Source organism: Chiloscyllium plagiosum, unplaced genomic scaffold, assembly GCF_037043375.1.
Source record: "Chiloscyllium plagiosum isolate Xiang-an unplaced genomic scaffold, Cpla_swu_hap1 HiC_scaffold_46, whole genome shotgun sequence".
NCBI lineage: Eukaryota > Metazoa > Chordata > Chondrichthyes > Orectolobiformes > Hemiscylliidae > Chiloscyllium > Chiloscyllium plagiosum.
The window spans coordinates 43,260,636-43,404,814 of record NW_028270184.1 but is presented as its reverse complement, the minus strand read 5'-3'; positions in this window follow the sequence as shown (position 1 = coordinate 43,404,814).

Genomic DNA, 144,179 nt, shown 5'->3' with positions numbered 1-144,179 from the left:
CACTTTGCCCAAGTCTTGGGAGGAGCACTGTAGACTCAGACTTGCTGGGTCGCCGCCATCTTGGATCCCCGGAAATCGTTTTTGATAAGCCACTTGGAGTTTGTGGAGGATGATGATTGTGTAATCGACAAATGAGAACCAATGGGAACAGTGTATTTGAATTTTCAGGAGGCTTTTGACAGGTAAGTGAAGAACGTTAACATCCTTGTGTAAGGGGTGAATATGCTACATGGATTGAGAATTGGATAATGGGGAGAATGCAGAGAGTAAGATTCTGCTCTGGACTAAAGGTCATTGCTCATCGGGTAGCCCATGTATCAGTGCTTGGAGCACAGCTGCTCACAAGGCAAAGAAATGAATTGAACGTGAGCAACAAATACAGTCCTTTTCATTTTGAATTTATTAGAAAATGAGAGATTGGGAACTGCAGTTATCACTTACACAATTCACATGAGCCAGCAAGTAATCAGGACAGTAAATGGTATGTTGTCCTTCATTACAAAATGATTCAAGTGTTGAAGTAAATTCATCTTCCTGCAGTTGTAGCGTGTTGCTTGGACAGTATTTAGACCACTGAGTACAAATTCTCTCTCCTTTATAAGGAATGATTTCATTGCGACTGAGACAGTGCAAAATAGTTTCACCAGACTTATTCCTGGGATGATGGTACCGTGAGGAAAATGTGAGGAAAATGAGTGTTTAATCCGTGGCGCTGAGACCGAATAACACACTTTAACATTTAAACTTGAAGATTAGGCACTAACACTCATATTGTCAAGACAAAGACAGTGGTCAGGTGAAATATTACATTTTTCCATGATATTTGATTCCCAATAGTTCACATACCTGCCCGGAGCCCCCATGTTGGGTCCCTATTCTTGACCAATAGTTTCACTGGGTTGAATACATTCCGTTGCAACCAGCTTGAGGTGCTGAATGAGCTCCTCTTATTTAACTGTGGGAAAGATAAATTTCTAGTAGGACTGTTACATGAATGTTACCTTCACTTTAGCAACACAGTTTAGATGCTATCCAGGTCTTGCTGCACACGAATGCGGATTGCTTCAGCAGTGGACAGGTGACAAATTATTCTTAACAGTCTTCAGTGAACATCTCCCACCTCTGACCGTATGATGTGGGAAAGACGTTGAAGCAGCTGAAGAAAGCTACCTTGAGGATGCGCCCTGAGATATCCTGTGACAGTGATGATTGATCCTCACCAACCACAAATATCTTCCCTTGTCCTCTGAATGCATCTAACCAGTTGGGAGTTTACGACTCATTCCTATTGCATTCAATTCTGTTTGGGTTCCTTGAAATCCTGCCTTGATATCGGGGCCAGTTACTCTTACCGTGTGTTCATATCTTTTATTCATGTTGTTAGTCCGGATGAAATAATATCAGTCCGAGCCCAGAGTGCGGTTCAACAATCGGTAACGTTTATTGCTACAGTAACGTCGGCGGAGACCAACCGAGGTCCGAATCTCGGCTGCTCTGCTCTTCCCGCGCCCAGCTACATATTATATACTTTTAGTTGTCAGGATGTGTGGAATTTGAGGATGAATGGGATGATAGTACCCCATCATCACTGGAGTAGGTGCAAACAGTATGTTTCCTGCCGTCCCAGGAGAGTTGCAGGGCACACACAATAGGGTGCTAATTGGTATATGTAAAACGGGTCCGGGTACTATCTGCTTGTCTCTCTCTGTGAGGGCAGGGGCTAGCACCCCCCTTTGTTCCCTTGGGGTGTTGGTGTGTATTGGTCTGTCCGTTCCTGTCTGGTCCGTACTGTCCTTTGTGTCAGGGTGGCTCCGTATCGATGGGTATGGGTGTGTTTCAGTCAGTCTCTTGATGTGATTAGGAGTTGGGTTTCCATATTAATTAATTCCGGAGTTTTGGTCCATGAGTCATGGGTAGTGTTGGTCTAGTGTGGATTTGATCTGTCCTCTGTCTCCTATCTCCTGGTCACGTGGGCGGACCGGCAGCTGCTGAGTTCTGTGGGTTTAAAGCTGTGACTGCTGTTTAAAACACAAAATGAATTCTTATCGTTTCCTGATGTAGGCATAGTCCCGTGGCAAAAGCAGGGCGGCTCTGATGCCCGCTTGCAATGTGAATAGCTCACAGTGTCTTTGTGAGCAGCGTTTCCTTCTCACAGAGGGTAGTGACTGTTGTGACTTCTGTATTCCAGAGAGGTAGGGGAGGTAGATCACTAAGATGTTTAGAAGGGGGCACAATGGATATATGAGGAATCAGGATGTTGAGGGCTGCAGGGATGGAGCATAAAAGAAGAGTTGAGGCTTTTGCAGATTAGCTCTGATCATATTGAAGGGAAAGACAGGCCAGAAGGGCTGAATGACCTATTCGTGTATCTGACGTTCTCTCATTCTGTTATTGGTAAGTTATTTTCCTGGAAGTTCTGTTATTGGATGTTGCAGTCAGAGAGACCAGATGATTTTGTGGGCTATCTCTGGGTGAGGTATGGGCGCTGTATTTACAGTGAATCTGGATCGGCAACATGACCAACAAATGAAGACAGTTCTGCAAAGACAGAGGAGTGAGATGTTTCACACCGTCGCCTATCCTTTCTTTTCCCAAGAATATTATCCAACGCCATGTCAATCTTTGTGTGACAGTCTTCATCTGCTGAATGATTTCCGCTGTTAATGTTCACCAGGTTATTGGGGTAAATGGCCTCCAACTGTTCCTGTCCAGCAGGTATGAGAGGTTCATTCGAACATAGGAACTAGGGACTGAGGAGAAGGGTTGATCGTTAGACACTTGGAGCCTTCTCCACCAGGCACTAAGATTGTGGCTGATCAGATTGTGGCTTCAGCCTCACTTTCCTTTCTGTAGTTCATTGTCCTTTACTATCCAATATCGAAGTAGCATGGCTTTCAATAAATGCAAACACACAAGCACCACAAACTTCTGGGGAAGACCATTCCCACTCAAACAGCCCTTTGTTAATTTCTCCTCATCCCTGTTCAGACTGGGGCTAGAAAGGTCTCTGTTTCATTTTATAGTCCCCCTCCTCCATTGGTCATGACACATTTTAAATAGAACTAGATTAGTGATATAATCAATGATGTAGTTCTCAGACTAGGTCAGGTTCTTTGTTAGGGACAAGTCAGGTAAATAGCTTAAATGTGGAAAAGTAATTTACCAAAGTAAACTTACTCAACCTAATGGAAAGCTACATGACAAGCAGTGTGGACAAATATGTACATTAATATTTATCTGTCAATGTATACTGAGACGCAGTTTGTGTATACAGAAACACACACATACACAGACACATACACTGAGACACTCACAGTGTCACACACACAAGTGCACACAGACACACACATACACATGCATAAAGACAAACAGAAAAAATCTCTGCAGAATATCAGCTTGAAAGAGATTTTCGTAGCAGAAGTTAAAATTCAAGACAAAAGGAAATATTAAATTTATTCTGCATCTGAGGTCATTCTGTTCACGCAAGCTGCTGTCAATCGGATTACTTACTGGAACATTTGGATTTGGCTGAATTCCCTTTGCTTCTGGCAGTGTGGAGATTCCAATGAATTCTCAACAAGAATCCTTCACGAGTGCTAAAGATGCCTGATGAGTTTTCACCACTCATACGTGTCTGTGAGAAGGAACAAGGAAACAAAGGAAACAATAGGCTGTGATTTCTCTAGCAGGTTGTATCTTCTCCAACTTTTAAATGAAATATACAATAATGTTATCTGACCACCTAATTGGACCAAATGAAGCCTCCTTGAATATGCTCGGGATTGTATGACTCCGTCCCTGTTCCCTGATCCATGTAGGAGCAATTTCTGAGGTATAATTTGAAGATGAGTTTGTATGTGTCCTCGTAATTTTGTCTAATAAATCCATGTCTTTGGACTATCTGTGTTAAAATGAATACATTGTTCTCTTAAATTTGAATCCTTAGTTCTAGTTTCCCACACCAGAGGAAATGTCCATCAGCCAAGCACCTGATGCACTCTCCTCAAGATCTTATATGGTTCAGTATGAAAATCTTTCATTCTCAAACCTGAAGTGCTCTGGCCTTGTTGAGGTTTATAAAATTATGAGGCGCATGGAAATCGTGAATACCCAAGGACATTTTCTGAAGTTGAGGGAGTCCAAAACTAGGGCACATAGATTGAACGTGAGGGGGAAAGATTTAAAAGAAATAAAAGTGGTAATCTTTTCTCGGAGTGTATGGAATGAACTGGCAAAGGAAGTGTTGGTGGCTGGGAAAATTACAACATGAAAAAGCCAGTTGAATGGGTACTTGAATAGGAAGGGTTATGGGCCAAGTGCTGGCAAATGGGACGAGATTAATTGAGGACATCAAGTCGTCATGGACAAGGTGAATCGAAAGGTCTGTTTCTGTGCTGTATGACAGAATAAGGCCTTCTTTCCAGGAACACGTACATCTTTACAAAGCTTCAAAATCAATTTAGTATATTTATTTTTCAGTTTAGGGAATCATCACTACACGCAATACATCAGATGTGGCCTCAGGCAGCCCCTGTACAGATGCAGTAAAAAAGGCTTTTCTGATAGCCTTTGCATGGAATAGAATAATTCTATATACTTTCCTAACCACTTACCAATTTGTATAACTTTGTGTGATGTATGTACTAGAATGCACAAATCCACTTGTACCACTGAGTTGTGTGATCTCTCTCCTTTAGTTGTTTACTGTTGTTTTACCCTTTTGTGACAGCATAAACTTCATTAGTCCATGTTATACTGTTTCTGCTAAAGGTTTACATAATAACCTCCCCTGTCTCTACCCCATTACAGATTCTCTACCTCCACTTGACATCTTATTGAATGAATATCTTGGTGGCTGAGCTAATTGAGCTCCAATCCAATCAGTCCCCGCATCCAAATCATTAACAGGTTCGAAATAGTTGTTGATCTTGCACTGATCTCTAAGGAACTCCACCACGTTAAAGTTTTCCAAACTGAAAACAAACATCAATCCCTACTATCGATTTCCTGATAGTTACCAATGGTTCCCTGTTCCTGTGTAGCAGCTTAGAAAGGTTGGATGGCCTCCTCGTGTGCTGCGTAATGTACTCAAATGGCTGAATGACTTTATCATCTTCCTTTGTAAATCCTTAGAGGGCAAAAAGGTCTCCTCGTGTCTCATTGCTGACAGGCTGAATTGGACCATCCTCTTCCTCTGTGACAGAATCGAGGGTTTCAGTGAGAGAACAAGACATGGGTTAGGAACAGCCTGTTGCTCCATTTAGAATGTGCATTGTTGATGTGATTGTAACTAAACTTCCCTTTCCAGTCTGTTATCAATAAACATGGGTTCTTTTGTTCATCAATGATCTATGGAACTCAATTTTGAATGTTTTTAGTAACCCAGTCTTCACTGCTGCATGGGCGTGGGAACACTACAGATCACACAACACTAAAGAAAAAGGAACATCCCTGTCTCAGTCAGAAATGGGAATGCCCTTATTCTTAAAATGTGTTCCCCTCAAGCCAATCACCATTCTTTTGACAAAGGGACACAACAATTAGAAACAGATATAAGCCATTCAAAACTCAAACCTATCCACATTTCCTTTAACAACCGAAATCAAATACTTACCAAATTTAGCCTCAACTGAGGTTAGATGAACTCCAGATACCATAAGCTCACAAGAGTGTAGGAAATTGGAACATAGAACAGTGCAGCACAGCACAGCCCTTCAGCCTTCGATGTTGTGCCAACCTTTTATCCTCGTCTAAGACGAAACTAAACTTCATACCCTTCATTTTATTATCATCCATGTGTCTATCCAAGAGTTGCTTGAATGTCCCGAATGTATCTGATTCTACTACTACCGCTGGCTGTGCATGCCTACCACTATCTGTAGAAAAACAATACTGTCTCTGACATCTCCCCTCAGCCTTCCTCCAATCACTTTAAAATTATGCTCCCTGTGTGATAGCCATTTGCATCCCGGTAAAATGTCTACAGTTGCCCACTCTATCTATGCCTCATCATCTTGCACCTATGTTATATATCCCTCATCCTTCTTCACTCCAATGAGAAAGGTCTAGCTCCCTTAGAAATTCTCCATAAGACATGCCCTCCTGCACAGGCAACATCCTGGTAAATCCTGTCTGCACCCTCTGGATAGCTTCCAATTTCTTCCCATTATGGGGCGACCAGAACACAACACAATACTGTTTGTGTGGTCTAACCAGGGCTTTACAGAGCTACAGCATAATCTCACGGCACTTAAACACAATCTCCCTGTTAATGAAAACCAACTCACCATATTCTTCTTAACACCCCTATCAACATGAATGGCAACTTGGAGGTACCTAAGGACGTGGACCCTAAGATCCGTCTGTTCCTCCACACGGCCAAGAATGCTACGTTTGACCCTGTAATCTGCATTTGAATTCGATCTTCCAAAATGAATCACTTCAGAAAATAGGAAATTGGAGCAGAATTAAGCCATTTAGCCAATCGGATCTGCTGTGCCGTTTGACCACGGGTGAAATGTTTCTCAGCCGCATTCTTTTGCCTTCGCCAACTGATCAAATCGTTCCCTTATTAATGAAAAACGTATTTATCTCTATCTTAAATAAACTACTTTTTCTGTGGGCAGGAGTGTGCAAGTGTTCATACCTGTACCTATATGTGTTGTGTGTTTAATGTGTCTATGTATATTTGTGTGTATCCCTGTCTGCATCTCTGTTCAACGTGGTCTTTGTAGTGTTTGGGGTAAATCCACTGAAATTGACACCAACACCCTCCCCCTTCCTCCATCTCTACTGTCTGTCAATGTTAAGTGTAGAGCCATACAATGCCACTCTCTGCTGGCCTCCCCTGCACAAAGATCAGATTTTTTTCTCTCTTAGAGGACATCAAATTCTGTGAATCTCTCAGATTGCATGGCGGCTTGGGTTTTCAAATAACGCCTTTTTAAGCACAGAGCAGTTTCTTCTGATACCTAATGATATTGTTCTTGAGATATTACCAACATCACTGGGTCAGTTTCAGGACTTTTCAATCCTTTCTCACTTATAATTTGTAAAAGTGCATTACAGAAGATTTCAAGTTAAAGAACGCGCAATAAATGCATTACATCACTTTACAAATGTTTCAGTCGACTTTCATTGGATGCAGTTGCAATGGAAATACTCTTTATTGTGTACACTCTGTGCCACGAATAATCTTCAAAGACAAATCACTTCCAAGTTGTAGAAGGAGCGCAGACATTTCTCTTCACGAGCATTCTGCACTCTTCGGGTCCTCAGTACAAATATGATACTCCCTATATCTGCCTATATGTGTGTGTGCGTGTGTGTGGTGACGGTGCTGTCAGTTTGGATGGTGCTGTGAGCTGGCTCGCTCCCAGACTGAAACTCTGATGTGAGAAAGTGAGGTCTGCAGATGCTGGAGATCAGAGTCCAGAGTGTGGTGCTGGAAAAACACAGCAGGTCAGGCAGCTTGCGAGGAATAGTAAAATTAACGTTTTGGGCCGAGCACTTCACCAGGAATGCCGTTGATGTAGTAGAGTGTAAAGGCCAACCGAGGAGACATTGCTTCACTTTAAACACCACAGAAGCTGACATATCCGCTATGCACATGGATACACACAGAGACAGGCAGGTACACACAGAGACGAATACAGACACGCAAAGACACACATTATTGATTATAGACACACACACACACACACAGAGAAACTGATGCAGTAACACAGATACTAATGCAGACATACAGAGACACATACTGATACACTGATGCACATGCACACATAGATACACTGTCATCAGTACAGACATACTATACACACACTAACACACGGATGTTTATACAGACATCGAGAATCTGCCAGTATTTACTTTTTCGCGTGGTGACATTCCCAATATTTCACTTTCTCTGTGTGGTGTGTGTCAAATTTTCCGTTGCACTGCAGGAAATCCTCTGCACCCTCTCTATAGCTTCCACATTTTTCTACGACAAGGCGACAAAAACAGAACACAATGTGTAGTGTTACATCATGACGATGAACCCTTCCGCTAATTAAACCAAACAGCCAGAAAAGCTCAACTCGCAACGTAAGCTGTTAAAGTACGAGTGACAAATCTCAAAATTCACTCTTTAAGTATAAATAATATCAACTTATTCCGAAACTCTAAAAGTGAACATGGAACAACAACTATTCACAACTCGAAGCCACTTTTTGTCTGAAATGGTTGGTAATTGTCTCCAAATTTATAACAACATAATGTTCCAATACGGAAAACCCATATTAAAATTGCATCAACTTAATTTCAAAACCACACAGCATCTGTCATCTCCAGTGTCATCTTTCTTTCAGATGAAGATCGTCCTGGGTTGTCTTCTGAATTTTTGTGCAAGGATGTTTCATACAAAAACGGTATCTTTGTCAGAGGGAGTTTTGCATGGCAGTTTCTCGCAAGATGGCAGTTACTCTCAGCCTAACTCGCGAACTGCCTGCTTCTTTTATGCCACTCAATATTTGATCATATCATTGGTTGGATGTTGGCAAAACAATAAATTAAAAATCAATTGACTTTTGTATCCTGGGGCCTAATTTAAACTGAATGGTTAAATTCGAATTGTTGTCAAACAGCAACCAAAACTCAAGGTATCTGTTTCACAGCCAAACGTTACATGCTTTATATTTTCCAGTATACTTTGGGGTCTGCTAGCTAGTCATATGACAGGTGCTTGCAAGCTCTCAGTGCAGAACAACATTCACTCTCTCTTAAAAGATACTATACACACCTTCAACTTCATAACAGTGGTTTATTCCGAGCTTCATACAGCTGTAGCATAATCTCATAACTCTGAAACTCACTTCCGTAGCTTGTGAAAGCCAACACAATATACACTTTCTTAACAACCACTCAACTTGGGTCATGATTAGGGTGGTGTTGGAAAAGCACAGCAGGTCAGACAGCATCCGAGGAGCGGGGAAATTGATGTTTCGGGCAGAATCCCTTCATCAGATGATGAAGAGCTCCTGCTTGAAACGTCGATTTTCCTGCTCCTCGGATGCTGCGTGACCTGCTATGCTTTCCAGCACCACTCTAACCTTGACTCTGATCTCCAGCATCTACAGTCCTCGCTTTTGCCGATTTGACATCAACCTGGGTGGCAACTGTGAGGGATCTCTGGACATGGACCCCAAGTCCCTCTGTTCCTCCGCTCTGCCAAGAATACTGCCTTTGGCCCAATATTCTACATTCAAATTCGACCTTCCAAAGTGACTGACTTCACAGTTTTCCAGGTTTAACTTGATCTGCTTCTCATCATCTCAGTTCTGAATCTTGTCAATGTTTCATTGCAACCTACAACATACCTCAACGTTATCCAGAACCCCACCAACATTTGTGTTTTCGGAAAACGTATTAATCCACACTTCCACTTCCTCATCCAAGCCATGAATAAAAATCGCAAAGGGCAGAAGTCCTAAAACTGATTCTGCGGGACTGAATGCTTTCCATCGACTGCCAACGTCTGTCTTCTATGGGCCAGGAATTGTGTATCCAGACAACCAGATTTCCCTGCATCCCATGCCTCCTTACATTCTGAATGAGCCTACTGTGGGTAACGTTATCAAACGTCTTGCTAAAATATACACCACATCCATTGATTTACCTTCAGAAATGCGTGTTGTCACATCCTCAAATGATTTAAAAAGATTCGTGAGACATGACCTGCCCGTCACAAAGGCATACTGACTATCTCTATCATACGATGGTTTTCCACGTAATCATAAATCATGTCTCTCAGAATCCTCTCCAATACTTTGCCCACCACTGTCGTAAGACTGATTAGTCTATAATTCCCAAGATTATCCCTATTCTATTGCTTGAACAAGGGAATAACATTTGCCAACCTCTTTTCATCTGGCCTGTCTGAAGTGGGCAGTTAGGGTGCAAAGATCATTGCCAAACGCGCAGCAATCTCTTCTTTCATTTACTGTAGAATACTTGCTTATATTCTGTTTGGCCAAGGAGAATTATCTATCCTGGTGTTCCTCAAATTTTTCGTCACACCCTCTAGCATATCAGCCTATTCCACGCTCTCCACATAAACGTCAATGCCCCTCTCAGTAGTGAATACTGAAGCAACGCATTCATTAAGGACCTCCCCTACCTCTTCCAACTCATGGAGCAAATTCCCTCCACAATCTGTGATGAGCCCTACCCTCACTCTATCCGTCCTCTTGTTCCTGACATATGTGCAGAACATCTTCGCTTTTACCCACCAAGACTTTTTCATGCCCGCTTCTTGCTCTCCTGAGTTCATTCGTTAGTCCCTTCCTGGCTAACTTGTAACCCTCTAGAGCCCTGTCTGATCCCTGCCTCCTCAACCTTAAGTAAACTTCCTCCTTCCTTTCGACTAGATGTTCTACATCCCTTGGCACAATGGAAGTATGAAGCTGTAAATGGAGGGGAGCTGCATATCCTGTCACTTCCAGCATGGGCTGCAAGTTTACCCACATTGGGAAGTGATCTAACACAATGTTACTGAACAATGTGCGAGGGTGAAGCACACAGCTCTACATGCTGGGAGGGTAACTGCTCCTGGTTTACAGTTCAATGCACTGGGTTGGTGTACACAGCACTACATGCTGGGAGGGTAACTGCTCCTGGTTTACAGATCAATTCACTGGGGGGTGTACACAGCTCTACATGCTGGGAGGGCAATATCTACAACTTTACAGAGTAATTCACTGTTATACACTGCACAGCTCCCCACGGACTGGTGTGGTCCGCACTGTCTGTACAGTGTACTGGGTTGTATTGAGCAGTACACTAACCTGGTCTGCACTGTGCTCCATGCTAAATGGATATCTTCTCTGGATTATGATGTCTGTGTGGCGGATTGGGCATCTGATGTAATTGACCATTTGAGCTCATGTTTCAGCATATTTATTTTATGTTCTTATTCTTGTTATTGGACGCTGCCCCCAAAGTCTGATATCTCCAGCTAGTCCTATTTGTCTGAGAAGAGCCACGTTTATTCAATTTGTCAGTCAAGTAATCATCCAATTATAGCATGAATATCCGTCCTTCTGTACCTTAACCTAGCAGTTGGTGCTCATATCCCTGGATTCCCATGGACATCATTATCAAGCTCAGAAACAATGTGCAAGATGTATTATTTGATCCCTCCTGTATGTTCCGGTTGTGGGTCCCAATTGGCTCCTTAGTGTATCGAGAGCTGGCACTGTGAAGCCGTGTTTGATCAGAATTCTTCCTCCTATGGGGCATCTGGGACACCGGACACAATGCTTATGGTTACACAAAGGCCCTGACGAAAGTAGCCAAAATGTCCGTGCCTACATGGTTCAAAAAGGGCTGCCACGTCCTATCAAAAAGTTCTATTTTCTGGTGCACAATAATTGTAAGGAAGTCCAGGGGGATGCGCTCCATAACTAACCTACACAACCCCGAGAATCCTGGGGGATTTACCGACACCCACTTCATCAGAATGTTCTTTCTCGCACAAAATGAAAATATCTTAAACAATTTATTCACAAAGATGGGTGATTTGGCAAACCCAAGAGGCCGGACATCAGATCTACCTTGACCTCAGTTCCCAAGACCCCTTCCAAAACACTCGCTACAGGGCCCCAATAACTACGAAGTTTGTGGCATGACCATAAGCAATGAGTATGCATACCAACATCTGTTTTACATTTGGGCACATTGGGGAGCTCCTTTCTTAAATTTGGAAAGCCATTCCGACGCCAAATAAACCCTGTGGAGTACCTTCAGTTGCATAGCTTGCGTCCGATTGCAAATCGAAATCTTCCAGACATTCTTCCAAATAACTGCCCACTCCTCTGTTGAACATCTCCACCCCCAATTGCTGAACCCAAACTCCAAACAGCTGCTCGATGTCCTTTGAGACACTACCTCCTATTAAATGCTGGAGAGTGCTGACTGAGAGAGTGCACGTGGACTGAAGCACTCTCACCTCCATATTCGACTTATGGCGACTAATCATTAATGTAGTTTTTTTTCTGTATAAAATCCGTAATCTCCTAGATAGCTCATATGTCTGACTCAGCTGCTCGAAAGACGTCACGCCCACCCCGTCAATTAAGTCTCCCAAACAGGAAACTCCTCTGGACTCCCAGAGCCAAAAGCCAGAATCCATCAATCCTACAGTGGGAGTAAAAGGGGAAGTGCTTTTTTTGTAAATTGCCCTCACATTAATGCATCATTCTCCATGCTTTAACAGTGTTAAGGACAATTGGATTTCTGAAATGGTCCATAAGAGTCCGTATCTTGTCCATGAACAACAGATTAATGAGGGGACATTTTGTCTGGGAGACATCGATGTCCAACCACATTGACCGCAGGACTTAGCAAATCAAATCAGCCAAATAGGCTAGAAGGGAAATCAATTGGTATTTGTTAAGGTATGTAAAATCCACATCACTCAACTGCAATTGGGTGAGCTCCATAAGAGGCCGCCTGTGATGTTAAATGAAACATCCAAGCCGACTGTAAAGCTCCGTATAGGCTGACTGGGCAGTATCAAAAGGTGCATTTGCCTGGAATATATTAAACGGAGGAACACATTCATTTTGACCGGAGATATTCTACCCAACCAGGATATAGAAGGTGCTGAAAGTCCTGCCTTATGTTCTCGAGCAACTGCAGGAAGTTAGCTTTATCTAATTGATTGAAGGCTGGGGTGATATAAATGCCTAAATACAAGAAACCTCCCTCTGACCATCTGAAAGGGAATCGGATTCCACCTCCAAGATCAGGTACTCTAATAAAACCCAGACAGGCATGGTCTCCGATTTCATAAAGTTGGTTTTATACCCCAAGAAAGATCCAAATACATTAATCACTTGGGGCACAGATATCATCGAGTTAGTTAGAAAGAGAAGAACGTCATCTGCATAAAGTGTGAACTTTGCCATCCTGATCCTACCTCCAGGGCAGTAATATTGTGGTCCCTCCGGATGGGTTCTGCCAACGGCTCAATCACCATTGTAAATAGTAACGGTGAAAGAGGACACCCTTGACGGCTGACTCTGCCATTGCTAAAATTGTCAGACCTTATACCATGAGTGACTAGATAATACTGTCAACCACCTGGCAAAAGCCTCTCCAAGGTCAAACTATTCCAGGACATAATAGAGGTACGGCCACTCCACCCGGTCAAATGTTTTTTCTGCATCCACTACCAAGCCTGGAATCGACCCTTGCTGGCACACTTGAACCATATTAGCACTCTCCTATTATTATTAGATGACCTGTGACTCCTAATAAACCTGTCTGGTCCTATTTCACAATGAAGGGCAAGACCTTCTCCAGTTTCAACGCCAGCATTTTCACCAAAATATGAAAGTCCACATTTAATAAGGATAAAGGCCTTTATGAAGTGCAATCTTCGGGAGAATAAGACAAATATTTCCTTCTCTCGGAGAGGATGGGAGGCAGGCCTGACTGTATGAAGAATTGTACATATCCAACATTTGCCCAGTCAGCATGTCTACGAACTCCTTTTAAATCTCACTCTAAAATCCATCCAGGCCCTGTGCTTTACCACTCTCGAGCTGCCTCACCGCCTCCTGTATCTTTTGGCTTGTCAGAGGGGAATTCGAAAGAGACACCTGCTCTGAAGTTACAACTGGGAGGTCCAGGGTACTAAAAAAGGGCTTCATTGTCGCTAATCTGTCCTTACAGCCCTCTGACTGGAAGAGCCCAGAAAAGAGCTTCATGAATGCTGCATTAATCTTTCTGGGATCGCAGGTGATTTTAACAGCACACGCGCTAATGGATGTGATAGACTGGGGGCAAGAATGCCAGATATCTACCCGGGTTATTACATTACTCGAATACCCTCCGTTTCGGAAATGAGATCGCTCTTTTTGCTGTCTGGGTGACAGCAGGGTTCAGAGCAGCCCGGAGCATTGTAATCTGCTGCAACTTAGTTACAGACGGTCTGTCAAAATAAGCTCTGTCAACTGCTGCTCTCCCTTCTACCGCTTCCGAGTCGCCGAGTAAGAAATAATCAAACCCCTTGCGTAGGCCTTGGCAGTCTCCCAAAGCACCGTCGGATTTCTGGCCATCCAAATTGATGTACAAAAATTTTTAAATCCCATGAAAAATATTCAATAAGAAAGCAAATCTTAGCAGGGCTGATACACTTAATGGCAAGGTGCTAGGGAGTGTTGCTGGACAAAGAGACCTTGGAGTGCAGGTTCATAGCTCCTTGAAAGTGGAGTCGCAGGTAGATACGATAGTGAGAAAGGCTTTTTGTATGCTTTCCTTTATTGGTCTGAGTATTGAGTAGAGTAGTTGGGAGGTCATGTTGCGGCTGTACAGGACATTGGTTAGGCCACTGTTGGCATATTACGTGTAATTCTGGTCTCTTTCCTATCGGAAAGATGTAGTGAAACTTGAAAGGGTTCAGAAAAGATTTACAAGGATCTTGCCAAGGTTAGAGGATTTCTGCTACAGGGAGAGACTGAACAGGCTGGGGCTGTTTTCCCTGCAGCGTCATAGCCTGAGGGTGACCTTATAGAGATTTACAAAATTATGAGGGGCATGGATAGGAGAAATAGATAAAGTCTTTTCCCTGGGGTCGGGGAGCCCAACACTAGAGAGCATAGGTTTATGGTGAGAGTGGAAAGATATAAACGAGACCCAAGGATCAACTGTTTCACGCAGAGGGTGGTACACATATGGAATGATCTGCCAGAGGATGTGGTGGAAGCTGATACAATTGCAACATTTAAGAGGCATTTGGATGGATATATGAATAGGAAGCGTTTGGAGGGATATGTGCTGTATGCTGGGAGGTGGGACTAGATTGGGTTCGGATATCTGGTCGGCATTTATGGGTTTGACTGAAGGGTCTGTTTCCATGCTGTACATCTCTACAACTCTATGACTAGCTATCCTTCAGGAGAAAGGATACTCCTGCGAGCCTGTCCCATCGCCACCATCCTAAACATCCATGTACACTGTTGCATGATCAGAAATGGCTATGTTCCCAATTCTACAGGACAGCACAGAATTCAAAAAAGCCAATGGGGCAAAAACATGTCAATCCTAGTTTGGCACTTATGTGGGTTAGGTAAAAAGGTGTAGTCCCTACCCGAAGGGTGAACAATCTCCACACATACCCCAAGCCCAGATCCCTGTTTAGATCCACCAGCTGCCTAGATTGCAGGGAAATACCGTCGAGAACCCGTAAGACCCTATCCACCTTGGGATCCATATATCGGTTAAAGTCTCCCCCTAAAATTGTATGACACCCCCCAAGGGCCATCAATCTGGAGAGTGCATCCGTTAACTTGAAGGGTGTACCAAGGGCAAAATGGAGGACGGGACAACTTTCTGGCTGTAAGAGCTGCTCCTTTTTTGAGGTATTTGAGATGCTGGAGGTGATTTCCTCGAATTCCAGGAGCAGCAATTACTGTTTTATATGCTGTTGTATTGTTTTACAAGTTTGGGGGAAAAAAAAACAATGTCAAAACACCAGCAGTTTCAAAAGCGAGAAGAACAGACAAAAGAAGCACATGGTGAGGACAGTGCAGGGGGGCGGGAGAGAGAGAGAGACAGAGAGAACCTGCACAATTACTGCCTTTGCTGTTTTCGAATTCATGTATCGCTGGACATCGGAGTGCGTCTGCAAAAACTAACAAACAGTGAATTTCACGACTAATCTTGGAGAAACATGTTTGTGCGAAGTTCACAACACAGAATCAGATCAGTTAATCGTTGTTTTAATTCTGTCCAATAGAAAGGCTGCAGTAGTGAGTATAGTGGATTCTTTCTTGATTATATGTTTTTGGAGATACATCTCTTGATTAAACTTAAAATAAAAGCCATAGCTATTAATTTAACCTGGTGCAGTGTTTTGTAGAGGAATAAGACAGTGTTATTTTCTGGGTCTGTAAATTGTGAAGGAGCAAAAATGGCCTTTGCAGTGATATGTACTTATGTCAGATGTGGGAGGTTAAAGAGAGTTTAAGGGTTATTGCGGATTATATCTGCCATAAATGCTATTGGATGCGAACCTTATCAGATTAAATGCATCGGTTGGATAGACAATTAGAAGCGATGAAGAATTTGCAACAGCAACAGTATGTGATGGATGGCAGTTACAGGAAGGGGGAAAGTCTCAGATACAGTCACATAGATGGGTTAGCTCCAAGAAGGGTAAGAGAGGTAGGCACCTAGGGCAGGAGTCTTTTGTAAATGTACCCATTTCAAACAGGTATGCTGTTTTGGAAAATGTAGGGGGTCATGGATTCTCAGGGGAACGTAGAACGAACAGCCAAGTTTATTGTATTGAGACTGGCTCTAATGCAACGAGGGGTACATCGGCTTCCAAGAGATCAATTGTGTTAGGGGATTCTGTAGTCCGAGATACAGACAGATATTTCTGTGGCCAGCAGAGGAAAAACAGAATGGAGTGTTGTTTCCCTGATGCCAGAATCAAGGATGTCTCAGAGAGGGTGCAGAATGTTCTCACGGGGGAGAGGGTTCAGCAAGAGGTCATTGTCCGCATTGGAACCAACGATATAGGAAGGGAAAAGGTTGAGATTCTGAGGGGAGATTACAGAGAGTTGGGCATAAATTTAAAAAGAAGTCCTCAAGGGTAGTAATATCTGGATTACTCCCAGCGCTACAAGCTATTAAGGGTAGGAACAGAAGGGTAGAGAAGATGAATGCATGGCTGAGGAGCTGGTGCATGGGAGAAGGACTCACATTTTTGGAAAATTGGACTGTCCTTTGGGGTAGAAGTGACCTGTACAAGAAGGACGGATAGCACTTAAATTGGAAGGGGTATAATATACAGACAGGGAAATTTGCTCGAACTGCTCGGGAGGATTTAAACTAGTAAGGTGGGGGTGGGGTACCCACGGAGATAGTGAGGAAAGAGATAAATCTGAAACTGGTACAGTTGAGAACAGAAGTCAGTCAAACAGTCAGGGCAGGCAGGGACAAGGTAGGACTGATAAATTAAACTGCATGTATTCAATGCAAGGAGCCTAACAGGGAAGGCAGATGAACTCAGGGCATGGTTAGGAATATGGGACTGGGATATCATAGCAATTCCAGAAACATGGCTCAGGGATGGGCAGGACTGGCAGATTGATGTTCCAGGAAGGATAAAAAGAGAGGCAAGAGAGAAGGGGGAGTGGCATTTTTGACAAGGGATAGCATTATAGCTGTGTCAAGGGACGATATTCCCTGAAATACATCCAGGAACATTATTTGGGTGGAACTGAGAAATAAGAAAGAGATTATCAGCTTATTAGGATTGTATTCTCGACCCCACCCCGCCCCCACCAATAGTCGGAGGGAAATTGAGAAACAAATTTGTAAGGAGATCTCAGCTATCTATAAGAATAATAGGGGAGGTATGGTAGGGGATTTTTAACTTACCAAACATAGACTGGGACTTCCAATGTGTTAAAGGTTTAGATGGAGAGGAATTTCTTAAGTGCGTACGAGACAATTTTCAGATTCAATATGTGAATGTACCTACTAGATAAGGTGCAAAACTTGACCTACTCTTTGGAAATAAGGCAGAGCAGGTGACTGAGGTGTCAGTGGGGGAGAACTTTGGGGCCAGCGAGCATAATTGTATTCGTTTGAAAATAGTGATGGAAAGGATAGACCAGATCTACAAGTTGAAGTTCTAAATTGGAGAAAGGCCAATTTTGACGGTATTACGCAAGAACTTTCGAAAGCTGATTACAGGCAGATTTTCGCAGGTAAAGGGATGGCTGGAAAATGGGAAGCCTTCAGAAATGAGACAACAACGATCCAGAGAAAGTATATTCCTGTCAAGGTGAAAGGAATGGCTGGTAGATATTTGGAATGCTGGATAACTAAAGAAATTGATGGTTTAGTTAAAAAGAAGGAAGCATATGTCAGGTGTCGACAGGATAGATCGAGTGAATCCTTAGAAAAGTATAAAGGGAGTATGAGCATAATTAAGAGGGAAATCAGGAGGACAAAAAGGGGACATGAGATAGCTTTTGCAAATATAACGAAGGAGAATGCAAAGGGGTTTTACAAATATATTAAGGACAAAAGGATAACTAGGGAGAGAATAGGGCCCCTCAAAATCAGCAAGCGGCCTTTGTGTGGAGCTGAAGAAAATGGGGGTGATACTAAATGCATCAGTATTGACTGTGGAAAAGGATATGGAAGATATAGACTGTCGGGAAATAGATGGTGATATCTTGCAAAATGTCCAGATTACAGAGGAGGAAGTGCTGGACGTCTTGAAACGGGTAAAGTTGCATAAATCCCCAGGACCTGACTAGGTGTACCCGAGAACTCTGTGGGAAGCTAGAGAAGTGATTGCTGGGCCTCTTGCTGAGATATATGTATCATCAACAGTCGCACGTGAGGTGCCGAAAGACTGGAGGTTGGCAAGCGTGGTGCCACTGTGTAAGAAGGGTGGTAAACACAAACCAGGGAACTATGGACTTGTGGCAAGACCTCGGCAGTGGGAATCCTGAGGGACAGGATGTACATGTATTTGGAAAGGCAAGGACTGATTCGGGATAGTCAACATGGCTTTGTGCGTGGGAAAACATGTCTCACAAACTTGATTGAGTTTTTAGAAGAAGTAACAAAGAAGATAGATGAGGGCAGAGCAGTAGATATGAACGATATGGACTTCAGTAAGGCGCTTGACAAGGTTTCCCATGCGAGACTGATTAGCAAGGTTAGATCTCATGGAATACAGGGGGAACTAGCCATTTGGATACAGAACTGGCTCAAAGGTAGAAGAGAGAGTGTGGTGGTGGAGGGTTGTTTTTCAGAATGGAGGCCTCTGACCAGTGGAGTGCCACAAAGACCAAAGCTGGGCTCTCTACTTTTTGGCATTTTCATAAATGATTTGGATGCGAGCATAAAATTAACAGTTAGTGAGTTTACAGATGACACCAAAATTGGAGGTTTAATGGACAGCAAAGAGGGTTTCCTCAGTTTCCAACAGGATCTGGACCAGTTGGGCCAATGGGCTGAGAAGTGGCAGAGGGAGTTTAATTCTGATATATGCGAGGTGTTGCATTTTGGGAAAGCAAATCTTAGCAGCACTTGTACACTTAATGGTAAGGTCCTAGGAAGTGTTGCTGAACAAAGATACTTTGGAGTGCAGGTCATAGCTCCTTGAAAGTGGAGTCACAGGTAGATAAGATAGTGAATAAGGCGTTTAGTATGCTTTCCTTTATGGGTCAGAGTACCGAGTACCGGAGTTGGGATGTCATATTGCGGCTGTACAGGCCATTGGATGCATCACTCTTGCAATATTGCGTGTAATTCTGGTCTCCTTCCTATCGGAAAGATGTTGTGAAACCTGAAAGGGTTCAGAAAATATTTACAAGGATGTTGCCAGGGTTGGAGGGTTTCAGCTATAGGGAGAGTCTGAACAGGCCGGGGCTGTTTTCTCCGGAGCATCGGAGGCTGAGGGGAGACCTTAGAGAGTTACACAAAATTATGAGGGTCATGGATAGGGTAAACAGGCAAAGTCTTTTCCCTGGGGTCGGGGAGTCCAGAACTAGAGGGCATAGGTTTAGTGTGAGAGGGGAAAGATATAAAAGAGACCTGAGAAGCAACTTTTCAAGGATGGTACGTGTATGGAATGAGCTACCAGACGAAGTGATGGAGGCTGGTACAATTGCAACATTTAAGAGACATTTGGATGGGCATATGAAAAGGAAGAGTTTGCAGGGATAAGGGCTGGGTGCTGGCAGGTGGGACTAGATTGGGTTGGGATATTTGGTCGGCATGGATGGGTTGGACCGAAGAGTCTGTTTCCATGCTGAACATCTCTATGACTCTATGACTCTCTCCCATATTCCTCTCTGTATTAAAGCTTTATGGAACAGAAACAGGTGACATTCGTCATTAATTTGGCCAAAAAACTGATATAGAAGGTTCTTCTGAATGAGAAAAGTTACTCCTCTACATTTTGAATTAATGGATGAAAATAACACCCAGTCAAACACTCTCTTCTGTAACTTTAAATGTTCCTTATCGGTTAGGTGTCTTTTTTCTGGCACCAAGGCTACATCGACCCTTTCCTTTCTCAGGCCTGAAAGCACCAATTGGTGAATGACTCCCGTTTAATGTTCCAGGTGCACTATTTAAACGAGTGGTTAGCCATAGCCATCCGAAACAGTCCGTGATCCCCCTGTGAGGAAGGACTCCTTTTATTGCGCACTCCGAGAAAGTGGCAAACAGTTCGTATAAACTTGAAAATACAACTGCAAAAACTACCAACTCAAAACTCCTAACAACTCCTTGTACAATGAACCAACATATAACACAAATAAGAGGTGATACTCCCTCCTTCCCCACAGGGAGTGCTCATACTACCCACTAATCCCCCTTGGCTCCTACTAGCTGAAGCTGCTCGCCAACCCAGACCAAACAAACTTTAAAAAGTTACATGTGTCTTACAACAAGAAAATTAAAAGTGGGCACTCAACCCGTCCTATCCATATCCAAGGCGGTCCTGGTGAAAAAAATGTAACCCTCCCCAATCTCCCCATCCCCCGAACACTACCCCTATTCTGTACTAAGAGAGAGGAACGAAAAGGAAATTGTAGAAAAAAAGGTTAATGGGAGGGAACGAAGAAAGGAGAAAAGAGAGAAAAAGAAATGAATGGGACCCCCACAAATTAAAAATAAAACCACGTAAACGAGGGAAACCACAGAGGAAACAAAGAGAACATGATTGTTCATATTATTTGAGCTAGCCAATCTATCTTAAAGTGTACAGGAAATCCTTTGCATTTTCTCGTGAGTCAAAATTAAACACGGACCCTCTGTGGTTGAAACGCAATACTGTAGGGCATCTTACAGTATACTGAATATTCAATTCCCTCAGCCTCCTTTTTATCTTATTAAAGGCCTGCCTCTTGTGGAACATGGCCGTAGAAAGGTCCTGGAAAAACATAATTCGTGATCATTTGGATATTAAAGCCTGTGGATCCTTCTCAAGTGCTGGGGAACCATTTGTTTCTCTCCATAGTGCTGGAGTTGCACAAGGGCTGGGCGGGGGTGCTGGTCTCACCCGCGCTTGTGCACTGCAATCTGTTGGGCCTGCTCGACCTGCACCCGGCACGCCTCGAATTCCAGCTTCAAAAACTACCGAAGCCATTACTCCAAACACTGACGGCTGAGTTCTTCTTCCCGTCCCGCCAGCCCGACAAGGTAGATATTCTTATGATGGCCTCGATTTTCGAAGTTGATCTGCTCCTCCACGCCGGGTACTCGCCATCCCAAGGCCTGGACCCGACCTGCTGAAGATTCCACTGCAGTTTCAGAGGACACAGTCCACTGCTCCACCTCCATGACATGTGTCTGAGACGCTGGATCTCCTGGTCATGCTTCTGCAGCATGGCCGAGGTCGGTTCCAGCATGGTCTGGGTCTCCTCCATCTCTGAATCAACCTTTTCTCGGAGGTTTACTTAATCCATGAACAAGCTCTCCTCTAATAGTAAGTCCCCTGGTGGGTTCGCAGAGGTCGACGCCACGGCCACAGGCGTATCCGTTGCTACATGGCAGTGCCTGCTAGTTGCGATCCACGTGGTCCTTTACCCTTAGTCATTTTCCTTACTCACTTCAACTGACAGACAGCAATACAGGGGATCAGTATTTTTACCACAATGGGTAAGAATAAGAAGGTGAATGCACCACTTAGTCTGGGTTCTGCCGTATAGATGAGCAGGGCAAACCTACTGGGTCGCTAATATCTTGGATCTCCTCCGAAAAGAAATAATTTTTAATGACTTTATTTTAAATGGTTTGAAGCTGTTTCGTGTAGACAGAGACATGGAAAACCAGTAGGTGTGATATAGTTAGATATTCAGGTTTAAGAGCTCAGACAGTGAGTAGTAGATAATATTAAACCAAAGCGGTTCTGGACGGACATTTGGAAATGGAAAGGTAAACGTGAAGTTGGCCTTCATTTAAAGGGAATGGGAACATAGAAGTAAAGGCGTTCTGCACAAGCTACATGGAGTGCGGATGAGATGATACCTGTGTTCTGTACTGTTTCAAAGAATGAGAGGTGATCTCAGGGAAACTGAGAAAATTCACACACAGGAGACTTAATAATACAGGTGCTTGAAAAAGTGCAGCAGGCAAGGTTAAAGAGAATTCCAATACACTCTACCAAAAAACAGCAAGTAGAACAGAATAAACAGGGAACAATTAGAGCCAATTAGAAACCAAGGGTGCAATCAGTATGTGAAGCTCGGGAACATTGATGGATTATTACATGAGTGCTTCCTATCTGTTTTACCTGGGAGACGGAGGATGCAGGTATAGAATTCGAGAAGATGCATTGAGAGCTCTCAACTAAGATCCAAGTTGGGATGATGTAAATCAACATAAGTTGCATCACTGGATAATGTTTCAGAAAAGATAGGAAATGACCTGACCAAATGTTTAAGTCAAATCTGACCACAAGGGAGGTTCCAGAGGACTGGAGAGCAGCTAATGTGGTCCCACGTTACAGAAAATGTGATGGAGATAGACCAGTGTCTTTTGGTGTACCACAGGGAGCAGTGCAGTCTATTTTTTTATTTGTGGTATTTATAAATGTTGTAGATGTGACTGTGGAGGGGTCGTGTGAGGGGAGAATTGAGGCGTGTGATAGGTAAGTTTGTGTTTGACACAACTATTAGCCAGGTGGTGACAGTTTGGAGGAAGGCCTTATTTTACAGGAAGATACAGATGGAATGGTCAGATGGGCAGATCAATGGCAGATGGAATATAGCCCTGATAAATATGAGATGATGCACTTTGGAAGAAGGAGCCATACAGGGGAATATTCAATGAATGGCAGCACGCTAGGAAGCTCAGAGGGTACTTCTCCACACATCTCTGACTATGATTGGACAGGGTAATAAGCTAGTTAAGAAAGCACATTGGACTGTAGGCATTTTGTTTATTCATCATGGCGAACATAATATGATCTAAACACGCCATTGGTTAGGCCATAGATAGAATGCTGCGTGCAGTTCTGGGAGCTACATTACAGTAAGAATGTGATTGCACTGGAGGGGGTAAAGCGGAGATTCGCCAAGATGTTTCATGGGGTGGAGCTTATCAGGGATGAAGAGAGATTGGATAAGCTCGGTTGTTTACCTTGGAATAGACAGGGCCGAAGAGGACGTGATTCAGAAGGATAAGATTACAAGAGACATGGACAAGGTGGACAGACAGCAGCTGGTCCTTTTAGTCAAAAGGCCAAGAACAAGGGATAAGATGTTTAAAGTGAAGGCTTTGAGGTTTAGAGAGAATTTGTCAATTGTTTTTCACTCAGAGAGTGTTGTGGTCTGGAATGCACTCTCAGAGAGGGGTGTTGTCGTGGGTCACCTCACAACTGTTAAGAAGTACATGGGCCAGCATCAGAGTATAATAATATTCCCCTAAAGGCTGCATGTAGGAATGTGGGAATAATGTATATCGTGCTGTATTTCTGATGGTGCAGAATATCTCCTTCTCTGATTGTATGATTGTGGAAGGGTAGTCATTGAGCAGCCTAAGGCAGAAATTGTTGGGTTCTGAAAACACGTATTAATAAAGGTTGTACAACTCAACTGCAATAGCTTCCAAAAGTATGTTATTGTGAAAGTAATCGCAAAATAGCAGCTTATTGCACTTTGAAACCAGAGAATGGAGAATGGAAAACGGTGAAATGGTGGAACTGTGAAGCAAGTACTTCAATTCTGTCTTCACAGAAAAAAAAATCAACAAAACAAAACAAAAACTCCCAGCACGGCTAGGTGAAAGAAAAAGAATGAAATTAGTAAATATATGGTTTTGTAGAAAATATTGGGATTGAAAGTAATGAACATAGACAACGTCAGCATAAGTTTATGAAATGGGAATCATATTTGAGATACTGGCTGGTTAGTTAATTATGGTGAAGCAATTGATGTAATGTATTTGAAGTTTTGGAAAGTTTTTCAGTAAAGTCCCAAAACTAGTGTGCACATCACATCTTATGCAACTGGTGCTAATGTATGGACATGGCCTTAGCACGGCATAGCTGGCAGGGAACAATGAGTGGAATATTTTGATATCGATTTTGAGTTTTCTCTCAGGTGTATTTTACGGGGTAAATACAAGACATTTCTGCATCAAACTGGCACCGTTATAAATAATTTTAATACTGAAAAAAAGAAAGGTATAGCTAGAAGAAAATCCATGGGTCCTGAGTCAGCTCTTTACTATCGGTGACACCTGCATCCCCCATCACCTGACACCAGCTTCATTACCATCTACACCAGAGACCACCAACATCGAAATTGCTGATCCTCAGGTGCCATCTTTGCCGCTGGGCCAATACTCTTCCATCACTGCCTCGTTGCTCCCAGCTGGAACCGATCTCGGCCATACCAGCGTCGAGGTGAGCCTCCCGAATGTCTTATCCATGACTATCATTAATAACGACACAGACCATGTCACTCAGCTTTCACAGAATCATTTTAGGTAGAGCTTACAAATAGCAAGGAGAAACAAACATTGGTGTTTTATATATCGAAACCAAAACAGTCGCAGAAAATCTGAACATCACGTGCTCTGGAAATTACACATGCAAGTATTGTGAATACTGCAGTCTTATTGGATGGTCTCAAGTTGTTTCTAAACTGCGTTAACTAAGTGACTGCGCATGCTGTGAAAAATAAATTCCGTAAGTGTATATGAGGTGGGTTGAAGTTTATGTTGTGAACCAAACTAGAGAGCAGGTTATTTCGGAGTTGGTGTTGTGTGGTAAGAAAGACTAATTACTAACCTTACTCTGAAGCAGCTTTTGAGGAATAGTGACGTTAATAAGGTGCATTTTACATGGCGTCCACATATAATATCAAATGTGTGAACATTCTGGCCAAGCATCATGGAAGCATGGAGGGTAGAGGGTCAAGCTCGCTCCAGTAAATTGGGAAAGTACAACATAACATTCAGTGGGAGACAAGCAATGGTTATTCGACTCATAGATTCCTAAAACACGGACACAGGTCCTTCAGCTCAAAGTGGTCCATTCTGAACAAAATGTCCATTCACACAAACCCATTTCCCTGCCATTGCCCTGTATCCTTCTAATCCTTCCCTATCCGTGTATTTGTCCAAATGCCATTTAAATGTTGTTAATGTATCCAACTCAACCACTTCCCCCAGCAGCTCATTCCATATGCATACCAAGATGAGTGTAAAAATCATTGCTCGTCAGTTTCCCTTTTATTCTTACATCCTGACCATAAAATGATGCCCTCTAGTCCGTCATTGCTGTCCAACACTAGGAAGAAAAGATTGGGTGCATTCACTCTATTCACGCCTCCTGTGATCTTTTAAGCGTCTATAAGATCCCTATCAGTCTCATATACTCTAAAGTAAAAAGTCCTAGCTCGTCCAACCTCTCCCTAAAACTCAGACCATTAAGACCTTAACAACGTCCTTGTAAATTTCTTCTGCACTCTTTCCAGTTTAATAACAACCTTCCTATAGCAAACTGAACAGAACTGATCATGACGCTTCAAATAATGCCTCACCAGCGTCCTGTATAACTGCGATGTAACTCCTTAACCTCGATTCTCAGTGCTCTGACTGATGAAGGCCAGTGTGCCAAAAGCCTTCTTCACTGCCCTGCATACCTGTGAATCAGCTTTCAGAGCACCGTGCACCTGAACTCAAACGTCCCTCTGCTCCACTAAACTCCTTAAGGCCCAATCATTCACCATGAAACTCCAACCTTGACTCAACTTTCTAAAATACAAGAACTTACACCGATCTGTATTAAACTGAATTTTCCATTTCTCAGTCCACTTCTCCAGCTCATCAAGGTACTGCTGAAATTTCTGAAATTCCTAATAACCTTCCTCACTCTCCATGATGCTGCCTATTTTAGTGTTGTCATATATATATAACATATTACATGCATCTACGATGTGGATGAGAGCGTACACACATACACACACATATATGTGTATATATATATATATATATATATATATATATATATACATACACACACATACATATATATTTATTTATATATATACACACACACACATATATATATATAGAAAGAAACAATGTTCCCAGCACCAACCCTTGAGGTATTTCACTATTCACAGGTCTCCAGTCCGACAAGCATTCTTCCTACATTACACTCTGCTTCCTATCACCAAGCCAATTGTGTATCTAATTTACCAGCTCCCCCTGGATTCCAGGCGATCAAAAATTCCAGAGTAGCTGATCTTCTGTAACCTTCTCAAAGGCCTTACTGAAATCCATATAGGCTATGTTTACCATTCTGCCCTCATCACTGTTCTTCGTCACTTCATCAAAGTACTGTAACAAGGTTGAAAGCCATGATCTCTTGCACAAAATCATGCTGACTGCTGCTAATCAAGCCCTGTCTTTCAAGTGCATGCATAGAGGAACCACGATTATCCAAATATCAATTATCCGAAATTTGGATTATCCGAAGGTGACCTCAAGGTCCCGATAGAAACATTATGCCTTTCAACCCTGATTGCGTCTTTTGTTTGTAGGTACAATGATTAAAAAAAACTTGTCTTACTAAAATGCTGCCAAGAACCGTCCAGGCACCGTCTCCAAAAGACTGAGCTCCCACCTTCTCTCTCTCTCTCTCACCCCACATTTTCTCTGGAGTTCTACACAGGGGTTTACCCTAAACCCCCCTCCCCAGATAATTGAGCCAACATTATCCTGTACACAGCAAAGGTGGAACTTGTCAAAACGTGTGTGTGCGTGTGTGTGTGTGTGTGTGTGTGTGCTTTTTGAAGACTTACCCCACAAAGACAGCAGCAGCTGTCCTGTTGGTGTACAGTCTGGCTGCCCCGGGGAAGCTGGTTGGGGATACCGGTTTGGGGGTACAGGGCTAGGGGCGGATGGGGGCAAGGACGGGAGTCCGAAGATGGGTAGGGATAGTTGGGGATGTGGGGTTGGGGGCGCAGGGTTAGAGGCGTGCGGGTGTGTGGATGGGATTTGGACGATGGGTGGGGATGGTTGGGCGTGCAGGGTTAGGGGACCGATGTTAGTGTTGCAGGGTTAAGAACGGGCAGAGGCAGACGGGTGGGGTTGAACAGGGTTGTGGGCTGGTGGGGGCGGGGTTCGGGTGGGAGCAGAAAGGGTTGGGGCGGGCGGAGGCAGGCAGTGGCACGAGGTGGGAGCGGATGAGCATTTGGCCGGGCGGCTAGGGACGTGGGAGCAGGCGGTTTGGGGTTGCGTGGGGGCACCCAGGGACTTAGGGTGTGAGCATTTTAGCTGAATGGAAGGGATCCAAGCAAATATTTGTGATTCGGAGGAGCTGGTGTTGGATTGGTGTCGACAACGTTAAAAATCACACAACACGAGGGTTATAGTTCAATAGGTTTAATTGGAGGCACAAGCTTTCAAAGTGCACTACCACCTGATGAAGAAGCAGTGCTTCGATTGCGAGGACTAGCGAATCAACCTTTTGGACTGTAAGCTGGTTTTGTGTGATTTTTAACCTTATCATTTATGGTTATCATAAATTTTGGAGATGGGAATGTGGAGGGGAGAGTAGGGGATAGTGTGATAAATCAGTTTGAGTTGGACACAAAGATTGGCCGGGTGGTTGGCAGCGAGGAGGAAGGCCGTATGTTGCAGGAATATACAGACGGAATGGTCAGAAGTGCAGATCGATGGCAGATGGAATATAACGCTGATAAATATGAGTTGATGCACTTCGGGAGAAGGAACCAGGCAGGGGAGGACTCAATGAATGGCAGCACACTAGGAATCTCAGAGGGTGCTTTTCCACACATCCCTGAATGTGGCTGAACAGGTTAATAGTCGAGCTAAAAAGGCTTAGGTGTCGTAGACATCGATTATAAGAGTTATACAGGAGTTTGTTTAGGGCAAGATGGTATGCAGTGTGCAGTTCAGGATACCACATTATGAAAGGATTTCATTACAATGAGGGGGATGGGGTTTGGTGGGGATTCACCAGGATGTTCCCTGGGATGGAGCGAATCAGCTATGGAGAGAGGCTGGATAAGCTCTGTTGTTTACTTTGGAGCAGAGGAGACTGAGGGGACGTGATTCAGAAGGACAAGATTACGAGGGGCATGGACAGAGTGGATAGACAGCAGCTGTTCCTTTTAGTCAAGAACAAGGGAACAAGTGAAGTGCTTGAGGTTTAGAGAGAACTTAAAGATATTTTGTCACCCAGAAGATGTTAGGGTCCGGAAGAGAGAGAATGGTTGTCACGGGTAACTCCACAACAATGCAAAGTCCTTGGACGAGTTTTTGCAGTGTCATAACATGCCTCGTTCTGGGCCTCATGTCAGCAAGTGGGACTCATTAGATCGTGCTGTATTTCGAACGATATGGAGTCTGTGTTTCTGTGATTGTATGATTATGGAATGCTCATCATTTATCTGTTTAAGACAGAAATTGATGCTTTTCCGAAGAGTATATCAATGAGAGTTATACGAGTGAACTGTAATAGCTTCTAAAGATATGTGAAAGGTAATATCAAGCAATTGCAGCTCAGTACAGCCTGAAACCAGAGAATGGAGAATGGAGAACAGGGAAATGGCAGAACTATGAAGCAACTACTTCATTCTGGCTTCGCAGAAGATACCAAAGCAAAAAAAAAAGCTTTCCAGAAATACAATGAAAATTTAGTCTGGTGAGAAAAAGAGAATAGAATGAAATTAGCAACTAAACAGTTCGAGAGAAAGTATTGTAACAGAACATAATGGGCATAGACAAAGTCAGCATAGATTATGAAATGGGAATCATATTTGAGAAAGTGAATTTTAGCAAATTTATGGAGAAGCTATCAATGCATTTCGATTGGATTCCCAGAAAGATTTTTGATAAAGCCCCAAGCCTGCTGTGCAAATTTGAATCCTATGGGACTGCGGCTAATATATGGTCATGGTTTTAGAATGGGAGAGCTGGCAGGAAACAGTGAGTAGGAATAAAACCTTTTTTTAAAATTGAAGGCTTGGAGGATATAGAAGGGATCGGGGTTTGGGAACAGCTATCCCAATACACGTCATATCTTTGGTTGAGGGGCTCAAATGCAATATTCCCAAGTCTGCTGATGGCATTAAACGATGTTGGATGGTGAGTGGATGAGCAGGATGTCAAAAAGCTCCAAGGTGATTGAGACAACTGAAGTGACTGGGCAACTACGTGGCAGATGGAGAGCAATGGGGGGAGATGTGACGTAGTGCACTTTGTTGGGAACAATAGAATGCCAGCCGATCAATTGAAAATGGATTGATTGAAAAATGTTGATCTATAAAGGAAATAAAGCTGCATTTTTGTTTCCTTCTGCGCCGACCTGTGAAGGCCATGCAGGGCTGTGAGTTCTGAAACCAGAAGTCAATACTGGGAATGCCACTGACACACTGACCAGTGTACATAGACCCACCAAGTGGGTGGATGTAACATTGAAAAGGATTTGGAACTCTTTGTACACCAGTCACTGAAAGCAATATTGCAGGAACAGAAAACAGTTTGGAAGATAAATAGCTCATTGACCTTCATTTCAGGAGTATTTGAGTATAGGAGTAAGGGTGTCTTACTGCAGCTGTACAGGCCCTTGGTGAGACCCCATCTCGAACATTGTGCAGTATTTTGTGCGGTTTTGCTCTCCTTATCAATAAAGGACAAATCTGACATTGAGGGAGAGCAGTGAAGGATGACCAGACTGATCTCTGGGAAGACAGGCTTATTGTGCGAACAGAGTTTGAGGCGACTGGGCCTGTATTCCATGGGGTTTAGGAAAATGAGTGGTGATCTCAGTGAAATATCTAAAATTCTGACAGGGTGAGACAGATTGGAAGCAGGGATGGTAATTCCCCTGACTGGGTCGTCAAAGAACAAGGGGCCACAACATTAGGTACAGACAGGCCACTCTGCATTTAGATGAGAATAAATATCTTCACTCAGAGACTGCTGAACTTGTTCAATTTTCTGATACATAAGGCTGTAGAAGCCAAGACACTGAATATAAATGAGGATTTCTGGAAATTAAAGGGATAGACAGAGAGCAGGAATATCGTGTGAAGATAGAGGAGCAGATATCATTCCATGTTTTTCTCCAATAACACGGTAGTTGTATTCCTGTGGAACACCGTGTTGTAGAAAATCATGCAATATTAATAATGCGGTCTATGGGAAAAAGTGGAGAACGGGCAAACCACCCCTCCCCCCCAAAAAAATATAAATCAGTAAAAAACAAACATTTAAGTTAATCTAACACACACGAGCATAGTCTAAGAAAATCTTTAAATCATATATTGTAATGAAATAATGCTGTAAATGTTGCACTTTCACCCTAATGTCACTGACTACAGCACTGTACCTTTCACCAAGCTCTTCGCCAGAAAGCGCGTGAGCAGACTGACCACATGATGCTGACATGGAATTCCGGTTTGAAATAAAGATCCGTCTAAATGTCGACTACAATTCCTAGTTTCAGTCTCAGTTTCAAGGCTTGCAGAGCAGATTACATTCCTGCTTTAGTGAACACACTGAGGATGCATTTTGCAGACAGAGGATCCTGAGGCTGGGTTTTGCTCTTCAACTGGTGCCGGGGTCGGAATTGCGTGACAGTGAATGGGAGCTCGCTTTATAAAGAGGATTCGCAATTCACGAATTGTGATGCAGACAGGTTGTGTTTAATAAACATGCACTTTTGGAGAACTGCCTGTATATTGAAGGGAGGATCAAAATTGATGGACCAAAGCAATTACTGCAGTTCCCATTTTATATATCCCGACGTTTAAACATGTTAAATGATATAAACACTGTATGGGGCAAATCGCACTGAGGAGATTTTCTCCACTGTCCAGAATGGGGGATGCTCAATGGATTGAATGAGCTCCTCCCTTCCCGATGTTTCTGTGCAGTCTGTGGGATAGCTCTGCAAGTCGTGTCACAAGCTCTCAGACGTTCGATAGGATGACTCTGCGGGGACGTCAGGACTGTGTTTCCCATTCCCATTTCCAACAACAAGGCTGAGACCAGGTGTTCTGTCCCGGTTTATCCTTTAAGAATGATGAGCAGTTTGATACAATTGAGTGCCTTGCTTGGAAGTTTCAGAGACCATTGAAGAGTTTATCAGATGTCTGTGTATCTGGAGTCACTTTTAGGAAGACCAGGAAAGCACGGGAGACTCACTTCCTGAAACTACACTTGGGAAGGAAAATGGTAATCACAATTGACATTGGCTTGAAAGTCACTATTCCTGACACTAGATTTTAGATCTCGATAGTTTATTAATTGTTTTCAACTTCCACCAGCTGCCAGACCATTAACCTGGTCTGGATCAGTAATCCAGTGACATTTCCACAACAGCACCATCGCCACATGGGGACCTATCAGAAACCACACTGAGCTGGTTATTCCTGTGCTGCTTGACAACTCTGTCAAAAAGTACTCCCACTAATGTGACTATCGTGATCGGACTGAAGGGATGATAATTGGACAGATTGTAATTATTCCCTCTTAGCGGACTGGATATAGTTGAGTAATTTTTCACATTGCCAGGGAGATGTCAGAGTTGGAGCTGGAATGAAACAGCTTCCCCAGGGACACGGCTTGTTGTGCAGCCCAAGTCTTCAGTCCTATTGCAGGAATGGTGTCAGGGCCCATTGCCATTGGATCATCAACTCAACACTCCTGGCTGAGGACGGTGCAGACACTATATTCTTATCTTTTACACTGATGTCTTGAGCAGTCCATTATTTAGGATGGAGATACTTGTGGAGTACTCTTCTCCAGTGAGTTGTTTATAATTGGATCCAATTTATAATTGGATGTGGCAGGACTGCAAAGCTTAGATCTGATCTGTTGGTCTTTAGATAATTTTGTCCTCTCTATCAGATGTTAATCCTGCTATTTGGAATGTAACTGGTCAAGTACCATAGTGTTAATGGTTTCTCATCAGGGTTAGTACACATGGTTCTGACTCTGGTATGCTGAACCATGGATCAGTCTGATGTTAATGGTAGATTCAGAGATTATCCCAGGGAACAAAACTTACAGATTATGATTGAACACAATTCTGCTGCTGCTGCTGTGATCTACATCATCACATGAATGGCCAGTTTGACCTGCAATATCTGTAATTCAATTCTACTGACTATCCCCCAATTCACACCGAGACCAATTCACCCATCAGCACTGTACTCAGTGATCTAACCTGGTTTCTGATGTGGTGGCATTTCCATTTTCATATTCTCATTCTGTTAGGATCTCTCCATGGTGTCACGCTTCCAATTTGTCACATTACTTAAATTCTTTAACATATTCATGTGAATCTTTTCCATTCCCGAAATGACATCTTCTATATTTAAAGTGAATGTATGTTTCCCTCTGTTTCTCTCCCTGACCATGATTAAGAGCTCTGCAGTGCCCGTGATGCAGCCTTATGCACGTTCAGAGCAAATAAATCTGTGCACCTGGTGTTACTGTTCACTTCCCTGGTACCCAGCGCTCAGTATTGGACAGAGCCTTTGAGCAACTTTGACAGACATCTGTGGAACTAGTTCAAAAACAGACATACCTGAAGAAACTAAGCAGGTCTGGCAGCATCTTGTGGAATGAAAGCAGAGTTGATCTTCCAGGTCCAGTTTCTCCAGAAATATTTGTGTTTTTATTTCCGGTATCCATAATTATTTGTTTATTTGAAAATTTGTCTGTCCCTATTCAACCCTGGAGAAACTCAGCAGGTTGGCAGAATCTGCAGAGACAGAGAAACCGAGTGTGACACTTCTTCAGAACTGAAAAGTATTGGAAAATGGGATTTTTAATCGCTTGACAGAGGTGGGGGAGTGGGTGATGCTTAAAAGAGAGTGTGGCAAAAGATAAATAGGCTTTTAACAGTGGTGAACGAGAGGGTGATGTGAAAGATGCGAATTGGAGGAAAGGAGTTCTCTCTATTGAGTGCAAGATAAAGAAGATACAACCACACAACGTCATAGCCAGACTAGGAGAGAGAATGTATGAAAATGGAGAACAGTCATAATGGGGTCAGGCTGTGAAGTTATCGAATTGAATATTAACTCATACAGGCTGTAACGTACCAAAGTGTAAAGTGAGGTGTTATTCGAGCTTGGGTTGTGCTTCACTGGAACATTGCAGCAGCTCAGGACCGAAATGTTAGCATGAGAGCAAGGGAGGTTCTTGAAATGGGAAGCAATGAGAGGGTCAGGGTTATTCCTACAGACACAGTGGGAGTATTCCTCAAAGCAGTTTCTGTTTTGTCTCCCCGGTGTGAAGGATACTGCATTGTGAGCAGCAATGACAGGATTTTTTAGATTATATTAGATTCAGCCCAACAAGTCCATACAGATCCTCTGAAGAGTAACCCACCCAGACCCATTTCGCTCTAATGGATCTAACACTATGGGCAATTTAGCGTGGCCAATTCACCTGCCGTGCACATCTTTGGACTGTGTGAGGAAAACGGAGCACTCGGAGGAAACCCTCGCAGACACAGGGAGAACGTGCAAACTCCACACAGTCGCCCGAGGCTCTAAATGAATCCAGGTACCTGGTTCTCTGAGGCAGCAGTGCTAACCACTGAGCCACCGGCCTCCAACTGTGTGGAGACTGATTTGAAACAGTACAAATGAATGAGAGTGCAGTGGGGGCGGCAATGTGGGAGATAGGTCAGTCACAGCATAAGGCCCTGTCCACTGTAGGTCGGGGATTCCTGGTTTGAAGGAAAAGCGCTCACATCAGAGGCAGCTCACTGGAATGTGGCACCATCAATCAGAATCGTCAGAGACGGAAAAACTGGGAGAAAGGAGTCACCCTCCGCTGATCATGTGTTCAGCCACATGCAGAAGTTCCCTCTGAATGATTGAAAAGAACCAGACATTAAATGGAGGAGTTCTGACTCACATCTGGTCAGAAGCGTGATGTGGATAGAAACCCAGAGGAAAGTCAGTGGGGAGACATGGGTAGACGTTCAAGTAGATATCCCATAATGCTCAGCAATTATTTATTTCTGCTCAAAAAGAAGGACTTGATGAGGAGATGAACCACCCATGGTTGACTAAAGCTCTCAGCGATACTATTCAATCACAAATTGATGAGCATTGATATCGGGCCAGATTTAGGATGTTTATTTCAGGGACTACTGGCAGATGCTAGGCATAAATTTCAGCTATGCTTCCTGAATTATCCCAGAAATCCCTGCCATTGCTGTTCCATCCTCTTCCCTGCTCGTCTCCCCTTCCTGATTCCAGGTTCTCCCTCTCCAGTTACAAAGCATATTCTCTCACATTATTGTCCCTACCTACATCACCTTAAGCTCTTTGATCCAGGCTACCTTCCCTGCACTAGCATCAGGCTGCATTTTGTGATGCCACTTTTCCTCTGGTCTCAGTGTGGCTCGGCCTCTCCATTCACGCTCTTTTACAACTTCCACTCACATCTCATTCTGGAAAGTTTCCTTCTTGGAGTAAACCTTACTGAAAACACCTCTCCCCCTTTGAGCTGAATTCACACAGTGATCCAAATTTCAAAACGTATACTCAGTCTACATTTCACTCTGCTAAAGGTAACTACATTCTTACCGTGTGGTATAAGAATTCCCTTCATTACATAGATCTGGCCAGAGATACGTTTTCACTGTAGAGATCATCGCACCCTTTGTGTTTGATGCCTTTTTGGCACTAGTAAGACTTTCCTGCTGCCTTGGTATTGTAACATGGAGACAAACCAATCATAGTATGAGGTTTGGGCTGAGTGTTGTTTACCTGTCATTTTTAATCTGTATAGGTTAGATGGTTTTTTGAAGTTGGCTCTGTGGGTCGGCACATCATCGAAGGCCGAAGGACCTATACTGTACTGTCATGTTCTAGGTAATATTGATGAAAAGGAGGTCATCTGGAAAGTAATTGTACAGGAATATGCATAGAAACTAGAAGCTGATGTAGGCTATTTGGCCCCTCGCGTTCTGACATTCAACAAGATCATGACTGACTCCTTTCCGATTTGTATCCAACATTCTCCTCTACCCTCAAAAATGCTTAATCTCCTTCTTAACGGGAATATGAATACATGCACCCCCACCCTTAAATTTATGCAAATAATCCATCTCCATTACATTTTTATGGTTTGACAAACGTAATGAGGAAGTCAGATGAACAAGATGAAGCAAATGTCTGAGATGAAGAATTGCGAATACGTCCAATAGAAGAAAGAAAATAAGATGAGCGATGCCAGACTTATATAATGCAATGCAATCTGCTGTGTGCACTTCTTCTTTATTTGCAAAAACGTTTTATGCAGGTACAATAAGTAAGGAGGCAACGTCACAGAATTGTATCAGTTATTGTGAGCAACATTGAATATAAATGCAGATGTTCATGTTTCAGTTGTATCAGGCACTGGGTGCTGGCAAGTTCAGTTGCCGAGATAGCTAGTCTATCAAACAGAACGATACGAATAGTATGGGTTTAATTCCTGCTCTCACTTGAAGTTTAATTGAGTATAACATGTCTGCAGAGCGGATCCGCTGAAAGAGAAGTATCTAGGAACTATTTTTTGGATAATGAGCTTTAGCCAGTGCAGTGCCACAGGGATCAGTGCTGGAGCCGGAAATATTAACCGCACAATGAGTTGGGTGATAGAAATGAAACTACTACCTCCATATTTGTGAGTAACACAAACAGAAGTGGGAAGGCAAATGGTGAGGATGATGCAAGGAGTTTATCATGAGATAGAAAAAAATAGGTCAGTGCACAAAAAGTTGGCATCTGAGTTGGAAAGCTTGTACTGATTAACTTTGTCAGGTAAAATAGAAGAGTGAATCTAATTTACAAGAAAAAAGACTCAGGCCCTCAGCTTGACAGTTAAAAAGTTGGCATGCAATTCAGCAATTATAGGAAATTCGAATGCACTATTAGCAATTATTTCAAATGTGGTGGTGCATAAATATCATTCTAAACATGTACACGTTTCTATGCAGACTGAACGTGCAAAAATGTGAACGGTTCTGGTCTAATTTTCTAAGGAAATATGTAGAGGAGATAACAGGCATATTGGTAGCAGGTGGGAGAAGCTCCACAGAATTAATCTGAGAATTGAGGTATTTTCTTATGGAGTGAGCTTGAGTAGCTTAGTGAAAAACTCATTGGAGTTTGGAAAAATGAGAGGAGATCTCAATGAAAACAAAAACAGATTGTTAGTAGGCTTGACAGGCTCATTGCCAACAAGGTTGTCTCAATTTGTGGGAGAGTTCAGGACCAGAGGGTATAGCCTCAGTCAAATAGAGCATATCTTTATGAGGGAGGTGATGAGTGCCCTCTCTCTCAGAGGGTTACTGAATGATAGGCCTGTTGAAACCCTGTCGCTCAGTCTAATCAAAGCAGGTGGTGGACAGATTTCGAAGCAGTGAGGGAATCAAGAGCTATGGGAATAAGGCAAGAAGGCGGATTTGAGGATCATCAATAAGCCATGATGGTAATGAATTGTGGAGCAGACTTGATTTGTTGAATACACTATGTTAGGCTAAGGTCTGATAAACATTCTATTGGATCCTGAAAAATTAGCTATGGATAGAATGCTTCAACTTACGTATAACATGCAAACTTATGGTTCATTTGTTAAACATGAGGGATCACCCATTCCAAACAGCAATTAACTTTCCTTTCTGCAGGTGGTTTTATTTTGGATTTCTCTAGCTGAAAATTTAGTGGAAGCAGAGACCCTAAACACCTTTTAAGGCAGAAGAAGATAGGTTCTAGGTCAGGAAAGGGTTGAACAGATTTGCAGATTATTTGGGAATGCAGGTTGAATGCTATAATCAGCTCAGCGTGACCTTGTGCAATCAGGGTAAGCTCAAGGAGCTGAATGGCATGCTCCCAGTTCGGCTGCCTCCGTTTGTACATTCTTTGACATAGTGTTTAAAGAATCGTCCACAACTCATCTATGATATCAAAAGATAAATAGCAATGTTAAAACTGTAGTTGGAGCCACCAATAATTTACATCCTCATTTTCATATGCACATTGTGAATATTGTACAGTACTTTATAAATTCATTCCTCTCTCCTGAGCACACTCATGTAAACAAGACCAGCTTATCAGCTTTTCACAAAAGATAGCCTGAATATCTAAAGTTTCAATTGAGTAAACTTCCTCTGGCAGCATACAAGGTATTTGCATACTTACAAAAACGACTGACAAAATCTGCAAATAGGATTCAAGCGGTAAACTCACGAATTCCTGCATAACTATAGTCCAGCATCCTTACTGAAATGTTCAATACCACTCACCCCCACCCCCATCTCTGCACACAGACAATGAGGGATCTGTGCTCTGTATCTTACACAGGCCATGCTTTTGTTTTGGTGATCAATCATTTGGAGGCTGTAACAGTGTTTAATTTGTGAAGTACTTATTCTAAGTATCATATCAATGATAGAATTAGTGACATCCTGTATTTTTTATAAATTCATTTCAATTTCTGCCTTCTGCTCCATCGATCATTCCTGCATTAATCAGTACTGACTGTTCTGTTATAAAACAGGAGCCCATATCATCAAACTCTGCTGTGATCTCCCACATGTACTGACTTTATTCCTCTCCCAGCTTTTACCTGAGCCTGAACAAGTTTGTGTACAATCTCAACATTCGATTTTAAACTGAATTGAGTTTTTTTTTGTAATTTTCCTATCTGTCACCAAAACGTTCCCCATTTCCTAGCTCTATTGCAGCCTCGATATGCATCCCTGCTTTAGGCACTTTGCTTCTGAAAATCCATGTCTCGGTCTGCTCCAGCCTCAACTATTCTAATAATCGTCTCATTGGCGTCTCACTTCATACTCTCCATGAACCTCAGTTTATCCTCAACTCTGCTGCTTGTCCATCAACTCACACGAAGTCTAATTCACTTATCACCCCTATAATCGTTGACTTATAGTGGCTTCTGGTATGGTAATATCTCATTTTAAAGTTCTCATTCTTATCGGTGTCTCTCTCTGGCATCACATCTCCAATTAGGGATGATTTATGAGGAGAGACTGAGTAGATTGGGATTATATTAGTTCGAATTCAGAACAATGAGGGGGGATCTTATAGAAACATATAAAATAATGAAGGGAATGGATCAGATAGAAACAGACTGTATGTTTTCACAGACACGTGAAGCTATGATAAGAGGGCACAGCTGCAAGACTAGAGGAAGCAGATTTAGGCCTGAATTGAGAAAGAATGTCTTCATCCAGAGGGTTGTTCATCTGTGGAATTCTTTGCCCAGTGAAGTAATTGACACTATTCAGGAAACTGTTTTAAAGTAAGGTATATTTTTTTCTAAAAATGGAAGAAAAAAACGGATACAGTGAGAGGTTGAGAAAGTGGAGCTGAGTCCACAAAAAGATCAGCCATAATCTTATTGAATGATGGAGCAGGGTCGAAGGGCTGGACGGCCTACTCCTGCTTCTAGTTCTTATGTTATAATCAACAGCTTAAGCACTTGTTGCTAACAATGAGCTGGAAAATAGACTGAAAGGAATTTCAGTTGATAACGTTGACAGATATTTAAATTAACATTTCCCAATAATCAAACATTATGGGGAGACGATGGCCTTGTAGTGTTATCTCTAGATTGTTAATCCATAGACCCCGATAACGTTCTGGGACCCGAGTTCAAATCCTGCCACGGCAGATGCCGAAAGTTTATTTCAGAAAAAACAATCTCGAATCATGAATCTCATGATGACCATTAATCCATTGTCAATTGTTGGGCAAACCTCTCTGGATCACTGATGTCCTTTAGGGAAGGAATCTGCCATCCTTACCTGATTTGACCTACATGTGACTCCAGTCCCATAGCAATGTTGTTGACTCATAACTGCCCTCTGTGCAATTAGAGATCGGCAACTAATGCTGACCTAGACAATGATTCCCTAATTCCGTGAACAAATTTAAAAAAAACATCAAAAAGGAATTGATGAGATGGTAAAATTTGCATGATTAGCAAATATAGTCAGGGTGTGTACCCAATGAAAACAGAGGCGCACAAATGATGAAAAGTGCTGGTAGACCAGAGGTTTCGGACTATATTTTTAGAGCCCACAAGCTGAAAGACGTAAAGCGAATAAAGTTGGAGACAATTGATTTAGGAAGGTCAATTGTTGCAAAGTATAAACAAAAACAGCACGAGGCTGCATGTGGAAATAAAAATAATAATAAAAACAAAAGCTAAAACCTTTTTTGGAACAATTGGAAGATGACATCAGGAAATTCCACACAGGAAAAACGGAAACTCTCAGGTAACTCCAACAACTATTTTATATTAGTTGTGACACTTTTTCGACAGAGAATATCCCAAAGGATCGCAGGCCTTATCTTCAGGACAACACCTTTGATAAAGGAAATGATTACGGATAAACTATCCACCAAAACCTAGTGGTCTGTTTCCTGGATTTCGAAACAATGTGCTCCAGACATATTCCTGGCATTTGTTGAAATATCACTACAGTCCAAGGGGATTTCAGTGGATTCAAAGGTCTTACTGTGATACCTGTCTTCAAGGAGGTAGGAATGCAGAAAGCAGGAAAATAAAGGCCAGGTCGCCTTATGTCTATTATTAGGAAACTGCTCGTGTCCGTTATAGTGTGATTTAAAATAATTTAATGGAATCAAAGAGACTCAATAGAGTTATCTGAAAAGGAGAAGCAGTGATAATAAAAGTGAACCCTTAGATTGTGTAATTAGATTTGGTGAGCATTTTTGAAACTTTATTGCTGGAACAGCACAGCAGGTCAGGCAGCATCCAGGGGACAGGAGATTCGACGTTTCGGGCACAGGCCCTTCTTCCTGAAGAAGGGCCTGTGCCCGAAACGTCGAATCTCCTGTTCCCTGGATGCTGCCTGACCTGCTGTGCTGTTCCAGCAATAAAGTTTCAACTTTGATCTCCAGCATCTGCAGACCTCACTTTCTCCTTGGTAAGCATTTTGTAAAGTAGCATCTAAAGCGTATATTGCACATGGTAGGAACTTGTGGGTTATTGTTCAGAGATTGAACATTTGTGAAGACACAAAGGAGTGAGTCTTGATGAACATGTCTGTGTGAGTTCAGAGAGACATAATAAGTGTAGTGCCACAAATGTCAGCCCTTGGACTCCCAGTTGCTTACTCTCTGTATTAAAGTTTTTTTTGTTGGGGGGCGGGAGGTGTAGATTGCAATCAATGCATATTTGATGATGGTAAAGATAGTTTGGAGTGCATGGTGTGATTAGGATGTAAGAAATCTACACTGTGTAATTGGAAGATAGAGTTCATTTTAATTAAGTGTGTGGTCAAGCACTTCAGAAGGAATAATAAAAAAGCTAATGATTATTTATATGGAGAAAGATTATGAAAACAAAAGACCAGTGCAGAGAGATTTGGGTGCTGTTGTGCGTGCAAGGTCTGAGAAACCATAAGGATTGATCAATTTCCAGGACCGGATAATGTGTATGCCAGGGCGTTGTGGAAGGAAAGATATGTAGGTTCGAGAGTTGGGCTGAGAAGTTGCAAATGGAGTTCAATCCTGTCAAATGCGAGGTCATGCTTTTTGGAAGATCCAATTCAAGAGCGAATTATACAGTAAGTTGAAATGTCCGGAGGAAAATTAATGTACAGAGAGATCTCTGGGTGTTCAAGTCCTTTTATCCCTGAAAGTGGCAATGCAGGTTAATAGATTTGTCAAGAAAACATATGAAATGATTTCCTTCATCGAACTAGGTATTGAGTACAGGATTTGGCAGGTCATGTTACAGTTCAATAAGACTATGGTTCAGCATTATATCTGGTACATTTCTGGTCGCCCACATTACCAAACCGATGTGGATGAGTTGGAAAGAGTATAGAAGAGGTTCACTAGGATATTACCTGATATGGAGGGTGCAAGCTATGAAGAGAAATTGAGTAGATTAGGATTATTTTCATTAGAAAGACAGAGGCCGGGGAGGGGGAATCTGAATGAGGTCTACAAAATCATGAGAAGTACAGATAGGGTGGATAGCAAGAAGTTTTTTTTTTCCCCCAGAGTGGCGTACTCAATTTCTAGGGGCCACGAGTTCAACATGAGATTGGATATGTTGATGGGAGGTATATGTGGTAAATTCATTATGCAGAGGGTGGGGGTGCCTGGAACGCGTTGCCAGTAGTGCTGTTAGTGGTGGACACAATAACATCATTTAAGATCTATCTAGACAAATATATGAACGGGCAGGGAGCAAAGGAATACAGATCCTTAGAAAATATGCTTTGGTAGAAGAACTGAATCGGCACAGGCTTGGAGGGATGAAGGGCCTGTTCCTGTGCTGAAATATTCTTCGTTATTTTTCTTTGCTCTTTGTTCTTTTAAACTATGGGAACACAGCAAATATAGTTGAATCATTTATACACACGTGAAGTACTGGAGGACTGGAGGATGGGTAATGCTGCGCCTTTAGAAAGGCCGGAAGGAAAAGCATGGAAACGACAGACTGTGTGTCTGACATTGGTGATCAGTAAGTTGTTGGAAGAGATTCTGAAAGATAAGATTTACATGCATGAAGAGAGAAGGGCTGATTTGTGTTGGTCAGAAAGATTTTGTATGAGAGGAATCATGTCTTATAAACAAGATTTTAATTTGTTTTAAATGAAGTAAACAGAAAGATTGATTGTAGCATAATGGTAGATGTTGTTTAAATGAACATTAGCAAAGCCTTTGATAAGGTTCTGCATGGTAGACCAATTAGTAAAGTTAGAGCACATGGGATTGCGGGTAAGCTTGACAACTGGATGTAAATTCGGTTTTACAGAAGCAGACAGAATAGAGGATTTTACCTTCGCCTGGAAGCTCATAAAAAGCAGTGTTCCACCGGGATCAGTACTGGATGGACTTTTGTTTGTCATTGATGTAAAAGGTTAGGATGATAAGATCGAAAGCATGGTTGGTACATTTACAGATGACACTAAAATTGCTGTTATATTGGGCAGTGAGACAATTGTCTGCGATTGCAAAGATATAATGTGCAATTCGGTCAATGGATTGAGGAGTGACAGATGGAGATGAGATAAACTAAATGTGAGGTACTGCATTTTGGTAAAATAAACAAGTGCATGACGTAAAACAAATAATTATACGGTCCAAGGTAGTACTTCAGGCCATAGAGATCGAGGGATGTTGGTACATAATTCTTTGAACTTTGTATCACACGTGGAAAAAGTATTTTAGAAGGCATTTAACACGTCTGCCTTCGTCACTCAGACGTTTCGCTATTGGTGTCGTTATTTCATATTGAGGTTGTACAAAACATTGATAAGGCCTCTTTTGGAGTATTGGGTCCAGTTCTGATCACTCAGTCAGGGGAAGGGCATTATTAAGCTTGTTAGAGTTAAAATATATTTACCTGAATGTTACTAAGAACGGAAGGATTGGGGTATAAGGAGAGATTGGATTGGATCTTATTTCCTTGGAGGGCAGAAAATCCAAGGGTTACATTATAAAATCATGAGGGATATTGCTAAGGTGAATAGCATGTTTCTGTTCCTTCGGATGGAGGAATTCAAAACCAGCGAGAATATTTTAAAGTGAGAAGAGAAAGATTTCAAAAGTACATGCGGGGCAATTTGTTCTTACATAGAGATATTAGTGTGTGTAATGCACTTTCAAAGGAAGTGGCGGGTGCAGGTACAGTTACAACATTTAAAAGATGTTTGGGTAGGTACAAAAATAGGAAAGGTTTGGAGGGATATGGGCCAAACTCAGGCTGGTAGTATTAGTTGAACAAAAGGTGTGGTTCCATGATGTTCGATTCTGTGACTATGATTCTTTTACCTTTTATAAAAAAAGGTTAATGACTTTCCAATATCTGTGTCAAAGTGAATACTTATTCTTAAAATTGATTCCCTAGTTTTAGTCTCCCGAACAAGAGGAAATGTCCATCAGGTATTCACCTGATGCACGGTTTTCAAGATCTTGTTTAGTACAATAGCAAGAACACTTACACTGAGACCTAAAATGCATATCTTTCATAATACAAAGCCTTCAACTCAGAAACAATAAAGTGAAGTATCTTTGGAAGTTTCTAAATGTAATGAATCTTTTTTTTCCAGAAACCAAAAGCACGTTGGATAACAGATATAAACCGATTCCTGGAGCATTCCACTGGTTTCAGTTTTTCAACCTGAAAATCAATATAAAATTCCACACACAACTTCCTGTTGTAAATCAGGAACAAAAACAGGATTTCCTGGAAAATCTCAGCAGATATGGCAACTTCTGTGAAGAGAAATCAAAGTTAACATTGTGGGTCTGAATGGTGTCCTTCCTCAGTTTGAATCTTTCTTTTTGTCAGTTTAGGATTCAAAACATTTTACATTGCATCAGGCGTGATCTCAGCGATGCCCTGTACTAATGCAGTAAAACATTCCTACGATTAAACCCGATACCCTTAGCAGCATCATTCCATTTACTTTCCTAATCATTTGCTACACATGGTGACTAACTTCACATGATTCATACAACAGTACTCACAAATCCCTTGTGTGTCACTGAGTTCTGAAATCTCTTACCATTTAAACAGTTACTGATTTTATATCCTTCTTCTAAAACACCCACTCTCATAATCCACATTAAACAGTTTCTGCTGAAGATTTTCGCACTAAACCACCCCTGTCTGTATCCCATTGCTGACTGCCTGCGTCCACTTGACAAAGCATTGAATGACTATCTTGATAAATTAGCTCATATAGCTTCAATCCATCGGGTCATCCAAATAACTGCAACTAGTGGAGTGCCTCAGAGATTAATCTGTACCAGTTTTCCAACCTGCAAACCAATATTAATCTCTAAGCACTACTTCCTGCTATATTCAAGAGGCTGCTGTGAATGCTCAGCACCGAAGGCAGTTTGAATGGCCTCGTCCTGTGCTGTGTAGTGTGTACTGGAGGGCTGAATACCATCACCTCGTTTCTGTCTAACTCCTTAGAGGGGCAGAATGGTCTCCCGCTGTCTTATTGCCATACTGGCTGAATGTGGTCTTTCTCTCCCTCTGCAACAGCATTGAGGAGTGGATTGAGAGAACAACACAGGAGGTAGGATAATCAGTTGTCCAATCGCCCCCTCAGGCCTGCTGCAACATTCAGAATGTTCTTGGCTGATATGATTGTGTCTGAGCATCCTTTTCCTGTCTGTTCCCAATAAACACTGACTCTGTTGTCTATCAATGGTCAGTACAGCTCAGCCTTGAATACCTTCAATAACCCAGTCTTCACTGTTCCCTGGGTATGTGAAAATCCACAAGGAGAAAAAATTATCCTTAACTCAGTCTTAATTAGAAGGCGCTTATTTTATAATATATTTGATCAGATTAGATTAAATTAGAGTAAGTTAGATTCCCTACAGTGTGGAAACAGGCCCTTTGGCCCAAACAGTCCATACCGACCTTCTGAAGAGTTACCCACCCAGACCCATTTCCCACTGACTAATGCACCTAACACTATGGGCAATTTAACATGGCCACTTCACCTGACCTGCACATCCTTGGACTGTGGGAGAAACCGGAGCACCCGGAGAGAACCCACACAGACACGGGGAGAATATGCAAAATGTGCCAACCTCACAAAAAAATCACCACTGCTTTTGAATAACAGGAAATGACAACAATTAGGAATAGACAAAAACCATTCAACTTTCCAAACATGCCCCACATAACCACTGACTATACTTTGGTTAAATATCAATCCAAGCCAGCCTGCACAGCACCCTCACTAAGCCATTTCCAGCTATCAAAGAATCATAAGAAAAGAGAACAGAATTAGCTCCATCGAATCTGCTCTGCTGCTTGATCATGGCCGGTTTGTTTCTCAACCACATACTCCTCACTCCTCCCAATTACCCTTGATTCACTTATTCATCAAAAGTTTACCAAACTCTATCTCAAAGACGCTACTGTATTACTGTGTTTGCATGTTTGTTCATATATGAGTGTCTGTATGTGTGTTTGTGCATGTGTCTGTTGTAGATTTAAGGGATTATTTTATCCTGGACTCTTTTACATTTAAGTTTTCAGGCAGAGTTACCGAGCAATCTTCCAGAGCAACTAGAGTAAATAGTTTGTGAGACCTTAGTTTTTTTTAAAAGTTGGAACAATAGAAAAGCCTCAATGAGTACAGTCAAGGTCTCAAAGAAGCAGGGTGTATCGTCGGCAGTTTGCAGCAGTTGTAGCCGGGATCTCACCAGGGTTGAACACTGTACTACATGTCGCTGGCTGCTAGTCTCTCTGAATTTTCCTTTCTGGGTTGCAGGAGTTGCATGTCCTGCAGTTTGTTTTTCTGAATTTTGTGCCCAGTGTGTGTTTATGAGCTGTTCCCACATTGGAACAGTTACTGTTTCGAAGTAAAATAATTTACTGAGTTAGGTAAGATTTCCAATAGAGTTAAGTTATTTCACGTTCATCTTTCTTTGATTATATTTTTACGATAGTGTTCAAATAAACTGTGATTTGCGTAACTTCAATTAGTTTGATCAATTGAATTGGACCTGGAACACAGCACCTTACCTTTAAAATAAAAGAAACGTTAGGGTTCAGGCTAACTTCTTAATCGACTTTGAGAGTTCTGCTCCATCCTGAAACACTGTGTAATGGGATCTCTCTTGTTTTGGGGACAGGCGATTAATTGAAATGGGGAATAACACCTTGTTTCCTCGTATGTTTAAAATGATGTAATATAATCCTCTGCTGGTTCACCAACTCCACTGTGCAAGCAGTAGGCTTCATAGAATCCATTCAGTTTGGAATTCATTCCATCAATTCACACTGACCAGCCCTAGAGTGTCCCACAATCATTCCCATCCCTTTAACCCTGCGTTTCACATGGCTAATCCATCTTCGCTGCACATCCCTAAGCATTATGGACCACTTAGCACGGCCAATCTATCTAACCTGCACATCTTTGATCTACAGGGGGAAAGTAGAGAACTCATCGTTTGCTTGAGAATGCATCAATAACTGTGAATCACCCACATTCATGCTTCAAAGAATAGCCTTGGCAACAGAGAGGAGTTTCTCTGATCCCTTGCAATGCTGTCCCTGAGATATTAGAGAAGGAGTTGGACATGTCTAACATTGACCTGCTGGCACCATCGGGTCATTGAGAATGCTTTCACACTTATCATTTGTCAGAGTTTAGAGCAAATAAATTGCAAGTAGCAGAACGTGCAGACCTTGCAATCAAAATATCTCATCTTCTTCCACAATGGTTCACTTATAGACGTCTGAAAACAAATGCTGTGGAGCACAGACATTTCTCCATATGATCCTCAGTACAATTGCAATCTTCTCCGCACCAGTCTAGAGAGAGAGAGAGAGAGGGAGAGAGAGAGTCTGTGTCTGCGTCTGTGTGTCTGTGACTGAGTCTGTCTGTCTGTGTACTGTTGATGTTGGTATCTGTTTGCATGATGCTGTGACCTGCTGCTCTCCCTCCTTCCAGATGGTTTTCACCTTCCGCCACTGTCTGTGCAATGGAGTGGAAAGGCCAGCAGAGTGTGGCATTCCATCACTTTAACCAACACAGGGACCACCAGACCATTCTCACACAGAGGTACACGCACACACACTAATACACACAGTTACACGCACTATTATATACACGAAGATGCAGACATACGAATAAATACACACACACACACACACACAGATACACTGACATGAAACAAACATGGGAGTCTATCGGTATTTCTCTTTCTCTGTGGTAAATTCTCACTCTTTCACCCACTCTGTATGCTGTACAATATTATTTCTATTTCTCTGTTTGCAGCATGTCCGTTTTCTTCTCTGGCTCTTTGAGATGTGAGTTGTTATTTCTGACGCTCCTTTAGCATCAGTGTATACCTTGATCACATCAGTGAGTCTGTCAGTATTTCAATTGATCTGTAGGGGAAAGTAAGGACTGCAGATGCTGGAGATCAAAACCGAGAGTGTGGTGCTGGAAAAGCACAGCAGGTCAGGCAGCATCCGAAGACAAGGAGAATTGGCTTTGTAGGCATAAGCCCTTCATCAGCCCTGTCTATAATCCAGATTCTGGCCTGACTTACTGTGCTATTCCAGCACCAACTCTCCGCTTTGATCTCCAGCATCTGCAGTCCTTACTTTCTGACTTGCTGTGCTTTCCCAGCACCACATTCACTTTCAATTATTTTGACTGGCATGTGACACTATGACAACTTCGATGCTTGTTAATGTCAGCAAACCTAGAAGAATTGTGAAGTATGTGGAGGATGGAGTGCAACAGCAACAGGACAACGCCAACTTGATGTACAGTTCAGGTATACTTCATACGCCGATCAATGCAAGACAGTCTGAGGTGATGCAGTTTGGAAGGAAAACAGGCTGTGCTGTTATAAAGTGGGTGCAGGAGCAGAGGGACCTCGGTGAGTAGGAGCACAGATTATTGAAGACGTCAGGACAAATGGGGAGAGCAGTAACTATCACAGATTATGATTCGGAGATGCCGGTGTTGGATTGAGTGTACAAAGTTAAAAATCATACAACACCAGGTTATAGTCCAACAGGTTTAATTGGAAGCACACTAGCTTTCGGAGCGACGCTCCTTCATCAGGTGATTGTCACATCACACAATCACCTGATGAAGCTTTTTACAGGGGGAGGTGTTGGACAGAGTCTCCGTGCTCCCTTCCTGGAAGGTGGTGGTGCGATGTGTTGTGAGCCCACCCTCTTGCCCTCTGCGGGGATTCCATTTGTAGCAGCTCGATACAAAAGGGAGATGGCATCAGGGTCACGGCTTCTAAGTTGTGCCAGGGGGGAACGGAACTGCCAATGGATTTAACGTGAGAATTTCCCTTCACTGAACATTGCTCCTTACTTGGTCGGTGGGACGTGGATGCTTCAGAATCTCCACACGCGGTGTCCCGGTCCTGTCCAACTCATACCAGGGTCCTCCCCACATGGCCGGTGAGGGAACGGAAATCGGGCACTCCACCACGCGGCTTGGCCCTTTCTGTCCTATTCCAGACTGTTTCTTCTGGAATTGGAGGGAGGGAGGGAGGGTGGGGGGTGGGTCGTCCTGCTGTTAGTGCTGGTGCAGGTGTGAGGGGGGAATGAACAGGTTTTTGGAGGGGCGTCTGTCCACAGTGTTGTATCCATGCAGTGTTGTTAGTATGGGGGGTATAGTGGAGGTGAGAGAAGCAGAGAGAGAGGGATAAGATGTTACATGCAGCAGTGACAATGTTGGAGCATGAGCCTTGTTCGGAGTAGGTGCTATAACAGATATACAGTGAGAGTGAGGGAGCAGAGAGAATACGGTGACCCTTATCCTGACAGATAGGGGAAGGTTATTGATGCTTGTCCTGTATTGCTGAACATTTCTTCAGAACGCAGATAACGCACTCAACTGGGTGGTGAGCTCAGATCATGCTCGTTGGGTCTGGTGGTGTGGCCCCCTCTGGGAAGAGAATGTTCCACCTCTGTACTAGCCCATCCACCAGGACCTCCGTGCCGCTGTCGACAAACTGTTGTGTAATTGCCCATTATCTGCCATGCTCGGGGTAAACTTTGCAGGGCAGTTCCTAATAGAGAAAGCACAAACATGTGCCCGTTGGCCTTTTAAAGCTGGCCACAGTGCCAGGGATCACAGAATATCCAGGGGTATTCGAGCGATGGTGAGTACCTCCAGCCATGATGGGTGTTAGAATCAGTCTGGCATTGAATGAGAGGGACACCATGGGGAGCGGTGGGTAGTTAATGAGTTGAGTTCGATACGATAGCACCAGGAAACTAGCTCAGCCTCGTGTTGAGGATCCCTCTATCACACTCAACGAACATGGCACTGAGACAACTTATTGTTAGATTCAACCCAATGGGTCGAAGTCTGTGCTGACCCTACTCCCAGTTACAATGCTGCAGAATAACTGTTAATCCAAAATTCTCCTGAACTCACACCAATATCCCATTCACCAATCATTCCTGGAAGCACTGGCTAATGTTACAGGATACTGTACGCTGCACAGTGATCTCATGCAGTGTTACTGAGAAACGTACTGGGGTGATGTACACAGTTCCACACCCTGGTCGCATGTCTCATCTGGGTTTATAGATCAATACACTGCTGTGGTCTGCATACCTTTCCACTCTGTCTGGATTGGGGATTTTATTGTACAGTACACCAGTCGGGTCTGCACAGTGTATCATACTGAACACATATCTCATCTGGGTTTATAGGTCAATCACTTCAGATATCTGCACAGTGTTCTACTCTGGACCGATTGCAGGGTTGTGTTCAGCAGTACATGAGCTTGGTCTGCACAGTGCTCCATGCTGAACAGATATCTCCTCTGGGTTTATGGTGTCTGCGCTGGCTCTCTGAGGTGGATTGAGAATGTGATAGAACTAATGACTTCAACTGATATGGCAATGCTTTTACTTTTGTTCTCATTCTTGTGGTTGGACTCTCCAAATTCTGACTCCACCGGCCAGTCCCATTCTTCAATCTATCTCCATCGTTCAGTAACGTGTTGTCCCATGTGTTATTGTCCATTTCAAATGTGAGTAAAACTGTTCTATTTCCCTCGCCTTTGACGTTGCTCACCCTGGAGAATTGGGATTCACAGCGATAAACCTCTGTAAGGACACTCACTAGACTCAACACTCCAGGGAATATAGCCCCAGCCTATTCGTACTCTCCGTGTAGCTCAACATCACCCACCCCTAACACCAGCAACATACTTGTAAAAGTTTTCTGCACTCTTTCAAATTTAACAACATCTTTTCTAAAGCAGGGAGAACTGAATTCAAGACAGTATTACGGAAGTCGCTGAACCTAGTGTGCTTGCGAAAGTGAGTATTGCAGGTCCTGAAGATTAGTGTCGATAACGTGGTGCTGGAAAAGCACAGCAGGTCAGGCAGTATCCGAGGATCAGGCAAATCGATGTTTCAGGCAAAAGCGATCTCGGATGCTGCCAGCCTTGCTGGGCTTTTCCAGTACCACAGTCTGAACCCAGTGTATATCCCAAATGGTCTCCTTCTTCAAGGACCGCAAGTTTCCCTCCTACGTGGTCGACGATGTTCTCCAGCGCATCTTATCCACTTCCTGCACCTCCGCCCGTGAATCCCACCCTTCCAAACGCAACAGGGAAAGAACACCCTGGTCCTCATCTTCCTCCCTACCAAACCTCTAGATGCAATGCATCATCGTCCCCCATCTGGGCCACCTACAAACAGACCCCACCACCAGGGTGTTATATTTCTCTCCCCACCCTACCTGTGCTCCATAAAGAACATTCCCGGTGCGACACCCTTGTCAGGTCCACACCACCCACCAACCCACCCTCCCATCTTGGCACCTTACCCTGCCACCGCAGGAATTGTAAAACCTGCACCTTCACCTCCCCCTCACCTCCGTCCAATACCCCAAAAGAACCTTCCACGTCAATTGGATTTTTACCTGCACTTCCACACAAGGCACCTACTGTATCCGTTGCTCCCGATGTTAACTCGTCTACATTGGGGAGACAGGACACCAACTTACGGAACACTCCAGAGAACATCTGTGGGACATCTGCACCATCCAATCACACCGCACTGTAGCTGAACACCTTAACTCCCCCTTTCATGCACGTCCTGGGCTTCCTCCACCTTCACTCCTTAACCACCCGACGCCTGGAGGAAGAAAGCTTCATCTTCCGCCCTGGGACCCTGAAACCACATGGGATCAATGATGATTTCACCAGTTTTCTCATTTCCTGACCCCAACCTTATCCCAAATCTAACCTTCCAACTTAGCACGGCCCTGTTGATGTGTCCTACCCTCAGTGATTGTGTTTAATGTCAGTCTCCATGGGTTCTAAATAGCCCAGTGGAGAGTTCCCATCTTTTAATCATAAATGCGTTCAATGTGTTCTGCCATAGTATGAGCGGGAGAATTACCAATAGCAGTAACAGGGATCAGCAGCTCCAGACAGAAGCGAGGAGAGATCAGAATCTGAGAATGTTAGATTGGAATGTTCCAACAATGGACAGGAGTTTATCCTATTTTATTTGGTATCTTTCTATGTATTGTGTCGGTTGTCATTATCATGGCGGATCTATTATGCACTTTGAATTATTCAATGTTTTTATTATCCTCTCTTGTATATCGTTGGTGTACCTGGTAAGTCTCACTGTCCAGATATTTTTGCTATAAACCAGTTACGTCTGCATTTGTGTTCTTTCGTGTAGTCGACGCTTCTTGCCCCCAATAGTGTTCCTGTTGAGACTTTGAATCCAGTTCAATTCCCGTCTCCCTCTTTGCATCTGGCTGTATTACTCATGGGTCTCTATGTTGATGTACTCAATTGCAGATATGAAACATTGTCTTTCTGCCCTTGTTTTTTTAAATATTGCGAGTGTGGAAGTCATTGTCGTCTATTATGTTTACAAACTCCATTTTCTTCCTGGGGCTCCATCCCATCCCTGGCCAATATCGTTCATCATTAATTTCTGGGTCTTGGGCATCGCTGGCTGTCCAGCATTTTTTAGATTACATTACAGTGTGGAAACAGGCCCTTCGACCCAACAAGTCCACAATGACCGGCCGAAGCGCAACCCACCCATACCCCTACATATACCCCTTACCTAACACTACGGACAATTTCCCATGGCCAATTCACCTGACCTGCACATCTTTGGACTGTGGGAGGAAACCGGAGCACCCGGAGGAAACCCACGCAGACATGGGGAGAACGTGCAAACTCCACGCAGTCAGTCGCCTGAGGTGGGAATTGAACCCGGGTCTCTGGCGCTGCGAGGCAGCTGTGCTAACCGTGCCGCCCATTCCTATTTGCCCTTGAAAAGATGGTGAGCTGCCTTTTTGAATTGCTGCAGTGCACGTGATGTGGGTTCACCCACAGTGCCAGTAGGGAGGTAATTCCAGAAATTTGACCCAACGATTCTGAAGCAACAGCAATATATTTCCAAATCATGGTGGTGAGAGGCTTGGAGTGGGGGGAGGAGGGGGGGTGGAGGTTGGTGCGTGTCGGTGAAACATGCAGGTTGTGTTTGAAACAGACGAATCACAACTTTGGTGATTTCCTTGGCCATGAGCTGATTCCTGACACCATGCCCAGACCATTATTACCTTTAACTACACGCTGCTCCAGAAAGTACTTCACTCTCTTAACTCATCTGCTGTTTGAATCTCGAACTGTGAAATACAGACTTAATGATGACAACTATCTGCTGCTGACACTCTCAGGTTGAAACCTGCAGAAACAAATCTGATTCGAACTCACACCAAAATTCCATCCATCTGACATTGTTGTGCACGCTGATCTATATCGCTGTTGTGTCTGGCAATGTCTTTATTTTACTATTCTTAAGCACTTTAACTCATCTGTTCATGAAACTTCCCTCAGTCTCTCTGTGTCGTTTATCCAAATCCCTGCCAGTGGTTCATATTTAATCTGTTTTCCTTCATGTGTATTTTCTCTCATGTAATGATTTTTGCATTCAACACCCAAATGCATCACACACACGCACACGCACATACACACAAACACGCACACGTGCATGACACACACTCAGACACAAACACATGCATGCTCGCGCATATGCACATGCACACACACACCTTCACTTATACTGGTCCAATGGAGATGGAAATCGTCCCCTTTTAGACAGTAATCTGTTGTGTGTATCATTCCCATATGATAATAAAGTTTTGCAATATTCCCCATGCTGGGCAGATAGTGCAGTTTACTGAACAATACACTAGCATAGTGTGCACAGCTCTCCATGCTGGGGTGTCATCTTGTCCCAGTGTACGTTGTTTGAAATGTTCTGTGAAGCAATTTCAGAATTTGATTGAACAAACTATTTCAATTCACCTGAAAATACCTTTATTCAATGTTCTCATTCTTATAATTTTGCTCTCGAAGGAATCACTCGTCCAGTTAGTCCCACTGCTCTGTCTTTTTCCCCATATTCCCACAACAGGTTCTCAGGTAATTAACTATCTGTTTCTGTCTTTAATGTCAATCTCACTGTCCCTCTGTACCTTTCCGTGGCCTTGGTTTCTGGCTCCCTAGTGTATCGACTGCTGGCATGGTGAATCTCAGAGGCAATGAAATGGTGCATCAGGCTGTTGTTCACTTCCCGGTGTGTCCCATGTGGTGCTCCATGGACAATGGGGTGTATATCAGGCTGTTTGTATCCCTATCGGAGGAGGTACCTGGGGAGTATAAGGTGAAGAAAGCATATGAGCTTGTGCCAGAAGCCGACAGACAGTGTATTAGGAATCTAAAAAAGGTCGCTTAATTAGACGCAAATTGAGTTTGAAAGAATCAAAGTAATTTTGAAAGATGGGTAAGGGTATAAAAATCTGAGCAAACCTATGACACTCTGAGAAAGATTCTTTTCTCGAAGCAGTTCAAAAATTCACTTCCTGCAATAGTGAGAACTCGCACAGAAGAGCAGAGTGTTACAATGGCAAGATTAGAAGCAGAAATGGCTGATAATTATGAGTTCGTCCATAAACCAATGTTTGGATAACATGATGGATTGAGAAGAATGTATGAGAACTTCTTAAAATATACAACTGTGAGAGTAAGGTTGACTGGCATAGGCCAGGAATAGCAGGAAAACACGTTACAACATTAAGAGGTACAGAGGCATGTAATTTCTTGATGCTGAGAAATGAGGAGACATGTCATTCAGAAGAACTATTGGAGAGATGCAAATTGCTCCATTATGTAACGTGTGGTTGGTGTGTCCGGTGAAACCATCAACAGAAGTATTTCACTACTGGGAAGGAGACTTTGAGCTTGGTGTTGGTGTCACAACATTTAACTTGCAAATAACGTGCCCAAGACAAATCTATATACGATCATAACGCCTAAACGTCTTTGGAGAAATTTAGGGAGAAAACATCTGGTCTGTTCAGATATAGGTTATTATTGCTGCCATTCGATTTGGCAGTTATACAGGTGACAGGACAAGAAACTGTACTTGCTGACAAGTTGTCGAGACTTGAATGAAGAAAGACAGAGGCGTTCTGTGGCAGGAGTATACAGACTGAAATAGAATGGAGTTGTGAATGTTTGCGTACTTACTGTCAATGTCGTATATATGTATTGTAGTCCACTAATAGAGTAAGAATAATGGGTTTAAAAAGAAGCTGCTGTTATGTATTAATGGTTCATTTTGTCAAAGGAGGAGATGTGATAATGCTGTCACTTTAAAAATGTTATTTTCTCTTTTTTATGAAGAGAAGTCTTAAAGGCAGAGATGCCGAACTGCCGACTGAAAACGGCTTAAGTAACTAACTTACGAGGCCTTTAGGTTTTATTAAAACAGTGGTAACAATTGTAGGGCAGTGGCCAGCTCTCCCAGACCAGATCTTCTCATTTTGAGTTTTGCTGCAGCATTCAGAAGCTGCTTGGTGTCCCAGGCGGGTTGGAAGATTCAATACATGATCCCCAGCTGCTCCTCTCTCTGAAAACTCTCTTGAAGATGCTTCTTCCTGGATTGGAGAACTGCACCTAAGATTCTGTGTTTGAATGTACCTTTGTGTCAAGGAATATGTTCCTGTATTAGCGCAATTAATTAGTAGAAGGCACTGTATCTATTGTTTGCGTAAGTGTTCCAATTGAGAAGCTATCTCAAATTCTTAATCTGTTTGATTGTGTTTTAACTGGCGGGTTTGAATGGATTACATATTACTTAACGTTGAGTAGGTTGACCAGTTGCAACATTTGTGGAACGCACAGTTCACATCTACAGTTAAAATAAGGAAAAGTTAGGGTCTCGGCTGCCTTTTTAAAATATTTTGAGGGGTCTGGTCTGTCCATAAGGCTCGTAGCTGAGGGGTTTCTGACTGACTCCTGTTATTGAAAATTTAGTGGACGGGCTGGGGATGGTTTGCTGGAGGTTGCGCTGTGAGATGCCTCAGACATTCTGGGAGGCCTGAGGGTTTGGTGACCCAACTCGGGATGGAGCATTGGGATTGTACTTTCAGCATCTGGGTCGGTAACATGAACAACAAATGGAGCAGAGGCTGCAGAGAGGGGAAGCTCTGACACCATGGAGTGAGTGCCTGTGGGAACAGGGATCTGCAGTATCTGTTTGTGTTTTCGCCTGGACAACCACACACTCTCACTCTCCCCGTTAGATAAAATCATGCACACACTCCCTATCGACTCCACACACACACAAACACACACACACTCACACTCCCCCGTCTCACATGCACACATGCACACTCTGCTTTGTCACACGCATGCACACCCATACCCACTATATATTCATCCCTCACTCATACACACACTCCCCCTCAGTCTCTCTCACTTACACACATTCTCTCTCTCCCCCTCACACAGGCACACCCCCTCACACACACGTACACGCACACACACGTGTGCACGTACAAATCCGCGGCGTGAATTTGCATTTGTATTTGCAGATACGCTTTATTTTGTTCCCAAAACATACAATTTGGAGACAGCCAATCAATGTGGCATTTTATCCACTCTTGAACTCAGAACAAACCCAGTCTGACTCCAGATGAAGACACAGACAAACTGCAAACAAGACCTCACCAATGAAATACATTGCCTGATCGGAGGCGTCACCTCCTTTACAGCGATAACGTCTGCGATTTGCATATCAATCAATCAAAACCTCCACCTCGATTCTAAGTGATTAAGGATTTAAGAGCCATCTTAGGTGTGTACCATTCATGTGCATGATTTGTACAATCCTTTGATCTTTTCCTTATAACTTCTGGGTCTAAGGTCTTCCTCTCTCTCTAACACATAACGAAGAAGCAGCGCTATGGAAGCTTGTGTTTTCAACTAAACCCGTTGGACACTAACCGACGGTTGTGTGAATTTTGACATTGTCCGACCCAGTCCAAAACCAGCGGCTCCATATCGTACTTATTTATTGCTTATCCCATTATCTCTCTTAGTAAATAAATCTTTCCTTTCTCCATGTGGTCTTGTCTTGCATATTAATCTATTGTGAGGCACATTACGCACTGCTGTCTGGAAATCGAGATATAATAAATCTAGATGAGCCCCATTACCCATCTCTTAAATAAGGAATCAAGCGGGCTACAAGTTGTCATGACATAGCTTTAACGAGCAGAATTAAGGAGAATCCCAAAGCATCTTATTCTTATATACGAGGCAAGCGGGTACCTAGAGAAAGGATTGGTCCACTAAAAGATAATGAAGGAAGGCTGTGTGTCGAACCTGAAAGAATTGGTGAGATTCTGAATGATTACTTTGCATCAGTGCTCACTGAGGAGAGGAATATGACGAATGTTAAGATTAGAGATAGAAATTTGATTAGTCTGCATCATGTTGATATAAGTAAGGAGGATGTGTTGGGTACGCTAGAGGTTATTAAGGTGGACAAATCCCCAGGACCGGATGGGATCTATCCCAGGTTGCTGAGGGAGGTGAGAGAGGAAATAGCTGAGGCCCTGACAGATATCTTTGTGGCATCCTTAAATACATGTGAGGTGCCGGAGGACTGGAGGGTTACTCATGTTGTCCCCCTGTACAAGAAGGGTACTAGGGATATTCGGAGTAACTACAGATCATTGAACTTGATATCAGTGGTGGGAAAGTTGCTGGAGAAGGTACTGAGGATTAGGATCCATTCATATTTAGAAAATAATGGGCTTATCAGTGATAGGCAACATGATTTTGTGCAGGAGAGATCGTGCCTTACCAACTTAATAAAGTTCTTCGAGGAAGTGACCAAGTTGATAGAGAAAGGAAGGGTTGTTGATGTCATACACATGGACTTTAGTAAGGCGTTTGATAAAGTTCCCCGTGGTAGACTAATGGAGAAATTGTAGTCACATAGTGTGCAGGGTGTTCTAGCCAGGTGGATAAAGAACTGGTTGAGAAACAGGAGACAGAGTAGTAGTTGAAGTGAGTTTCTCGTAATGGAGAAAGGTGACCAGTGGTGTACCACAGGTGTCAGTATTGGGGCCACTGTTGTTTGTAATATATATAAATGATCTGGAAGAGGGAACTGTTGGTATGATCAGCAAGTTTGCAGATGATTCGAAGATTGGTGGAGTAGCAGAAAGCATAAGGGACTGTCAGAGAATATAGGAGGATATACATAGACTGGAGAGTTGGGCGGAAAATTGGCAGATGGCGTTCAATCCAGACAAATGTGAGGTGATGCATGTCGGCAAGACTAATTCGAGAGCGGATTATACAATGAACAGAAGATCCTTGAGAAAAGTTGATGGGCAGAGAGATCTGAGAGTGCAGGTCATTGTACCCTGAAGGTTGCTGCACTGGTGGATAGAGTGGTCAAGAAGGCATATAGTACACTGGCCTTCATTGGACGGGGTATTGAGTATAAGAGCTGACAAGTCACGTTAACATTGTACAAGACATTGGTTCGGCCGCATTTAGAATACTGTGTACAGTTCTGGTCGACACAACATCAAAAGCATGTGGACGCTTTGGAGAGGGTGTAGAGAAGGTTTTCGAAGATGTTGGTATGGAAGGTGCTAGCTATGAAGAAAGGTTGAGTAGGTTAGGTTTATTTTCATTAGAAAAAACGAGATTGAGGGGGGACCTGATTGAGGTTTACAAAATCATGAAGGGTATAGACTGGGTGGATAGAGACAAGCTCTTTTTCCCAGGGTGAAGGATTCAATAACGACAGGTCAAGCTTTCATGGTGAGAGGTGGAATGTTTAAGGGGGATACACGCAGAAAGTACTTCATACAGCGGGTGGTGGGCATTACCAGCAGAGATGGTTGAGGCAGGCACGGTCGATTCATTTAAGATGCGTCTGGACAGATGCATGAGTAGGTGGGGAGCAGAGGGATACAGAAGCTTAGGAATTGACCGATAGGTTTAGCGAGAACATTTGGATCGGCTCAGGCTTGGAGGGCCGAAGGGCCTGTTCCTGGGTTGTAAATTTTCTTTGATCTTTGTTTGTCACATTTTTAAGAAAGCTAGTCAAATCATTCAAACATGATTTATTCTTCATAAAACTATATTGACTGTGCTGGATTCTGGCTTGACTTTAAAAATTTCGTGTTATTAATTCCTTCACAATTGACTCTAACAATTTGTCTTCAATACCAATAGATTTCTCACAACTTTTCATTCCCTAATGAATTTGGTTATTATAATTTCTTTGCTCTCTATAACCTCTACATTTCCTTTTACAATTCCTGTGTAACAGGCACAAGGCTGTAAAAGATCTGTGTTAATTGCTGTGTGAGAGACATGAGTAGCTGATTAGGCACATTCTGTTCCTGCTTTATACACTCGCTGGGCTGAATGTCCTCTTGGTGTTCCTACATTATAGTCTCGATGGCGTGCATGTCCTGATCCTGTTCCTGAACAAGCCGTTTAAGATCTTAATGCCCTCCTCTTGTCGCTCAATGACAGGTCTGGGTCTTATGGAATCTCCCTGCTCAAATGTCACTTTTCAACCGCTGAAATATGCAGGCAAGTTGTGTTGCCCACACTGGGTAGCTCAATGGTTGGCAATGCTGCCTCACAGTACCAGAGATTCGTGTTCAATTACAGTCTCCAATTTCCTACCACAGTCCCAAGATGCACAGGTTAGGTGGATTGGCCACGCTAAATTACCCATAATGTCCAGGGATGTGCAGGCTAGGCGCATCAGTCATGGAAATGCCAGATTATAAAGATTGGGTGGGGTGAGATAAGTTGGGGGGAGGGGGAATGAGGAATCTGGACTTGATCCCAGCGATCATTGAACTAGATCCCTCCAGTCATCATACTGGATCCCGGTGCTAGATCCATTTGATCACTGCACCAGTCCAACTGGATTCCCTTCCCTCGCTGGACTTGATCCCAGTGATCATTGAACTCGATACCTCCAGTCATCCTACTGAATCCCTGCGCTAAATCCACTGGGTCACTGCGCTGGTCCGACTGGATCCCTTCACTCGCTCTACTTGATCTCAGTGATAATTGAGCTCGATCTCTCCAGTCATTGTACCGGATCCATGCAATAAATCCACTTGATCACTGCACCGGTCCAACTGGATCCCTTCCCTCGCTGGACTTGATCCCAGCGATCATTGGTATGCATATGCTTAACTTTTAAAAATCGTTTGATGTCTTTATAATATCTGTGCTAAAATAATACACTTTATTCTTAAAATGTATTCCATAGTTTTTGTCTCCCTGAGAAGAGAAAATATGCATCCAGCTGACTTTTCTCAAAATTGTATATGCTTCAAAAGGATTTCTCATCTAAGTCTAAAACTGAGAATGTTTCAGAACAAAAGGCCTTCATTCCAGGAAGGTGTGAACAAAACATTGTTGATAAGCTTCTATAACTTTTTTTAGGTTAAGGGATCAAAACTGCACATAATGTGCCAGATGTGGTCTTAGCAATGCCCTCTACAGATGTAGACTCGTAAAATGTGAAGCTGGAAAACCACAACAGGTCAGCCACACCCAACGATCAGGAGACTCGATGTTTCGGGCATATTCCCGTGATGCCAATTTTCCTGCTCCTCGGATGCTGCCTGAATGGCTGTGCTTTTCAAGCCTCACACTGTTCGACTGTGATCTCCAGCATCTGCACTCCTCACTTTTACCAATACAGATGCACTAAAACATTCCTGATTAAACCTGGTACCTTTTGCCAGAAATACAATCATTCCACTTAGCTTTCAAATCACTTACAGCGAGTGCAGACTAACTATGTATGATTCGTGTACCAGGATCATGCACACCGTCTGTATCACAGAGTTCTGCAATCTCTCTTCACTTAAATTGTTTACCATTGTTTTATACTTCCATCCAAAATAGACAACTCACATTCTGCTATATCTGGTGACGGTTTGCTCACAAACCTCCCTTTGCCTATATCACATTGATGACACACGATCTCCATTTGATGACATACTGGATGACCTGCTTGGTGTTTAAGCTAATTGGGCTTTGATATCTCCAGTCCCTTCCTCCAGATCTTTGATACAGATATTGATCGTTGATGATCCCATAGTGATCTCTGAGGCACTCCACCTGTTACAGCTTTGTAATGTGAAAATAAGCATTTATCTCTACTCTCTATTTCCTGTTAGCAACAGCTTCCTGTGTAGCCGCTCACGCAGTTTAAGTGGCATCCTGTGCAGTAAGATGTACTCAATGAGCTAAAATGATTAGTTCTTTTTTTCTCTGTAACTCGTTAAATAGGCAGAATGGTCTCCTCCAGCCTCATGGTAACGATAATGACTGGCTGAATGAGAAGGCCCCCTATCTCTGTCACAGCGTCGAGGGGTGGATGGTGGGCACAATACCTGGGGTAATGGTAGCAGTATATCCCTGTAACAGCATCGAGGGTGGATTGAGGGAACAACAAATTGGGTAGGGCCAGCAGTATATTTCTGTAACCGCATCGAAGGGTGGCTTGAGGGAACGACACATGGGGTAGGAACAGCAGTATATCCCTGTAACAGCCTCGAGGGTGGATTGAGGGAACAACACATTGGGTAGGGCCAGCAGTATATTTCTGTAACCGCATCGAAGGGTGGCTTGAGGGAACGACACTTGGGTTAGGGACAGCATTATATCTTTGTAACAGCATTGGCCGTGAATTACGAGAGAAACACATGGCGTCGGGACAGCAGCATGTCTCTGTAACAGTCTCGAGGGTGGATTGAGGGAGCAACACATGGGGTCAGGGCAGCAGTTGGTCATTCAGCGCCACTAGTCAGAATGCTCATCACTGATCCGATTGTGTTTGACCACCCATCTCCTGTCTGTTCTCAATAAATATTGACTGTCCTGTCCAGCAAAGATCAGTCGAGCTCAGCCTTGAATATCTTCAAAAACCGAGTCTTCACTGCTCCCTGAGGATGAGGACCCTACAGTTAGTACAACACGAAAGTGAAAGGGGCGACCTTATTTCAGTGTGGGATCTGTTATTTTAATCAGTGTTAACCTAACATTAAAGCGCCACGTCTTTTGAAACACAAGGACAGAATAATTAGGCACAGACATAAACCATTCAGCCCTCTAAACCTGTCCAATAGTACCACTGATTCTTTTCAATCAAATATGCATTAAACTCATTCTCTGGTCCTGTCCCAGGAAGAGAATAACTGATAGCATGACACCACACGAGCATTATGCGCTGACATCGGTTCATCTGCATATTAGACTGAGCGTTTTACTTGTGCTCGTGTCTATTTGTGTGCGACTGTCTATGTCTCCGTATGCCACTACACGTGTGCGGTTCTATCTCCATGTAAGTACTGTGAGTGTCAGTATATTAGCGTGTTTACATATGTCTCTGAATATTTTTGTGTCTGCATCTCTCTGCAATGAGATATTTGTTGTTTTGGGAGGGAGAAAATTGTGAGAACAGACAGAATGGTTAAAGTGCGAATTGCTCTTCACTGAACATTGTTTTTTTTACTCAATTGGAGGGACATGGATGTCACGGAATCTCCAGGCGATACGTCCCAGTCCTCTCCAGCTCATACCAGGGTCCTCCCCACATGGCGGAGACTGGGGGGGGGGGGGGATGTAGGAGGGATCAGATATCGGGCGCTCCACCATCTGGCCTGGCCCTTTCTCTCCTAATACAGTCCGTTTCTCCTGGAATGGGAGAAAGGAGGTGGGGGGGGGGGGAGTGAGTGATGGTGGGAGTGAGTGGTCTTGCTGTTAGTGCCTGTGTAGGTAGAGGAGAAGAGGGAATGGTGAGGTGTCCGGAGGGAGTCAGTCCACAGTGTTGTATCCATGCAGTTATTAGTGTTGGGCGTATAGTGAAGGGAGAGAGAGCGCTCAGGGTGGGGGGGGGGGGGGGGGGCGGTGCGGAAGGTGCTGAATTCAATAGTGAGAATGGTAGTGTGTGAGCCTTACTTGGAGATAGAGTGTGAGCCTTGTTAGGGGGTAGGTGCTATAACAGGTAGTGAGTGTGAGGGCGCAGAGAGAGTACGGTGACAGTTAACCTGACAGAGTGGGGAGGATATCGATGCTTGTCCTGTGATGCTGGTCATTTCTTCAGATCATGTCAGAGTCGAGGTGACCCTCCCCGAATGTCTTTTCCAAGTCTATCACTAATAACGCCACAGACCCTATCCCTCAGATTCACAGAATCTGTTTGGGTCGATCTTACAAATAGGAAGGAGAAGCAAGCATTGGGGTATAATGTATCTCAACCAATGCTCTCGTGCAAATTCTGTGCATTTTATGCTCTGGAAATTAGAGATGCAAATATTGTGGGTGCTGCATGATCTCAAATTGCATCTAAATTGCGTTAACTAAGTGACTGCTAATGTTGTGAAAAATAAATTCCATAAGCGTATAACAGGTTGGTTGAAGAGTATGTTGTGACTCAAAGAAGAGAGCAGGTTATTTTGGATTTGGTATTGTGTGGTCAGAAGGACTCATTATTAACCTTGCTCTGAGAACTAGAGACGTGAATATGTTATATTTTACACGGCACCAGCATACAATATAGAATGTTTGAATATGAAGTGGTAGACACGCAATGGCTGTTAGAGTCATAGAATCATGGAGCCCTGCAGCATGGATACAGGCCTTTTGGACCAAAGTGGTCCGTGCCGATCAAAATGTCCATCCTGCTAATTACATTTCCCTGCCCTTGCTCCTTATTCTTCTAAACCTTCCCTATCCGCGTATTTGTCTAAAAGCCTTTTGAATGTTGTTAATGTACGTGCCTCAATCAAACTGCTGTCTGCTAATTCCATATGTGATCCAACCTCTGCGTAAAAAAGTTGCCGTTCGGGATCCTTTTTATTCTTTCACCTCTAACCTGATGTCCTCTAGTCATTGATTCCCAAAACTGGGAAAAAGAATGAGTGCATTCACTTATCCACGCATTTCATGATCTTATACAATTCTATACGATTTCCCCTCAGTTTCTTTAAGTCAAAGGAAAATGTTCTGGTCGTCCAACCTCTCCCTACAATTCAGCCCATTGAGTACTGGCAACATCCGTGTACATTTCTTCTGTCCTCTTTCCAGTTTAATCACATCCTTCCTATGGCAAAGTAAACTCAACCGAACACAATACTCCAAGTGCATGCCTCACCAGCGTCCTGTCCAACTGCAATATAGATCGCCATCTTCTATACTCAGTGCCCTGACTGATGAAGGCCAGTGTGCCAAAGGCCTTTTTCACTGCCCTGTCTCCGTGCAACTAGTTTCAGAGAACCACGGACCTGAACTCCAAGGTCCCTCTGTTCCACTACATTCCTTCAGGGTCTAACATTCACCACGAAACTCTGACCTGGATTTGACTTTCCAAAATGCAACAACCCACACATATCTATATTAATCTCCATTTGCCATTTCTCGGCCCTCTTCCCCAGCTGAAAAAATGTCCTGCTGAAATTTCTGATAGCCTTTCTCACTGTTCATAGTACTGCATATTTTATTGTCATCAGCCTAAACACCAATCATATTTTCTACATTCTCATCCAAATCATTGATATAGATAACAAACAGTAATAGGCCCAGCACCGACCCCTGAGACACTCCACTCGTCACAGGCCTCAAGTCAAATAAGCATCCTTGCAGTATTAGCGTCTGCTTTCTACCATCAAGGAAATTGAGTATCCAATTTGCCAGATCCCCCTGGATTCCATGCTATCGAACCTTTCAGAGCAGCCTATCATGTGGAACCTTATCAAAGGCCTTTTTGAAACCTAGATAGACTACGTCTACCACCATACTCTTATCAACATTCCAGGCCACTTCCTCAAAAGAACTCTAAAGAATTGTGAGCTATGATATCCAATGCACAAAGCAGTGCTGACTGCTCCTTATGAAACCGTGTCTTTTCAAATGCATATATGTGTTTTCTCTCAGAACCTTCTCAAGGAACTTACATGTCACAGTTGTTAAGCTAACTGGTCTATAGTTCACAGGTTCTTCTTCACAAACACTACTAGAACAAGGGCACAATATTCACTACCCTCCAGTCTTCCGGGACCTCCCCCGTGGACAGCGATGATGCAAAAAGATCAGCCTGGGCCCCTGCAATATCTTCTCTCGCCTCTTGCTGTGTTCTTGGATACACCTGATCAGGACCAGGAGATCTACAGAAATACTGCAATGTCTGAAAAATATGTCTGTTTCTTTAACGTAGAATCACCGAAGAAAGGGCAAGTGACTTAATGAAGCTTAACATAATAAATTAAAGATTATATAAATCATAGGAAATGAGTTCAGAAGAACTCTAGACATTGTGGAAACCTGAGAATTCTCAGAAATTTGTTTGTGTGGAGTTTGCATATTCTCCCTGTGTCTGCGTGAGTTTCCTCCGGGTGCTCCGGTTTCCTCCCCAGTCCAAAGATTCACAGGTTAGCTGAATTGGAAATGCTTATTTTCCAAAAGTGTTCAGGGATGTGTAGATTAGGTGCATACGTCGCAAAGTGTAGAATCTGAGGGGAATGGGTCTGAGTGGTTCCTCTTCGGAGAGGTGGGGTAGACCGGTTCGGCCCAAGGGCATTTTCCACACTGTGGGCTTTTAATGGTTCTGTGAAAGAAGAACACAAAGACTGCATAAATATACAATCTGTATTGCAAAGAAAACAAAATAAAAGCGAGGTCAAATGTGGAATTTTATAATCGGGAGAGGAGAGGTTATTGTGGAGAACAGGGAAATGGCCAAGAAAGTAACCAGTTACTTTGCATCTGACATCACGGAGGAAGATCCAGAAAGTCGCTGAGAAATATCAAGTGATCACATAGAACCTGTGGAACTAAAGACATAAAGTCAATTCACATCAATAACAAGGTAGTAGTTGAAGGCTGGCATAGTAGTGTTGTAGCTGGATTGAGCATTGCTAAGTCTGATGAGCCAGTTATACTTCGTATCAAAATATTAGAAATAAATCAGCAATAGACGCATTAATTGTGCCTCGATGACTGTTTTATTTTCCTGTATATTCTGCAGAGACTGGAAGTTAGTCAATGTGTTCCAAGCATTTTAGATGAGTGGAAGGGATTCAAGCATCTGCAAAGGGAAGAAGAGATAGTGTGGAGAACTGCAGACCAATTAACTTAACATCTGAAGGGAAACTGATGGAATCTATTATATAGGATCAGAAATTGGATATTTAGAAATTAACAGCAACATTGGAGAGAATCAGTATACACTGATAGAGTCTGACAGAGTCTTCATACTTGAAAAACTTCAGAATGATTTGCACTTGTTTATTACAACATAGAAATGGCATATTTCGATTTTCAGAAGGCTTTTTATAAGAACTCATGCAGTGAATTCCTAAATAAAGTAATGTGAATGGTAATTGGAGGAATATATAGAAGTGGAAAGTTAAAGTCCGGTTCGCCTTCATTTAACAGAATCAGAACATAGTTGAAAGGTCATATTGAAGCAGTTTCACAGCTTGCTAATGAGACTGTACATAGAGTATTGTTCAAATCTGAGAAAGAATATACTGACCACCGAGGATGTGCAATGGACATTCTCCAGATTAATCCCTCAAATGGCAAGATTGCCTGATGTGGAAACTCGGCCTGTGTTCTTTAGAGTTTCGAAGAATGAGAGGTGATCATAGTGAAATTTAGAAAAGTCACTAAACAAATGACAAGGTGGAAATAAACAGGATTTTTCTCTGGTTGTCTACTCTACATTTAAGGCAAATAATGGCAGGTAAATGATAGACAATTTCAGACTGCAATAAGAAGGCAATTCTTCATTCAAAGGGGACTGACTAACACAGCGACATGGAAACCTGCTGGCAGGACAAGATTAGTGAGAATCCCCCATATTCTACATGTACATCAAGTGGAACAGAATAGCCAGGGAACAGGTAGGACTCATTAGCGACTTGCCAACTTGCCAACTTGCATCCACATCAAGTTAGGAGACAGAAGGTCTGCTGGTAGAAGTCTGTTTGTTTGTCTGGAGACTCGTATCCAATCGTGTACCACAGGGATCAGTGCTGTGTCCCATATTATTTGTGATTCGGAGATGCCAGTATTGGACTGGCTTGGGTAAAGTTTAAAAATTGCAGAACACTAGCTGAAAGTCCAACAGTTTATTTGGAGGCACAAACTTTCAAAGAGCATAATCACGTGATGAAGAAGCAGCGCTGCGAAAGCTAGCGCGTTCGAATAAAACTGTTGGATTATAACATGGTGTTATGTGATTTTTAACCTTATTATTTGTAGTATTCATAAATGATGCAGCTGTGAATATGGATGTGTTGGGGTGAGTGATAAATCATTTTGCGTTTGACACAAAGTTTGGCTAGTTGGTTGGCAGCGAGGAGGAAGGCCTTATATTACAGATATAAGGAAGATATAGATGGAATGATCAAATGGGTGGATCAATGGCTGATGGAATGTAACCCTGATAAATATGTGGTGATGTACTTTGGAAGAAGGAACCAGACAGGGAAGGACTCAATGAATAGCAGCACACTAGGAAGCTCAGAGGGTGCTTCTCCACATATCCCTGAATGTGATTAACTGATTAATGCACAAGTTGACAAAGCATAGCGACCATAAACATAGCCTTTATTCATGGAGACACAGATTATAAAAGCTATGTGGAACTTTGGTTAAGCCAAATGGAATACTATGTACAGTTCTGGGAGCCACATTTCAAGAAGTGTGTGATTGCACTGGAGAGGGTGCAGTGGAGATTCACCAGGATGCTCACTTGGATGGAGTAGATCAACTCGAGTTGTTTACTTTGAAGCAGAGAAGGCTGAGAGGGACGTGCTTCGGAAGGAGAAGATTACCAGGGGCATGGGCAGGATGGATAGACAGCAGCTGTTTCTTTCAGTCAAAGGGCGATGAACAAGGGAGTGCCATTTTAAAGTGAAGGGTTTGATGTTTAATGAGGATTTGAGGATTGGTTTTCATCCAGAGGCTGTTGGGGTCAGGAATGCAGAGGACAGTTGGTACAGATAACCACACAATCATTAATAAATACATGGTCATGCCCTTGAAGTGCCATAGCATGCATGGCTATGTGCCTTGTATCGGAAAGTGGGACTAATGTAGGTCGTGCTGTATTTATTACAGTGCACAATCAGTGCTTATGTGATTGTATGGGTTGGACGGTCAATTGTTGAGCAGCATAAGACAGGAATTGATGAGTTTCTGAAGAATGCATTAACTAGGGTTATAGAAGTGAACTTGTCTCCATGAGCTAGAACAGGGGAAGCTCAAAGTGTCTAATGCCTTGCTCCCTCCCTGATGTTTCTGTGCAGTGTGCAGGAAAGCTCTGTCATTATTGTCACAAGCTCTTAAACATTAGGAAGGCGGCATCTGTCTGGTTGAAAGCACTGTGTTTCCCGTTCCCTTCTCCAAAGCTCGTTGCTGGTGTTCTGTCTAGTTTTATAATTTAAGAACTCACAGTAATTTGATACAATTGAGTGTTTTGCTTGGCCGTTTCAGAAACCATTGTAGAGTTTATCACGTGTCTGTGTGTCTGGAGACACTTGCAGGCCAGACCAGGAAGCACGGGAGATTCACTTCCTGAAAGTACATTGGGGAAGGGACAGATGTTTACAATGGACATTAGATTCAAGGTCAATATTACTGGCACCAGATTTTATGTCTCGATATTTTGTTAATTGTTTTCAACTTCCACCAGCTGCCAGAGCATTATCCTGGTCTGGATCAGTAATCCAGTGACATTTGCACAACAGCACCATCTACACATGGGGACCTATCGGAAACCACACTGAGCACATTATTTCTGTGCTGCTTGACAGCTCTGTCAAAAAGAACTCCCAACAATGCGACTATCGCGACGGGACTGAGGGCGTGGTAAATGGTCAGACTGTCGTCATTCCCTTGTTATGGGACTGGATATAGTTGAGGAACTTTCCACAAGGCCAGGCAGACGTCAGAGTTGGAGCTGGAATGAAACTGCTTCCCCACCCACACAGCTTGTTGTGCAGCACAATCTTGATTCCTATTGCAGGAATGGTGTCAGAGCCCATTGCCTTTGTCATATCTGCTGTGTTCAGCTGTTTCTTGATGTCACGTGCAGCAAATCGAATTAGTTGAAGACCTGCATCTGGGATTCTGTGGGCATCATGAGGGGGGTGAGGTGGATTATCGACTCAACACTTCTGGCAGAGGATGGTGCAGATACTACATCCTTGTCTTTTACACTGATGTCCAGGGCTAGGGATATTTGTGGAGCCCTCTCCTCCTGTAAGTTGTTTATTAATCCATCGACATTGATGACTGGATGTGGCTTGGCTGCAGAATTTCGATCTTATCTGTTTGTCTTGGAATAATTTCCCGCTTCTCCACCAAATGGTAGTTCTGCTGTTTGTAATGTAACCAGTCAAGTGCGGTAGCTTTAATGGGTTGTCATCAGGTTTAGATACACATGGTTCTGACTCTGGCATGTTCACCCAAACTCGGCATTGAACCATCACTCGGCTTGATGATAATGGTAGAGTGATGGATTATCCTGGGGTAAAAGCGATGGATTGTGATTGAATGCAATTCTGCTGCGGCTGCTGCTGTGATCGACAGCATCACTGATAACCCAGTGTGAGATGCAATATCTGAAAATCAATTCTACTGACTTTCCCCCAGTTCACACCGAGACCCATTCACCCATCAGCCCTGTACTCAGTGACCTAACCTGGCTTCTGACGCGAACACATCCAGTTTCATGGTCGCATTCTGCTGAGGGTTTCGCCGTGATGTCACGCCTCCAATTTGTAACATTACTCAGGTATTTTAAATTATTAATCTGAATCATTGTCTTTCCTGTAATACCATCTGCTGTGTTTGACGCTGTGTTTTACCTCTGTTTTTCTCTCTGACTATGATTAAGACCTCAGTCGTGTCAGCGATGCCAGCCTTATGTCGTTTCAGAGCCAATGAACTTGTGCACTTTGCGTTTTTGTTCCCTTCCCAATGTAAATCACTCTGTGCTGGACAGGGCGTTTGAGCAGATTCGACATACGTCTTTGGAAAATGTTCAAAAACAGAAATTGCTGAAGAAACTAAGCAGGTCTCGCTGCATCTTGTGGAGTGAAAGCTGAGTTCATCTTTCTGGTCCAGTGACCCTTCGACAAAGCTCCCAGTTTCTACAGCAATTTATGCATTTTCATTTCCAGTATCCGTAGTTATTTGTTTAATTGAAAATTTGTGCTGTGCCTATTTATTTCTGGAGAAACTCAGCAGGTCTGCAAGCATCTGCAGAGACAGAGAGACAGAGCTAGCATTTCAAGTCCAGTGTGACACTTCTTCAGAACTGAAAATGATTGGAAACTGGACATTTTAGTCACTTGCCAGAGGTGAGGGGTAGGTGACAGGGAAAAGAGGATGTGACAACAGAAAACCAGGCTTTTAGCAGTGGTGAACGATAAGATGATGCAAAATGAATTTAAATTAAAATGTGAATAGGGAAAAGGGGTTCTCTCTATTGAGTGCAAGATAAAGAAGACACAACCACATAAGGTCATACGGAGGCCAGGAGGGAGAATGTTGAACATGTGGAATTATATAGATCTGGCCAGGGATACATTTTCACTGCAGAGATCATCACTGCCATCAGACAAAGGAATTCAGGTTCTTGACGGCTTATTGGCACTAGTAAGATTTTCATGCTGCCTTATTATTGTAACATAAAGAAGAAAACAACTAACAGTATGAAGTTTGGGCTGAGTGCTGTTTACCTGTAACTTTTAATATTGTTTCAAATTTACAGTGCTGATCTTTAAATGTTTGTTCTTGAAGTTAATATCAGATGGAGTGTAGGAGGTTGAGGGGTGACATTATAGAAATTTATAAAATCAGGGGAGGCATGAACAGGGTGAAAAGCCAAGGTCTTTTCCACAGGATAGGAAAATTAAATCATAGCGCCATAGGTTTATGGTGGAATGGGAAAATTTAAATGGGAGAAAAAGAAAACTTTTTTATACACAGAGAGTGATGCGTTTATGGAATGAGCTGCCAGAGGAAGCCAGGCAGATGCAAGTACAGCTCCAAATTTGAAAGATAGTTGGACAAACATATGAATATGAACCGGTTAGCGGCATATGTGCCAAATGCAAGCAGATGGGAATGTTTAGTATAGAAAACGTGGCCTGCATGGACAAGTTGGACCAAAGATTGTGTTTGTATGCGATATGACTGTATGAATATAAAAAGCGAAGAAAAGGGACGAAAAGATGTGATGTAAGCAAATCGGCAAGAAATATAAAAACAAGCAGCACGAGCTTTTACATGTAAGAGGAGTTCAAGAGGTGTGTGTGATCTTTGGTATAAAGAAAGTCAGGCAGGTTTATTGAGGACATTTGGTGGGTGTGACTGGAGAACTGGATACAGGTAACAGACAGATAATTTGCACCAGTATTTTACATCCTCCCTCACAGATGAAGGTGCTGTAAATATTTCAATGGTATAAACAAAATGGTAATAGGAGGGAAGAACTCTCTCTAACAGAAGGAATAAAGCATTTGTCAAACAGATAAGTCCAAGGGTAAACAGGTCATCAACAATTTAGAGCTGGTTTTAAAAGAAGTGTTCACAGAGTGGTTGGTGGCACTGTGTGAAATACTCCATAATTCTGGATTAAAGGAGTGACCCAGTGAAACTTGAGACCCTCCAATGTGGTGCCTGTCTTCAAGAAACGAGCGAGACTGAAAGCAGGACCCACTTAGCCTCACCATTATTGCTGGGAATCTGTGAAAGTCTGTTATTAAGGAAGGGACTGCAGAACATTTAGAAAAGCTTCACACATAGTCAGCATGGTCTTGTTAAAGGCGAACTACATTTTGCCTGTAAAATCATGCAAAGTTTTTCTGGAAATCCATGAGAATGTAACTAGTGGCCTTGATAAAGGCGGACTGGTAGACATGAGACTTTCCAGAGATTTTCCACAAGATATCACGAAATAAATGTTCTTACGCAAGACAGAAGCCCATAGTATGATGGATAATGCATGAGCATGGGATAACACTTGGTAAACACTTAGAAATCGGAGAGTCAGGACTCATCGATTTTTATGAAAAAAATGTATCTACTGGAGTACCACAAATATCAGTCCGATGGCAAGAGCTGCTTACAAGAGCTGCACTCAGCTCCTGGCGGCGGGAGCTAAGTGCAACATATATTCGAGTTTGAGGACGACACTGACAACCATAAGGCAGCTGTTATTAAATGGAGAGAACTCCCAAAAAAGGAGCAGTGCAACGGAGTGGTGTGTTTCTGTGTCTGAAACATAACGTCAGCATGTTGATGCAGAAATATTGGTTCATTAGACTGGTTCCTGGGATGAAAGGATTGAATTATTGAAGACATCAAAAATGCTGAGGCAATTAATCATTGTGGTTTAAATGAATGAGGGTGTCATTACTAAAACGGACAAGATACAGAGGGGACTTGACAAGGTCGGCATTGAGAATATGATTCCACACCAGGACAGAGTCTCGAACTCAGAGATGTAGATACAGAGTAAGGAATATCGATTTCAAATTGAGATTTAAAGAAATGTCTTCTTTCAGAAGGTAGTAAATGACTGGAATTTCCTAACCCCGAGAGTTGGGGAGGTTTGGGCACTGATTGTATTTACAGATGGGTGGATTGGTTTGTGACATTTCAGCGAGTTGAGGGATGCAAGGGGTTAGCAGGAAAGTGAAGTTGAGCCGTGGAGTAGATCAGCCATGTTCTTATTGAATGACAGCGCAGGTTCCTATTTCTTCCGTTCTTATTTATGTTTTTGGAAATACTTGATTATTTACCTGGAAATCATGATGTAAAATGTTGCATTCAGAGACAGCAGAGGATTGTGCGAGTTGACCTTGTGTGGGACATGGGGGCTGTATTCAATGCGATTCTGGGCCTGTAACATGACCTACATCAGGAGCAGAAGTTACAGAGAGGCGAAGCCTGCAAAGAGGGATTGGGGGAGAGGGGTCACTGCCTGGCACAGCCTGGATTTTCTAATACATTTCCCAAACTACACCAAACCATTAGAGTGGCCTCAATCTGCTCCTTCACAGCAGGACCGAAGGGCTGAATGGAACACCAGAAGATAGGGCTGACGGACACGACTGGGCCATTCGGCACTTTGACACTATTCCACCAGTCAATAAGGTCATGGCTCATCTCATTGTGTTCCGAGCTGCACTTTTCTCTGATTTCACAATGATCCCTGATTCACCTGTCTCTGGAAAATCAGACAAAGTCAGCCTCGATATAATATGAAGATTCAGCCCTCCCAATCTTCTGGGTGAGAGAATTCCTACTTGAATGAATTCCCACTTTGTGAATTTCTCCTTACTGTGGTCCTGACTGAGGTTGAAAGGTGTCATTGTTTCCATTTCTAATCCCACTCCTCCACTGCTCACAACAAATTTTATATGTAACCAGGTTGGCGATATGGCCGATGATAAAGGTCTAAGACTGGGTCAGGTTCAGTTATCAGAACAAGCCAGTTGGATTTCTTCATTCAGCTACAAGGAATTAACAGAACTCTCTGAGGAGTATGATGGATATGTGGCTAACACTGCGGCCGCACATCACCCAAGGAGTTGGGTTCAATTCCAACCTCAGGTGAGTTTGAACATTCCCCACGTATCTGTGTGAGTTCCCTCTCAATGGTTCAGTTTCCTCCCAGAGTACAAAGATATGCAGCTTAGAGTGGATTGGCCATGCTCAATTGCTCATTGTTGAGAGAATGTCCCCTTCATAGTAACCTCTGTCAGTGTGGGGGAATTGAACCTCCCTCTGCATCACAAACCAGCCGTCCGGCCAATTGAGTGGGAGACAGTGTAACTGTTACAGACAGAAACAGGCACAGGCAAAGGTTAAGAGAAACTTTCATAACAAAGAAAATGGTACAGTTCAGATAACGGTCCAGATAACAGCTGAGGATAAAAGGTTGTCTGCTCAAAATTGTATTTCATAACGGGACAAGTGTTTTGAAGCAGTGCTTGGCTGAATACAACAAAGTGAGACAAAGTGAACTAGCCAGAATTACTAATTGTGATTGGATATAAAATAAGTGCATTTTTATGCAGGAACCCAGAGGGTTGAATGACTGCAAGTCCCTGCACCTGAAAATGGGAATTCTTTGGAACACTATCTGGAATGTTCCATATTCACAGTGTGTGTGTGCGTGTGTGTGTGTGAGAGAGAAAGAGAGAGAGAGAGAGAGAGAGAGAGAGAGAGACCGCAGATACTGCACTGAGCTGGGTGGTGAGCTCAGACCATGCTCAGGCCTCCTCTTGGAAAAGAATGGACTCCCTGTTCTAGCCCATTCACTAGGACCTCTCTACCCCTGTTGAAAAACCGTGGTGTTAGTTCCCCTTACCTGCAATACTCGGGGTCAACTGTGCAGGGTGGCTCCAAACTGAGGAATTACAACTGTGTGCCCATTGGCCTTTGAACGATGTCATCAGTGTCAGTGATCATAGAATAGCCAGCGACATCAGTGCGATGGTGAGTCCCTCCAGCCATGTTGGGTTGAAGAATCGGAGTGGCATTGAATCCGAGGAACACTATGAGATTGAGTGGGTAGTTAATGAGGTGAGTTCGATTAAATAGCACCATGAAAGTAGTTCAGTCTCGAACAGACAATTCCCTCTGTCACACTCAATAAAAATGTCACTGAGACAAACTATTGTTAGATTCAGCCCAATGAGTCGAAGACTCTGCTGAACCCACACCCAGTTACCAAGTTGCAGAACAAATTTTCATCTAAAACTCTCCTTCATCTTTATTGACGCCAATATCCCCTTCACCTATCATTCCGAGGAATACTGGTTCATGTTGCAGGATGCTGTAGAAATGTCTTCATTTCAGCATTCTGAAACCTGTGATCTTACTGGAAATTGTCTCTCAATCTCCCTTTCGCTTTTTTCCCCAAAGTCCTGTTGATTGTTAGTAGTTAAACTGATTTCCCCGCCATCTCTCTCTGGCTGGAACTAGGGAATACGGACTAGGCAATTTCACTCAGAAACCGTTAAGATTTATTTTTATTATTTCACTGATAGTCTTTGCTAAAGAAACTTAACATTATTACCCAGTGTGAACTCAGTGTGACTTCAGACCCACAAAAACATTGTTGGCTCCATTTTGTCTTGACTAATGGCCGTGTAGTCACAGACAATTAGTGATGGACAACAAATGCTGCCCTTGCCTGTGATGCTGACATTCTGAGAAACAACAGCATGAAAGGTGAACTAAACCAAGAAACGGTGAGTGCTCGAGATCGAAAATAAAATTCTCCAGCGTCTGAAAGTGTTGGAGAATCTCGCAGGTATAGCAGCCTCTGTCAGGAGAAATGCAGGTAACGGTTTGAGTCCAGTGACCCTGCCTCACAACTGAAAGCAAACTGGGAAATGATATTATTAATCCTGGTATCATGGATGGTTGGGTTGGAGAGAGAGGTGGGGGCCAGGTTTAAATTGAATGGATGGAGAAATGGCCAGAAAAAGAGAGAAAATGAAATGAAAAGTGAGCAAAGGGGTTGCTGATGATGAACTGAAAGGAAAACAGAATGGCAAGTTATTCTCACATTTCCCCGTTTTCCCATATTCCTGAATATCGCGTCCATTTAGATTTGTCCCTGTTTAAAATGAGTTAGGTTCCCTGTATCTCTCTTCTCTGAGTGTGATGACCAAATCCATTAGCAATGCTGGTGCTGCCCTTATAGATGCTGAGATATAGAGAAAGGTAATGTTACATTGTCAACTGCTTCTTTGGAGAGAGAAACTCTTACTGTGGGAGTGTGCAGAGATGCAACGGCTTTCTCAGCCAGGAAGAGAAACTCAGGAGTGGAAATAATTTTCAACACTGAGCGCGTGCACGTTCCGTATGGGGAATTGACTTGTTCCTGTCATTGGAAAATCAGTGAAGTTTCTGTGGATGCTTATCTCGGGTTTGTATTGTCAGCTGCGGGGTTTGGTGACCCCACTCTATACACTGCATTTACAGAGTGTCTGGGTTCATGGTAAACAAATGGAGATGAGTCTCCACAGAAGGGAAGCTCTATAAATAGGGAGGTGCAGGACAGTGCATTATCTCTCCTGGGATTTCCCGGGACATTTGTCTAAGCTGGACCAGGTGTCTGGTATGAAGCCAGTTTGTTTCAAAATTGAGGTTGTTACTAAGCTGTGTCCCCTCCTTCAGTATACTGTGTAGCCTCACACCAGTGACAGGACTGTGCTGATGCTCATCATAATTTAAACTGGATTAATTCTGGAACTTTCCAGGTAGCAGTGAGTAACATATCCATCATCTCCGGAGTGCACTCCTCCGATATATTCACTGGCTGACAGAACCCATCTGTTCGCTGAGAGCAATATATTGTATCCATCTCCCTGAGGAAGGTACAGAAAGAAACTTCCAGAAATACAAGGGAACAGAGTGACTGGTGAAAATGGGGAACAGCAGGAAATTATAATTAATAAAAGGTACGTCTTTCAAAACCTCATTGAATTTATGGTTGGTATATTGCTGCATCTGATGAGCTACATCCCAGAGTATTGAGGAGTGGCAGAAGAGCGAGTGAAAGAATTACTGATTATTCTTCAAAGCTGGTTAGGTTCTGGAAAGGATCCTCCAGAATGGAAAGCAGCGATTGTAAACCTAAATGTTTAAAACAGGACGGAGAGAGCAAACAGCAAACTAAACAGTGGTTAGCTTGATGTAAGCTGTGAGAAAAACATTGTAACCTTTTGTAAGGAATGTGACAACTCGTCACTTGGAAAATAATATCATGATTCAGTAGAGTCAATCTAGATTCAGGAAGGGGAAATGATCTTGATCTTTGATAAATCTGCTGGATATTGTGGAGGTTGTCCGTTGTGACATCGACAATTGAGAACCAGTGGAAATGAAGTATTTGAATTTTCAGCAGACGTTTGTCTTGGTTGAATATAGCTGAGTAGAGAATGTTGGAGTCCATGGGTAGGCAGGGGTGAATACACCGAATGTATTAAAAGTTGGATAATCGAGAGAATGAAGAGAGTAGTATAATTATTTGGAGTGAAGGCTTTGGGGTATCAGAAGGATCAGTGTTTGGGCAATAGCTCTTCGCAAGATCTAAAATATTTCGGATATGAACAACAAATATCATCATTCACATTTATGTTCATTAAATAGTGAGAGGTTTGGAAGTGCGGGATGTGCTTGGCCATAAGTCACAAACAGAATTTTTACGCAGTAGGAAGTAAATGATATGTGGCTCTTCATGCAAAATGATTAAAGTACCAGAGTAAATGTATCTTTCCCAATGATAGTGTTTTGTTGAGAGACTGTTAGATGTATTGCGTACAGGTTTAATCAGACTAAACCCTGGCATGATGTTACCATGAGGAGAATCTGAAGAAACTTGTGCTTAATAAAATGTGTTAAGGTATTTGTGAGTTTATATTTTAAAAAAGTGATGAACCACATTGAATGTTGAAGGTACAAAATTGCTTTATTAAAGGAATGCCCAGGCAAATTCACATTTCCTATGCATTGGACTGCAAATATATCCACTGTAAATATATTGGCTGGTGCCTGTTCTAGTCGAGGAGAGATCTGCACGGTAACAGCATGTAGATTGTGATTTTTGAAGGTGGTGGTGGTGGGAGGTTCAGCAGGTTACAGTATTGCAAACGGACAACGCAGCAGAATAATCTATCCTGCGATAAGAAACCATGCATCATTCTCCCTCAATACTAACTTCACGAGAAAAATGGGTGATGGGAGATGTGACCAATAGCCAACAGTGCAAACATTCAATCCAGTCCAGTAGTTTTTGTGAACTGAAGGAACCATTCTGAAAAGGGTTAAATGGAGCTGTTTGTTCAGTGACTGTGATTGATGCCAGTCTCCATGGATCCTAGTTGTGTCACTGGATGTTTTCCGTCTCCTATTAGTAAGGGGCCTCTTGCAATGGTTTATGCCATTGTAGCAGCAGGCGCATCAACTCCAACGCTCAAAGGGATCAGCAGCTGCAGAGACAGAAAAAGGAGATGAAAACATCTGAGAATAGTCTGGAATGATCAATTAATGGATCAGAATCTGAGAACATTAGACTGGAATGCTGCAACAATGGACAGGAGTTTATCCGATGGTCTTTTCTATTTTTCCTGGTCTTGGTCAACATTACCATATCGGATATTAGGTGCACTGATGATTATCCAGGCGGGTTACTATCCTATCCTCGCTATTGTTGGTGTTCCTGGTAAGTTTCTTCATCTCTATCCATTTATTAATCTCTTCAACCATGGCTGTTTCTGTTGCTATTTCTGTTATCTATATTCGACAAAGACGGAAACTATTGTCTTCAGTTTCAAATGCAAATTCCATTGGTTCCCCACAAATTTCAGAACCGCCCACACCCCGCCCTCACAAACATCGGAGAACGAGACTGTTCACAATACCGAATTTAAATAAATGAAATTCATTTATGTCTAGTTATTCTATCCATCACAAAACCTATCCACGACCAGCTCGATTATATGCCCAGTCACCATCTTGGCTTCAAACTGACGCTTAATAAACCATTATCTATGCTTTGGTAAAATTCAGTCGTTACCGTTCCACCTCTCCTCTAAGCACTCTTTCAGTTGCAAATATTTCGATTACAACTTTGTTCTTGTCTCTAATATAATATAATGACACGAACACTCTCTCAGAGCAGTAATGTCGGAAGAAATGTAATTCAGATGCACAGGTTATTACACAGAAAGACACTGTTCCATATCCTACCACAGACGATGTCAGAAAGTAAATACAAAAGACAGGAATTGGAAATAACAACCATAACACTTCCCGCATTTTGTCTATATGTTTATCTATTTCACTGATGTCCTTTGGTAAACAGATCTTGTGTTATTATCTGGTCTGTCTTAAGATTGATGTGAGACCCACAGCAATTCTGCTTGGTTCTGTACTGCCTGAAAGAATGACCTCGCAGTAAATGACATTTGATTAGGTCAACAAATGCTGCCCCTGTGAGCGATGCAGACATTCCAAGTAATAACGAAATTAAAGGGTAAATAAAGCAAAGAATGATGCAACAGATCAGAAACAATAACGAACGAGAAAGTGACAGACAAACTGAGCAGATGTGGCAGCCCATCTGCCACATCTGGTCGACAGAAAAATAGAATAGGCAATTCGATTCTAATGACCATATATCAGAACTGAACACAGTTGGGAAATAGCGTGATTGATGTTGGTGACACCGACATCTGTTATGAAGGGGAGAAGGACTGAGTTGAATAGATGGAGAAAGAGAGAGATAGAGAGAAAGAAGCAAACAAAGGGATTGTTGATGATCAGCTGGGATGGAAATAAAAAATGAAATTAAACCTTACTTATGTTTCTCCTGTTCCCATATTACTGATAATTATGACCATGTAAGGTATATGTCAAAGTTATTTATGTCTGTTTTTCTCTCTTCCCTGAGTGTGATCATCTTCCTTTATTCATGAATGGGATGCTGGGCCAACATTTAATTCCCTTTCCTCATTGTCCTTGAGAAGGTTTTGGTGAGCTGCCTTCCTGACCCACTGCAGTTCGTGGGCTGTAAATAGTCAGTGCTGAGGTCCATGCGGTTGCATTTCTTTTGGCTTTGAAGTGACTGATATAACTGAGTGGCTGGCTTGGCTATTTCAAATTGCAACTGAGAGTTAACCACATTGCTGTGGGTCTGGAGTTACATGTACGCCCGACCAGCTGAAGATTGTAGATTTCCTTTCTGAAGGGCATGAGGGTGCCAGGTAGGACAATCAACAATGGTTTCATTGTTTCATTTGATTCTTAATTCCTGATATTTGATTGAATTAAATTCCCAACATTTGCCGTTGTGGGATTCTGATCCGGTGTCTGGGTCATTACCTGATTCCCTGGATTAATATTCGGAGACAACACAGCTAGATCATCGCCTCCTCAGTATCTCCCATCAACTCCAATGGCAACAGTGATGTTGTGGTTGATGTGACTTTGCTTCATAAGGCAAATAAATGATTGGCAAAAAATGTCATCCTTCGCATTTTGTATTTATGAGAAGGCGAGATGATGGGAAGTGCTATTGGTGAAAAGGAGCTGGATGTCCTTGATCATGAGGCACTAACAGAATTCCTACAGAGCAGTCGGGTACTGGCAGGTGGGACTAGATTGGGTTGCGATATCTGGTCGGCATGGATGGGTCGGTCCGAAGGATCTGTATCCATGCTGTGCATCTCTATGACTCTATGACTCAGCAAGTAATCAGCACAATAATGAGTAGTATCGTTCATTACAAAATGATTAAAGTATAAGTGTGAAGACACCATCCTGCAGTTGTGGAGTGTACATGAGACAGTATTTTCTTTCATTTATAATCAATGATCTTCGAGCTACAGAGAGACGGTGGAATGGAATTTCACCAACCTAATCCCTGCAGTGATGGTACCATGAGGAGAGTGTGAAGGAAAGGAATCTTTAATCTGTAACGCTACAAAAAGAATGAAAAGTGATTGCATTAACACTGGAGTATTATGAATCAACACTCATTATTTCCAAATCAAAATACGGATAGCATGAGATATAACATGTTTTCCATGATCCGTGCCTTCACAGTTGGACAAATGTATAGATAGGAAAAGTTTAGAAGGATATGGACCAAGCGCAAGGAAATGGGGTTTGCATGGATGGACATTTTGATCAGCATGAACCAGTTTGTGATAATGGGCCTATCTCTGTGCTGTGGGATTCTATGACTCGATGATAGTTTACAGAGCCCCCATGTTGATTGAGAGAGAGCTCCAGGTTCTGAATGAAGATTCACCATCTGGATGTACAGTTGGTATATGACCCTGTATTAAACGTCATGTTGTTCACAAGTCTGTCATCAGCCACACTCTGATAGTATTAGCCATTCCCATCAGCTTATGACCTCCATCCAGAACACTAGCCTGTCTTCTCTGACTTCTTTTTTGCGAAAAGCTGTTCATTGTCTCAAGTAGACTCTGTCCTTGATGTTTTTCAGAGGGTCAATAAAACGGGGCCATGCTGCGATCAGTTTGGTTTGGTACAGACATGACAGAGATTTTCAGAGGGCTTTTATTTATATGTAAACAGATGAAACTACATGGCAAAGTTGTCATGCTATCGAAGTAACCTGTATAATGAACGGGGAGTGGTCAGCTCTTTTAGCTGAGCTAGCTGAGTTGAGCTGAGCTGAGCAGTTTTCAGTTGAGTCTTGAACTGGGAAGTTCAACAGGGAGCTGTGTGGAAACTCTCTCTCTTTTCTGCCCTTCAGCTTCAACCTGGAAGCATGCATTCCATTATAACGTTTTTTCAAGGAAGTTTGATTATTGGGACTATTGTGTGTATTTGGAATAGCATAATTAAGTCTAGCTGGATAGGTTGAATTCTGTCGGGGTTCTTTATTCTGTTTTTTGTGTTTCATTGTGTAACTTTGTGAATAACGTTTTTGTCTGATTTAAAATCACCCTAGCTAAATTACTCCGGGTAATTTTCATTGGATAATGACCAAAACAAACTGCGAAGTTATGCTCAGGGCTGCTTGCTTAAGAATGTTTTGAGTGGTCTAGCCTCGTCCATAACAGACTGGGGGCTCATTGCTGGATTTTCAACAGTGAGTGGGAGGTGCTAGTGTCTTTAATTCGGGTATTAGTTTGATTGGGTTGACAAAGCTTCGAATAGTAATGGCAATTTCAGTCGCCAAACGTTTCCTGAGTCTGCATGCAGTGACTTTGGAAATTTTACGAAAAGTGAATAAGACCAAGTTGCAAGAATTAGCAGAGAAGCTGGAATTGGAACTGATTGCTTCTGTAAGGAAAGGAGAGATAATTACAGCAGTAGCTCGTCAATTAAACTTACTGGAGAAACCATCAGAATCAGAGATGGCAAGAATTCAGTTGCAAATTAAACATCTTGACTTAACGTTGAGAGGTAAGGAAAGGGCACCAAAATGAAACATTTGACTTTCAATTAAATGCAGTCGTGTGTGCGTGTGTGTTGGGGGTGGGGGGGGGGGTGGGGGGCGGGGGCGGGGGGTGGAAGAGAGCAGGAGAACAGAGAGTAAAAAAATTGGTAAAAGAGAGAGCAACAGGGGAGAGAGAAAGAGACAGCTTTTTAATAGCCAAAACTGACACTTAAAAAGGTAAGTCAATGTAACAGGCTGGAGATAACGGCTGAGGGTGCGCTTAGTAAGGAAGAGAGTGAGGATCAGCAAGCCACTGGTAGTCAGATGCCTAGTGAGAATTTGTTTATGTATGTTCAAGCGTTGCCTCAATTTGATGAGAAGAATGTGATGCCCTTTGCATCTCATTTGAAAAGTTGGCTAAACAAATGCAGTGGCCAGGGGCATTGCGGGTTTTGTTGATCCAAACCAAATGTGTAGGTAGGGCTGGTGAGGTACTCACATCCCTATCAGAGGAGGATCTGGGGAGTACGAGGAGGTTAAAAAAACATTTTGTCTGCATAGGCAACCTTTCAGGAATCTCGTGAGGAATCCTGGTCAAAACTACACTGAGTTTGTAAGGATCAAACAGACTAATTTCGATAGTTGGATATGAGCTTTAACATTCTAACAAAGCTATAATGCACTTAGAGAGGTTAGTATTTGGAGGAATTCAAAAAATTCACTACCTGAAGTAGTGCAAACTCAGTGGAAGAGCAGAGAGTGTAAATAGCAAGATTAGCTGCTGAAATGGCTGATGATTATGAACTGATCCATAAACTTGGTTTAGCTTCCAGAACCAGTTCTGGTCTCTGAGGGACATAAATTGGAGCAAAGAGATATCCTCACGTGCAAAGGGAAAAGTAGATCACAGCGTAGATCATAAGGATAATTTACCACAGTAATAAAGAAAACCTTGAGGGGGACAAAGATGTTAAAATACTATGGTGTTTTCATTGTAATAAAGTGGGCCACACAAAATCACAGTGTTGGTGAGGTGGGAGAAGACCAGATGTAGGATAACTAGACAAGCCTGGAGGTTTTGTTGGACTCGTAACAAAAAGCGTAAGGGAAGTTAGGCAACTGCCTCAGAGTGTACAAAATGATCAGTGGACGTGCCAATTCTGCATAATAAACTTACATGAAAGGGTAAAGCTTATTCACATAGGCCAGGAGTAATTGGTAAGGAGGTTCCAATATTAATTGACACAGCATCGTTTCAATCTGTAATGCTGAGGGGTGAGGCTTTATGCACTCTTGAGAGACTATTACCAGAAAATGTGCTGGTAACAGGAATTCATAGTGAGGCAAAAAGTGCTCAGTTATGTAAAGTGAGGCTGGAGAGGCCAGAGAAGAATGGAGAATGTGTGGTAGGAGTACTGGACCCCTAACTCTCAGCTCCAGGAATAAAATTTGTCCTTGCAAATAATATAGCTGATTTACTGGTAGGCGTGCTGCCTACTCTAGTTGAAAAGCCAGTGGAGATGCAGGCAACTGAAGACCTGGAAAATGTTTATCCAGGAATTTCCCCTGATTGCGTGATCAGAAGATTACAGATACACGGGTTTAAGCAGGCAAAAGGCACAGATAAGGAAGCTGACGTAGAGTTATCTGAAAGTTTCTTTTTGATCTGATAAGTGGAACAGAGAAGGAGCAAGTTGGAAAACATGAACGTATTTTTAGCTCTGCTAAGTTGATTGAATTACAGCAGAAAAATGAGGAGTTTAAAAAGTTATATCTAAAGATATTTAACAAGAAAGAGAATGAATGCATTCCTGTGTGTTATTACTTAACAAATGATGTCGTAATGCGGATATAGAGATCAGCACACACTGAAGCAGGTCAGACGTGGACAGAAATTCATCAAATTGTTTTCCTGTTGGGTATAGAAAGGAGGTGCTGCGAGTGGCACATGAGCGACCACTTGGAGATCATTTCGGGGTGAGGACAATACAGGCTGAAATACAAAGCTATTTTCACTGGCCTGGACTACACAAAGATGCAGTTGAATATTGCCAGACGTCTCAAATATGTCACACAGACAGTAATAAAATCTGCAACTTTAATACCGATTCCAGCATTTGAGGAACCTTACACAAGAGTCTTGATAGATTCTATAGGTCCCCTACCTCAACCAAAAAGTGGGAATAAGTTTTTATTAACAATAATGGATGTGTCCACTAGATTCCCAAAGGAAAAACCATTATGCAGCATTACAGCTAAAGGAGTTGTAGAAAAAAAAATGCTTATTTTTTAACTAGGTACAGACTACCAATAGAGATCCAGACAGATCAAACCTCACATCTGCAATATTCAAGCAGGTGATGGATAAATTAGGAATAAAGAAATTCAAATATACTACGTAGTATTCGGAATCACAGTGAGCATGAGCGAGATGGTATCAAACAGTGAAGAAAATGTTGAGGGTTTATTGTCAGGATTATCAAGATGAATGCGATAAGGAAATTCAGAGATGCACGGAATGAATTGATCACATTCAGACTATTTGAATTAATTTGTGGGCATGAAGTAAAAGGACCATTACTATTGGTTAACAAGAAATTAATAAATCAGAATTCAGAGACCACCCATTTGAACGATGTGTCAAATTTTAGGGAACGCTTAAATCGAGCTGGAGAGTTGGCTAGACAGCATTTAAAAGTATCCCAGCATACAATGAAACAGGAAGTGGATCAGAAATCACAAATTCGCAATTTTGCAATTGTGAATAAGGTGTTGGTGTTACTTCCAGGAACAGTTGAATCTTTAGAAGCAGGTTTTAGTGTACCTTATCAAATTTGGATGAAATTGAATGAGGTGAACGACTTGGTACGGACTCCAGACAGGATGAGATCTCACAGAGTGTGTCATGTGAATATGCTCAAAAGGTATTTTGAAATGGAAGAAAAGCAAGAGGAGAAGGTGTTAATGATTACAGCACAGAAGGAAGAACGAAGTTCAGAGGATTCTGAATTGGACATCCCTCAAATCAAATTGAACAATGAGAAAGTTGTCAAAAATTGGGATAAACTATTGAGTTACCTTACACAAGAAAAGCAAAGTGACCTGAAAGAGTTATTACGATATCGTGGAGAAATATGCGGCAATAAACTGGGTAGTACGAACATAATTGTGCATGATGTAGACACAGGGGATGCTGTTCTGATTAAGCAACATCCTTATCAGCATGACTGTCCAAAATTGGCACAGGTTCAGAGGTAGATAGAGCGCACACTCCAAGATGTCATAATCGAAGTGAGTTACAGTGACTGGACTTCACATATCGTCATGGTACCAAAGCCAGAAAGTACCCAATGGCCATGTGTGGACTATCACAAAGTCAATGCCGTTACAAAGACCGATGCATATCCAATTCCATATTTGGAGAATTGTGTCGAAAAACTGGGAGAAGCTACTTACATTTCTAAGTTGGATTTGCTCAGAGGCTACTAGCAAGAAACTCTGCCAGATAGAGCGAAGTCAATTTCGGCTTTCATAACGCCAAATGGACTATATCAGTTCAAAGTTGTGGCATTTGTTATGAAAAATGATCCAGCCACGTTTAAGGGACTGATAATAAGGTCATTTCCAGATTACCCAACTATGTGGTGTACATTGATGACCTGGTGGTTTTTCATCACTCATGAACTGGACATTTACAGTATTTATCGGACTTGTTCAATTGACTTCAGAAGGTAGGCTTGGTGGTAAACCTAGCTAAAAGTGAATTTGAGAAAGCCCAAGTCACGTTCCTGTGTCACGTTATTGGACATGGACAAATGACCCCATGAGATATGAAAATGTAAGTAGTTGGGGAATGTTTCACACCGTCGACAAAAATAAATATGCAGTGCTACGGTTCCTGGCATTGACTGGATTTTACTGAAAGTCTGTGCCAAACTTTAAGCTGTGTGGCTGCTCCACTCACCGAATTGACAAGAGCAAGAACTCTCAGTGGACAGAGGACTGTCGAAAGGCATTTTACAGCTTAAAAACTGTGTTAGCCACTGCCCCCAGTATTAGCTACAATAGATTACATGAAGCCTTTCAAGGTGGCTATCGATGCCAGTGATGTGGGTATTGGTCCGGTGTTGCTGCAGGAGGATGATGAGGGAATTGAAAGACCCATCGGGTATTTTTCTGGGAAGTCGAACGTTCATCAACAGAAATGTTCAAGGTGGAGAAAGCGACTTTAAACTTGTTGTTGGCATTACACCAGAACAGTTGTTTATATCACCAGCAATCCAACTGAGACAATCGTATACACTGATCACGACACATTGACATTTGTGGAAAATATTAAGGACAAAAATATCAGATTGCTAAGATGGAGCTCGTTGCTGCAGCCATTCAATCTGACCATTGTGCATGTGGCAGGTCGTGAAAACGTGAAAGCTGATGATTTATTGACACTCGAATTAGATATTGAGGTGTTCGATGGTGGGTGTACCGCAGCCTGAATTTGCATAGGTTTGTGTTTGAATGTTTACAGTTAGTATAGTGTATCTGTCTGTATTGACACGACTAACTGGGTTTGAAGGGTTAAAAATGCAGCCAGCTTTTAGCATCGATGGTTCTTTTTTTTAGGGGGAGGAGACATATCACAAAGTAAGTCCCTTTTGTCTAAAAGCTGTTCCTTGGCTCAAGGAGACTCTGTCCTTTTTTTTTTTCAGAGGTACAATAAAACGGGGCCAAGCTCCGATTAGTCTGGTTTGGTACAGAGATGAAAAGGATTTTCAGAGGCCTTTTGTTTACATGGAAACAGATGAGACTTCAGGCCAAAGTGGTCATGCTTTATAAGTGACAAGTATAATGAACGGAGAGTGGTGAGCTATCTTTGATGAACTAGCTGAGCATAGCAGTTTTCAGTTTAGTTTTGAACTGGGAAGTTCAACTGGGAGCTGTGTGGAAACTCTCTCTCTTTTCTGACCTTCAACTTCAATCTGGAAGTTTGTGTTCCATACATACTGGTTTTTATTGGGGGTTTGTGCATTGGGACTATTGTATATATTCAGAATAGAATAATTAAGTCTAGCTGAATAGGTTGAATTCTGTCATGATTCTTTATTCTGTTCTTTGAGTTTTACTGTTTAATTTTATGAATAAAGTTTTTGTCTGTTTTAAAATCTAGTAGTCAACCTAGCTAAATTACTCCAGTAATTTTCATTGTGCACTTACCGAAACAAATTGCAAAGGTATGCTCTGGGCTGCCTACTTAGAACTGTTTTGAGTGGTCTAGCCTAGTCCGTAATATCTCGGACATGGAAGGTGCCTCCTTGGGACTTGATACAAACGAATCACTTTCCCTCCTCATGGTCAGCAAACCACGTTAACATAGCACGTGTGTACCATTAGCAATGGGGCCAGGAGGAACAACGTGGAGCAGTCTGTCTATGCAGTCTATGCCTCATTTGTCGTGTTGCAGCAACAATGATATCCTCCTATTTCAGTGTAACAGTTTGGAGGGGCTGTATGGCCTCTTCTGTTCATGTGTCAGTGTCTCGAGGGACTGAATGTCTTCCTCCTGGCCAGAGGGAAGGCATTCAAAGACTCCAGTGGGAAGCCCGTGGTGCCCGCCTACCAAGACGTTGTGCTGACTAGACTCGATATCCCTGAGTTATAGGAGACAAACGGAAGGCTGAAAAAACACTGCAAGCCATGCAGCATCATGAGCTGGGAAAGTAATCATTTCAGGTATAAATATCCTTTAGAACTGGGTTGGTGGATAGGGGGAGTTGCAGATAAAGAGGGAAGGGTAGTTGGGGTGGGGAGATCGGGGGATGGTGAGTTATGGATATGTGGATATAAGTGGTGGGTGCAACCTGGTTAGGCGATGGGAGTGATGAATCCGGTTGCGAGCTGAAAGGTAGGGTCGTTAGGTGGAATGTAAGACCTCCCAGTCACTTTCTATTTCAATTCTATTTCCCAATCCCTTTCCGACATTGTCATCCTTGGCCTCCTCCATTGCCACAATGACCCAAATCATAATTTAGAGGAACAAGATCTCATCTGTCACCTGTGCAGCCTACACCCCGGGGACTCAACATTGAATTCTCCAATTTCAAATAACCTCTCTTCAAATCCCCCGATTCCCTTCCCAGGGTCTCCCCTCCATTCCATTCCTCTGAGCAGGCTTTTGTCCAGCTACCAACAACAACTTGCTGATACCCTTCATCTGTGTTCACTTATCCCCCACCTCGCCACCTCAGCCTTCTCCTCCCTCACCCGCCACTTTATCTATAGACCGCCTTACTCCCACCCACAGTCCTGACGAAGGGTCATATCCAAGGCGTTCACTTCACAACGTCTTGATGCTGCCTTGCTTATTCTGTTCTTCCAGCTTTCTGCGTGTGTACTTTGGATTCCAACACATATTGTTTTTTAAAATTGTCTCCTTGTGTAATAGGCAGGAGTGAGAGAACGCATTGCGCCACTTGTTATCCAACAGATCAGATGGGCGGAATGGCTTTCTTATATTACTGTGAAACCAACTAGAGTTCCTGAAGGAGTTCCTATTTTTTGTTAACCGTGGAAATGTTTAGTGTCCAGCAATGCTTTTGATTCATGTTACCTTTACATTAACAGCACAAGCTTGAATGTTGTCCAGATTTGATACCTGAGTACCTTAGGAGGCGACTCATTGTTCTGAACATTGTATAATCTTCAAAGAACATCCCCACCTCTGATCGTATTACGTGAGGGAAAGACATTGATGAAGTAGCTGAAGATGTTTGTGTCAAAGAAGCTACCCTGAGGACTGCCCACAGGGATATCCAGGGACTGGAAGGATTGATGTCCACCAGCCCCATTGTGTTCTGAATGATTCAACCAGTGGGGAGTTTACAACTGATTCCCATCAAGTTCAATTTTGTTCAGTCTCCTTGACATCTCGCTCAATCAAATACGGCCATGATATCAGGGCCAGTCACTTTACGCTGTGTTCATAAATTCTATCCATGTCAATAGGCCAAGGTATATGTGTGGGGAGTGTTTCCTTCTCTCAGGCGGTAGTGACGGTTGCAACCAGACAGTTGGGGAGGCCAAATCAGTGAAATGTTTGAGGGGTTCGAGTGGGTGTCAGTGGATTTTGACCCATCAGAGAATCGAGGGCTACAAAGAATTGGGCATGAAAGAGAAATTGCGGCCGAGTGCAGATCAGCCCTTACTTACTGAATGGAAGGGCAGGCCTGAGGGGCTATGTAGCCTGGTTTATTCCAGTATGCCCCATAATCCAGTCACTTCGTGGCCTCTTCCCTTTCCTGTGTTACTGACTTCAAGTTACTGAATAGACTGATCCTGCTGCTGTGTAACTGGATAATCGTGCTGCATGATCTGGTTACAGTTTTATAGGCCCGAGGGGCTTATTGGCCTCCTCCTGTAATTGTATATCAGGCTCCAGGGGCTGAAAAGCCTCATTCTGTTCTGGTGTAATTGTAATCCATATTGACTAAATCTACTGCCCTTTGAGAAAGTGAGCTCTGCAGATGCTGGAGATCAGTGTCGAAAAGTGTGGCACTGGATAAACATGGCAGGTCAGGCAGCATCAGAGGAACAGGAGAATCGATGTATTGGACGTTCCTGATAAAGGGCTTATGTCCGAAACATAGACTCCCTTACCTCTCGAATGCTGCCTGACCTGCTGTGTTTTCCAACACCACATGTTTCCACGTCTACTGCCCTACCCAAGTCAATCTTCCTGGTCACTTCATCCAATTACATTAAGAAAATTGTCAAGCACAAACTTCCTCGCACAAATCCACACTTACTATTCCTTAGCAAAGCCTGTCTTTCTAAATGCATGTAAATCTTACCCCTCAGAACCTTCTCAAGTAACTTACCTACCACGGATGTTCAACCTACGGGTCTATAGTTCCAAGGCATTTTTGTTCAGTTCTTCTTAAATAAGGGCACAACATTTGCTATCCTCCAGTCTTCCGGGACATTACCTGTAGTTAATGATGATCAATATTATAGGTCAGGGTCCCCGAAAATTCTTCTGGAGCCCCTTGAGGTTTTCTTGGATATATCGGGTAAGGACCATGAGATTTATCCACTTTCAAACATTCTAGTACGTCCAAAATCTCGTCTATTATGACATGGATCGTCCCTAAGATATCACGACTAACTTTCTCAAATTCTCAAGTCATCGTGTCTTTCTCCACGGTAAACATAGAGAAGAAGTTCCACATATACTTGTCTACATTGGTCTTCCAGTGGTCCTATTTTCTCTCCAGTTATTGCTTTTTCTTTGAATATGTTTAAAGTACCTTTTTGGATTCATCGTAATCTTCTCTGCCAAACTCTTTCTTGCCCCCTTTTCACCCGACTGATTTCTTTCTTCAGTAAACTCCGTTATCTCTTATATATCTCCAGGGATTCCCTTGATCCCAGCTGCCTGTACCTGAGCCACGTCCCGAGTTCGAACCTGTGGACCAGTTTTGTCCCTCTCCATAACTATTTGAAAACTAATAGAAATAGGTTAATGGTTCCAAAGTGCTCCCCCCACTATTAACTCACTTACCTGTCCTGTCCTATTTCCGAAGAAAATTTCGAGTTTTGTCCCTTCCCGAGTAGGACACTCCGTATACTGCTTGAGGAAACTTTCCTGACGCATTTAACAGATTCTATCTCATCAAATTCCTTAATGCTCTGGCCGTTCCAGTCTGTATTAGAAAAATGAAAATCCCGTATTATGATAACCCTACTGCTCATGCAGGTCTCCCCTCTCTCCGTGCATATTTGTTTCTCTCATTCCTGTTGACTCTTTGGGGTCCATATTACAACCCCAATCTCCTCACCATTCCATTCCTATTTCTTAACTCCACCTACAAAGCCTCACTGGGTGATCCATCAGTTATTTTATCTCTGATTACTGCTGTGGTACTCCCCTTAATCAGAAATGCAACACCCTCTCCCCTCCTTCCACCATCTCTGTTTTACCTAAAGCACCTATTCCCTGGCACATTAAGCTGCCAGTCCTATCCATCACTTAGCCATATTTCTGAAATGGCTATAATATCCCAGTCCCACCTACGTATCCATGCCCTGAGTTCATCTGACTTACCTGTCAGCCTTCTTACATTGAAATAGATGCAATTTAATCTAAAATGCATTACTTTCTCTCTGTCTTTTTCCAGCCTAACCTTACTATTTCTATTTACTCTGTCTCCTTCCACTTGCCTCCCTGCTCTTGAGGATATGACCACCTGCTAATCTAGTTTAAACCCTCCCTTGTAACCCTAGCAAAACTGGCCGCCAATATATTGGTATCCCCTCCAGTGCATGTCTCGGACATTAATTCCCCCTCTCAGGAGATTACCACTGTCAAGGTTTTTTTTAAAATGTTTCTCCTATCTCTCTGTAATCACGCTGCAGGACCTCGTCCCTATTTCTACGGGTAACATTTGTGTCAACGTGTATAATGATTTCTGGCAGCTCGCCGTCCCCCTTGAGAATGTTCTGCAGCCACTTGGAGACATCCTGGTCCCTAGCACCTAGGAGGTAGCCCACCATCCTGGATTCCCGTTTGTGACCACAGAATCTCTGATCTGTCCCACTAGCAATCGACCCTCCTATCTTTAACGTCCTGTTTACCTTTACCCTTTCCCGCTGTGTCCCAGAGCCAGTGGTAGTACCACCAACCTGGCTACTACTACTTTCCCCTGAACGGTCATCTCCCCAACAATCCTAACTGGTCTACTTGTTTTCGAGGGGAATGGCCACAGGAGATTCCTGCACTCCCGGCCTACTCCTTTTGCCAATGCTGGTGGTTGCCCATCGACTCTCAGCCTGGAACATGACAGGAAACAAGGAACGACTGTTGGATTAAATTGTGTTTATTTAAATACAACAGGACTGACAGGTAAGGCTAATGAACTCAGGATGATGAACGTTGGACTGGAATATTACAGTCATTAAAGAAACGTAACTAGGGGGGTGTCCATGAATTTGTCAGTATCTCGGATGACTCTGAGTGCATCCTAGATTAAATTACCTACAGTGTGGAAACAGGACCTTCAGTCCAACAAGTCCACACCGACCGACCGAAGAACAGCCCATCCAGACCCACTCCCCGACACGCAACACCACGGGTCATTTAGCATGACCAATTCACATTAACTGCACATCTTAGAACTGTGTGAAGAAACCGCAGCACCCAGAGGAAACACATGCAGACACGGGGAGAATGTGCAAACTCCACACAGACAGTTGCCCGAGGTAGGATTTGAACCCTGGTCGTTGGTGCTCTGAGGCAGCAGTGCTAACCCATGAGCCACTGTGTCGCCGAACATTGCTCCCTAACATGGTCCATCAGGAGCTGAAGCTGGATGCAGTTTCCGCATGTGTAGCAATCAGCTCCCTGATCTCCCACATCCCATAAGAGGAGCATGAGACTGTGCTAACTGCCATTTGGACTGCTGTAACAATAAAGTTAAAATGACTTTATTTGAGTTTAACTGTACATTTTGCTGAGCTGGAGCTGTCCAAAGCCTCTCGTGTCAAAGACTTTCTGCTTTTTCTGCTACCAACGGCATGTCTCTCTACCCCTCCACATTTGATTTTCGTCAGGGAAGGAAGGAGACACGACATTGCTGTAGCGTTCAGGCCTTCAGCACTCCTTGACACCTGGCCCCTGACTAGCTGCTCCCAGTGCAGGTCGCTGCTTGGCCTTGGAGGGTGTCTTGCAAAAGTCTTCCTTCTCGTAGTGGAGACTATGTCGATGCAGATCCTCACCCTAACAGGCAATCCGTGTTATTGCAATCCTCTCGTACTATCTGTCTATTAGTATCGCGTTTATGAATACGTTGAATCCCTCGATTGCATTCCAAACTGTGACTCACTCCACAGTGAGAGAGAAAATGGTCTTGTGAATACAGGGCTATTAGAAAAGAACACCATTAGACATAGGGGCAACAATATGTCTATCCTCTCACTGAGTCTGCTTTTCCTTCGATTAGGTTATATTTATTTTGTTAATCCCCCATTTCAATTTCCTGTGATTTCCCCTTAACACTTTTATAAAAGCCTGTCTGCCTCAGCCTTGAAGATATTTAATGATCTAGCCTCAACAGCCCTCCGAATTTTCTTCAATTCTTTCCCTCTCACTGATGTGAGACTTGGTCTTTAATCTGGTGATTTGCCCACTCTATCTTGCATAGAATTCCAATTCTTCCTCATCTCCTGTATCAATTTGCTCAAGGGTCAAACGGTCACTCTCCCTGAATCCAGGAACTGCTTCTCCAAACTGAAAACCGATTCGGAGGATTTGTTTAACATATTCTCTGGCTCTGTGAACAGGCTGTCCCCTTAGTCGCCAACACTCCCATTCATTCCCGCTTTACTCTCTTCCCCTTAATAAGCCAAAAAAAAATGACTTTGGATTCTTGCTAATCTTACCCGCTAATGTTTTATCACCCCTCCTTCTGCTCTTCCACTGACTTTTTAAGTTTAGCCCTACGCTTTCTATATTCTTTTAGGGCCTTCATTGACCTGCTCACTCGATACCTACTTTAAGCTTCTCTTTCATTTACATCCTATTCGAAATTTGTGTCGACATCTGAGGTTCTGTGGGATTTTGTTATTTTACTAAATTTTATCTTCGGTGTAACATGCTGGGCCGACACTGTCATCAATTCAATTTTAATCAAATGATCCCCCCACCCTCGCCCCACCTTGTTCTGCTACAGTTTCACCTAGAAGCAACTGCAGTTTGGCCAGATCCTGTCAGTTTTTCCATAAAATCTGTCTCCCCAATGCAAAAAGCTTTTATTTTTCTAACATTTTTGGGGTCTTTCCCTGAGCAGAGTCAAAGTGTGTGATGTCACGGTCACTGGTCCTGTAATGTTTTCCCACTTCTGCCTGGAACACCTGACAGGCTTCGTTCCCCACAGTGAGGCCCAGCACTGCACTGCCCATTGTTGTATCTGCTCTATGTTGATATAAGAAGCTCTCTGGAATAAATTTTAAAACACCTGCCCCCTCTTAAAAAGTTATCACTGACCGAATTAATGTTTGGAATTGAAATGCCTGAATAAAATGATCCTATTATTATTTTTATACAACTCAATAACTTGATTATATACCCACTCCCTTTCTTTCCTTTATCTGGGGGTCTACATTATATCCCTAGCAGTGTTTCTGTCATGGTTTGGATCCTGAGCTCTAACCACCAAGCCTCATTAGAAGATCCTTTCAAGATATCGTCCCTTCTAACGCCAGTAACTAACTCGATCATTAATAAGGCAACACCACCTCCTCTTTTACCCTCTCTCCTGTCCTGACTATAGTTCTGGTACCACAGAATATTGAGTTGTCAGCCCTGACCTCCCTCAAACACATCTCAGAAATGGAAAAAAAATGTTACAATTCCACATGTCACCTCGTTTCCTTTTCATATCCGTCTGCCTGATAATATTATCACCCTTAAGGTAAAGCACATCGAACATGGAATACATCTCCTGGAATACTCTGTACCTCGGAGTTCTTCAGTCATTCCTTGTTCGTTATCAACCTGTCCAATTCATGAACCAAAATTGTAACTCTGGGACTGAATGAATATTTGTTGAATTTTAATTTTGTTTTTAGTAAATGTGTTCATCAACTGCAACTTTCCCGAACTGAACAGTCAGCTCCAGATACAACGAATTTCTGCTGATTAGTTCCCTGCTCAGTGTGCAGAGGGGACAGCCCTCAGTACTGGAGAAAGTGAGGACAGCAGATCCAGGTGATCAGAGTCGAAAATTGTGGCGTTGGAAAAGCAGTCAGGCAGCATCTGCGGAGCAGCAGAGTCAAAGTTTTGGGCATCTGCCCTTTCCATGTTTTCCATTCATAATACACAGGATATAGGGAACCATACTTGCTCCGGAAGGCAGCACTGTACAGAGCCCTGCAATGGAAAGCAGTCAATCAGTTGGTTGGACAGGGAGTAAACAAGTTGAGGTGAAATGCCGACTGATTTAAGTAAAAACAAAAGAATAGATAAATCCCTCGGCCAGACGGGCAACACCCTAGGTTACTACAGGAAGAGAGGAAAAAGATTTCTGTGCCTTTAGCGATGGTCTTTGCGTCTTCACTCTCCATTGGAGTCGCGTCGGTTGATTGGAGGGTGGCAAATGTTAGTCCCTTGTTCAGGCAAGGGAGCAGGGATTGTCCTGAGAATCGCAGACCAGTCAGTCTTACACCAGTATTGGCCAAAGTATTGGAAAAGATTCTGAAAAATCATAGATTGATTTGAAATACTCAGCAGGGCTTTGTGAGGGGTAGGTCATACTTCACAACTCTTATGGGATTCTTCGAGGATGGGATTAAGCACATTGAAGAAGGTAGAGCAGTGAATGCGGTGTGCATGGATTTTAACAAGGTGTTTGATAAGCTTCCCCATGGTAGTTTCATTCAGAAAATAAGGAGGCATGGCATACAGGGAGACCTATCTGTCTGGATGCAGAATTGGCTAGCCCATAGAATAGATTCCGATTATTTTCAATCATTTACTTTTTGATTAGTCGTGCGGTGTCGTTGCCACTGAGATCAACATTTTCTCTGTTCAACAATATCACATCACATTGGCTCAAGGCTGCACTATTCCCCAATTCTATTTCATCCTCCAGCTCATTCGCCATGCTCGCCAGATATACAAGGCCCACAAGATGGAATAACTTTGAGATGCCTATGGGCCACTGGGACCTGCCACCTTACCCATGCCCTGCAATCTGAGTCCATCCCCTCCACCAAGCCCACTTCCTGTCGTGTATTCACCATCCCTCGTAACCTTCCACGCTCTTATGCTGAATGTTCTGTACTCAGAAACGGTCTCTGCTTTATCCCTCTATGCCCCCACTTTAATAAATTTCAGGCACGACATAATGTTGAACTCCTCTTCCACCGTCTTCTCCTCGGTGTCCATTTCTTTGTGCAAGATTACACTCCCTAGCCCATCGACCCTTCGCCCAGCTCCATCAGTCTCCCTCCACCTGGACTCATTCCTCTGGCGTTTACTTGAACTCAATCTGTTCATTGAGGACGCTCCATGGGAGTTTGGTTGTCTTAAATTCTCTTTATCCCCCTCACCCTATCAAACCTATCACCCTCTGAATAGACTGTACGCTGTATGCTTCGATCCCACCCTGACTATGTTATTCAGCCTGTGCCGATAAGGGTGGTGCTGCTGTAGTCTGGTGGACTCACCTCTACATTTCACCTCTCAGATACCTCCACATATCACCTGCTTGTCCATAACCCTACCATGGCACATCAGGTTACTTTATTAACTAAATTGACCACATTTCATCTGGAGATTCCCACCCACTCGCCACGCCGCAAACACGCACACACTCACCCCCACCTAACAGTCCCAAAGCTGATGTCCCTCTGATAGCAGAGTACGCTTTTATCTCCTCCACAAACAGAACTGCATGGGCAGACCCATTCCTTCAGCCTGCTCTGCATTACAGAGGAGGTGCATGGATACATACGTGGGCCCTGGTTATATCTGTTCTTTCATGGGATACATAGATCATTCCTTGTTCCAGTTCTGTTCCAGCCCCCATCCACAACTCTTTCTCCAATACGTAGATTATATCATCGCTGCTGCTCCTCCCTCTTGACCAGAATTGGAAAAGTTCGTCGTTTCCAATTTGCACCCCTCCCTCACTTTCACCTGGTCTACCTCTGACTCCTCCCTTCCTTTCCTCGACATCTCTCCTTCTATTTCTGGGGATAGACCGGTCACTGATATCCAGTACTAACCCACCAACGCCCACAGCTACCTGGAGTATGCATCCTCACACCCTGTTTCTTTCCAAGAGTCCATTCCATTCTCTCAGTTCCTCCGTCTCCATCACATTGCTTCAGAAGATGTCAACTACAAATATGTGGCCTCTGAAATGTCCACCTTCTTCCTCACCCGAGAATTCCGCAGCTCTGTTATCGACAGGGCACTCAACCAGTTCTGACTCACATCATGCACTTCTATCCTCAGCCTCTTTCTTACCTCCTGCAACAACGTTAGGGTCCCCCTTGTACTTACCTACCATCCCACCGACATTCACATGCAGAGGATCATCAGTCCACATTTCCCCCACCTCCAGCGAGATGCCACCACTAGACGCATATTTGCTTCCTCTCCTTTTTCCGCCTTATGAAGGACTATTTCCTCCAGGACACACTGGTCCGCTCTTTATTCGCTCCCAACACCTCCCCCCTTCCTCCCCACACCACACTACAGGTCCACTTCACTTTCCCCTGCCAGAGGTGCTACATTTCCCATTTACCTCCTCCCTCCCCACTATCCACGCGCCAAACATACCTTCCAGGTGAAGCAGCATCCTACAAACATTTCCCACAATCCAGTCTACTACATTTGCTGCTCACATTGTGGTCAGCCCTACATTGGGAAAATAAAGGTAGACTGAGTGACCACTTCAGAGAATATCCAAGATGTACCTATGCAAAAGACAGTGTCTCACAATGGTTTTGTCTCACAATGCAATACGTCATCGATATTTAGAACCCTGTGAAACATAGGAACTTTGTAATTTCTCACTTAATGTTCATAACAAATTAGTCGAGATTCAACTGAGATAGCATCTTTGCTTATATCGTTCAGATCAGTTAATTTGTCACAGTTCAGAAAGAAAAAGAAATCGAATGAGGGAAACTCACCAGGTTTGGCATCCTCTGAGGTGAGATACACAGAATTAACCTTTGATTCCAATATGACTTTTTCAGAACAGTGTCACATCATTTTCGAGATATTAACTCTGTTTCTCTCTGCAGTTACTTCCTCATCTGTTGCGTTTCTCAATAATTTTCTGTTTGTATTTCATGTTTCTGTATCACTATATTTCATGTTTCTTGACAGGTTTACATGCTGAATTTGGTTATATATGGACAATGTTGTCCTTTTCTGTTCCAATTATAATTGGTGTGTCTGGGACACCTGTGTTACTGGCGAAATCTGTTTCTTCTTTAAGATTAAAAGGAAAAATGAATATTTTTCTGAATATTCTTAAATTGCAGGAACTCCACTTTGTTTGAAAAGACATTTCAGAGCCAGCTGAAATTTCATGAGATATTAGGAATAGATTATTGATGATGGAACACTCTGTATCCTTCATTGAACGAGCTTGTCTACCCCCGTCCAACGGCTTTGATTACATATCACAGAATTATTTACAGCGAAAGTGGGGGAAACTTAGCCCATTGTCTCTTCCAGCTTGGAACGACTATATGTCTACTTTCGTCTGCTGTACTGTCCCCAGAGCTCTTCACATGTTGTTATTAGTGTCTGCTTTTAATTGTACGTATCCTGCCAGATATGAACAATATGATCAATCTCAAACAAAAAAAAACTTAGAGGGCAAGCTCAGTTGGTCTGGCAGTATCTGTGAAGAGAAATCAAAGTTAATGTTTCAGGTCCAATGACCCTACTCAATCTGTATACCCAAAGATTAAATGTTGTGTATATAAAATATTGCTCATTTTATCACATTTAAAATTATCCTGTTCAGATCACATTGTCATTCAGCATTACATCTCCAAAATGTTGGCTGTTTCCTTGTGCATTAGATTTAATTCTGTCAGAAAGAGGGATGATGACTGGAGAATATCATTGCACTCGCCATGCAGTCTTCGCAGCCACTATCCCCATTCTGTCCTATCTCGCAGCCAATGTCATGTTCATTCGAACCTGACACATTAATTCATAAGTCTTAATGAATAAGTTCATTGTACTTATCACTTTTGGTTTTTGACTGAGGCCAAACTGTGCGTAAAAACGTACTGTTTTACAGCAAATAAAACTGCATTTAGAAGTTTGTCAATTTGTTAAATTAATTACTGAAGCATATTCTCTATTGAAGTTCCAAAGTAGCCATATTACCGCAGTGAGAGGAACATTCAGAGAAGTCCACACTTCCTCTCTATGTTCAGGGCGACTGTGCCCAATGACAGTGTGTTCGCTAGCGTTTGTTCCCGTGGAGGAGAGAACAGCACAGTAACAACATCCTGATTGTGATTCTTTTTGGGGGGGGGGGTGGATTTGGGGAGAGCTGGTTACAGCATTGTAAACGGACAACAGAGCAGGATCATCTCGCCTATAAAAAGATAATATCCATCATTCTCCCTCACAACTGACTTCACTAGAGCAATTGGTGATGGAAGACTTGACCAATAGCAAGCAATGTCAACATGTAGTCCAGTCCAGTTATGTTGTGAACTGCATGTACTGTATTGAAAGCTGGGACTGTTTTCTCAGTGACTGTGATTAATGTCATTCTCCAAGCAATGTAACTGTGTCACTGGAGAGTTTCCTTCTCCTATTGGTGAGGGGCTTCATTCAATGTGCTATCCCACTGTAGTAGCAAATGCATCAGCTCCAACAGTAATAGAGATCAACAGCTGTGTAGACAGAGAGGGGACAGACCTAAATCTGGGAATAGCGGACTGGAACATTACAACAATGAGAGGAGGTTTTCCTTGAGTCTTTTCAAGATTTTGCCCTGTTAGGAATTTCTACCATACCGGATATCAGCAGTGCTTATGATTATTCTGGGCGGGGTGAAGTGTATGCAACTAACCTATTATCGCTATTGCTCAGGAAGTGTTCCTGAGCATGCTGGTCCATGTTTTCAAGACACTGTGTACTCTTCCTGTTGGACGAGGTTGCAAGAGATCATTACCGGTTTGGGAGAGATCTTTGATGTTGCCAGCCTTTCGGTGACAATGACAAGTATAAATGGATGGAAGGTTGCCTTCCTTAATGGTCTGGGCTGTGCACACAACCGTCTGTCGTTTCTTACGGTCCTTGGCAGAGCAGTTACCATGTCAGACCATTATGCACGCGAATAGAATGCGTTGAGGTGTCAGTATACAGAGCACTGGGAGACGGGCAGTTCCAAAATAGTTAGGTGTAACAATTGGCTGTTAAATGGATACCCACATTCTGGTTGCTGCTTTGAAAACAAATTTAAATTATGCCCACGATACCAAAACCCAGTTGAGTTAATTGTATTGCCAACATCGAACCAATGAGCCATCAACTGCTTCAAACGAATAGCTTAGTCATCCCCATCACAACGACGGAGAAAGAGACAGACACGACAGGAAGGAGAGAGAGAACACAGCGAGGCAACCAGATTGGCAGTAATTCAAAGAGAGAAAGGAAACAAAACAAGGCAATAAACAGGCACATGGGCAGGGAGCAGGGAAGAAAAAAGGTTCAGGGAAAGAAGCAGAAGACAGGGAAAAGGCAAACACAGGGTAACAGACAGTGTGAGAGAAACAGTGAGAGACAACGGCCACGGGGAGCTGGGGATGGGGTCACGGAGAACTGGGAGATTGGAGAGAGCTGGGCATGAGCACTTGAGGGAGCTGGAAGGACGGAGGTGAGGATTTAGTTTGACCTGTACCAAAATGGCCAGGCAGATCATAGTAAGTAACGATGTACAGAACGACGGTTGTAAAACATATCTGAGCGGCATATAGGTTACTCTGCACAGGGCGTGCGCTAGGCGAGATCAACATGAACAAAATCACCATATTCTGAGATTAGAGAATCCATTCATCAGTCTAATAACAGCTAGGAAGAAGCTGTTCCTGAACTTGTTGCTTTGTGTTTTCAAGCTTCTGTATCTTTTAGCCTGATGGAAGAGATTGTGTGAGATCTTTACAGGCATGTGATGTGTCTTTGGTAATGTTAGAACTAAGAACATTCCAGTACAGGAACAGGTCATTCAGTAGTCCAAGACTGCGCCGATCCATTTCCTCTATCTAAACCTGTCTCCTATTTTCTAAGGGTCTGTATCCCTTTGCTCCCTGCCCATTCATGTATCTTTCCAGAAACATCTTAATTGGAACACCTCTGGTCGCAGTTCTCCATTTTTAGCAACTCCCTCCCCTACTACACTCTGTTCCTTGTTGCCCAGCCAGTTCTTTATCCACATAGCGAGCGCACCCTGGACACGATGTGACCTCACTTTCTCCATCAGCCAACCATGGGAAAACGTATGAAATGCCTTCCTGAAGTCCATGTACATGACATCTACAGCCCCTCCCTCATCAATTAACTTTGTCACTTCCTCAAAGAATTCTATTAAGTTGGTAAGACTTGACCTTCCCTGCACAAAACATGATGACTATCACTGATAAGACTTTTTTCATCCAAATGAGAATAGATACAATCCCTTAGTCGCTTCCCTACCCCTGACATCGGTCTGACCGTTCTATAATTATCTGGATTATTCATGCTACCCTTCATAAACAAGGGGATTAGCAATTTTACAGTCCTCCGGGACCTCTGTTGTGTTCAAGGATGCTATTAACATATCTGTTAAGGCCACAGTTATTTCCTCTCTCCGTTCACTCAGTAATCTGGGATAGAATTTGGCAGCCTTTTTGCGTCAACGAGCCGTGTAAATAGAGTCAATGGTTGGGTGATTGGAGTCCGTCATAGTCTGGGCTGTGAGCACAATCTTCTGTAGTTTCTGATGGTCCTGGGAAGAGTATTGCCATACCAGACCGTTACACATCCGGACAATCCGCTCACAATAATGCATTTGTGGAAGTAGTGCATGTTAAATATCCTGAGTCACGTGAGAAAGCAGAGGCGTTGTTGAACCTTCCCGACCGTCAGACCGATGTGAGGAGTCCAGGGTAGGTTGTCAGTTATCGTCACTCCAAAGGAGTTGATGCCTTGCACTCCCTCAACCGTTAGTGTAGATTAGTGCGTGGTCCCCTCCCTTTTTACTGAAGTCAATGATCAGTTCCTTACTATTGTCGAATTTGAGAGCGAGGGTTATCATTACACCATGCCACCAAGCCCGAGATCTGCTTTCTGTATTCTGACTCATCGTTGTTTGATATCACTCCTGATTTGGTGATGTCATCAGCAAATTTGCAGCTGGGGTTGTTTGGAATTTAACAACACAGCCGTGGGTGTACAGGGAGTACAGTAGGGGGCTGAGGGACACAGCCGTGGGTGTACAGGGAATACAGAAGGGGGCTGAGGACACAACTGTGGGTGTATAGGGAGTACAGTAGGGGGCTGAGGGACACAGCCATGTGTGTAAACGGAGTACAATAGGGGGCTGAAGACGCAGCTGTTGGTGTACAGGGAGTACAGTGCGGGCTGATGACACAACCGTGGGCATAGAGTGAGTACTGAAGGGGGCTGAGGGCACAGCTGTAGGTGTACAGGGAGTACAGTAGGGGACTGAGCGCACAGTCATGTGTGTACAGGGAGTACAGTGGAGGGCAGAGGAAACATTCGTGGGTGTACGGGGAATACAGTAAGGGTTAAGGGCACAACCGTGGGTGTAGAGGGAGTATTATCGGGTGTTGAGGACATATCCTTCAGGAGCTCCAGTGTTGAGTGTTATTGTGGAGGAGGTGCTTTTACTTATCTTCACTGATTGTGCTCTGTCAGTCAGAAACCTGAGGGTCCAGTAGCAGAGGGTCGCACCGAGACCAAGGTAGTGGAGTTTTGTGATTACTCTGTAAGGGATATCAGACACACTGCTTTCCTATTCATGTTCAACTCAGACGACCTGTGCCATCGAGATGCTCAACTTGGAACTTTTTAACCTTATTTTTTGGTTATATGAATCGCTGGATGGGACCACCGTTTCTTGCCTGTCCCTAGTTACCCCCTTGAGAAGGTGGCACTGAGCTTCCTTCTTGTACCGCTACAGTTTATGTGACAAATATGCTGCTGAATATCAAGTGGTTATATTGTTTCTTATTGTTGTCTGGAATTTGTGTGGTGCGAGTGTTACTTGTCACTTGTCAGCCCAAGTCTGGATATTGTCCAGATTTTGTTGAATTTTGGAATGGACTGCTTCTGTATCTGAGCATTTGCGAATGGTGCTGAACATTGTGCAGTCATTGTCGGATATCCCCACTTCTGACCTTATGATGGAGAGAAGGCCATTGAAGAAGCAGTAGAAGATGTTTGGACCTGGGTTTCAGCCGGAGGGCACTGAAGTTGTTACCTAGTATGGTGATGAAACGTCTGAAAATGAACATTCCAGCTCATGGAGCAAACCTACATCCACATTATAAGGGACTACTGCAGAGATATTCTGGAACTGAGATGCCTGACCTCCAACAAAAATGACCGTTTTCCTATCTGTCAGGTATGACTCCAATAATGAAGTAATTGCTTGTAATATCCTTCTGCTTGGGTTCCTTGATGCCACATTTGAAAGAATGCAGCCTTGATTTCAAGTCCTGGAATTCAGCTCCTTTTTCTATGTTTGAACAAAGGCTGTGCTGAGGTCAGGAGCTGAGTGGCCCTGGTGGAACCCAAACTGGGCGCCACTGAGCAGTGCTGCTTGATAGCACTGTTGATGAGCCCTTCCATCACTTTATTGATGATGGAGAGTAGACTGATGAGGTGGTATTTGACTGGGTTTAATTTGTCCTGCGTTTTATGTACAGAACATACTTAAGACGTTTTTCCTCATTGTTGCACTCTGTATTGCAGTAGGGTTAATTCTCTGGCTTGATGATAGTGTTTGAGCGGTTTATATGCTGGGCCATGACATTATAGATTGTGCTGGGGTATAGTTCTTCTGCTATTGATGGACCACAGCGTCTTATGGATACTCAGTCATGAGTTGCTAGATCTGTTGGAAGTCTGTGCTAGTTAGCATGGTGATAGTGCCACACACACAATAGAGTTTATTCTCAGTGTGACCATGACACTTTGTCTCCTCAACGACAATGCGGTGGTCAATTTTACTGATGCTGTCATGGACAAATGCATCTGCAGTTGGTAGATTGGTAAGGATGAGGTCAGGTATGTTTTTCCCTCTTGTTCATTCCCTCACTACCTTCTGCAGACCTAATCTAGTAGCAATATCCTTTAAGACCCGACCAGCGTGATCAGTAGTACTGCTGCCAAACCACTCTTGGTAGTTGACTTTGAAATTCCTCAGCCAGAATACACTTTGTGCTCTTTTCACAGTCAGTGCTTTCTCCAAGTGTTGTTCAACATGGAGGAGTGCTGATTCAGCTGAGGAATTACGCTACATGGTAATCAGTAGGGCTGCTTTGACCAAATTTTAATCTAAAGCTATGGGACTTCATTGGGTCCGGAGTTAATTTTGGGGACTCGCAGAGCAACTACCTTTGGAATGTATCACACTGAGCTGCCCCCTCTACTGGATTGGTCCTGACCTTGGGCCAGGACATATCCAGTGATGGTGATGGTGGTGTCTGGGGTATTTCTGTATGGTAAAGTTTCGTGAGCATGACGTCAGTCTGTTGCTTGACTAGTCTGTAAGGTAGTTATCCCAATATTGGCACTACCCCTCAGATGTTAGTAAGGAGGACTTTGCACGTGCGACATTGATGATTCTAATTGACTTCTTCGGTGGTCAGATCGATAACTGTTGGTCCACCTGGTTTCATTTCTTTGAGATTTTGTAGCGATTAGTATAACTGAACGACACGCTGGACCATTTTCAGAGCACGATTGAGAGTCATTATATTGCTTTGGGTCTGGAGTGAGGATGGAAATTACTGCATTGGAGGATATTAGTGAACCAAATGGCTTTTCTTTTCTGACAATCGGCAATGATTTCATTCTCATCAGTAGATTCTTAATTTGAGCTTTGTTTTATTATTGAATTGAATTTCCACCATCTGAAGTGGCGGGATTAAAACCTGGGTCCACAGAACATGAGCTGATTTTCTAGATTGATAATCTAACGATAATACCATAACGCCTACTTGGAACCACATGTTGTACTCAGTTGCTATTTCTTGTGTTGCCCTGTTTTTCTATCATTGCTTAGGTTATTCTGGAATCTCATCCTTCATTAAATCCTGATTGAAATACACCGTCATGAACGTCTTCTGGACTGCTCGAATTTCATTCAGTCTGTTTTGTTTACATAGACATTTCAAGGCAGCTGTACATCAGAGAAGAGCAGGAAGAGATAACGAGTGATTGTGCACTGTACCTGTCACTGGAACAGCTTATCTGTCCAGGCACCTAAAGTATTATTGTGGGTCAGAGAGCCGCCGAATTATGATAACACTGATGGAGGTCAGTCAATCCATTGTAGGGTCACAAGCTCTTCAACTGCACAATTGGAATAGAGAGAGTGTGTGGAGATAGATGGTGTGAGATAGGATTAAACAGAGAAAAACAAAGTGAAGGGAGATAAAATGAGAGAGGATAGAAAGGGGAGCGACTGACTGAGTGGGAGAGGAAGCGGTGTTAGATGAGGGTGAAGTCAGATAGATCAGAAGACAGCATGAGGGTAGATAAATACGGACCAACAGAAGTTGGAAGTTTTATTTAGAAATTCCTCTGAACTGCAAGCCCTTTGTCTGGGTGCCATACGCTTGGAGTGCTCTGCTGATACTGACTGTCATCCCAGATCATTTCTTTCCTATAATATCACAGAGTTGGGTTACTGTCAGCTAAACAGAACCCAATAGAACAGTAGATTAGTTACAGGGCGAAGGTGAACTTTTTAAAATAAACTGTGCCATGAGCAGCAGGAAATAATAACCCCACCCAACACTCCCATCCCACCTCCAGATACTGTGCGAGAGACTGGGCCAGAGAATCACAGTGAGGGGATGACTGACAGAGAGGAAATCAGCATCTCCGCTGGGGATCAAATGATGATTGATAAAGTTTGCACACCACTTTCCTCGTTTTCTAATCCACATTTCTTTTTATATAACTCAATACCAGGAGTGCATTTTAACAATTTTATTTCTTTGTACTTTGCATATTTTGGTCTGTGTAGAAAATCATTTTGTCCCTGTATTTTGTATTGCATAAATACATTTCATTAATATTGTCTCTGCTAATTTCTCATTGTAGATGTATCCTTGAATCTGTTCTTTATATGAGTTATAAAGAGTAACGTTCCAATACTGATAAGTGGGGAACATCAATGTCCCTCCTCCCAGTGTGAACAGCCATGTCCCCAAGTCCTCTCCATCTTCTGTCTTTTCCCCAATGTCAGAATCACAATATAATTGAAGTCCAGTAAATGGTACTTCATCACAGTTCCTTAACATTGATAAAGTCAACACCCACGCTTGCTCTCTCTGATTCTGGAATAACAATCTGAATTGTACTTGTCACGTCCAATTCTCTGTTCATATATGCATGTCATTTTATTATTATAAACCCACATTGTCTTAGGCACATGTTGCCATCAGAACATGGACGGAAGATGTTCACTCAATGTTTTAGTGATTTTGAAAAATGACTGATCAGTAATTACAGGATTGATTTCTCCATTTATGAGCAGAGAAGCATGCTTATGTTCAGTTAAACCCCTGGAATTACCTCTATATCCAAGGCAGACTGAATGATTACACATAATCAATCTGCCATCTCCAACATTTCTTCCTTCAGTCACACTCACATATCACATCCAGAATGCATAAATGTCCAAAGTTATTTTGAATTTTAGAAAAACAGTATTAAATTGAAAGCGGTTAGCTGGAGCTATTTGTTCAGCGATTGTGATTATGTGAGTCTCCATGGATCCTATGGGTCCCCAGAAGTGCCCCTCTTCTATCAATAAGGGAATGCGTTCAATGTGTTATCCCATAGTATGAACGGGAGCATCACCCACACCAGTAACAGAGATCAGCAGCTCCAGAGAGAGAGGGAGGAGAGATCAGAATCTGGGAGCATTACACTGGAATCTTCCAACTATGGATCAGGATCTGAGAACATTAGACTGGAAATTTCAAGCATTGGTTAGGAGTTATCCTCGGGTCTTGTCTGGCTTTCCCAGCCTTGGATATCATTAGCATTGCGGATTGAAGATGTACTGATGATTATTCAAGCTCGTTACTATCCTATCCTTGCTATAGTTGGTGTTCCTGGTAAGTCACTCTATCTGTCTAATGAAACGGTCCGAACTGAATTGATGGTCATGATATGTAAATTTTGGAAAGGTGCAAGTCAATGTTTTCAGTTCCAATCAAAGATTCCATTCCTTACAAATTACAACTAGTAAATGATTATTTACAAATTACGCACCAATATGCGAGGATGAAACATTTCTCCTTGATTCATTTTCTCCTGCACAAGTTTACATTTCCATATCCTCCCCCCTCACCAATCGTTTCCAGTATCACCATCATGACATCCCAGTCTCCTCCTCAGCCTCAGTCCAACTCCTGAATAAACCATCGTTTGTGCCTTTGTTAATCTCTGCATGCAGCTGTTTCAAGTCCCTTCTTACCACGTGTCCATTGCAAAATAATTGTACGTGAGATGTTTATGTTGTTCTCTGCACAGAATTAGAAAGATGGGAAGACAGTGTATGGTGGTTACGTCATTGTCTTATAATCTAGAGCCACAAAATAACAATAATCTGTTGATATTGGCTTGCCTCATGCCCATTAGAGAAGGCAATGGGTAATTCTACCCTTGTCAGATCTCTGTTTGAATGCAAACCCACAGCACTGTGTTTTACTCTTTACTGTCCTGTGGAACAGCTGAACCAGCCACTCAGTTCACGATTGGCATTACATGCTGGCCTGACCAGGTCTGCATACATTCCGTGAGGGCAGATCAAAAGGAAAGATAACTCCCTTCCTCTGCCTCTATCCCATATTCCTGCAGCTGATTTCCATTCAGGTAGGTGGCCATTCACTGTTTTAGATGTATTCTTTGTGATTGAGTCTCTCCCCAAGAGTGATGTCCATCTCAATAGGCACCTCTGGTGCTGGCTTTATTGATGCTAAACTACAGATGTAAGGATGTTTTAAATTCCCCGTCAGAGGCAGTGCATTGTAAATGAATGGTTTTCTGTGTCACATGAAGTAAATGGAGCGAGCTAAGTGAGGGAAAGGAATTATTGTGATCAACTCTGAGAGCGTTGTTGAGGCAGTGTTTGGGGTGTTGTGGACAGATTTTATCTTCTTTATAAGGAGTGATCTTCGTACCACAGAGAGAATGAACAGGAGTTGCACCAGATTAATCCCTGGGATGATGGCACCATGAGGACTGAGTAAAAGTTGATCTGTAGCGCTGTATGATAATAAGAGGTGATTGCATTGAACCTTGAGGGGGATGGACAATCACTCCTTATGTTCTAAACAGACAATGTGAAAGCGATAAATTCCATGACTGTTGTTTCACTCAGGGTGTATGATTCTGGATAGTTTAAGTGCCTCTGAGGACGTCATGCCTACCCACTCCAACCCCCACTCCCCACAGTGATTGAGAGAAATATAGAGGTCCGGGTTTTGAATCATCTCTCCTCACATTAATACAGTGCAGTTGGTGTGTGATCCTGCACTGAATGTCATATTATCCATCACCCTGACAGTAGCCACAATACCTTCATTCTAAAGCAGTCAACTATTTCACCAGCTTCTGACCTTCATGAAGAACATGAATCCATATTCTCAGAGATGCAAGGTGCCTCCTTAAGGTTTAGACCATAAGACTATAAGACATAGATGAAGAAACTAGGCCAGTTTGCCCATCGACTCTACTCCGCCATTCAATCGTCGCTGATAAGTATCTCAAACCCATTCTTCGATCTTCTCCCCGTAACCCTTGATCCCCTGGATAATAGAAAAAAACTATCTCCGTCTCAAATATAATCAATTACCTGGTCCCACAGCTTTCTCTTCAATAAATTTCAAAGCTTCACCATTCCTTGGTAAAAGAAGTTTCTCCTTATCAACGTTCTAAAGGATGTTCCCTTTAAGCTAAGGTTGTGTCCTTGGGTCCTAGTCTCTCCTACCAATGGAAACATCTTATGAACATCCACTCTGGTCATTCCGTATTCTGTATGTTTCAATGACATTCCCTCTCTTCCTTCTAAACTTTATCAAGTATAGACACAAACACTCAAACATTCCTCATTCAATAAACTTTTCACTCCTATGACTATTCCCGTGAAAATCTTCTGACACGCTCCAGGGACAGCATATCCCTCCTGAGATATGGGGCTCAACAGTGCGCGCAACACTCCAAATGTAGTCTGACCAAAGCTGTATACAGCCTGTTCTTATATTAAATTCATCTCCTAATAAATGCCATCAATAATAAATGCAATTGCTCTCCTAAGTACTGCCTCAACCTGCAAGCTGTCCTTAAGAGAACCCTGCACTAGAACTCCCAAGTCCCTTTGCACTTCAGATTTCTGAATTTTCTCCCCATTTAGAAAATGGACCATGCCTCTATTCTTCATGCCAAAGTGCATGACCTCACACTTTCCGACGTTGGAATGCATCTGCCAACCCCTTTACTGGCCAATTCCTTCTTCAGCCTCTCCGCCTCCTCTATACGACCAGTCCATCTGCCTATCTTTGTATCATCTGCAAACCTAGCCAGAGTGCCCTCGATTTCATCATCTAGATAGTTAACGTAACACGTAAAAAGTTACAATTCCAACACTGAGCCTTGTGGAACACCTCTTGTCACCTGCTGCCATCCTGAGAAAGACCATTTTATCTCCACTCTCTGCTTTCTGCCGGACAGACAAGCTTCTATTCACGCCTCTACCTTGCCTGTAACATCACGGACTCTTATCATACTCAGTCAACTCCTGTGTGACACCTTGTCAAAGGCCTTCTTCACGTCCAGGTGGTTAACATCCCTTGGCTGTACTTGATCGAGCCTGCTCATTTCTTCTTCAAAGATTTCCAACAAATTTGTTAGGCATGACCTTCCCTTGATGGAACCATGCTGACTTTGCCCTATTTTACCAAACACTTCCAAGTATTCAGAAATCTCATCCTTCACAAGGGATTCCAGGATCTTACCCATGACAGAGGTTAAGCTATTCATTGCTTTTTAAAAGTCTTCTTTTTCCTTACTCCCTCGGTAAAAACGGATGTCACTTTAGTAGGTTTCCAATGCTATGGGATCGTTCCTTTCTCGAGCGATTCCTGAAAAATCACCACCATCACTTCCACTAACACTTCAGTTATCTCCCTTATAACACAGGGATTTAATCCCTCTGGTTCAGGTTATTTCACCAACTTTAGGCCATTCAGCTTTTTCCTAGAATATTCTCCATGATGGTGGCCACCATACTCAGCTCTAGCCGCTCACTCTCCTGAATGTTTGAGATATTATTCGTGTCTTCCACCATGAAACTGATGCAAAGTAATTATTCAGTTCCTCAGCCATTTTCTTGTTCCCCACTACTATCTCTCAGTGTCATTTTCCAGCAATGCAATGCCCACTTTTGCCTCTCTTTTGTACTTTATATATCGAAAGAAACTCTTACAGGCTTCCTTTATATTGCTGGATAGCTTACCCCCGTATTTAATAATCTCCCTCCTTATTTTATTTTGTCTTCTGTTTTGTCTTCGTAAGTTTCCCAACCCTCTAGTTTCCCACTGCACTTTAACGCATTGTATCCTTTCTCTTTTGCTTTTATGCTATACCTGACTTGCCTTCTCAGTCATGGTCACCTCATTCTCCATGTCCCATGCCTCTTTTCTTACTCGGGGTAAATCTCTGCTGCATCCTGAATTACTGCAAAAATCTCCTGCCATTGATGCTCGAGAGGCTGAATGGGCTCCTCGTGGCCCTCTGTAATAGACTGGAAAGGCTGAATGGCCTCCTCCTGTCCCTGTGTAACAGACCTGTGACATTAAATGAGACAGCAGCCCGTGGATTACGAGCAGCCGTTAAACTGTATCTGATGGAGGTCCATCCCTTCTCAGTTACAGAAACACAAACAACGCAATGTACTCCAGGTGCCCTCTCAGTAACACCTCATCCAGCTGCAGTGACACATCTCTTTGTTTTGAATGATTCTGTTGTGCTGAAAAAATGTGTTGCTGGAAAAGTGCAGCAGGTCAGGCACAATCCAAGGAGCAGGAGAATCGACGTTTTGTGCTTTTCCAGCAACACATTTTTCAGCTCTGATCTCCAGCATCTGCAGTCCTCACTTTCTCCTTGTTGGCAAAATGTGCCAATATTCTAGATTTCCACCTTTTCAAGTAGCAACAGGCTAATATGGGCTGAATGGCCTTCTATTATCCCTCTGTAAGAGGTTTATAGGGACAGAATTGCTTCGGCCTGTTGCTGAGCAGCAACCTCAATGCTCTGTCTCAAGATTATGAAAGGATTTGGTAGCAGGGCACTTGAAAGCAGGAGTACCCTCACACTGGTCAAGAAGGAATCCAGAAACTTGCCCACCTGACCTTTCTTTGTGCAACCGACCTGATATTTTATAACTGCTTCTTTCATAGAGTGGAACATATATAGACCCCTGCAGCGTTCTGTTAATACTCTCATATCCAAGTTTAAATAAAGATTTAAAGATTTATGGCCCATTCCATTGTTTTTTAATATCCATTACATCCAAACCCAGTAAATGTCCTCTTTTGTAGTTATATGAAAAGTGGTGTGTGGAACTGGTTAATTGAGCCTGTTTGCTCAGTCATAATTTGGAGATGCCGGTGTTGGACTGGGATGTACAAAGTTAAAAATCACACAACACCAGGTTATAGTCCAACAGGTTTAATTGGAAGCACAGAATTTATAGCAAAAATGTATAGTGTGATGTAACTGAAATTATACATTGAAAAATACCTTGATTGTCTGTTGGGTCTTTCATCTGTTCGAGTACCATGATAGTTTCACTTCTTTCATGTGTAAATCGCAACACTTCTTAAAAAAAAATGTTGCATTCTCAGGTTAGCTGTAACAGTGAGTTTTAGCTAGACAATATGTTGAAGGTGTTAGCCCCCCTGTGTTCTCTATCTATGCCATGATGTTTAGATTGATTCTAATCTGAAAAGTGAGATAACAGAGTTTTACATGAAGCCATACAGTTTTTGAGCTCAGAGATTTACATGATTTCATGCAGTTTTTGAGCAAACTACAATGTAACTCTGCAAGTACAAATTCATCCCACAACATATATGTGTGCATGTGGGTCTTTATCGGTTTGTATATGTGTGTCTGTGTCTGTCTGGTTTGGGGGTTTGTGAGTGTGAGAGAGAATGTATATGTGTGTGTAGTGATATAGAGTGTCTTAAGTCTGTGACGGGGTGCATGTGTGTGTGCGTGTCTGGGGTGGGGGGTTTTGACTATCAGTTTTAGAGTGTATATGTGTGTGCATGAGTGTAGAGTGGTCTAAGTCTCTGAGAGGATGCCATATGAGTGTGGGACTGTCTGTGTGACTGTAAGGGTGTGTGTGAGTGTCTGTGTGCGTGTCTACGTACATGTGTGTCCGTATGTATTTGTGGGTATAGGAGTGTCTCTGTGTGTGTTTATAGTGCAATGGTGGTCACCTGTAATGTGACATGAACCCAAGGTCCCGGTTGAGGCCCTCCCGATGTGTATCGAACTTAGCTATCAGCTTCTGCTCGGCCACGTTTCCCTGCTGCCTGTCTGAAGTCCGCCTTGGAGGATGGTACCAGAAGGTCCGAGGTAGAATATCCTGGACCACTGAAGTGTTCCCCAACTGGGAGGAAACACTCCTGTCTGTTGATTGTTGTGCGGTGCCCATTCATCCGTTGCCGTAGCCTTTGCTCGGTTTCCCAGTGTTTGTTCAGGGACTGTGATTAATGCCAATCTCCATGGATTTTAATTATTCCAGAGGAGGGTTTCCATCTTTAAATGATAAATAGGCGCCGTTCAATGTGTTATCCCATAACATGGGCGGGAACATCACCGACAGCACTGACAGGGATCAGCAGATTTGGCGAGATGGGGAGGAGAGATCAGAATCTGAGAACATTAGACTGGAATGTTCCAAAAATGGATCATAATCTGGGAATATGAGACTGGCATGTTCCAACAATAGACAGGAGTTTAGCCATTTATGTTTGGTATCTTTCTGCATTTAATTGGTGACCATTATCAATGCGGAGCGATTACACTCTTCTCATTATTCAATATTTTCATTATCCTTTCCTGGCTATCGTTGGTGTTCTTGGTAAGTGTCACTGTCCAGATTTTTCTTCTATAAACCAGTAATGTCTGTATTACTTTTCTTTCATATAGTCTACACTTCTTGTCCCTATCATCTTCCTGTTGAAACTCTCAATCCATAGATTCACTCTACAGACTACTACTAACTACATCAATTAATGTGTTCAATTCCTGTCTCTCTCTCTGCTCTGACATTGTTACTCATGGGTCTCTATGTTGATCTACTCAGTTTCAGTGGAGAACTACAATTTACTGTATCATTGCACTTGTTATTGAAGTTTTAACAGCATGGAGATCATTCTCTACTGTTCTGGTTACAAACTCCACTTCCTTCCACTGTTTCCCTCCCATCCATGGCCAATATCTGCGGCTGAAGCAGACAAGTCACAACTGTGGGTGATCCCTTTGACCATGAGCTAATTCCTGACATCATACACTGACCATTTCCAACTTGAAATACTCACCACTCCAGAATATGTCTCACTGACTTATTCCATTTGCTGTTTGAACCTTGAGCTATGAAATACAGGCTTAAGGAAGACAAAAATCTGCCGCTGATGCTCCGGCTTCAAACCTGCCAAAGCAAATCTGATTCGAACTTACACCAAACGCCCATCCATCTGTCATTCATGTGCACGCCGATGTATATTGCTATTGTCTCTGGCAATGTCTTTATTTCGACATTCTCAAACACTTTATCTCATCTGTCCATGGAACTTCTCTCCTTCTCTCTCTGTCGATTTACAAAAAGCCTGCCAGTTGTTCTTATTTTAAATAATTTCCTCCATGTGCGTTCCTTCTCAAACAAGGAGTTTTGCATTCAACCACGCCTATCACGCGCACACACGCACTCTCCCTCAGTTTCTGATGAACACACACACACACAGCAAACCTTCCTATTGTAGGCGGTAATCTGATGTGAGTATAGTTAGCATATGATAGTAAAGTTAGCAATACTCTCTATGCTGGGCAGATAGTGCAGTTTACTGAACAACACACTAGCATGGTCTGCACAGCTCTCCATGCTGGGCTGTCATCTTGTCCCAGTTTATGTTGTTTGTGGTGTTCTGTCAAGCAGATTCAGAATTTAATGTAACAAACCATTCCAGCCGATCTGACAATGCATTTATTCAATGTTCTCATTCTTGTCATTTTACTCTCGAAGATCTCACTTCTCCAGTTAGTCCCACTGCCCTGTCTTTTTCCCTATATTTCCACAACATCTTTTCAGTGAATTAACTGTCTGTTTCTGTCTTTAATGTGAATCTTTCTGTCCCTCTGTATCTTACTCTGGCCATGGGTTTTGGCTCAAGGGTATTAAAGGGTATTAAAATAAGAGCAAACCTATGACATTCTGAAAGAGATTCTTATTTTGGAGAAGTTCAACAATTCACTTCCTGCAGTCGCGGGAACTCGTGTGGAAGAGCAGAGACTTACAACAGCAAGCTTAGAAGCTGAAATGGCTGATGATGATGATTGGGATCAGAAATCAATGTTTGATTACTTTGGGAGGTTGAGAAGAATGTGTGAGATCTTTTTAAAATATATCCCTGCGAGAGTAACGTTTATTAGCATAGGCCAGGAGTAGCAGGAAAAGAGGTTAGAGCATTAAGAGGTACAGGAGTATGTAACTTAGGGAGTCTAGGGAGAAAAATACCAGTCTGTTTCGATTGAGCTTATTATTGCTGCCATTCAGTTTTAAATTATACAGGTGACAGGGCGAGAAACCCTACGTTTTGACACGTTGTGGAGACTTGGATGAAGAAAGACAAAGGCATTCTGTGGCAGGAGTAAAATGCCTGAAATCGAAACTAGTTGTGAACATTTGTATGCTCACAGTCAATGTAATGTATCTGCATTTCAGTCTACCAATAGAGGAAGATTAGGAGGTCTGAAATGAATCCACCGTTGTATATTGATGGATTATTGTATTAAAGATGGATTTGTAAGTTTCCATGACTGTAAAAAGGTTATTTTCTCTCGGGTTTTTTTTGAAGAGAGGTTTTAAAGGCAGAGGTGCAGAACTCCTGTCTGAAAACAGTTTAAGTAAATAACTGAGCTTTTAGGTTTCATTAAAACGGTGGTAACGATGAAAGGGCAGTGGCCAGCTCTCCCAAACCAGAGTTTCTCATTTTGATTTTTGTTGCAGCATTCAGAAGCTGCTGGGGATCCCAAAAGTGTTCGAAGTTTTAATACATGATCCACAGCTGCTTTTCTATCTGAGATTCATTTTGTTTCCTCCTGGATTGGGAAAACTGCTGTAAGGATCTGTATTTGAATATATCTTTGTGCCAAGCGGTGTAAACCAAGAAGGTACAGTATCTATTGTTTGTGTAAGTGTTCCAACATAAAAGCTATCCCAAAATGTTCTTTTATTTGATTGTATTTTAACTAAAGCATTTGAATAGATTATATTTTGCTTAAAGGAGAAAGTGAGGACTGCAGATGCTGGAGATCAGAGCTGTAAATGTGTTGATGGAAAAGCACAGCAGGTCAGGCAGCATCCAAGGAACAGGAGAATCGGCGTTTCGGGCATAAGCCCTTCTGCTGTGCTTTTCCAGCAACACCTTTTCAGCTCTATATTTTGCTTAATGTCGAGTGGTTTGACCAGTCACAACATATCGGTAAGGCACACTTCCCATCTATATTCAAAATAAGGAAAGGCTTGGGTCTAAACGGCCTTCTTACAATATTTTGCGGGGATCTCGTCTGGTTCAGAACACTTGTACCGAGGGGTATCTGACTAGCTCCTGTAATTGAAAATTTAGTGGAGGGGCAGGGGATGTTTTGCTGGAGGTTGTGCTGTAAGTTGCCTCAGACATTCAGGGAGACCTGAGGATTTGGCGACCCAACTCTGGATGGAGCATGGGGACTGTAGTTACAACATCCATCATTTCACAGTATCTCAACATCAATGTTAACCATTCGGTGATGGAAGATATATATGACGGATGAGAAGCATTGTTTCTCCCTCAGCAGGGAGCAGCCGGGTGTATTCAGTATAGTGGGATTCCCGATGGTGTACATGGCATCTGCAAGGTATCCATGTCAATGGGGAGAGGTAGAGGAACTGAAGCAGCTCTCTCTCTCTCTATTAATGTTCCAGTGTGTCCATGCACAGTACATCATGTTGGTGAATACCCCCTGCCCTGGCAGCAGTCACGGCCTCTTCATTCAGAACCAGTCAACCATTCCCATCGTCATCGGGTCTTCACGTAGAAAGAATTGAACATATCTTGGATAAAGGACGTCCCCTTGATGCACGTTTCAAAACAACATCCCCACCGCCAATCAACCACATCAAAGTATTCCATGTGTACGGAGAGAAAAAGGGTAACTTGGAGTGTCTGGGAGCTGATGATCAGGGATGGAGCAAAACCTCGCATGTCTGAACGGATCTGAGTGAACCCCCCAGTACACAGTATCATTAAGTCCTGTAATCCCTCTCCATTTCAGTAACGTATTGCTTTCTATTATTCCGGTAAATGAAATGACAGGTTATATCATCTTAAATTTCACCTTCCAAACTATGATCTATTGCCTTTACCTCTCTGAATCGATTTGCAGACTCTCCACCTTCTCTTGATAATTTAATCTCTTGCTTACCACAGCGACATCACCGAACTCAGCATCTGTATATCTGTTCCATGCTCCTGATCATTAATATAGATTGTAAATAGTTGAGAACCCAGCGCTGGTCACTGTGTGACCCTACTGGTCAAGTTCTCTCTAACTGATTGAGAGTGATTTATCCTGAGTGCCTCCTTCCTGTATGAGACCCAGTTCTCCCCCATTCCTGTCCAACACAGTCGACGAGTTGAATAAGAACAAGAGCATCTGTGAGGAATCCAACCCCTCGATGAGGCTGATGTCAACGCGGCCTCTGTTCCACTTTCCTGCCTTCTCTCCATCCTAAAACTCGAGTCTCTTGTTGTAGATTGCACCACATGAAAAAAAATCCACTCCACATCTACACTTTCAATTACTTTTAGCATTTTACAGACCTCAATGAGATCTCCTTTCATTCTTATAAACTCGAGAGTATAGGCCTACACTGCTCAATTTCTCTTCAAAAGACAAACATTTCAAATATGGAATCAATCTAATGAAGCTGTTTGGAATTGCCTCAAATGGAAATACCTCATTCTGCAGGACACCCAAACTGTACTCCAGTATAGCCTCACGAATGCCTTGCATAGCTGCACCAACACTCACTACTTTTCTACTCTATGCTTTTATAAATAAACGCTGAAATTATGCTTGCATTTCTCATTACTTGCAGTACCCGCAGGCATGCTTTATGTGATGTGCAAGCAGACACCCAGATCCCTCTGCACCTAAACACTTTGAACTTTATCTCCATTTAGATAATAATTTGTCTTTCTACTATCCTGGCCAACTTGAATAGCCCATAGGAATTCACATTAATTTTCCTTGCCAAACATTGGCCCATTCATCCAACCTATCCATAAAGTTTTAAATCTCTTGCATCATCATTCCGAAGTAATTTCCTACCAATGTAAGTGCCATCTGAAAATGTGGCACCGCATTTTCTATCCCGTCAACCGAATACAGTACTACCATCGATCGCAAATGGTTGAGGCATGAGTACTGAAATCAATGGCACCCCACAAATTGCATTTGCCAAAAGAAAATGACACATTTATTCCTTATGACTCAATTTTGTTGGTTAACCAATCCTCCATCCAAGCTAATAAATTACTCCTAAACCCATGTTGTCTGACCTTACCACTTACTCTTTGGAGAAGCGACATACCCGATGCCTTCAGGAAGACCAGATATGTTCCATCTCCAGGATTCCCCCGATCCATGTTGTTTGTGACATCTTCAATTAACTCAAGCAAACAATTCAAACACGATTTAGCCTTCATAAAACCATGTTGACTCTGACGAATTGTGGTTTCACTTTGCAAATGTCCTGAACAATGGACTCTAACAATTAGCCTTAAATTACAATAGTTTATTGTTGCACTTTAGTCCCTAATGTATACCATTATTATAAGTTCTTCCCTTTCGAAACCCTTTGCGTTTTCTTTGAATTCCTATTTAATGGGCAAACGTTTTTTTAAGAGATCTGCTCCAAATGCTGTTACTAGCCATGTGTGGCTGAATGGACTCATAATCCTGCTGGTGTACAAACTCGATGGACTGATGTCTTTCTGGTGTTCCCATGTTGTCACCTCCAAGGCCAGAATGACCTCCTCCTGTCGATGTTTTAGAGGATTGGGAGATTATGGAATCTTCATGTTGCTGTCTAACATTTTGAGGGGCTGATGGGTCTTCTCATACTTCTCCATAACAGGTGGATATACTGAACGGTCTCCTCATGTACCCCGGAGATGGGACCGAGGGGTTGATTGGTCTTCTCTTGTTCCCATACAACAGGCACGTGTCTAAATTACCTCTTCCTTTCTCATGAAAGAAGGCTCAGATAGTTTTTTATCCTTATCCAATTCCCTTGCAATAGGCTCGGTGGGTCTGAATGGCCTCCTGTTATCCCAGTGTAACAATCCCCAGTCACTGTGTGACCTCTTCCAGTTCCTATGTTACAGACTTGCGGAGGCTGAATTGACTGATCCTGTTGCTGTTTAACAGGATACTGGTGAATCATGGCCTACTGTTATAGGCTCGAGTGCTTGATTGGCCTCCTTCTGTAAATGTATATCATGCTCCAGGGGCTGACTAGCCTCGTCCTGTTTTGGTGTAACAGGTTCGAAGGCCTGAATATCCTCCTGTTGTTCCTGTATAACAGGCTGGAGAACGGAATGGGATTCCTCCACTATCTGTGTATTTCACTTCACTTGTTGACTACTTCTGTCATCTATGTTGAAATAAGATCATCCTTAATTTTTGTAAACTCCAATGGCTACTGGGTCAACCTGATCAACCTTTCGTTATAAGCTTGCACCTTCATTGCAGGAATCAGCTGGGGGCACCATCGCTGAGCTATGTACAATATAACAACATCCTTTCTTCATAGAACAGACGAAATCTGGACACACTACTCCAGATGTGATCTCACTAAGACCCTGTACAGCAGCAGCAACACATTACCAGCCTGTTGTAAGGTTCCCACCCAGGTTAGAGCAGTCTCAGCTCTCTGGGGGAATACAGAGCATTGTTGGAAGATCATTGTCCTTCTCTACTCCATCAGCATAACGGGAGATCTGGAGAAATTAAAGTTTGAGAAGGTTATAAATGATGTGGCGAGATGATATCCACCATTTATCTCCCCAGAACCCACGTCGCTCAGATTCCACAGAATCTAGTAAGGTAGAATCTAGTAAACATCAAGGAGGAGCAAACAATAATGGGAGTTATATATCAAAGTGAAAGCTGCAGTACAAATGCTGGACATGTTATAAAACAGGAAATGAGATATACACATTTGTGGATTCTTCAGTAATAATGTACTGTTTAAATTATATCTAAACTGTGTTAACCCAATTGAATGTTGATGCTGGGAAAAATGGATTTCATGACCACGTGTGAGATGGTTTGTGTAAACATTATGTTGAGCACTGAACACGAGATCAGGTTATTTAGGAATTGGTGTTGAGTGATCAGAAGAGCTAATTAAAACTTTTGTTGGAAAGGACCTTTTGGGAACAGTGACCACAATGTATTGGTTTTCTTTTGTGCTGTTTGAGGACACGACAGTTTTTGATTTATTTGAAGTAACCGTGATAAATCTGAATCATGCAGACCATGAAGGTGTGAGGAGAAAGTGGGGACTACAGATGCGGAGATCAGAGTCGAAGAATGTGGTGCTGGAAAAGCGCAGTCAGGCAGCATACTAAGAGCAGATAAATCGATGTTTCGGGCATAAGGTGTTCATCAGGAATGAAGCTTATGGGCCAAGAGGGCTGAGAGATAAATGAGGACGTGGTGCGACAGGGGAGGTAGCTGGGATTGCGGTAGGTAGATGAAGGTGGGGTTGAAAGTGATAGGTGATTAAGGGAGACAGAACGCCTCATCTGCTGCATCCATTAAACCCAATGTGGTTTTCTCTACATTGGCGAGGCAGGAGGTCAACGGGTAGATCATTTCAGAGAACATCTCTGGGACAGCCACATTGAACATCTCCATCGCCTTGTGGCTGAGCACTTTAACTCCCCTTCCCACTCTGGCAAGGACATGACGGCGCTCGGCCTGATCCATCACCAAACCCGAGCTACCAGAAGCCTGTAGGAATAAAGTCTCCTCTTCTGGCTTGGGACCCTCCAACCACAGGGGATCATAGTGGATTTCCCCATTTCCCCATTTCCCCTAATCCCATCTTATCTCGCTCCAACCTTCCAAGTCAGCACCGCCCGTTTGAATGTTCCTGTGTGTCCACCTTCCTGCCTATCAATCTTGCCCACCCTCCTCTCTGACTATCACTTTCAACCCCACCTTCATCTATCTATTAGATGAAAGGAGGCAGCTTAGAAAACTGCCAAGTGTTGCAGTTAGACCAGTGGATTCAGAGAGATGTAGGACCCAGCAAAGGATGACCAAGAAACTGAGAAGAAAATCAAGAAGAGAAAAAGCGTGCAAACGAAAGAAAAAAAATTAAGACTGCTAAAAAGCGTCTATCAATGTATGAAAAAAAATATAAAAAACAAGGTCAAATGTGGAGCAATTGGTGTGCGTTCAAGATAATTTATTGCAGAGAACAGAGAAATCTCAGGGAAAAGAAACAGTTTCTTTGTGCCTATCTTCATGGAAGAATGTCCATAAATTCTTCCAGAAATACTAAGTGACCATGGGACTTGTGTAAATAAAGTCTAACATCATTGTTATCAGTGTTGGGGATATCTTTGAAAAGAAAGCTGGGTTGAGTATTTATAAACCTGACAGACTAGATGTACTTCATACAAGAATTTCAGAGGAAGCAGCAATAGACAAGTTGAGTGCATCGCGGACTTTCACTTTATATTCCGACATATTCCAGAAAGGAATTTAGCCAATCTAGATAAGGAAAGGTTTATAAATATTATCCAACAGTTTAAGAAAGGATGAATTTGGTGAATGGTGAACTACAGACCAGCTATCTTGTCATCCGCAGTCAGGTATCTGTTGGACTCCTTTATAAAAACATGCTACTAGATATATAGAAGGTAATAACATAACTGGGGAGTGTGAGAATGTACCGATGAAAGGAAAACCAGAAGTGGTAAACATTTTTTGGAAAGGTATGAAGATGATTCTTGTGAACATAGGCAATGAAGAACCAATGTCTAACATATAGTTAGATATTCATGAGCTTTATTTTTCAAAGAACTCACACAGTAAGCTCATAAGAAAAATTAAAGCGAGAGGTATTGGGAAGAATATATGCAAATGGGAAAGTAAAAATTAGGTTTACATTCATGTGAATGTAATTGGAAGATAGAGGATGTCGTGCACCAGTTGCATCGAGTGTTCATAAGACTACACTTAAAGTATTTTGTATCGTTTGGAGTCCCAATCTAAGAAAGAATATATTGACGACAGAGTAACTGCAAAAGGTATTATCCAGATTAATGCCTAAAATGGCAAGATAGCCTGATGTGGAAACTCAGCCTGTGATATCGAGTTTCAAAATATGAGAGGTGATTGCAGTGAAACTTAGAAACATAGAGCGGAATGAATAACAGAAGGACATGGAGAAGTACAAGTAGGCGAGATCAGGAAGAATTCCGCGATATTCTGCATGGACAAGTCGAACAGAATAAAGATCAAAGAAAGCTGAGTGGTCCATGATTCAGACGGATAAGATTATAAACGACATGGACAGGGTGGAGAGACAGCAGCTGTTCCTTTTAGTCAGAGGGTCAAGAACAAAGGAGCACACTTTTCAAGTGAAACATTTCAGGTTCAGAGAGGATTTAAACTTTTTTCACCTCGAGGGTATTGTGTTCTGGGATTACTTCCTGAGAGGGGAATTATCACGGGTAACCTCACAATCATTAAAAAGTACTTGGACAAGCACTTGGAATTGTCATAACATTCCAGGCTGTGGGCCTGCTGTAGGGAAGTGGGACTAATGTAGATCGTGCTGTACTTCTGTTGGCACAGAGGCTATGCTCCTATGCGTGTATGGTGTGGAAGGTCAATTATTGAGCAGTGTAAGGCAGGAATTGATGAATTTCTGAAGAGTATATTTGCAAGGGTTATAAGGGTAAACTGTAATAACTTGATAAACCATGTCAATGTGAAAAAGATGAGTAACAAGTTCATTTTTCCTTACAGTTTGAAACCAGAGAATAGAGAATGGGGAACACGGAAATGGCAGAACTATAAAGCCACTACTTCCGTTCTGTCTTCACAGAACTTTCAAATAATACAAGGAAAACCAAGTCTGGTGTGGGAAAATGATAGAGTACATAGAACATAGAACATAGTAAGTAAATGGTTTAGGAGAAATTATTGGGGTTGAAAGTAATGATCATAGACAACACGAACATAGATTTATGAAATGGGAATTATGTTTGAGAAACAGACTGGGCGACAAATGAAAGAGAAGCAATGGATATAAAGCATTTTGATTTTTAGAAAAGTTTTGGTAAAGCTCCAAGCCCAGTTTTCAAAATCAAATCTGAGTGGATTGGGGCTAATATATGGATATGTTTCTAGAATTGGACAGTTGGCAGGAAACAGTGAATAGAAATAAACAGACTCGTCAAGCAACAGCCTGACATTGTCTGTAAGGTATGATTCTGTAAGGTATAAGTCCTTCCACATTTAGTCAAGAAACTTTGGGGACAATTAAACAATTCACTGGAGGAAGAGATTCCACAAATAGCCCCTTCCTCCATGATGGAAGAGCCCATCAAATCAGTGTATAAGATAAGGCTGATTCATTCGCAACAATCTTCAGTCAGAAGTGCTGAGTGGATGATCCATTTCAGCCTATGTCCAAGATTCCCCATTACCTTCCCCAGATATTTTCTGTCTCATCAGCAGGACAGACACAGCAGAAGTGTCGGCATATTGGGATACAGTTGGAAGGGAATTGCACTTGACTCCGCATCCCATGAAGTCTCATGGCATGAGTTTGCACATGGGAAAGGATAACTCCTGCTGATTACCATGTACCAGCCTCTTTAAACTGATGAATCAGTACTCCTCCATGCTGACCAACACTTGGAGGAAGCTCTGAGGGTAGCACGGACGCAAGATGTACTCTGGGTAGCGGATTTCAATGTCCATTTCCAAGAGTATCTCAGCTACAGCATTACTGATAGAACTGGCCGGGTCCTAACGGATATAACTGCTAGACTGGTTCTGCAGCAGGTGGTGAAGGAACCAACAAGAGGAAAATACGTATTGACCACAGCCTCACGAATCTGCCAGTTGCAGAAGTATCTGTCCATGACAGTATCGGTAAGAGTGGCCACCGCATAGTCATTGTGGAGACAAAGTCACACTTGCACATTGAGAATATCCTCCACCAATCTGGGTGGCACTATCACTGTGCTAAATAGGACAGACTTCGAACAGATCTAGCAGCTCAAGTCTGGGTGTCCATAAGGTGCTATGGTTCATCTATAGGAGCAAAATTGTACACCCACACAACCACATGGCCTGGTATATCCCCCACACAACAATTACTCTCAATCCAGAGGATCAACCTTGGTAAACCGAGTGTGTAGGATGGCAGGAGCAGCACTGGGCACACCTGAAAATGAGGTGTCAGCCTGTTGAAGCCACCAAACAGGACAACGTGTGTGCCAAACAGCTTAAGCAGTAAGTGATAGACATAGCTAAGTGATCCCACAAGCAAAGGATCAGATATAAGCTCTGCAGTCCTTCCACATCCAGTTGAGAAACAGTTGGGTCAATTAAACAATTAAACAATTAAGCAATTCACTGGAGGAAGAGATTCCACAAATAACCCCTTCCTCCATCATGGAAAAGCCCACCACTTCAGTGTATAAGATAAGGCTGATGCATTCGCAACAATCTTCACCTCCTCCAGTGGTCCTCAGTGAATCAGTTACCAGTCACCAACCAATTCGATTCAGTCCACGGGATATCCAGAAACCGTTGGAGATACTGGATACTCCAAAGAGTCCATACTCTGACAACATTCTGGCAATAATACTGAAAAGTTGTGCTCCATAACTTGCCACTACCCAAGCCAAACTGCTTCAATACAGTTACAACAATGGCTTTCCCCGATTATGTGGAAAATTACCCCAAGCATCTCCTGTTTATAAAAAGCAAATATATTTCCAAGTCAGGATGGTGAATGGCTTGGAGGGGAACCTAAAGATGATGGTATTCCCACTCTGTCAGTCTACTCTCTATCATCAGTAAAGTGGTGGAAGGTCTCACTGCTTTTAAGCAGCACGTGCTCAGCCATACCCTGGTCAATGATGCCCAGTTAAGGGTCCACCAGAGCCACCCAGCTCCTGACCTCATTACAGTGGTTCAAACATGGACAAAAGAGCTGAATTCCAGAGGTGGGGTGAGAGTGACAATCCTTTAAAACGAGGCTGCCTTCTAACAAGTATGGCATTAAGGGGCCTCAGCAAAACTGCAATCAATGGGAATCGGGGCAAACTCCCCGCTGGTTAGAATCATACCTGACACGTAGGAAGATGGTCGTGGTTGATGAAGGTCAGTCAACTCAGCTCCAAGTCTGTAGGAGTCCCTCGCGCAGTGGCCAAAAACATCTTCAGGGCTGCTTCATCAATGACCTTCCCTCCAATTTAAGGTCAGAAGTCGGGATGTTCGCTAATGATTGTACAATATTCTGCAACATTTGTGGCTCCTCAGATACTGAAGCAGTCCATGTTCAAGTGCGACAAGATCTGGACAGTATCCAGGCTGACACGTGGCGTGTAATATTCAGGCCACACGAATGCCAGACCATGACCATCACCAATAAAATACAACCTAACCTGCCCCTTGGCATTCAATGGTGTTACTCTCACTGAATCCCCCAGTATCAAAGTCCTGGTGGGTAATCATTGCTGAGAAACCCACTGGTCTCGCCACATAAACACAGTAACTACAACAGCAGGTCAGAAGCTAGGAATACTGCGGCGAGTAACTCACATCCTGATTCCAAAAGTCTGTTCATCATCGACAATGCATAAGTCAGAAGTGTAATAGAAGACTCCCAATTTGCCTGGATGAGTGCTGCCCCAACAACACTCAAAAAGCTTTATACCGTCCAGGACAAAGCAGCCAGTTTGACTGTCCCTTCACCCACAATGCTCCACCATCAACAGTCAGCAGCAGCAGCAGCAGCAGTGTTTTACTATCTACATGCTGCAATGAAATGATTCACCAAAGATCCTCAGAGAACATCTTCCCAATCTCGACTACATCTATCTAGAAGGATAAGGGCTGCAGATGTATGGAAAAACCATCATCTTTAGGTTCCCCTCCAAGCCATTCACCATTCTGACTTGGAAATATATCATCGCTCCTTCATAGTCGCTGGATCAGAATCCTGGAATTCCCTCCATAATGGCATTGGAGGTCAACCATATCAGGTGGACTGCAGCGTTCAACAAGGCAGCTGGCTACCACCTTCTCAAGGGCAACTAGGGACAGGCAATAAATGCTGGCCCAGCCAGTGACACCCAGATTCACGAAATAAAAAAAATAGAAATTAACAGAGAAAGGTTGCTGAGGTGTCCCAGGGATCGATGCTTGGGGCCCAGCTGTTCATAATGCCCTTTAAACATTGGGTTGCTGGAATCAGATACAATATATCCCAGCCTGCCGACAGCACTAACGGATGTGAGATTGTGAGTGGGTGAGGAGGATGTAAAAAAGCACCGAGAAGACTAAGAAAAGTGGAGTGAATGGGTAGATACGTGACAGATGGAGAACAATGTGGATAGAGGTGACAGTGCGCCCTTTGGTGGAAACAATAAATTGGCAGCCGACCATTTGAAAAGGTTTGGTGGAAACATGTTAATCCACAAAGGGGCGTATGCTCCTTTTTGTTATTTCCTTCTGCATGAACCTCTGAGGTCCCTGCAGCGCAGTGATTTCGACAAACAGAAGTCAATACTGGACTTGGCATTGTCACGCTGACCAGTTCACATGGACCCGCCAATTGGGGAGCTGTAACATTGAAAAAGATCTGGATCTCCTTGTACACCAGTCACTGAAAGCAATATTTCAGAAACAGAAGGCAGTGAGGAAGATAAATGGTGTGTTGATCTTCATTTCAGGGGGATGTGAGTGCAGGAGAAAAGATGTCTTACTGCAGCTGTACAGATCCTTGGAGAGATCCCATCTCGAACATTGTGCAGTATTGTGTGCAGGTTTGGTGTCCTTACCTAATAAAGGAAAAACCTGACATTGATAGAGAGCAGTGAAGGATGAGCAATCTGGTCTCTGGGATGACGGGCTTGTTTTGGGAGCAGAGTTTGGGGTGACTGGGCCAGTATTCCATGGGGTTTAGGAAAATGAGTGGAGATCTCAACGAAATGTATAAAGCTCTGACAGGGTGAGACAGATTGAAAGCAGAGATGATAATTCCCCTGGCTGGGACGTCGAAAGCAAGGGGCCACAGTATTAGGTACAAGCAGGTCACTCTGAATTGAGATGAGAATAAATGTCTGCACTCACTGACTGGTGAACATGGGAAATTCGCTCGCACCTGGAAACCAAAACACTGATTATAAATAAGGTTTTAGAGACAGTAAAGGGATGGTGGGAGAGCAGGAATACGGCGTGGAAATAAAGGGCCAACCATCATTTCATTGAGTTGGGTAGCAAACTCGATGGACTAAACATACTACTGCACCTCCTATTTTATAGTTTTCCAAGGTTACTCACATTAACAGATATGTATATAGTGTGGGGTAAGTGCACTGAGGAGATTTTTTCCATGAACTACAATGGGGGAGGCTCAATGCGTTGCATGATCTACTCCTTTCCCGCTGTTTCTGTGCAGTCTGTGTGAAAGCTCTGTAAATGTTGTCAAAAGCTCTCAGATGTTAGGAAGAAGGTCTCTGCAGGGTCGACAGGATTGTGTTCCCATTCCCTTTTCCGAAACTGATGCTGAGGCCGGGTGTTCTGTCCGGTTTCATCCTTTCAGACCTCTGAGTAGTTAGATACAAATGAATGCTTTGCTTGGCCATTTCAGAGACCATTGAAATGTTTATCACATGTCAGGGTGTTTGGAGTCACTTTTAACCCAGCCCAGGAAATCATGGGAGATTCACTTCCGAAAAGTACATTGGAGAAGGAAATTCTGTTGACAATCCATATTGGCTTCAAGGTCACTATTACTGATCCCAGATATTAGATCTCGATATTTCATTAATTGTTTATAACTTGCACCCGCTGCTGGAGCATTAGCCTGGTCTGGATTAGTAATCCAGTGACATTTCCACAACACCATCTCCATATGGGGATCTATTGTAAACCACACTGAGCAGGTTGTTTCTGTGCTGTTTGGCATCTCTGTCAAAAAGAACTCCCACCGATTTGATTGCCGTGATGGGACTGAGGTGGTGATAATTGGTCAGATTGTAATTATTCCCCTCTTAAGGGACTGGACATAGCTGAGTAATTATCCACATTACCAGGGAGATGTTACAGTTGGAGGTGGACTGAAACAGCTTCCTCAGGGACACGGCTTGTTGTTTAGCATAAGGCTTCAGTCCTGTTGCAGGAATGGGGTCAGGACACATTGCCTTTGTCGTATCTATTGTGTTCAACTGTTTCTTCCTCCCACATGCATCAAATCGACTTAGTTGAAACTGGCATCTGTGATTTTGTGGGCATCATGATGAGGGTAGGTGTATCATCGACTCAACACTTCTGGCCGAGGATGGTGCAGATAAAACATCCTTCTCTTTTACACTGATGTGCAGGTCTGTTCCATTATTTAGGATGGGGATGTTTGTGGAACCCTCTCCTCCAGTAATTTGTTTAATCGTCCATCACCATTTATGACTGAATGTGGCAGGACTGCAGGGCTTCGTTCAGATCTGTTGGTAAAGTCTGGTAGCTTTAATGAGTTAGCATCAGGTTAAGGTTCACGTGATTCTGACTCTGACATGTTCACCCACACTCGTCACTGAGCTATGGATGGTGTTGATTGTATGGCAAACTGAGGTGTCATCCTGGCAAAAAGTTACAGGTTGTGGATGAAGGCTGTTCTGCTTCTCCCGCTGCTGTGGTCTACAGCACTGCATGAATACGCAGTTTCGAGCTGCAATATCTGCAATGCAATTCTGCTGTCTGTTCCCCAATTCTCACTGAGACCCATTCACCCATCAGACTTGCACTCAGTGACCTAACCTGGTTTCTGATGTGGAAATGCTTCCATTTTCAAACTCTCATTCTGCTGAGGGTCTGTCTCCCCGGGTCTTGCTTCCAATCTGACACATTCCGCAAAAGCATTTACTTGATATTAACTCAAATGTTTAATTCACCTGAATCTTTTTCCTCGCGAAATACCATCTTCAGTGTTTGAAATGAATGTGTTTCCTCTGTTTCTCTCCCTTATCATGATTAAGAGCTCTGTAGTGTCAGTGATGCCTTACCTAGTTTCAGAGCCAATGAATTCTCTGAATTCCCAATCATCTTCACCACATTGTATATTTTCTCCTTTGGTTTGATGCCTTGTAAATCATGGCTGCCTTGTCCTCCCATGAGTATGTTTCATATTCTTGGGGTTGCATTTCTGGTATTATCTTTCGAATTATTCCCACAAACTTCTGCTATTGCTGCTCCATGGTCTTTCCTGCTCAGCTCCCCTTCCAATTAACTCTGGCCAGCTCCTCCCACATGTCTTTGCAGTTACATTGCTTAATTATAACCACATTACATCTTGAAGAAAACATTGCGTATAAACTGAAAGAAGGAGTTTCGAGAGATGGGCCACGAAGAATGACTGAGGGATTTCTTAACTAGATACAAAGGGAGAATGAGAGAGAGAGAGAGAGGAAATAGACATGGAAATGTGGAAAATGAGAAAACTATATTATCGAAAGAAGTAGATATACTTCCCTAAATATTTTGGCAATTCCTGTGTGCAGTGGTCCTTTGTACAGTGAATCTACATCAGAGCAATATGTTCAAATGCTGGGTCTGATGCCATAACTTTTCTCTCCAACAATATGACAGACACTAGCTTTGGAAAGAACCCAGCAGGCCAACATATCTAATTCCTGGTAGAAAGGGGATTAACTGAAATAGGTTGGGACATGAGAAGCAAGAATTTATAACACACATCCTGATAAGAATGAGAGAGTAGATTTGGGAATCCCAGAAAAAGGGGTAACGTTGACAGAAAGGGAAGGTATCACTTCAGATGAGGATCAAATAATGTTTTAATGCTTTATAAATGTTATACATCGTGTGCATCATTTTTCGTTAACTGTGTCTCCGTTGTTCATTCAGAATGTGTTGGACACATATGAACAATCTTCCTTATCTGAACACACACTGATTAAACAGTGTATAAAAAATTATTTTTCCTCCATTTCAGACTGTCCTATTGTCGTGCTAGCAGGATATATGAACACCAGCTAGCTACCAAAAGACATGACCCACTATCACTAGTTTCCATACATGCAGAAAAAGAAGGACACCACGTTGACTGTGACAACACACACTTCCTAGGACAAAGCCACGCACGAAAGTTCTTAGAAGCATGGCATTCTAGCCAGAAGTACATCCATAAACACATCAATTTAGATCCCATCTACCTTCCCTTGAACAAAAAAACTGGAAATGACATCACGCAACTTAAGAAACCAAGAACTAGAAATAGAAAGACACGACATACCACCAGTGCGTCACCAGAGACTCTCACTGATGATGTCACCCAGTCATGGTGACGAAACATCTGAAAACAAACCTTCAAGCTCAGCGAGTTAACATACATACTTATAAATTGTTATTTTTCTCTTAATCGTGGAATTTGCGACTACTTTGTCACTCATGTTTTAACAGAGTACGAGGTGAGGTGAGCTTTTCTGGGTGTGTGGTTTAATTAATAGAGGGGTTTAACATCGACATCATAACAGTTTAAGGGCTTGTCGTATCGGATTTGAACAGATTTGGGGTACAAAAGGTCCCAGCAGATTCCATCACTTGGCAGTTAGTGACCTAGATCTTCAAATAAAACAGGTGAGAAAATTCATTTAATTTTGTTTCCTTGTGGTTGGTTAATTTAAAATAAATGGCTTTTAATATTAGTAAAAAGGTTCTGAGGTTTGAAGATGGAACCCAAATTTGCCAAGAAAGTGTAGAAAGACAAAGGAAGGGCATACTTTTAGAATTAACATGTAGATTAGAATTGGGTTTCACCAAAGACAAAAGGAAAGCTGTCATCATAATGGAGTTGGTCAAGCACTTTGATGTATCAGAGAAGTAGGCAACTGCAGTCGAGTTCGAAAAAACTTGAATTGCAAAAATGACAACTGCAGTTAGAAGATAAAGAGAGAGACTGAAAGAGAGAGAAGATAGAGAAAGAGAAAGAGAGGAAAAAGGAAGAGAGGGAGAATTTGAAATTCAGATGTTTGGAATGAGATAAGAAAGTTAAATTAGCAGAATAGAATGAAGATGAAGGGAGAATGTAGGGATGTGTACAACTGTGTTAATACATTGCCATATTTCGGTGAGAAAAATGCCAAAACCTTTTTATTTCATTTGCGAAATTGCTTGGCACATGGCATGTCCAGTGAACCTGTGGGTAATGCTAGTTCAGACTAAGATGGTTGGCACAGCTTGAGAGCTATGTGCAGTGCTATCACATGAGGGAGCAAGAGATTATGCAGATGTCAAACAGGCTATTTTGAGTGCTTCTGAATTGCTACTAGAAGAATATAGACAGCGGTTCAGAAATATAGAGACAGAAACAGGTCAGACTTATATTGAGTTTGAAAGAATTAAACAAAGTCATTTTGATAGAAGGGTGCAGGCCATAAAAATGGATAAGACCTGTGAGGCTCGAAGGGAGATTATTCTGCTGGAGGAGTTTAAAGACTCACGTCCATAGATGGTAAGAATTCATGTGAATGAACAGAAAGTTCAAGAAGTGAGAAGCACGGCAGAAATGGCAGGTGAGTATGCATTGGTGAATGAGATGAAATTTAGCTTCTGGGAGGATTTTCATCCTGTGAGGGATAGAAATTGGGAGATGGGGGGATCCTACACTACAAAAAAGAGAAAGGCACACTGCGAATAGTTTACCACAGGTGAAAAAACAAGTCCAAGGAGTTGAAAGGAAGTGAAAGGCCTCAGGTGTTCTTACAATAACGTAGTGGAACACATAAAAATAACAGTGCCGATGGTTTAAGAAGGGCCTGGGAAATGTGGTTTTCACTGCAGTAAGCTGGGACACACAGTGCTAGGCATTCAAGGAAGACACTTTGGGAAAAGATGTTATAAAGGGGTTTAAGCCAGTGGCATTGGTGAACCTGGTAAAGGAGACCCTAAGTCGAGCAAAGGAGCTGCAGGAGAGTGCACAGCCTAGGCAGGGGCTGTGGATGGAGTCAGTGCCCGATCTCTATAAATAATTCGCCTCCGTAGATAAACCTTAATAAGGAAAACCGGGATGTCGGGGGAGGACAAGAAGTCATAATTTTCCAAGATACGGGATCTGCTCAGTCTCTAATAGTTGAGAAGTAAGGGGCTGGAAAGGCACAACAGATCAGGCAGCAATCGGAGAGCAGGACAATCGACATATCAGGCATAAACCTATCGTCAGGAATGTGGCGGGGAGACAAGGGGGCTGATAGATAAATACGAGGGTACGAGCTGGGCTGGCGGGAGGGTCACTGGAAGGACGTTGGGAAGATGGAGGTGGGAGTGATTGCGATATGTTGGAGGCGAGGGTGGAGTGGATAGGTGGGAAGGAAGATGGACAGTTAGCACAGTTCAAGAGGGCAGAGCTAAGTTGAACGGTTGGATCTGCGTTGAGGCTGGGGATGGGGAGATTTGGAAATTGGTGAAGTCAACGTTGATGCTGTATAGTTTGAGGGTTCCAGCTGTCCTACCACCTATCCACTTCACCCTCCTCTCTGACCTTTCACCATCAGACATGACCTGCATCTACTGATCGCCTTCCAAGCTCCCTTCCACTCAGCTCCAGCCCCACCCTCCTATTTAATTCTCAGTCGCTTTCCCCCTCCATTACCCCCCACTTTCCTGATGAAGGACGTATGCCTGAAACGTCAACTCTCTTGCCCCTCGGATGTTGCCAGCCTGCTGTGCTTTTCCAGCCCCACATCTTTCAACTCTGATCTCCAGCATCTGCAGTCCGCACTGTCCCTCAGCCTCTAATAGTAAGAGATGGAAGTATTTTCACTCTTTCTGACATGTTACTCAACAGCGTGATAATTTGTGGAATGGGGACAGAAAGTAAGCATTCCCTTGTGTAACATTATGTTGGAGTGCCAAATCAAGGTTGGGGAAGTAACAGTGAGAGTGAGTGACAGGGTGTCAGTTTCAGGAATACAGTTTGTTCTTGGGAATGATTTAGCAGGATTCAATGTGGGAGAGGCACCCCTTGTGGCGGAGAAGTCAAAGTAAAACTACGGAACTGGGAAATTAAAAGAAAAATACCCAGGGATTTTTCCAGACTATGTAGTAATGAGATCCCACTGTCATACGTAACAACAGGAAGGAAAACCGAAAGAAAAAGCCAAAGGCGTTGATGCACGGAAGACTCAGGCTAAAGCATTTCTAGTGGCTGGAATGCACAAGGACGTGGTTAATTTTTGTTGTACATGTCATACATGCCAAATGGTAGGTAGGTCACAGGCAGTTATAAAACCAGCACCGTTGTTGCCAATTCCTGTATTCGAAGAAGCCTTTCACGTGGGTTATCATTAATTGTGGAGCTCTCCTTTCTAAAATAAAAGTGGAAATCAATATCTGCTAATCATAATGGATGTGTCTACTCGATTTCCAGGGATAATTCCATTAGGGGATGTTAAGGCAAAAAGGGAGGTGGAGGGGTTAGTAGCTTTCTTTACTCACTGTGGGCTACACAGTGTGATTCAGTCAGACCAAGGGTCTCATTTTACCGCACAGTTGTTTAAGGGCGTCATGGATAGCTTCGGCATACAGCAGTTTAAATCAAGTGCATTCCAAAACCGAATCCCAGGGAGTCTTGGAAAGTTGGCATCAGATGCTGAAGACAATATTAACAGCGTACTGTCAGAATTACCCGAATGATTGGAATAAAGGCATCCCATTATATTGTTTACCATTAGAGATGCCCCAAATAAATCTACTCAGTTTATACCCTTTGAGTTAATATCCGTACATAAAGTGAGAGGCCTTTTGAAATTAATTAAATATAAATTGGCAGGACCTAAGTCAGTGATCTTACACTTGGATAATGTATCGAAGGTGAGCGAGAAATAAGATGGAGTAGGTGAGTTACTAAACAGCACCTGAAGAGGGCACAGCATAGAGTGAAACAGGTGGCAGATACAAACTCTGAAACTTTAACAATTTCCCATGGTGATGACGTATTAGTATTGCCACCAGTGGTAGGAAACCCCTTCAAAGCCAGGTTTACTGGTCCCTTTCAAGTTAACAAACTTGTTGAGTTGGTTAAACTATCTGATAAAGATACCGGATATGACAAAAAAGTTATCGAATGTCATGTGAATGCATAATGCTCCAGACACATTTAAGACTCAGGAACAGAGTTGTGGCCAGATGAAGAAATTGTGCAGCTTATTTGTATGATGTTGTGATCTTTAACAAGTGATTGAAACCTCAAAAGTCAGAGCATTTTGAACGATTACAAGAAGCAAACTTGGTCATAAACTTAGTGAAAACAGAATTCGCGAAGGCAGAGGTGACGTTGTTGGGACATTACTTTGGGCATGGAAGGTTGACTCCATGGAAAACAAAGACGAAGGGCTTTGAGAAATTTCCACGACCATTCTCGAAGAAAGAGGGGCTTCGATTTTTGGAACTGAGTGGATTCTATCGGAAGTTTGTTGCAAACTTCAGCAGCGTATTAGCACCTCTAATGGCGTTACTAAGGAAGAACACAGAATTGTGGTGGACAGAACAATGCCAGGAGGCATTTGAGATTTTAAGGCAGGATTAATCACCGCATCCGGTTTAGATACACCAAATATTTTGAAACCCTTTGAAAATTGTGTCTGATACTGGGGATATAGGGCTCGGAGATGTATTGATACAGAAAGATGATGATGGAATTGAATGGCCAATTGGCTACTTGTCGAAAAATCTCAATATCCACAAGAAAAAATACAAAATCTCCATTATTGAAAAAGAATGATTAAGTTTCACACTGGCCTGACAATATTTTAATGTTTATATGACAAACAAATTGTCGAAGATGATTGTGGAGAGTGACAAATCTCTCGCATTTTTGGAATCTTTAAAGACCAGAATATGAGACTATTTCATTGGAGTCTTATGTTACCAACTTTAAACTTACAAAATGTACATGCTGTTGGTCCTAAAATGTGACAGCAGATGTGTTATCACAGATTTAAAGGAAAACGTTTCGATAAGATTTGACTTATTCCAGTGTTATATAGGTGTGCAGAATTAATATGAATGGTATAACTGAGATTAATACTTTTGTATTTCATAATAATTGGATTAAGAATTAGAGGAAAAGGAATGATGCCATCTTTTAATTCTGATGGTTCATTTTCTTTTCTGAAGGGGGGAGGTGTTCTGAAGCCGAAAGCATGCCTGGTCACTTTAAGACAGAATGGGTCTTGTTGAACAGAAAGTACAAGCGACAGATGCCAGCTAAAGATCAGTCTGTTCTACATGTCACCATTAGCTGCGAAACGGATAACTGAGTTTTGGTTGCTGTTTTGTCGGCAAATCAAATACAACCAAAGGATACAAGAAACTGACGGAATTTGAATATCATTGTTTGGACACCTGGACAGCAATCAAATTATGAGAATTATTGTATCATGGGGAGTATATAAACCCAGCATTTTGAACACTGGAGGGAGAGCCATTGCCATCCAACAGCATAGTTACTGCTGTAGAGCAGGAGTGCTTACTAGCCATTTCAAACACTCTCTATCGAAGATACATGCTCATGTCAAACCTACTTGCAGCAAAAAAAAAATGACTCAGGGAGATCAGCAGCTGGAAGAGTGAACTCAGCGGGGAAGATAGATACTGTGTGGTCTTGAGATTGTAATGTTTAATATGTGTGTTGTTGTTAATGTACCCCCTTCAACCACATCTGCTGGCAGCTCATCCACATACCAGCCTCTGTGTAAAGAAGTGGCCCCTCAGGTTCCCTTTTATTCCTTCCCCTCTAACCTTAAACTGATCCCCTCTAATCCTCGATTCTGTACACCTTGGAAAAAGACTGAGAGCATTAACCCATTCCATACCCCTCGTGATCTTATACAGCTCTATAAGGTTCTACCACCCCCCACCCCCACCCCACCGCCAGTGTCCTACACTCTCAAGAAAAGGTGCGAGCTTGTCCATCCTCTCCCTGTAACTCAGATCATTGGGTCCTGGAAATGGCCTTATAAATTTCTTCTACACTCTTTCTAATTTAATTACATCCTCCTTAAAACAACGTGACAAAACTGAGCACAATACTCCAAGTGTGGCCTTACCAAAATCCTGTGCAACTGCAACATAAATTCCCAACTTCTATACTCAATATCCTGCCTGATGAAGGCCAGTGTGCCAAAAGCCTTCTTCTCTGCCCTGTCTACCTGTGACTCCACTCTCAGGGAACCGTGACCCTGAACCCCAAGGTCTCTCTGCCCACCAAACCCCTTAAGACCCTCCCATTCACCATGAAACTCCTATCTTGAATTGAGTTTCCAAAATGCAAGACGTCACGCATCTATATTAAATTCCATTTGCCATTTCTCGGCCCACTTCCCCACCTGATTAAGGTCTTGCTGCAATTTCTGATAAAATTCCTCACTGATCATGCTCCCACTTACTTTACTGTCATTGCAAACTGAATAATCATGCCTTGTACATTCTCAACCAGTTCATAGGTAACAAACAGCTATGGACCCAGCCTCCAGTCTGACAAGCATCTTTCCACTAAACCCTCTGCTTCCGACCATCAAACTAACTTTGTAACCAATTGGCCAGTTCCCCCAACAATCCACGTGATGGAACTTTTCAGAGCAGCCTGCCATGTGGAATCTTATCAAAGGCCTTACTGAAATCCATAGAGACTGCGTCTACTGCTCTGCGCTCATCAAGCTTCTTGGTCACTTCATCAAAGAACTCTAACAAATTTGGGAAGCATAATATCCCACTCACAAGTCTATGCTGACTGCTCCGAATCAAACCCTGTGTAAGTCATGGGTGCAGACAATGGTATGCTGTCCTTCATTGTAAGATGATTTGAGTACATAAGTAAAGCCATCTTCCTGCTGTTATAGAGCCTTGCTGAGAGAGCATTAGGGGCATTCTCTATGGATTTGATCTCCTTTATAAGGAATGATCTCCTTACCACAGACACGGATGATGGTAACATGAGGATGGAGTAAAGAAGCTGAGTGTGTAATCTGTGGAGCTGTGAGAGACGAGGAAACGGTGACACTGAAACACGAGGAGTGGCAACGATCACATATTTCCAAAACGGACATTGACAGGGAGACAAATTCCATACTTTACCCAGGATTGATTGGTTTGATTTATTGCCACGTGTACCTCAGTACATGGAAACACTTTATTTATGAGCAGTGGAGGCAGATCATAGTTAGCATGGCTAGGCAGATCATAGGGTGGAAATAGACTTGGACAGAGTAAGGCATACAGGTTACACTGAAAAGGACGTGCACTAGACAAGATCAACATGAACACGGTCAGCATTATTTGAACTTAGAGAGTCCATTCATCAGTCTAACGTGACCTTCCTAATAGTTTATATGCCTTTACTAACTCTCCCCACGTTATTGTGCAGTTGGCGTGTGAACCTGTACTGAACGTCATGTTGTTCACAATCCCTAACAGCAGCCACAATACCTTCCATCTGAAACATGTAGCCATTCCCACCAGCTTCCGCCCTACAGAGAACACCTGGCTGGATTCTCGGAGATGGAAGATGCCTTTTTGAGACTTCACACAAGACATATGGCTTCTCTCCTCACCACTAGAAAACCACGTTAACGTCCCATGTGTGTATCATAAGCAATGGAGCCAAGAGGAGCAACGTAGAGCAGTCTGTCTGTCCAGCCTCTGCTCCACTTGTTCATCATATTAGAGCATCAATTAGGAGACAGTGAGGACTGCCGATGCTGGAGATCAGAGTAGAGGGTCGATTGCTGGAAACGCACAGCAGGTCAGGCAGCATCCGTAGAGCAGGAGAATCGATGTTTCTGGCATGAGCCGTTCATCAGGAATCAGCATCAATTGCCTCATTCTGTCCCTGTGTAAGTACGTTGAGGGGGGAATGGCCTCTTACTGTTCCTGTGAAAGTGACTCAAGGGGCTGAATAGCCTCATCCCATTGCTGTGTAAGTGACCCAAGGGACTGAATGGCTTCTTCCTCATCCGATTGGACAGGGCCAAGGGCCGGATTGGGTTACCCCTGGTTCCTGCTTGACAGTTCGAAGTGCTGACAAGTGTGATGATGATGCAGTTTTAAGAGGTCATTTTGTCCTGGTTTCTGTTAAGAGACAGATTGTACGATCATTACCAAGCTGGCTAGTTCAGACCACTTGAGTAAACAGCAAGAGAGACCGTGTGTTTATTTTAGTGCAGCCTGAATGGGTGTGACCAGCTCTGACAAATTACGATCTCTGGGTTTTGGTTTCTCAGTAGCTTCAGAAACTATTGGGGTCCCCACAGAGTTGGAAGCTTCACTGACTATCTCCTGGTTGCTACTCTCTCTGAATTTTCTCTTGGTGCTGTTTTTAATTCCTGGATTGGAGAAATGTTTGTGACAATCTGTGTCTGAATATTCCTTTCTGCCAGGGGCTGTGTTTAAGGGATTTTCCTATACTGGAACAGTTCATTCGTAATAGTTCCTCGATTTGTTATTCTGTTAACTTGTCCAATAGAATTACGTTTTTCTAAATTCCTCTTTCTTTGCTTTCATTTTAACTTTCGTGTTTCAATAAATAGTGTTTAGCTTCACACCGAGTAGTTTGAACTGTCACATTGCATTTGGGACAGACAGTTTACATTTCCATTAAAATAAATAAAAAAATTAGAGTCTGGGTTACCGCCTTCCAATATTTTCGAGGGGCTCTCGTGTCGTCCATCACACTAGACTCCTTCTCTTCCTGAGTAATAGGCTAGAGGCACTGAATCGGCTGTCCCTGTTCTTCTCCAATAGTGTCAATGGGCTGAATGGCTTCCTCATATTCCTGTGAAATGAACTCTTGTTTTACTGTGGCAATGTGCAGTGTCAGGCAGTGCTGGTAGATGAATGTTACGGACCATTGAACAGCACAAGTCGAAATGGAGTCTGGGTCTTGCTGCACATGGACACAGACTAGTTCAGGAGCTGACGGGGGATAAAATGTTCTGAACATTGTGGAAGCTTCAGTGACCATCCCCACTTCTGATCTTATGGTGGGGAGGGTGGGGAGGGTGGGGAGGGGAGACATTGATGAAGCAGCTGAAGCTGTTTGTGAAGAGTAAGCTACCCTGAGGATCTCCCACAGAGCTGACCCAGGACTGAGATGATGAACATCTTCCTTTGTGCCATGTTTGACTCCAAACACCGGAGAGTTTACTCTAATTCCCATTAAGTCCAGTTTTGTTAAGCTCCTTGATGTCAGCACACGTCAACCACTGCCTTGATATCAGGGCCAGTCATTTTTACCTGAACCCTTGTCTCAACCTCTTTTGTTCACATCAATAAGCCATGATATAGGAGCAGCAAGTGTTTTCTTCAAACAGATGGGATTGAATGTCAGGATTTCTCTTCTCAAGAGTGTTGGGGATCAAGATGACTGAACATATTTGAAGAGGAGGTAGATGGATATTGATCTGTCAGAGAGTTGAGGGCAATGATGAATTGGGAATGAAAGTGGATTTGAAACAGAGAGCAGATCAGTCATGATCTTAGTGAAGGGCAAAGCAGGCTTGGGGAGTGAACGACCTGTTCCTGTGTCTGATGTTCTCACATCCTGTTTTTGGAAAGTTAGTGGGTGTTATTTTCATGAATGTCTGTTATGGAATGTTGCAGGCAGGGAGACCGGAGGATTTTGTGAGCCATCTCTGGGTGAGATATGGCGGCTGTATTCTCAGTGAATCTGGGTCTAAACATGACCAACAAATGAAGCACAAGTTGCAGAGAGGGGAAGCTCTGTAAAGAGAGATGGGGGGCCTCTTTCATACCCAGCCTGGATTTTCCAATTGCATTTCCCAAATCACTTCAAAGCGTGTGTGACAGTCTTGAGAGTCTGAATGGTCTCCTCTGTTTCTGTGCAACAGGTTATAGGAGTAAGTGGCCTCCAACCTCTCCTATCTAGCAGGTATGCGGACTGGATGGAATACAGAAACATGGGACTGAGGAGCAGGAGTGGGACACTAGATATGTTGAGCCTTCTCCACAAGGCACTAATATTGTGGACTCAGCCCCACTTTCCTGTCTGTACACAATTACACGTGACTCACTTCCCTGTCAAATATTTAATTAAACAGCTTTCAATCCATATGAACATAGAGGCAGGATAAACTTCCAGTGAAGAGAATTCCCACTTGAAAGGTCCTTTCGGAATATTTCGACATCCCTCTTATAGAATCTGACAGTCATGTAGAACGGAAACATACCCGTTAGTCCAACCTGTTCATTCCGGTCAGATATCAAATATGACCTAGTCTCATTTGCCAGCATTTGGCCAATATCCCTCCTCTTTCAGATACAATTTAAATGTGCGATTGTAGCCGCCTTCACCACTTCCTCTGACAGAACTTTCTGTGCACACACCACTCTCTGTGTGAAACATTTATCTTCAGGTCCATTATAAATTATTCGCCCTCTCATTTTCACACTATGCCCTCTTGTTCTGAACCCCCCCTATCTTGGGGAGCAGAACATGGCTGTTCAGAATATCCATGCCTCTAATGATTCTATAAATCTCTATAATGTCACCCTTCAGCCTCTGACACTCCAGGGGGAAACACCTCAACCTAATCAACCTTTCCCTGAAGCTCAAACCTCCAGTTCTGCAACTGGGTTGTACGCAGTTTTCTTAAAGTGGCCTCACCAACATCCTGTACAGAGGCAACATGCCACCACAACTCCTATACTCAATGCTCTGACTGATTAAGGCAAATGTGCCAAATGTGGTCAGCACCACTCTGTCTACCTGCGACTCCACTTTCAAGGAACTATGTACCTGCAGCCCTATGTCCCTTTGATCGACAACACGCCCCAGGACCTTACAATTAAGTGTATAATTTCTGCCCTGATTTGCCTTCCCAAAATGCAAAACTTCGTATTTATCTAAATGTAACTACATCTGTCACTCCTTGTCCCTTTGTCCCATCTAATTGTGATCTCGTTGTACTCTGAGATAATCTACTACACCACCTTTCTGATATAATCTGTAACCTTACTAACTCTGGCCCCAATATGCACATCTAAATCATTTACATAAATGATGAAATGCAATTATCATCATTTATGCTGCTCACAAGCCTCCAGTCTGAAAAATATCCCTCTTCCTTCAAGCCAATTGTGACTAGCTTCCTCTGTATCTCGTGTGACCGAACCTTACTCATCTGCCTACCAATCGGAATGTTGTGAACACCTTATTGAGGTCCATGTAGACAATGTCTACCAAACTGCCTTCATCAATCTTCTTTGTCACCTCTTCATAAAACTCAATCAAATTAATGAGACATGATTACCCATGCAGAAAGCCACGTTGACAACCCCGATCAGCCCTTGCCTTCCCAAATGTTTGAGCTGAAAATGTGTTGCTGGAAAAACACAGCAGGTCAGGCAGCATCCAAGGAGCAGGAGCATCGACGTTTCGACATAAACATGTATGTAAATCCTGTCCCTCAGTATCCCCTACAACAACTTCCCCACCACTGACATCAGGCTCACCGGTCTATAGTTCCCCGACTTTTGGGGTCACTGCTACCTTTTCCATTCCCATGCTCCACTGCTCACAACACATGTCAAATGTAACCAGGTTGGTGATATGTCCGATGATATCGGTCTCAGAGTGGGTCAATGTCAGTTTTAGCAACAAGTCAGGCAAGTTTTTTTTTAATCTGCTCAAATAGCACCTTTATGATCCAGAGAGATTGTTCAAAATGTTATTCTGCTTCTGAAGACATTCGACTCATACAAGCTGTTAGCAATGGGGCTTCATCCTGGAACATTTGGATTTGGCTGAATTCCCTTTGTATAAGGCAGTGAAGAGATTCCCATGAATTCTGGCCAAGGATCGCCCAAGGGTATCACAGTGGCTCAGTGGTTAGCACTGCTGCCTCACAGCACCAGGGCCTTGCGTTCAGTTCCAGACTCGGGTGACTACTTGTGCAGAGGTTGCACATTCTCCCCTTCTAATGGTTGCTCCAGTTTCCTTCCACAGTCCAAAGCTGTGCTGGTTAGATGGATTGGTCATGATAATTTGTCCAAAGTGTTCAGGGGTTTCTCGGTTCGGTGCATCGGTCGGCGTAAATGTCAGGGAGCAAGTCTGAGAAGGTTGGTATGGACGTTTTGTGCCGAAGGGCCTGTTCGCACACTGTAGGGATTCTATAAAAACAAGAATGGTAACAATGACTGTAGATTTTTTGTTTTAGCTAGCACACATTGCTGTCATGAGGAATAATGAAGGAGAGAGAGTGTAATCAGGCAGATTACATTTTCTCTCTCTCTGAGCTGAATCACACAGTAATGTCATCCTCTCCCAAACATGTGAGGTCTCCTTGTACATTCTCCAAACTATGTCTCCATCACATTCCCTGTTCCATGTAGGTGCATCATTGTTGCTGTCGTACACAGTGCCATATCCTTACCAGAAAATGGTCTCGGTCGATTTGAAGATATGTTTATATGTCGCTGCATCATTAGAAAATAAAATGTTTAATGTATTCAGAATATTGTGTTAAAATGAATGCATTTTGCAACAAATACAGAAATTGCTGGAAAAGCTCGGCAGGTCTCTCAGCATCCAGATGCCTTTTACATGCTGTATTTGTACCAGCCTCCACCACTTCCTCTGGCAGCTTATTCCAGACGTACACCACCCTCTGTGTGAAATGGTGCTCGTGCGCTCGGCAAAACCTTTCCCCTCTCAATTTCAACCAATGCCCTCTAGGTTTGTTAGCCCCAATCTGGGGAAAAACCTGACTACTCACCCTAACCATAATCATTTTGATTTTATAACCCTTTACTGCTGCAAAATGTGACTCCAATCAAAACGGATGGCTGTGCTTTAAATCATCCTGGGCTTAAATTCTGAAATGCAATACTGACACCTCTTCCTTCTCCATCAAGCCACAATTCTAAATCGGTTTTAATTAGTTTGTTCAGGTGTGTTATGAAACACTTCCGTGGGATTTGCACCCAAATCTTTGTGCCCAGAGGTAGGGACACGAGCATCACTGGGCAATACCCATAAAGCTGTAACATTATTCTCCCGTGTGTTTGTTCATCAGCCTGTTCTGATATGCTGGGACATACCTCTGCAACAGGTAGGACTTGAATCCAGAACTTCTAGTCCAGAGCTTGGAACACCACCACGCATGTTCAGGAATCAAATCCATACCTCTGGCTCAGAGGCAGGGACATTACCCACGACACTACTATGTCCAGATTTTCGGTCATATTTAAAGTGTCAGCTTTCAGCTCGGTGTGGATTTATTATAATCAGGTTACCTTTACTGAATTAGACAAAAAAACTTTCTATTGTTAAACAAAGGCAAAATATTTGTCTCAACTGTAGGAAGTTGAGTATATGGGATGAGTGGTGCTGGAAGAGCACAGCAGATCAGGCAGCATCCGAGGAGCAGTAAAATCGACGTTTCAAGCAAAAGCCCTTCCTAATGAAGGGCTTTTGCCCGAAACGTCGATTTTACTGCTTCTTGGATGCTGCCTGAACTGCTGTGCTCTTCCAGCACCATGAATCCAGAATCTGGTTTCCAGCATCTACAGTCATTGTTTTTACTTGGTTGAGTGTACGTGCTGTGCCGTCGAAGTTAACTATGAACAGCTTTAATCGCTATTATCTGTAGTCTGCAATATTAGGGAAAGAAGTCCTGCAGACACACTCTGCACAATGAAGGGTCTCGAATAGATTTTCATTACTGAACACCAGAGATTGAAAAAGACCATAAGCACCGATCAGTATTACCCAACTCTCACGTGTGACTGCCTTCTTCTTAAAACCATGAAATGATACCAGGCTGCTGATTACTGTCCAGCCTCGCCTCCCCACTGACTGTGTCAGCAATCTGTCCCACTTCCCCCTAACCACAGAAGGCAAACCAAGCTCAGGGTCTTTGTGAAAATCAAGGCCGGAGTGTGCAGGCCTACTGGAGAGGGGGAGGGAATTTTAAAATAAAACAGGGAAGGTGAGGTGGCAGTAATATCACTTACTGGGCTGAGGGGTGGCAGATGGAGTTTAGTTTGGATTTATGTGAGGTACTGGATTTGGTAAATCAAACAAGAGCAGGGCCTTTACAATTAAAAGCAGGGCCTTTGTCAGTGTTGTAGAACAGAGACCTCGGCCGTCAGCGTCCCCATTCGGTCCGGGGGTGGGGGGGGGGGGGGGGGGGGAGGCAAGGGTGCGTAAAAACCCTATCAAGTGTCATTGGCACTTTGAATTTTGTTTCGTTCTCTTTTATGTTTTTAGCTTTGGAAAGTTTTGAGAGCTTGTTCGTTGCAGTAGCTTTAATTTGTACAGATTTAAGGCTCGATGAGTCTTTTGTCATTAATGCTCAGCGATGTGTAATTCGATATGAAATTCTCTAGAGTTCAAATGTTGCTGCAGTGTGTTATGGATAATGATGTGCTAAAATGGTGTACCTGGAACATTAAGGGGAGCCAGTCAAGAGGAAAAATATACTTTCTCGTCTCAAAAAAGAGAGAGTTGTCCTATTGCAGGAGATGCACCTTGATGACAAGGAACATTTGACGTTACAGTAGGGCGGGTTTGATCGGGTTTATTTCTCGTCTTTTAATACTAAGAGTCGGGGAAAGTCATAATGGATAGGAATAATCTTCCATTTAAATTACTAGATTGCATTAACACCCATGGAAGGATCATAACCGAAAAGTCTTGAACTACGAGAATTAATACAGTATTTTAAAAGTTTATTGCCACCCGGTGCACCCTCTTAAAACCCTGGAAGATGCATTTTCCAAATTCAGTTATCTTGCATCATGGCACATGATTGTAGAAAGAGATTTCGACTGTCTTATGGCCCCACGATGGACAGAATGTCCAAAGGTCCCCTAATACCCTCGTTATAATGTAAGCAATTAATGGATTTGGGTCTAGAACTAGAGCTGGTGGATGTCTCCCTCTTCTTCCCGTGTCCCAGTCTCGAGCAATTGAGGGACTCCCTCCTGTACCTGTGTCCCAGGCTCGAGCAGTTGAGTGACTGCTTCCTGTTCCTGTGTCCCAGTCTCGAGCAGTTGAATGACTCTCTCCTGTTGCTGTGTCCCAGTCTCGAGCATTTGAGCGTCTCCCTCCTGTTCCTGACTCCCAGTCTCGAGCAGTTGAGTGACTCCCTCCTGTTCCTGTGTCCCAGTTTCGAGCATTTGAATGACTCCCTCCTGTACCTGTGTCCCAGACTCGAGCAGATGAGTGACTCCCATCTGTTCCTGTGTCCCAGACTCGAGCAGTTGTGTGACACCCTCCTGCACCTGTGTCCTAGTCTCGCGCAGTTGAGTGACTGTCTTCTGTCACAGTGTCTCAGTCTCGAGCAGTTGAATGACTCCCTCCTGTTCCTGTGTCCCAGGCTCGATCAGTTGAGTGACTCACTCCTGTTCCTGTGTCCCAGTCTCAAGCAGTTGAATGACTCCCTCCTGTTCCTGTCTCCCAGTCTCGAACATTCGAATGACTCCCTCCTGTTCCTGTGCCCCAGACTCGAGCAGTTGAGTGACTTCCACCTGTTCCTGTGTCCCAGTCTCGAACAGTTGAACGACTCCCTCCTGTTCCTGTGTCCCAGTCTCGTGCAGTTGAGTGACTGTCTTTTGTCACAGTGTCCCAGTCTCGAGCAGTTGGACGACTCCCTCCTGTTCATGTGTCCCAGTCTCGAGCAGTTGAATGACTCCCACCTGTTCCTGTGTCCCAGTCTCGAGCAGTTGAATGACTCCCTCCTGTTCCTGTCTCCCAGTCTCGAACATTCGAATGACTCCCTCCTGTTCCTGTGCCCCAGACTCGAGCAGTTGAGTGACTTCCACCTGTTCCTGTGTCCCAGTCTCGAACAGT